The 144179-nt window shown below is 45.3% G+C and overlaps 2 protein-coding genes across 4 annotated transcripts in view; both read right to left on the minus strand.

The window, feature by feature from the left end:
- Positions 1–8731: 8731 nt before the first annotated feature.
- LOC126529669 (piggyBac transposable element-derived protein 4-like) lies at positions 8732–68070 on the minus strand. 3 transcript variants are annotated; one of them, XM_055069941.2, is made up of 5 exons: positions 45363–45980; positions 41958–42030; positions 33907–34104; positions 30975–31197; positions 8732–10555 (listed from the first exon to the last, which is right to left on the minus strand). In XM_055069941.2, exons 1-5 carry the CDS (start codon positions 45450–45452, stop codon positions 10519–10521), a joined length of 621 nt encoding a protein of 206 aa, XP_054925916.1. In that variant the 5' UTR covers positions 45453–45980; the 3' UTR covers positions 8732–10518. The 3 variants fall into 3 exon arrangements, with proteins under 3 accessions (XP_054925916.1, XP_050033139.1, XP_054925915.1); XM_050177182.2 differs by lacking the exons at positions 8732–10555; positions 45363–45980 and adding exons at positions 23805–30872; positions 67561–68070; XM_055069940.2 differs by lacking the exon at positions 8732–10555 and adding an exon at positions 23805–30872 and having other exon boundaries at positions 45363–45981.
- Positions 68071–85199: 17129 nt separating this feature from the next.
- Positions 85200–144179, minus strand: part of LOC126529667 (uncharacterized) — a 246707-nt gene continuing 187727 nt past the window's right edge. The window contains exons 15-21 of the mRNA XM_055069943.2: positions 139999–140095; positions 129310–129393; positions 117893–118085; positions 111907–112000; positions 104877–105041; positions 101896–102142; positions 85200–88298 (exon numbers count right to left, since the gene is read on the minus strand). Of these exons, the coding sequence (XP_054925918.1) occupies positions 88155–88298; positions 101896–102142; positions 104877–105041; positions 111907–112000; positions 117893–118085; positions 129310–129393; positions 139999–140095 (1024 nt within the window). The 3' untranslated portion in view covers positions 85200–88154. The remainder of the gene's footprint in view (positions 88299–101895; positions 102143–104876; positions 105042–111906; positions 112001–117892; positions 118086–129309; positions 129394–139998; positions 140096–144179) is intronic.

Genomic DNA, 144179 nt, shown 5'->3' on the forward strand with positions numbered 1-144179 from the left:
CGTAGCCTGTTGTCCAGCCTTCTGTTTTGGTTGGTATTTTCACGTAGCCCCGGTAGTGGAACCAGTCTAGTTTCTCATGAAGATTCAGTCAATCGCTTTTTGTCACCTTTTTGGAAGCTATTCAGCGTGCGAGAGAAAACAACTGTTGCTCCACGACTCTGTCCACCCTAAAATTGTCAAAAGGGGTATCGCGATGCTCTGACTAGGGTTCGCGCTTAGAAGGTCGTGTGTCCACCAACTCGAGTCTAATTTTGAACAGCTGCTTTTAAATGCCGAATAACCTCGTCCGGTTGTGACTTCGGTGGCAGAAACTTTGGTGCAGAAGCTCAATGTAGCAATAATCCGAAGGTTGGTGAGGGAGTTCAGTAGGATTGCCGAAGAAAGGCACAAGCAGTACCTTATTTCCACAAGGTGAGCCACAACCTCAAGATAATGGCGAACAGGTATGGAGTACCGGTTGTGTTTTCCGCCCCGAGCAGACTGGCTCACCTATGCCTCCGAATAAAGGGACGTGCTCTGCAAACATGCAAAGTGAAGCAGGCAAAACGCTACGTGCAGTGTTCCGCTGGAGCGGTCGACCAGGTAGGTACCTTAATTAAGTTTTGGAAAAACCTACATCGTGCAGACCGGCCGTTGAGTGAACGACCGAATGAGGGAACACGCCAACAATTCGAAAAAGGATGTTAGCGCGCATCTTTCTGCACACTGCAGGCCGTGCAGCTGTGAGTCGCGTTTTTCTGAGGCGACGATCCTGGGCATGAGCACAGATAAAACGGCGCGGTAACCGCTAGAGGCATACCAGATTCATATCAGTGATCAAACTCGCGTTAGTCAAACATCTGTTTCGTTATATGACGGGAAAATCAAATTGCTAAGTTTTTCGGAAAGAAGATCACTTGTCATATGTTCCTAGCCGTCCCCTGGTGTCTAGAGCGTGTGCGCTAGATACATCTAGCAGGCTTTGTGCCTAGTAAACAGTTCTGAGTGCCAGTGCAGTCTTTCTTTCTCTTCTGTCTGTCACTCAGAATCTTTCCTTTCCAGTATTTTTTCACTACAAAATCATGTCCCTCATGTTCTTTGTAAGCCAGAAGGAGATGAACTAACACATCCAAGATGGGTTTGGTTTGGTGCTTGGCGTTATGGCTCAACCCCGTACAGGGGATCGGCGATGAATCTGTCGGTAGTAGGGAAAAAATGAAGAAAACTAAATGGCAATTTTGTAAATTAAAGAGAGGATGAGATGATATGGGTGATACGTTGTTAGCATAAATTTTGGGGACGTAATAAAGAATAAATGCTATTAATATTGTCGGTATGGTTAGAAAAGGCCGATGATATTAACACTGCAGGCTTTAGTAGCTCCTATAAAGTTCCAAGGTTATAGTCTTGTGAAGCTTTCTTTTTTATCGCACACCTATGTAGTTCTAGACGCGTTATACTTATAACAGTGGGAGAATGAAGACAACTTATGGCAGGCAAGACAAGGTAAATATATCTGGTATTAAAGATTCCATAGAAGTCCATCCGTTCAAAACATGGCGGTTCGTCGGCGGTTCATGGGGCATAGCGCCATCTGTGCGACGAGGGAGCGCTTCTGGCGGAAGAAAAAACAATGGGGCGTCAGATCATTTAAAAACAGATGTGACGCCATTTTGTTCCCAAAGGCCCGAAATTTGTTTTGGTGGCCTGCCATTAGAGTTGTGTATTCATATGCCCCGCCATTCGACTTTGTGAGCGTTCCAAGCTTTCAGAGCGGAAAGCGATGCAGAAGAAAGTCAGCCGTACGGGTGTCGAAATCACGCCCCCTACGCAGGACATACGTACTTTCTTTGGAGGCCGACGAAAACTTTGGGTGTATAGTGCTGGTCCCATCGTCAGATGCCAAGCACGTCGGCCAACGCAGCCGCACGAAAACAGCTAAAGTATGTGGCGGTCGTAACTCACTATTTTTGACTGAACAGGTTAAGAAACGATGAAGCTACCCGCGCCACCAAATTCAGACAAACGTCGACAAGCAAAACAACACAACGTGTCAGGAGAGTGTATTGTAACATGTGAACTTTAAAAGCGCGACTTATTGCACACTTCAAGTATTATGATTCTTGGCTCTGTGGGACCAACTATCGAGCACTGTTGATGTATATAGCCGAAACTGGCCTACATTTGTATAGCTTAGGGAGAACACGGCTGCGCATGGCAGGAACTGTCTTCACCGTATCGTATGCTGTAGCGCCAAGCGCAGCGCGACTTTTTTACGAACGTGAATTCGCTCATTGTGGGCGAAAACTGTTCGGCTTTTTAGGTTAGCTTATAGTCGGAAACATCGCGCACGTCAGACGAGCAAGCAATAAATAGAAATTGGCAAGCACGTTGATCCTTGGCGCACGCGGAGCAAATTTCGCTGCGTAAGGTCACAGGGCACCCGGCGTAGTATCGGACGACGTGTCCAAGACAGCGCTCGCCGTGATCGTGGCACTTGCGCCGTGCCTCTCAAGTGGCTTCTGTACGAAACCAATGAACTGCAGGAGGACAGATTCGCAACCACTAATAACTTGTTTTCCTTACGTTCACCGATCAGGGCCTGCTCTTCCAAACCAACAGTCGGCACAGCTGACCACAACAATCTTGTTTAGGCCGGGTCGGCGAAGACCCTTTCCTCGAAGTGGTCAAAGCAAAGGCGGTAGCCGTGGTACATCTGCTCCCATGTGAGCCCCGCCAGGACTCCCCATCTAGCGTAATTTCGCCATATGTCACATCTGAAAAATGGGCAAAATACCGCATGTTTATGACTAAAGAAACACAAAAGTGAAGCCAAGGAGTACGAAGAAGTAAAAAAAAAAAAGAATTCTGTCCTTCTAGGCACAGGTTGAAAAGTGAAGCGAACCGATGTCGTCACACAGGTAGTTTGAAATTCTTGTAATTGAAAACGCAAGCGGTGACTGCTACGTAATCTATTATTTCTTTTCGACTTTTGCCGCGTTCATGAATATTCAAAGGTAGTAATGTCAGAAAAGAAAAAAGAATCTGGTCACCGGAATGCTCTACAGGGTAGCCAGTTTGTGCAGCAAGCATTCAAATACCTTCGGCGGATATAAACTGCAAGTTTTCTACCCGTGGAAGTAATGAAGAGCAACTGATTACATATAGCGTAGAGAAATTGCCGTTTGCGCGTCAGCTAGCATCAATCGGCCCATGTGCAACTGTTAACAAGTAGCTTCAGTTTCTTATAGCACCGCAGAAAAATGTGTCGTGCCAAGCAAAAAAAAAAAAAGAAAGATATTCCCTTGAAAATAACCGCAGATAATCTTTCGTTTCATCCTATAGCTCTTTTGATAGGCATAGCGCTTGTTTCTTCATAACGACTGCAAAAAAAGTGTGCTTATCTCTCGTCCGCTGGGAAACGGAAAAATTTTGCCCTGCTGTTCCTCCCCGAATTGCCACACCCCACAACCGCGCATCACGTCTTGTGCCCTTTCCTCAATTTTTTCGACATTGCCAGAACATTCAATTCGCAGGCACAGAAAGAAAGTTTTTAACTGCAGATCGTACGAAAAAACGTGCACGTGCATAGAAAGTGGCAGGAGCAGACGAAGGTAGCCGAAGCGATAAGAACGAAGGCGTCGGCCTTTGGCGCGACAAATGAAGCGACCAAATAAAGACGTAACATGCCGGAAAAGAAAAAAAAAGCTAAAAGCACATTTTATTTCCACTCATAATTGCATTACTTTATTGTTACGTAGGTTGATAAGATATGCCATACGCAAATGTTATTGAATTTTCTCTTGGCTACCAGTGTCATTGCGACGCTTTATTGCCAATACCGAAACTAGCCCCACTGTCCCCCAATGGCGACATCGCCCCCTTTTATGGTGGGTGCTGAAAAAAGGTATTTATTGATAATGATAAAGTAAAATAGATCGTCTTTCTCTCCACGTGAATATAAAATCAATTAGGCTTTTTATTTTTGTTGAAAGAATCATACTGGGTCTCGTTCTAATTAAGTGTCTTTTTCTTTCCCAATGTTTGCTCCCTCCTCACTTAGCAGCGCTTCAACCGCTTCTCCTATGACTACGTTTGCTAAGGTCGGTGGCAATTTGTTCTGAACCGGTTTTCGCCCGAAGCTTCGCCGCTACGCGACCTAATTAGGCCGACCTTGGGCAAGAACTGATGCACGTGATTCCACAATGTTGTGACGCACATCCCGTGGACAAGGGAGCCGGTGTATGTAGGGCATATCAAAAGATGCACGCTTATCTGCTGCCGCGTCAGGTGTGAATTATTGTGGGTGATCTGTTTTCCTTCCGGCACTGCGTTACTGATACCCGGTCAGATGCGCGATGACATGCACAAGTGTTGCAATATTTCGGCTGCACAGTCCGCATATAAATGTGCTTCGCTTTTTTAGGTGTAATTGGGGTTCCCCCCCAATGACACTTAATTGCCTTTCCAGAGCAACGGTGAGCCCAGGGCCCATCGTTGCTCTGGACATTTTGCTGTTGGGCAGTTTTTCCCGCTGTTGCCATTTTCATAAAAGTAAGCTTATCGAGGATCAGCAAGAACACGCTTGTACGACCACCTGCACGAGGTCAGTCGTCTGCTTTGTCGCTCATTTTCGGACGACGTGACATTGGAAGCGCGGACCAGCCCGTTTCCTGGGAGAGCTTAACGCCCGAAGCCATGGGTTTTGACAGCGAGTACACCGCAGTCATGGGCCGCCGCATAAAGAAAAATCTGCGCCAGATGTCGAATGGGCATTATTCGTCGAATGAGAGTGAGCAGAAATCCTTCATGGTTTTTTACGTGCCACTCTCGACGTCACACACCATGAACTCCCCACACGAGCTATTTTTAACAGAATATTTCAAAAAATTGACTCGCCATCGCGACCCTGCGGAAGTGGATGGTCAGCTAGAAAACCACTCAAATGCCGTCGATGGGGATTTGAAATGCTTTACTGTATTGCCTAGTCTTAGCACGACACCGTTGTTAAGCATTATTATTTTCCACTCTTACACGCTCATAGTATTCACGCTGCTCTTCGGCAGTCTTAGGGAGACTAAAGGCATATATTAAGCCAAGCTAAAGTGATAGATTAGTGCTCGAGAATTTCTAAGGCGTCAATAGTATCGCCAACAGAGCCTTAATAATCTGGAAATTGAGGTCAACGCAGGACATGATTAGAGACTCCTCCGGGACACTCAAGTACTTGCCCGATGACGAAAGCACTCCTCAGGTAACTTTTGTCACTAGTACTCAACCACACATTGCAAAAAAAAATAACATCCTTGTGTTGTATTATAACATGAAGTAAAATGGCACTTGTCCAGTTGCATTTAATTTTTAAAAAAGAACTCATTGAAATTACCCTTGACAACGAAGCCGGCGGTCGAAAGGTTTCGTTGTCGCTCGACTCCGCGCCGCCCACGCTTTCGCGTTTCAGTGGTTTGACTATCGCGTAGTGATGCGCTGGTCTTGCTGGCTCGCGAAACTCGCACAAACTGCAAGTAGCAGAGAATTCAACTTCCATGTGATGTTGCGGGATGCCCGTACGGTCTACGCCACTTGACCAAAAAGCAGCTGCAGCAGTGAATCCAACGCCGTCTTGACTCGGTACCGCCGTCTGTCGGGCGCCGTTTTACTCACCGACGGCACCCTACCGACGGCAGCAAAGTGGGGTGATGGCGTCTGCAACGTCACCACTCCCCCGGTTGGGCGGCGGGAGATTTGAATTGCGACAAAGGTATTCGGACCCTTCAAATGCAATTTTCTCGTAAACGAAGTATTTTCTTGGCACGAAATAAGCGTTGCCAGGTTTCTACAATGGTATTTAAACAGTCAACGTCGACTTATCATCAGCTTTTAGTGTCCCTTTAACTTTGCGTAGTCTACCCATAGCGGTCTTGCAATGAACTGAACGAGTAATTGCTAGGCAGGACTCCCTTTTATATATGAAGTTTGGTGACGTCACTCACTGATTCGTATGCTGCTGTTTCCCCTTTTCCACCGGAGCAGTTTGTGCAACCGTAAACCGGGAAACACACGCGGGGAGAAGGAACGTGCCTCGCATTGGTAACAGGCGCCTTTCACACATCATGCGGTTCTCACGCTTGTTTTGTGCTTTTGTTTATGGAAATGAATACTGAGCTGTGTGTTGATGCCTCATTCCAAAGGAGATATGTACTTTTTTTTTCAAACCTTTCTTTCTTTCTTTTTTTGCTGACGGACACGAAAAATGCCGACCAACTAGAGGCTAACAGCTTCGCTGTGAAAGCGTGGTCCCTGGGCAAAATCAACTAAATCAGGGTCAACTCTCGAAAGAACATGCTGATGGTAGATGCGAAAAATTTTGCAGTAGTGTAGACGTTAAAGACCATTTCGACATTAAGTGCGATCCCCGTCCGCTCCTTTAATACTTATGGGAATGAGCTAACGACTGGTGTAATTCCCAATGTAGACCTGCAACCGAGTGTGCGGACCTCAGGAATCTTTTGAGTTCATCGGTGCGCATTCTTGAGAACCACCGCTTGGGGAAATCCTAGTGGATCAAGTCAATATTTGCTTCTTCGACGTTGCCTGTGTCTGTCAAAGAGGGGCACGTGATATACCATGTTTGACCGTTCGTTTCGCGGGCTCTTCAGTGCCGAAAGTGTCCTGTGAGCGTTCCGGCGGAAAGCATGACACCGCTGACTGTGACGCGTCTTCATTCCAGTGTCTCAACTTATCTGGCTCTCACGAAGCGACGTCGAATGTTAACCGGAAGATACAATAAGAAGCTCGTATTCTTCGAAAAATGGCAAGAGACAAGTCTTCCCGAAGAGAGACTGCTAGATCTGTTCGCCGGTGTAAACAAAGCTCGCGAAAGAAGCCCCACCCTGCCACTTCAGAAGAACTGCACAGCAGGGCGCAAGCACCGCGACCACGACCACTTGTGCCTGTGCCGGCATCGAGCACAGTAAGCACACCTACAGTGAATTCAAGGTCGGTGAGTGCAGACGGCGAATATTCGTCCCCACTGGTGATACATACACGGGATGGCCTTTGCTGCCTTCTAGACTCACGGCCATGACACCGTGCCGTAGTGATTATCTGCGCCGAGAAAGCCAACAATGATATGGCCAATAAAACCGACGACACCACAGGCAAGCAAGGAGATAAATACATTACGAACGAAAGCGTTTGGAAAATGCTGGAGTGTCTGGTAGAGACAATGCGCCTTATTCTCTGCGGTCTCCAGAATCCGGCCCCTAAAAGCACCTAATGATGCTCACCATACTGGAGCCGCTTATCGCTGCTCCTTACCAACTGCAAAGCTTTTCCTTGGCCGCCTGTACTGCTCACACAGGAGATGTCACACCCTGCAGCTTTTTGTTCGTGCTTTTATCTGAAGGTTCATTTGAACTAGCGACGACAGCCAAGATCCGGAACCCGGCGGTGGCTTCATGGTTGACGTTTCTGAGAGCACACAAACTGAATGTTGAACTTGCATTCACACGTTGTGACATCCCTCCTCTATTATGCCACCATCATCCCCATCACACCGTTACGCCCCTGTTCCCCTCCCGCCGCGCAGGGTAGCAGGCTACAACGCGCTAGCTCAGGCTGACCTCTCTGCCTTCTCGATCGAAGACTGTAATCACGCAATACGCCAAGTGCTGCACACTTTATTTGCTAAGAGAGTTTAGGTGCATTACCAGGCATTTGGTTAACCTTTTGCCATCCCTTCGGATACAGCCACCGTATGTGAATTGAATGTCTGTCTAGAAGAATGGATAGTTTTGAGGATTAAAATTATTCAGTAAGCTGGAGTATGCCGAATAGCTAGAGAAGGCCGGGAGAGTTTTCAGGCCTCGGTAAGGCTGTCGAATTAGCGTAGAGAAAGAACAGGTATATTTATCTGTGGTGTGGGGCGCCCAAGCGTGGTATCAGGACGATGGCACGCCAGCGTCGGCATGGTGAGGCAACGGGCGACTGCTGGCTTGCCCGAACAAAGATATCATCCCGGTGATCATACTAGACATAAAAGACGAGGAGTTACACAGTGAAGAAAGCAACCTCAGTACCTACAAACATTGCGCAACGTCGCTCAGGTGGCCAGACTTTTCCGGCTAAATCACTGTCATTGGCACTCACTAATCAGTCATGAGTATAATCTAATGAACTGCTAATTTGCTGCTGAGGCTCCATTTGTGCTTTTATTAACTGTTTAAAAGGTGCATTTAATCCCCAAGATTTGCTAACGCTGTAAATATGCTGGCATCATACCGTTTTATATTATTGACGAAAACGGATGTTAATTATTCGAAAAAGATGTTTGAAATTCCGTTCGATTCGATTCGCTTCTGTCACAATTCGATTCGCATTCGATTCGGTCTTAAATTTACTGTTCGCACGCACCTGTTGGGCAGTTTCCTGCTCCTGAGATCATGTACTGCTTAACACCTGCGACTTAATGGGTGTTCCACATCCGCCACCATGAGAACAAGGGGCTCTGGTTTGGCGCTGCTACGAGTAAACCATCTAAGTGACGTGTTCCTCCTGAGGTGGCCTCTGCATTGGTGCTGGCTGGAACAGTGGATAACAACATACGTGAGCTACCTGCAAGTTTACGTGAAGGGGTTGGTCACTATAGGCGTAGATATAGCGATGCGGCCGCATTACGAATGCCGTGGCTCGATGCTAAAGCCTTGCTGGGTAAGTTGGTGCATAGCGCGAGTTGGCGCATAGTGAAGGTATGGTGGCTTCGAGGAGGTGCAAAGCGCGAGCAGAAGTCTAAAAATGATACAGGGCGAACGCTACACTTAAAACAACGTTTTAATTTTAAGAAAATCACACGGCGATCGCTGCCGCGATTGCGCAATGAAAGAAAGACAAGTAAAAAAATAAAGAAAATAAGGCAACAGAAAATGACAAATGAAACGGCGATGAACTCCTGCTGAGCCTTGTATCTTCGTTGTCTGGATAAAAAATTACAGCTCTTTATCAGGAACTTTGACAGAAGGTGCAATTACGCACAATTCCGTGGCCACATTTTAATGCGAATAGCATTCTTTGGCTACTCCAGCCGTTTTGAGCCCGTCCATCCATCTGCTGCTGCTGCTCGGGCCGTTAGGTGTGTGCTCCGGGTCGTGATGACTGGTGGTCGTGCTGTTGTCGTCATTCCAGCTTCGGAATATCTTACTGTCGTAATGACGTTGTAGTCACGCATTCTGCACCCGACCCAGTGGCACATGTTGTCTAATAGTTGTGGCCACTGTGCTGATAAGTGCTTGCGCTGCGTTATTGCGCATGAATTGCAGTGCGCTGGAGCGACCGTCGGTCTATGCGTTGTCCCCTCTTCTGAGGAATCCAATTTGCCTCGCCGTGGGGGGTCATTTCCCCCTGCTTTTTCTTGGATGCGAGGTGGTTGCCCGACTGGGCCGCCACCACAGCCACTGGTGTCGTTTCCACCGGTGTCGGGACTACGTAGAAAAATAGTGTAAGGCACATAGAACAATACGTGTATTTGAAGTTTCGTGTATGTACCTTATTCTGACCAATAAAAAATAGGGGCAAATACTTTCTCATTCGCCCTCGTAGATAGATAAATAACCCCAGGAAAAGTGCGTGAAGTACCCTAAGGATGTGAACGCATTAAAATGGAACTGTTGGGCTTAATTATGGCCTGTGCAGTAAATCATGTAATCAAACGCTTCAGACCATGCAAATTTAGTTTCACGAGCGGCGCAAATTTTCGCTCGCAGTTTGAATATAAAAGCAACTTATTAAAGTTCCGATATAATTACACGCAAGTGAAGTCACTGCTCGAACGAAACAGCTTCGCTGGAATTTGGGTTGTGGTTCTGCTAGGTCGCGCTAGTATGCTGTCATTTTTGCTCCTAATACGGCAGTCAGTATTATTTAATGACAAAGACCAACGCTTGCGGACAATTAACACAAGATAATCTGTTTTGGTTGAGAGACAAAAGGCGCTTTTTACGCCGCTTGCAGTCTCGCTGAGGCAAAGCGATGCGATGCCACGTGATGCTGCCGTCGACTCTAGAATGATGGCCCTCACGCCCAATAGCAGTTCGCAGCGAAAGGCTGGTCAGTCAGTTGTAAATAAATAAATATATGCCCCATTTCTCATGGTCTGAAGTGTGGACTGTAGGACACCGTCTTCAAGTGCTCACAGAGACTTCGCTTGTGATCTCGATCTCCTTGCTCCTTCGTGTTCTCAGGAGCCACTTGCTGCCATAATAAATGAACTAGCCAAATCAACCAATACGTTTTCATGCATAGGCACATTAATAAATGGCCCTTAAGTTTCACAAAATTATCACTACAGTTGATTTTTCGTCGAATTTTATTGAACTATCTAGATACAAACATAACATAAATAGGAAAACGTCGTTGTCAAATGCTGTAATAGTAGGTTATTGGTAGGGTCAAACATAGCATAATGACAGTCTTGTATGGGCATTTCAAAATGTCCTTTCTTGAACTGCGTTAGCCCATTCACCAGAGAACTGTGCGGCCAGGTCACTTGACTGTTTCTGCAATTGTCCCGCTCTGGCATCTGAAATAAAGACATGTACTTGTGTAAGTTTCAGAAATGGGACATTGTAATAAGGTTAGACAGGATACCGGTAAGCTATCGCAGGAGACGAGAGATCTGATTAAGAAACACCAATGCATGAAAGCCTCTAACCCTACAGCTAGAATAGAACGGGCAGAACTTTCCAAGTTAATCAACAAGCGTAAGATAGCTGACATGTGGAAGTATAATATGCATAGAATTGAGCATGTTCTCAGGAACGGAGGAAGCCGAAAAGCAGTGAAGAAGAAACTAGGAATAGGCCAGAATCAGATGTATGCGTTAAGAGACAACGTCGGCAATATCATTACTAATATGGAGAAGATAGTTCAAGTGGCTGAGGAGTTATATAGAAATTTATACAGTACCAGTGGCACCCAAGACGATAATGGAAGATAGAACAGTCTAGAGGAATTTGACATCCCACAAGTAACGCTGTAAGAAGTAAAGAAAGCCTTGGGAACTATGCAAAGGGGGAAGGCCGCTGGGGAGGATCAGGTAACAGCAGATTTGTTAAACGACGTTGGCAGATTGTTCTAGAAAAACTAGCCACCCTGTATACCCAGTGCCTCATGCCTACAAAGTATTTACTAAAGTAATCGCAAATAGAATCAGGAACACCTTAGACTTTTGTCAACCAAAGGACCAGGCAGGATTTCGTAAAGGCTACTCAACAATAGACCATATTCGCACTGCCAATAAGGTGATAGAAAAATAGGCGGAATATAACCAACCCTTGTGTATAGCTTTCACTGATTACGAGAAAGCGTTTGATTCAGTCGAAACCTCTGCAGTCATGCAGGCATTACGGAATCAGGGTGTAGACGAGCCGTGTGTAAAAATAATGAAATATGTATAGCGGCTCCACAGCCACCGTAGTCCTCCAAAAAGAAAGCAATAAACTCCCAATAAAGAAAGGCGTCAGGCAGGGAGATACGATCTCTCCAATGCTACTCACAGCGCGTTTACAGGAGGTATTCAGAGACCTGGATTGGGAAGAATTGGGGATAAGCGTTAATGGAGAATACCTTAGTAACGCAATTCGCTGATGATATTGCCTGGCTTAGTAACTCAGGGGACCCATTGCAAAGCATGCCCACTGACCTGGACAGGCAAAGCAGAAGGGTGGGTCTAAAAGTTAAATTCCAGAAAACTAAAGTAATGTTTAACAGTCTCGGAAGAGAACCGCAGTTTACGATAGGTAGCGAGGCACTGGAAGTGGCAAGGGAATACATCTACTTAGGGCAGGTAGTGACCACGGATCCGGATCGTGAGACTGAAATAATCGGAAGAATAGGAATGGGCTGGGGTGCGTTTGGCAGGCATTCTCAGATCATGAACAGCAGGTTGCCATTATACCACAAGAGAAAAGTGTATAACAGCTGTGTCTTACCAGTACTCACGTACGGGGCAGAAACCTGGAGGCTTATGAAGAGGGTTCTACTTAAATTGAGGACGACACAACGAGCTATGGAAAGAAGAATGATGGGTGTAACGTTAAGGGGATAAGAAGACAGCAGATTGGGTGAGGGAACAAATGCGGGTTTATGACATCTTAGTTGAAATCAAGAAAAAGAAATGGGCATGGGCAAGGCATGTAATGAGGAGGGAAGATAACCGATGGTCATTAAGGGTTACGGACTGGATTCCAAGGGAAGGGAAGCGTAGCAGGGGGCGGCAGAAAGTTAGGTGGGCGGATGAGATTAAGAAGATTGCAGGGACAACATGGCCACAATTAGCACATGACCGGGGTAGTTGGAGAAGTATCGGAGAGGCCTTGCCCTGCAGCGGGCGTAGCCAGGATGATGATGCTGATGATGATGATAAGGTAGATAATTAGGACCCAGGGTCTGAATTGACACAGCAGTCGGGTGCTTTGTACGGACAACACGGACTATATTCCACAGACGCAATAATTTACACACTCGCCAATCAACTGAGCAATGATAATCGTAATAATCTAGAATGTCTAGAATCCCTAACGTGCCTAATCATACATCCACCCTCCCACTCGCCGTTGTGTCGTCGTGTGCGCTCCACGAGGCAGTCGGAAGTCAAGCACTTCTCGAGGTGGCTTGTGCCGGACCATGACTCGGCAGCAGTAGAGGCGCACAGCAGGCCTGCAGAACACCAGGCCGCTGCAGTACAGGTCACTGACTAGCCAGCCACTGTCGCCGCGAGTTGCGGGCACATCGGATCACCTGGTCCGCAGTCGGGTGCTTCCTTGGTCCAAGGCAGCGAACGCCGCTGGGGCACCGGGCCCTCAGATCAAATACGGCACCAGGCCGCTACGACATCAGGCCGCCTGTCGCCGATTGAGCAGCAGGCGCAGAGCGGGACATCGGCCTCACCAGGTCCGCATGGCCGCAGGACACGCGGTCGAAGAAAGCCGCGACTCGAACCGCCGGTCAGCGAGCTGACGTCCGAATCGTTCCACGTTCGATGCTCTCTAGCAGCACGCAGCTCTTGCTCTCGTCGCAACGCGTTTTCTTCTCTGCGTCATAGCTGCACAATCCGTACCAGAACTGCCGTTTCTTATTCGCCTCTTCGCGGCCACACAACCCAGACATCATCACAGACATATATAACTATTGCCTTGATGCTGAATATTGCACCACATGCTCTGTGGTCTCTCAAAACTCTTTAAACATTGTACTTGGGAACAGGTTCTGACAAATGGCTGACTTCTCATTACAAACACTAAATGCGCATGGCACACGCACACGCGCAGTCGTCGTTATTTGGCCTCAAAATAAACGTAGCAACAATCTCACGCAAGTGGGGCGAAATTTGCCTACAAATTATGTCACGCGAGTCTCCATGACCACAAGGTACATACATCGTGCGCACGACATTATAACACGCTATGCGCATTGCATGCACACATCAGTGATCCGTGCATGTGACGATGCACCCACAGTCCCTTAAGTCGCTTGCTTGCCTGACAAGTTCTGGCATGTGAACTCCTGCACATTCACTGCAGATACAAAGACCACAAGGCATCGAATCTAGACCGCGCAATGAACATGTCGATTTCAACAGATCGAAAATCACAGAAAACCTCTCGAAACAAACAAGCGCACCCTCGACAGTACTTGCACGCACTTTCTCAAAATTAACTCTACGAAAGATGGGCTCGAACAGCCTAAATAATACGTTCGACTTACGTGTACATGTGGAGACCCGTAGGAGGTGAAATTCCCCTAGGCTGGAAATGTTCATTTCTCGCGAACAAAGAGCGCAACGCATACGAACCATGCGAAGCTGCGCCGATCAAGCAGCAGCCACTGAAAGCTTTTTTTCCTCCAAAAAAGGTCCCTCACTGCCCCTTATCTCCTTACCGCTCTTTCCCGGCAGGCCCGAAGTGGTGGACAAAAGAAGAGGTGGACAAAAGAGTTAAACAGAAAATAGACAGTCACCATCTACGCACTCGCTTCTTACGGGTTCCTTCCCGTGAATGCTGCCTGACCCGGCTGCCACGGGCGGCTGAGGCGACCTGCTTGCCTCTTTGCCTTCGCTCCCCAACCCCGCATGCGCCGCACATGCTCGCTTGCAGCAGAAATAACCACTTTTTCAACTACTACCACTTCCCAGAGAAGACGAGAAAAGAAGTGTATGCGCCGGCTGTCGAGGGTATCCTATATGATCGGCCAGCAGCGTCCGGCCAGCGTGAAGCCGACGTCTGTGGCCAGCCAAAACTTTCGCACTCGTCATTATGTAGCACTACGCATCCGCACCAGCATCCGTGCCCGAGCCAGCGCTAACGAGGTTGGCAACACAGGTCGGGCTTCCTACGGCCCACACTCTCCACGCCGACGTGATCGGCTCCCAGCGACTCGGCCAATTTTTGCTTGGGATCCTATCGTGCCACAGGTGACAGGATGTGACATGTACACCGTGTGGTCTGGGTACCCGTGTTTACTATCCGGAACACGTCATGGCGCCTCCTCGCAAGGTACGAACCGCTGCTGAAGAAGCGAATCGCAGAGCTACGCGCGCGGCTGCCGCCAGCCAACATCGGTCTCGGCAGACTGCTGTGCAGTCAGCACGACAAGCCACAGCTCGCCGTTGGCGCCGGGCGGGCAGTTCAGATCGCTCTCGAGAAAACTAGGCGAAGAGGCTTCGCCGCGAAGACCCTCCAGTGCGCGCTACCGCAATTGGAGCGCCGATGGCGCCTCTCCTCCAGCTTACGCTGTGACGGCGATTCGTGTGCCGGGCAGGCCTGTGACTTTGCTCTGTCAGAAGGTTTTCGGAATTAAAACTGTGCGTCTGTGTGTTTTGAATGCGGCTGTGGAAGGGTCTCCATTTCATAAGTTCACAATAAATGTCCAGCAATATGGAACGGACAATTGCTTTGAAAAGTGTAAAGTTCATCTAGGGTTCCACAGGGCCGGGTAGTGATACATGTACATTGAGTCGGATGAATATGAATAAATACTAAACAACTACCTATCAGCAAATAACAACTGATGTTTATTATAGCAAATGCGACTACACGTGTCCAAATGTGTTCAGACGATAGTTACACGCAAAAAGATACTGCTCCTCTGCACCTGTAATATCAACAATGTTCCATTAATTGCTGTAGAGAAGTTTAAATGTCTGGGATTATATGTCAACTGTACGCTGACCTGGAGCAGGCGTGTGAAATACAGTAAACTCTCAGTTGTACGAACGTCGGTTTATCGAATATTATCGAATAACGAACTTTTTAAAAATCACCGGCAGTTTTCTTATAGATTCTATGCAAAAATGTTTCACTTGAACGAATTTCGGAAGTCAATATTTCACTTTAACGAACTCGCTCAGAGGACCAAGGCTTATTTTTACGATCAGTTACTTACTCAGTTATCTGATCGTAACTTATCAGTTACGATCAGATACTTCGTTTGAAGACTATGCACAGTGTGACAGTGCACTGATTACCTGTGCTGGACAGACGGATCTGGAGATCGTTTCCAGTGTTCGTCCTGAAGAAGAAGAAGAGTACGACGAAGAAGAGGCAACTGCCGAGCCAGCTTCAAGCCCTATAAACCAGCTGAGGTTGTAGGGTACATTGGAAAGTTGAAAGACTTTGTGTTTCAACAGCAAGCTGTGCCAGAAGAAGTGCACAAGAACATTGACTCTTTGGACAGTTTGTTACTTCCAGTGCTTTTTTTAAAAGTACAAGTGCAGAAGAAGATTACAGATTTTTTTTCTGAGTGAGGAAGGCAACATTATAACTGTTATGAACCTTGTACTTGTTGATATGTACAAATTCCATTTCACACATTTTTAACACTATGGATGCCATTTCTTTTGCTCCATGAATTGCACTTCAAACTTTTGACTCTGTATGCCATGTCTTATGTTGGTCTAGTGAATATTAAGTTTAGTGAACTTTCAGTTAAATGAACTATTTCCTTCGGTCCCTTGAAGTTCACTCAAGTGAGAGTTCACTGTACATGGTTTCATTGGCTTTGAAGAAACTTTCCATGCTAAGAAATCCTCTAAAGCATTGAACTTCTACAACTAAGCTTGTGGCTTTCACGACATTAGTTAGACCGTAATTGGAATACGCACACACTGTTTGGGATACGCATACCAAATCTGATATAAATTGCATTGAACGTGTTCAGAAAAAAAGCGCTAAGATTAATCGTGAACGCCTGTGATAGGTATGTCTTCGTTAGTAACCTTAGGCAATTAAGCGGCCTTCCTACTTTAGAATCGAGTAGGAAACTACACCGCCTATCGATGCTCTTTAATATTGTAAACAGTAAGACAATGAGTATAACAGCGCAAGACCAACAAGATGGAAACACAGCAAGATGATTCTAATGCCACGAGTGAAAACAAACGCATACCATTTTCCTTTTTTTTTTTCTGGAACCATGGCAGAACGGAACGCGCTTCGACGTGACGTAGTTGGGTTATCAGCCGATGCCTTCACATCTGCCGTGCAACCTTACCTGTGACATTTATCGATTTTTCTTTATTGTGCATGTAGCTTGCATCGCACACGTGTTGCTATAGTTTATTCCCTAGGCACTTCTCTTAGTTTTGCCGTAGGCTTGTGTTCGCGGGAAGGTTCCGAGAATCTAACCATTGTTGCGGCTAGGGTAGCGGTCAGGGCACGGAATCCACCAAGCCCGTCAACTGCTATGTCAGGTTATAGAAAATGAAGGAAAAAGGGTTTATTTAGCTTGGTTACACGGCTCCAGTACGGAAGCCCACTCCATGCAGGAGCAAGTTAAAGGTCCAAGTTCACATCGGGACCCTCTGTCCTCACTCTCGAAAAGTCCCCGCTTTTAATACCATCGTCTTCCCTATAGGTGAGTCGACTATGGATTTTTAAGACTGTCCAGCAACAAACCAATCTCGTCGACTCCGTTGCGATACCACGCCCATTACTCTCAATAACCCGCAGTAACTCCGCCTCCGAAGAGACTGGTTTGGAACCTGTGGCAAGAAAGCAACCGGCACGGCCGCTCGATGCAAAGCAAGGTCCAGCTACGTCGCGCCGCGGACAATAGGCAGGCGCATCTCGGCCGAGTTTACAGTTGCGACCGCTTTTCTTGGTGAGGGCGCCACTGATCGGGGATGCTTTCGCGACTTCGCGCCGGGGCTAAGCGGGCGTTGGTTCTCGCGTCAAAACGTGTTTGCCTCGTGCTCTATGCACTAATCTCGCGTTTTTTCGCGTGCGTGTGTGTGAGAAAGTTCGTTCGCGTCAGAACGTGTTTGCCTCGTGCGATATGCATTAATCTCGTGCTTTTTCGCGTGCGTGTGTGTGAGCAAGTCGGTTCGCGTCAGAACGTGTTTGCCTCGAGCGATATGCATTAATCTCGTGCTTTTTCGCGTGCGTGTGTGTGAGCAAGTTTGCCTGTGCTTGCTGTGCTTTGTTAAGGCTCTTCGGTGTGCGTGTGTGCCGTAGCCAGCCTCGTTCATGTGGCGCGATGCCGTGCAACTGTTGTGTGCCACTCTGCGACACAAATGCCAAAAGGGAGCCGACTGTGAAATATCACGAGTTCCCCTGCCACTGGAGCGTCGAGAAGCGTGGCTAAAAAATATCTCTCGCCAAGGAGTGTCGGGAAAAGGAAGCAAGTGGGAACCGAGCGATAGGTCTCTGGTATGTTCCCTGCACTTTACAGAAAGTGGCTATAAAACGAACACGAAACTTAGGCTCCTGCTTCCGAATGCGGTACTGAGCGTGTTTTGCAAATATCCACAGTACCTGCAAAAGAGAATGTGCAGCCCAAAAAACGCCATCGAACAAACTTTACTGATCACACAGTAGTTGAGACAAGCGATAATTGCCGCAGCTCAGGAGAAAGCCCCAACGTCGAAAGTGCCTTGCAGTTTCTCAGCGACGAGGTGGAAGCTTTAGTTCCAGAGACTGCCTTAGAATCATGCTCTGAACGTAGTTTTTCTGTTGACCAGGCCTGCCAAACTACATTAGATATTGTGGACGTCCTAGAACAGTCAAAGCAAGCAGTCAGGAGATCGAAAAAACAAGTTGCCCGTCAAGGAGAATAGTTGAAAAAATTGCAGTCCGAACGGGACGAAATGAAAAACCGCCTCTTAGATTATGAAAACAACAACGAAATTCAGTCCTTTGTTCAGGTATTACAAAGAGCGGAAAAAGGAGACAAAGCTGCTGTTTTTATAAGCAACCAAGTGGCCACTTAAGGGGGGAAAAAACCTGCCTACAATGAAAGAATCCTGCGGGAATGTGTTTTATGGAAAGCGTGCTCAAATAAAGGGCATGAGCATGTTCGAAGCAGATGTCTTTTGAAGCTTCGTTAAAAGGGACGCACTCCTTAGATAACCTCTAGCATCACTCAATATGCTTCGTTTTCATGAGAAACAATCTACTGATGATTATTTGCAATGATAAGCGTGTTTATTTCACCTAAGTTAGTTTGAATTAGTTGGCAAACTCGTACAAGTTCTACCTATGTAAAGTTCTTACTTTGCGTACGTGCTCACGAGATGTGAATAGAAGTACTGATAGATTTCTTCAAGCAGAACCTCCCGATGGAAGTGCACCACCCGGTCGTGCATCGTACGGGCAACCGTCACGAATAGCGTTCAGGCGTATTCTAGAACAGATTTCCACCCCTGTGACAATCTGTTGGCGTTTGTGGCGTAATCAGCACTTCCAATGACGACTTAGATTTTGTCTGCAATTTCCAAATATAAAACGCATTATTTACGCCTTGAAGGGAGTGGAGATCGCGCGTGCCGACGCAGCTGTGAAGGCGCTCTCTGTCAGCAACCATCCCCGAGCGGTGGCGCCGCAGCGGGCGCATGGAGAACTAGGCCCGAGACGCCGGGCGCGACGCAGCGGGCCGCACCTTGTGCTTTTGGATCGAGCGGCCGTGCAACCGGAAACACTCCGTTCGTCGTCGTTGTTCGACACCCCCTTCTTTTCTTCGCTCAGCCTGCCAGGTAAAGGGAGGGGTGAGGGCCTTTCGTGGAACCACTCAACAGTCGGTGTCCACGCTGCGTTGACGTCTGGGTAAGCGCTGAGGGATGGGTGGGGATTGCACTCGCCGCAAACGTCTAATTAACTGCGCCTCTCAGTTACTTGTCGTGGTTCCCTCCTTTTCATCCGCTGCTCAGGCTTCTAGGTAATGGTGGGGTGAGCGCCCTTCGTAGGACTCTTCAACCGTCGGTGTCCACGCTGCGTTGACATCTGGATAGGAGGGGTGGTGGTTTGACACGTGGTAAACGTCCAATTACCGCCTTTGTGGTGTTGAGACGTAACACCATGTGCTCGTGTATCTGTTTCTGAATAGCGAGTGTTTGTTTACCTTTTCCTAGGTTTCCTTTGTTGGGGGTTTCAGTTAACGTCGGGAGTCTTGTTTACTATCTTCATTGCGAATAGCTCTTTCGCGTCTTGGCTTATGGCTACAAATAGATACATATTTTAACTTTTTCTTCGGTGTTCTTGTGCCTGCGGTATTGTCTCAGAAAAATTACTATTTCGTGAGAGTACGAGCTTAGTGCAGCAGTAATGATTTAGTAACTTTTCTTGTCCTCGCTCCCAGTTGTCGTTCAGTCACGTCAGCTTTCTCAGTATTTTTGAGCAATACTATTATTGTTATCAATTTTGTCGACTTGAATGATTGCAATGAATAAATTATTCTTCATAAAACCGATCTACCCACTCCTGCCATGGCTTCCTAAAGGTAGCCGGAAGAATCTGGCAAATAAATAAATAAAATAACATGTGTCCACAAAGCGATCGCATTCTAAAGAGCGCTTTAAGACACGGACGCGTGCATGATGTAAATAACAAATTATACAGGATGCCCTTTCTTATGTCAAACTATCTTTGATTCCTAGATTCATGTCAAACTATGTTGGATACGGGCATTCCACTTCTTAAACTAGGTTACCTTAACTGGTGGAAGGGAAATTTGCTGGCATCTGCGACAAGGTGCCTTATAAAAATGGACATGAGAAAAGCACCCGGTATACGTGACTCAAAAAAAAAAAATGTCTACAAATGAATACCGGCAAAAAAACTATCGCCGCGGGCAAGCCGCGCTGTTGCCGTCGTGAGGAAGTCGTCGGGCCGTATGTGGGCCGAACGCGGCAACTATTATTTAGCCCGCCATCTTGACGTCGGCCAGATGCCGACTGCCGACCACCGGTAGGTGGTCGGCAAATGGACTGGCTTCTTGCAAAGACCGAGCCCGGCCCAACCTAAATGGCCGAGATAGGGCTTTCGTCTCTAACTGGCCGTGGGCATCGGCCCGATCCCCCGCCGAGCTCACTTTTTTTTTTTTTTTTTGGGGGGGGGGGGGAATGATCTAGTAGAAGAAGCGGAATATGCTGGTATCCGCGACAAGGGGCTTCAAAAAATCAACATAAGATAAAAAAGTCCCAGTTCCGCCCGAAAGGCTAAGCACCGATTGCGATAGCAAATTAGTTGACACCTGTACGAAATAAGGATAGTCGTTTTATCGACAGTATAAGCTTGTAAACATTAGCTTACTAATTTAACAATGATAGAACGTGTAAGCGGGACTGAACGAGGACGTAAAAGAAACAGATACACAGAGACAGCGCTGTCTTTGTGTGTCTGCTTCTTTCCACGTCCTTGTTCAGACGCGCTAGGGTGGCTAGAATCCTAGTCGCGCTTACACATTCTATCATGGATTCAAACCAACAAGCCCGCCAACGTGTTTTAACTAAATTAACAAGCGTAGTGTCACGCGCGCACAGCTTAACATGAAGACATCTCGCTCGATGAGCGCGGAAACTCGCTGTCAGAATGCTGGAGTGAGGAATCGCGGCATCAGCAAGCGAATTGACTTACGTGCATCTCTCGCTTCAACGCGAACGAAACGTCGAACGCACAGCGCATACGAAGCTACTTGCACATATTGGGGGCGAGCTCCACCACTGGAAAAGCTGGCGCCACAGTCGGCGTGACGTGACATGAGGGATCACGTGGACACAGCCGCCACGTCGGCTGCTTCGGAAGCGCCCAAGCGAGCTGAAAACGAAAGTTTAAGGTCCCACCAGAGCCGCGGTTTTGATTAAATAAGTGGTGAGGCTTTACCACCGTGGATGTCAACTTCACAACATCTGAAACTACTATAATAGGTAGTGGCTGCCTTTGGAAGCGCGCAACATGGTAGGCTACTGCTCGGTGCCGCAGTGCCGGGCGTACGCAACAAAGCCCGGTGTCAGCCTTATTCACACGTTGCCGCAGGACAAGAAGCTGCCCGTGAAACTTAGAACCGACAGACAGCCATTGGCTATAACTTGAGTATGCAGCAAGCACAGAAGCGAGGAAGAAGTTCTGCTACGGCGTCGGGACTGCGCGATGTTCGGTGAGTAGCAGAAAACGCGCACTAAGACGCTCGCCTGCACCCGCTGCCAGGCTAATGTCAGGATGGTTTGGTCTATGAGCTTGTTGATGCTAGATACTGGCAAGTTCACTGGAACGGAAATGGAGCGGCAAGACCCACATTAAAGAAAGGCATGACATATGGTCGTTTGTGTTATAAATTAATGCACGCGCTAGATTACAAAAATGAAGCATAGGGAAATCGCACGCTGAGAAGACCGATAAACATACAGTGTGAGGCAACTTGGCAAATAATATTGAAATGTACACGAATTTATCACGGCGACTGTGATGTACACATCATAGTCGCCGTAGGCGTCGAAGTCTCTATAACGAAATTATTTTTGAACAGTTCTGATAGCGTCCACTCAACAAAGGTTGCTAGTGTACTGTCAAATGCTTATATGCTGCGGCCTAAAGCTCACAGCACGGTGCGAAAACTCGCTCACAGCGAAAGCAAAACATTGTGCGCGGACATGCATGCAGACGCGCAATCGGTCGCTGCGAACCCGTGCGATCGCTGCATTGAGGCTTCATTCTGTTATGCCCCATTTGCTTACACAGACAGCCCACTATAAGAACATATTTCACATAGTTTACTCTCAGCATTTGCCTACCTTTCACGCAAGAAGCTGGTTCGGGAGACTCCATCGCGGCGACCGCGCGTAGTGGCGTTCACTATAGGTATTCGTTGAAGAGATAGCGTCTGTAAACGATTCTGTGCTTTCAGCATGAACCACAATCCTGACCTCAGTGGAAACAACCCGAGCTCATGCCCATGAGGTAAATAACAAGTCCTCTAAAGGGCCGCAAGTGGTGAATGTGTACAGCCTAAGCAGTTCAGCTGTCTGCACTCTGCCAAATTTATTCTAAATTGGCGAAACAAGTTTATGAAAAAATTTTTCTGATAAAGAAGTCATTTTGTAGAACGCACTACCGATAACAGACATTTTCAAATCTTTCTCTGTATGAGCAAGACACCTATCTGCTTATACTTTGAAGATGTATGAAAGGTAACATGCTACACATGATCACATGTTTCCAAGTGAAGCTTCCCATGTGTGCTCTTCTCACTTTAAGTATCATACAATAAAACACTGCTTTGCCATCCAGTTCTTTAACTCTTGCATCTTGCTCTATTGTACATGTATTGGCAAGACAGCATTTGAAAATGTTTTCTTGAAGTTTGTATAACAGCAGCAGAAATGCGGTGCCTCCCATTAAAAATTTATGCACTATATATTTGTATTTGTACAATGCACTGGCTGCCAATCATCTACAAGTTATTTCTTGATGCTACAACTAAATGCTACATACCCGAGAATATTTTTAAAAATTTGTTTATGGTATTTTTGTAATCACATAAAGGACAACATACTGGTAGAGATATATGGTGCTTTGCTATATAATGTATTAAAATTTTGGTGAAAATTGATCATTTTTTTTTTCATTTTTTCATGGTGCCTGAAGAACACCAATTTAAAATTTTAACTAAAGAATATTTCAGTTAAAACATTGGCACCACTCAAAAATTTGAGGCATTTTAGGCGTTAATCTAGAAGTAACTGCAGAGCCAGTAATTACAAACTTTTTCGGTAATAAGCATAGCTATATTTGAAAAATCTATTACCACAATTTCAAGTTTCATATAGGAGTATAAAGGGTCCTCCTAGGCCACTCAACGTTGCTCGATTGAAACAAGCCTTCTCATGGAAGCCCACTCTGCCACACTGTTTCTATTTTATTGTACACCAGGAAGAGCTGAGCCTGCGTGTGCATTTAGAAAACGTGATATTCAATTGCTTGAAGAAATCTTAGGCAGTACAATGTTTTAGTTTCTGTGATGTAAGCCTCCAAATTAAAAAAAATTGCTAATCTCAATACTGCCACTTTACACTTCCAGTGAAGCGCAATTTTTTGTCCTTCTCCAGAAAAGCTTTGCAGTATTTCACAAAACCAAGGTGAACTGCTTTCATGTCAGACAATTTTGTTTCTCATATGAAAATTTTTTTGAAAACAAAAAATAGCCATCACACCACCTAGTTTCTTCTAATCTGAACGTACGCAGGAATCCATTCACATGTCCACAGGAGAACTGGGCCCACTCACCTCCACAATTGGATACTGACAGCCAATTATCTGGCATAAAGCACTTTGGTGATCACAACTGTGGCTACGGTTCCTGCAATGAAGGCAGCTGCCTTTGTGGAATTTTGCAATCCTGAATTATTTGCACCCATAATGCTGATAAACTTCTCGGCAGAAAAATCTGACGCTACGCCTTGCAGATAAGCTGTCATAACTTTGCAGGCATCATTTAAATAATTTGATGCCTTGGTCTTTATGGATGTCACGAATTCCGACTAGAGACAGGCAGTCACAAGCTGCACATGTAAAACAGACATTTATAATCGAAAAACAAAGATCAAACAAAATAACTCTAAACAAACAGGGCACACATGTTATGATTACCTAAATCTCTGTACAATGTATACAGTTCTACTCTGAAAATCCTGACTGCTTGGAATCGCCTTAGTTGATGTGTCATAGTCTTGGACCAAACACCCTGGTACTACTACAAGATGGGTCAAGTCGTCGGGAGGTCCGTTCCACAGGACGGGACCCAATGCACAGGACGCAGGAAGGAGCTAGGTGCTTGAGTGGCCGCCATTGCACAGGACGGAGCTCGATGAATAGCGACATGTTGACACCTGAGCTGGCAAAGGACCGAGCCAGAACTGCCAGCGGGAACCTGCTTGGGTAATGAGATGCACCATCGCAGCACTTTAGGGGGACGGTGGGCCAATGCAATGCCGTTGGATCCTCTCTCTGGGCCAGGTCTTCTGAGTTCCCCGCTGCCATCTCCAGTGCGTGGCTGGAGACATGTCCGCACTAGCCCAAAGTCACATCACTCACTGCCACCTGAGCACAGTCTCCTTTCCTTTTTCACTTCCGTCACATGCCACTTCTTTGTGTTCCTTCTTTTTGCTGACCAGTCTCATCATTGTCATCTCAACACACGCACATGGTTCATCTGTCACTCATGACCTAGACCCCACTCAGTTTTTTTTTAAATAAAACTGCTATATGCACTTCGGCATTCACACTGCATGTACAATACGTTCACACAGATATGATCTTGAAGTGCACAGATGTTCATTGTTCTACAACAGCACTTAACCACTGCACAATCAAATTCAATGCATCACTGCGGATCACAGAAGTCTCTCACTCAAGAAAAGAAAAAAGAAGCTGAAGTATTTAAACTTAGTATACGCCAAAGATGGTCTCAGCACTGCACCTGCAACACTGAGCAATATAAACAAACAGCTTTTACACTACTCTGCTTCAACCATCCATAACTACATAATCTACCCAAACACAATTTGCAATCGGCAACTACGGTGTCGGTTCTAGAAATGCTAGAGGAGAGATGCTGGTAGAATTCGCAGAAAGGAATAAGCTGAGAATAATGAACACCTTTTCAGGAAACGTAGCAACAGAAGGTGGACCTAGAAAAGCTGTAACGGTGAAACAAGAAATGACATTGATTCCATACTTTCTGCCAATCCCAGCACAGTGCAGGATGTAGAAGTCATAGGAAGGGTAAAGTTCATTGATCATAGGTTAGTGAGGGCTAGGATTCACCTCAATTTGAACAGAGAAAGAATAAAATTGGTCAAGAAAAAACAGGTCAACTTAGAGGCACTAAGGGTAAAAGCAGACAAATTCAGACTGGCACTTGCAACCAAATGTTCAGCCTTAAAACAGAGAGATGATGATGATGATGACATAGCGGTAATGAATGAAACTGTAACGAGGCTGACTTCAGAGGCAGCAATTGAAGTGGGAGGCAAGGCACCAAGGCAACCATTGGGCAAGCTCTCCCAAGGAACAAAGGACCTAATGAAGAAACAACAAAGAATGAAAGTGTCCAACTCAAGAGATAAGATAGAATTCGCAGAACTGTCAAAAGTGATCAACAAGGCGAAAACATGTGATATTCAAAACTATAACGTGAGAAAGACTGAAGAAGCCGTAAAAAGTGGACGCAGCCTGAAATCCGTGAGAAGGAAACTTGGCATCCGTGAGAAGGAAACTTGGCATAGGACAAACCAAGATGTATGCACTGAAAGATAAGTAGGGAAATATCATCAGCAATCTCAAAGGTATAATAAGAGCAGCAGAACAATTCTATACTGACCTGTACAGTACCCAGAGGACTCAGAAGTACTCTATTCGAAACAACAATGAAAAAGATACAGAAACTCCTCCCATAACTAGAGATGAGGTCAGAAGGGCCTTGCAAGGCATGAAATGGGGGAAAGCGGCAGGAGAGGATGGAATAACAGTCGATTTAATCAATGATGGAGGAGACATAATGCTAGGCAAACTGGCGGCTCTATACCAAGTGTCTATCGACTGCAAGGGTCCAAGAAAACTGGAAGAATGCAAACATTATACTAATCCACAAAAAAGGAGATGTTAAAGAACTGAAAAATTATGGGCCCGTGAGCTTACTCCCAGTATTATATAAAATATTTACCAAAATAACCTCCAATAGAATAAGGGCAACACTAGACTTTAGTCAACCAAGGGAACAGGCTGGCTTCAGGAAAGGATACTCTACAATGGATCACATCCATGTCATTATTCAGGTTATCGAGAAATCTGCAGTGCACAATAAGCCTCTCTATATGGCTTTCATAGATTACAAAAAGGCATTTGATTCAGTAGAGATACTAGCAGTCATAGAGGCATTGCGTAGTCAAGGAGTACAGACTGTTTACGTAAATACCCTGGAAAATATCTGCAGAGATTTCACAGCCACCTTAAATGTACACAAGAAAAGTAGGAAGATGCCCATAAAGAAAGTGGTCAGGCAAGGAGACACAATCTCTCCAGCTATTCACTGCGTGCTTGGAAGAAGTGTGCAAGCTATTAAACTGGGAAGGTTTAGGAGTAAGGATCGATGGCAAATACCTCAGCAACCTTCGGTTTGCCGATGACATTGTTCTATTCAGCAATACTGCGGACTTACAACAAATGATTGAGGACCTTAACAGGGAGAGTGTAAGAGTGGGGTTGAAGATTAATATGCACAAGACAAAGATAATGATAAATAACTGGGTAAGGGAACAAGAGTTCAAAATCGCAAGTCAGCCTCTAGAGTCTATGAAGGAGTATGTTTACCTAGGTCAACTAATCACAGGGCACCCTGACCATGAGAAGGAAACTCGGAGAACAATAAAAATGGGCTGGATTGCATACGGCAGACATTGTGAGCTCCTGACTGGGAGCTTACCGTTATCATCAAAAAGGAAAGTATACAATCAGTACATTTTACCAGTACTGACATATGGGGCAGAGACTTGGAGACTGACAAAGAAGCTTGAGGACCACGCAAAGAGTGATGGAACGAAGAGTACTAGGCATAACATTAAGAGACAGAAAGAGAGCGGTTTGGATCAGAGAGCAAACGGGTATAGATGATATTCTAATAGACATCAACAGAAAAAAATGGCACTGGGCAGGTGAAGTAACCTGCAGATTAGATAACCGTTGGACCATTAGGGTGACAGAATGGGTACCAAGAGAAGGGAAGCGCAGTAGAGGATGGCAGAAGACTAGGTGGTGCGACGAAATTAGGAAATTTGCTGGTGCTCGTTGGAGTCTGTTGGCGCAGGACAGGGGCAATTGGAGATTGCAGGGAGAGGCCTTCGTCTTGCAATGGACATAAATAGGCTGATGATGCTGATGATGATGATCCAAACAAACTACGCTTGTTGCAATTTCCACTTAGAGATACCATATATAAAACAAACTGTTTCCCAGTCAGCACATTACTGTTTCATGAGTTAGTCAAACTCATAGTCGTATTCTTTATCGGTAAAAGCAGTAAACTATAACGGAATGTCAACAACTACATCATAACGCATGTAATAAATAAGAGAACTCGATATAAATTTCTCTGTCAGTTATACCAAACGCAAATAGTGTTCCGCATCAGCTTCTCTTCTCTTATCAATGCACCAGAATTCTATCAAAATTGTGGGTTCTTTCTACATCAAGTTCACTTTAGCCACTCATTGTCACAGTAGCCAGCTTTTTCGCATCACTTTTAAAATTTTCGTGATTTTCTTTTTCCTGTCTTGTTCCCTTTCTTTCTACACCTATATATTTCATGTAATGTCCTGCAGGGATGTTGTTCATGTTCAAATTTGTCCTCTTTTCCAGTAATAAACAGAGCTTCCAAGTATCACACTTCATCCTTCGCCATCCAGCTTTCCTATGTGCCTTCGGGATGCATGTCCTTATGAGCAATCAGTGCCACTGCTGGCATTGTCACTGCTTTTAATATCAACAAGCCACTCCTTTTCTTGTTTGGTTTTGAGTACTGAACGCAGTGAAACACTGCCAATCTCTGCTTTCTTCCTGCTTTCCTCTTGACGAGTGATTTCCTGGTTTTCTTTTCCTTCAACCATTTAGATCTAAGGTGAACACTCGGCAGATATCTGCCTGGCTAGGGAAAACTGAAATAAAGAGAAAGAAAAGAAAAACTAACCAAAATTTCTTTAAAAACCCCATGTTTCAGAACCTGGCAGACTCTTTCTTCAGGGGCGAGATGGCATGAGGCATAGCAGTTACTATATGTGTTTGGGGTGCTTTGAGAAGCACACAGATGCTTTTCGTAGACCTTGAGATTGTTCCTGACTAACGACTGACGTTACCTGGCATCTTCTGGATGTGCCAGGATTCTAAAAGGGGCCACTGCCACTGATCATTTTCTCTCACTAAGACGATGGCACTGTCGGGGCTAATCTGGTGATCAAAAAGTTTGCAGTGTTCTGCCACAGCACTGTGTTCTCTGTTTAGGTGGTGAAGGTCATTCTTGTGTTGACGAATTCTTCCCAAGAAGATTTTAGTCTCACCAATATGTGACGCAGAGCCTTTGGGCACTTAATCTTGTACACAGTGCTCTGTGTTTTTTCGAAGGAAACGCAGTCTTTCGGACGAGCGGGTAGGCTACCAACTGCAGAGAGAGGCTTCGTCTCATGAGGCTGCAGAGAGAGGCTTCGTCTCATGAGGCTAACAAGCCTCTCTCTACAGTGCTCAATGAAGACAGGGATTGGTGAGTCACGACTTGTTGACACCTGCGCTGGTCTCTGTCGCACAGGATGGGGCCAGACTGCCAGTGGGAACCAGCCCGGGTACTGCAATGCCCCGTCGCAGTACTCGAGGGTGGGCAGGTGCATTGCGGGTGGGTCTCTTCTTTGGACCAGGCCTTCTGAGCCACCCGCTGCCATCTTCAGAGTGCGGCTGGAGACACGTGCACTTTAGCCCAAGGTCGTGTCACACACTGACCTGTCACCGCAGCACAATGTCTTTTTCACTTTCAATTTCTTCTTGCGGTCACTGGGCCACTTCTTTTTGCTCCTTCTTGTTCCCGCCCAGCGTCATCGTCTTCACAACAGACACACGTGCCTTACCCACAAATTTTTTGATACATCAAATAAGTTCTCCAAGGTGTTTCTGAATTGCAATTTCATAAAGTATGCCACTGAAACAGACAATTTGATGAAAAGTGTAATGTACCTTAGCCTAACCTAAGAACACGAGTCAACTGCCACTAGGACATCTCAACAAACAAAATGGCAAGTTATTTTTCTAAGTCCACTCTAGGCCCTCATTTCAAAGCAACAAGCTCACTCATCAGTACATTTACGACAGGTTTCTACATGGATGGATATAACTTTCTACATGCTCTGCTTTTTATTGCTCTGCAACTGACATTCAATTCAGAGCCATTATAAAATTATGGAATGATGAAAAAAAATATACAGCACAGTCACATGAGACTCTTCTCGAACACTACCGCTATAAAAATTTAACTGGAAGCCTTACAGCTGGGCGTGCCATGCGGCAAAGCAGTTCCTCGACGTGAAACATAGGGGAACATTGCAGGTCTTACAGTAAACTCTTGTTTTCTGCTCAATTTTACTGTCGCTGTAGCATTTCTTGCAGTTCCGGTATTTCTCCATTTTGGCTGGTTGGTGCTGAATGACTTCAGGTGGTGGAGGAGCACAAACTTGCGGTGAACCCTCAAGCTCAAGGAGCTGCTGCACTAGTTCTGTTCTGAATGCGAGCTGATCGTAGCCTGCAATTCTTGCACACTCAGCAATCTCGGGGTGTAGCTTCCTGTATTCCTGAAAAATAATGTAGCTGTTGACACAAGCAATGTCAATACAGTGTAAAAACAGGGTTTTCCATCGCCGGAAACACTTTTGGAGGATGTTGTAGGAACCCGTCAATTGGTCTGACTTGTCGGCACCACGCATGACTGTGTTGTACTCATCTACAAGCTGTGGCTTCTTGATGGAAATTTCGTGCCATTTTCCATCTCTTCTTTCTCTTCGTTTGGCAAGCACGTGCTGGTTTGCCGTATGTGCAGTGCTCACCATGTGCATGACATGTTGGTCTTTCCACTGGAGGTAAAGAACACCACTGTCCCGGAGCCAGCGCACATCCCCTTGCTTGGCCTTGTTTTCCCAGCCCGTGTCCTTTAGCTCCTTTGGAAATCCGTGGCGGTCTTTACGTGTCGTCCCGCAAGCCAATGTCATGCGTGCAAGCAACTGCCGAAGCAGCGACGTGGAAGTGTAAAAGTTGTCCATATATAAGCAGTATCCCTGGTCGAGATAGGGCTTGCACAGGCAGGTAACAACATCATAGGCTATGCCATTTGCGCTAGGTTTTTTGCGCTTACCAGTGTGTACGATGGATTGGATTGTGTAACCGGTTCTAGGGTCTGCAAGAACCCACAATTTGAACCCCAATTTGGTCACATCATCTCTAATATATTGCCGCATTCCAGAGCGCCCATTTAATTTTAGTATCTTTTCGTCAACAGAAAGTTCTCGGTGTGGTTGAAAGAACTCTGCTGAACGTTCATTTATGTGGTGCAGCAACCACGAGACTTTGTCGAATTCCGTTTCAGTTCCTTGCGTGTCGATATTTGGGTCTGACACTTGTAGCATGCCCAAAAGAGCCCAGAAACGTTTTCTTGACATTTTTTTTGCTGGGACAAGTCCGGAAAACAGGCTCGATGTACCCCAGTACAGATGCAGCCGTGGTAGCTCCACAATGTCCATGTATAGAAGAACACCTATGAACGTCATCATCTCCGTGAGTGTGACTTCCTTCCAAGATCCGTCGGCTTCACTGTATGTTGGCTTCTCAAGAATCATTGACCAGGCATATTTGTTTGTATTTCTACAGATTTTTGCTATCACTTTCACTGTGAAAAACAGTCGGAAAGCATCTATTGCTTTGAGCAGACGACGAGTGCCCCTGCAGAACTGCATGCCGAAATGGATGCCCGGTTGCCTGGCAGGGCTGAACACCACTCTCTGCTGCGCAGGCGGCAAGGAGTCCTGCCCAAAGGATGTATGCACCCTGTCAATGATAAATAAAATCGAGGATACAAATAAAACACTCGAAACGAATGCAGAAAAGGGCCGAAGCAAAACTCCTCAACAAAGGAAAAGTGAAACTAACCGGGTTGCAGCCACCGATGTTCCAGGCTGGTTTCTGTTGTCGTCACTCTCAGAATCGAAGTCAGATGAAAAGTTGGCATCCTCCGACTCACTGCTGTTCGAATCGTGAATCAAGTCAACTGCAGATGCAATAGAATCGCAACATCTGCGATGTTTCAGATCCCGTACATCGCTGTCGGAGGCAGTCATTCTCGTTTTCAACTCCGATTGTGTGTCTTCAGAGCCTGTACAAAAATAGCCGTCAAGTGGGGAAAGAAAAACAAACTCCATAAGAAACAAAAGTTAATTTCTCCTATTATATATCATATGGCACAGTGTGTCTGTGAGCGGCATGGAAGGTCTCAGAGACAGTGTTTGAGTCCATGACTAACAGGCTAACCATACCCAATGGGCATGGTGGAGAAAGAGTGCGAACTAATATGTGTACTTTCATTTTCATCATCTGCAAGCCTGTGTGACTTGGCATAATTTTGCGACTTATGCTTACACAAGTATCCTTACCAACTTTAGGAAACAGATGTATTGCAGCTAAACATTGCACTCTAGAGTAATCGCACGTAAGAGGCAGCCTACTTTAACCTTATCACATGACGTTAAATTCCATGAGTATAGTACCCCTATGCCCTAACATACGGTGTAAGTTGCAAGACAGCAGTCCCTCCAATTATCCCTTTATTGATGAATGTTGCCTACAGCCAACATACCAGAAAAAAAATTTTTCTTGCAGAGTTTTGGTATTGAGTACGAAGTTTCTGGCTAGATGTCTTCAGTCAAGATTGAACGACAGGCAGCAGGTGTCATTTGTTGGCTTAGAGCAGGAACACAGGATGAGGAAGAATAAGTTTGGCCTTGGGTCCCTTTCTATTGAAAGTGCGGTCATAGTAGACAAACCTTAGCAAGATCTCCGGCTGCAGTGGTGTCATACACGTGATGTAAAGAAAATGAAATGTACACCTATGGTTCATATATGAGGAGATCCGTCTGTCACCGAGTCACTGATCTCTGTCCAAACGAAGCCATTGCTGGCTTGGGGTGAAGCCCAGTTGGAATTTTCTGACTCGTGTTTACCTTCAATTACTGAAAAGTTCCCGAAAAAAAAAATGTTTTTTTTTTGCTGATTGTGGTTATTTTTGATGTGCATTTCACATTGCACACAGAAAATGAACTTTCTTTTGGCAATCTATATGTGCCATCATTAAAGGGTTAAAGAAATGCTCTCACTGCCTGCCATCCACACAAACATGCCCATGCAGAACCAATTTAAAAGGCCATTAAAGCACTTCAAAGGCCTACAATGGGCAAAAGAAAGGCTCCGATTCCATGATCAGGGTGTCTACCAAGTTGACATTTCCAAATTCCCTGAATTTTCCAGGTTTTCCCTGAGCACCTTTGCGAAATTCCCTGAATGAGCCAGAACTTTGTTTTATGTCAGGACAGGCTGACACCATGTTGCCCAATGCTGTCACTCTCAAGTAGGCATGTCGAAACAAAAAAATGACTTAATCCAGTTTGAATAGTAAGAAGTAATATCTATTTTATTTAAAAAGAAAACAGAAGGAAGGTGTTAGTGCAATGCACAGCGAGAAAATTGGTAAAACTCATTCCAAATTGAGTCGAACATTTTCAAATACGAATGAAAAGGAGATGCATACATAAGTAAATATTTTTGAATATGAGCTATTTCTATCAACTGATAGCAAGCTCATCTATATGAGGCCTCAACTTTGTCACAACTAAGATTCTCTATCAGCAGCTGGGAAGTCAACCTCAACTGTCCTGACATACTCTCAGCCTGTACACAACATCTCAGTGTTGGGTTTCACTGGTTTAAACAGTTTATTTTGGTTTGGATGAGGGACACCTGCATCTCGGCTTCAGCCAACACTGTTTTTTGAGCGCAAGCTACTTCCAAGAGGTGGTGGCACGCTTCCTTTCCCGTTAATTCCTCACTGCGTCGGCCCTTCTTGTTCTCACCCTCCTTATGCCACGCGTTCCCCCCACGGATCATTTGAAGCATCCTTTTGGTCAGTTGTACAGTCAATGTCCGATTTTTCGGACTCCCTAAGCACCGCAAGAACAACCGAAAAATCGGGCAGTGCGAAAAAAAATGAATGCATTTCTTTAAATGCACTTAAGGGCTAAAATTGCCACATACACGTCCGAAAAAGCTCTTAAGGCCTGCCAGTACACCTATTAGGCATATCGGTGCTCGTACTGTGTCAGGAGACGGGGATGCACGCGTGTAATTAATACATACTGTCCCGTGTCAATTGCCCCTTCCGACGCTTGTTATGCTTCACCGCGTAACACTACTGTAACGAGGCGAAGCTAACCTTCGGAGACTGGCATTACGCAGCGTGTTGTGCTCTGCATACTTCGAAGCCAATCGCGAGGATTACAAAGGCGGAGTCGGTGCCATTGCTGACAGCGGCGAATTCTTTCAATGAAAAACACGGCACCGCACGGCAAGAAGCTTAATAGCGAACATAGAAGCAGCTAGGCCTAACGTTGCCGCGGTGGTGGCTACGGCTGCGAGAGTGCCGGTTCGAGGCGGTTAGGTAATCAAAATGGTGACGGTGGTGGCTTTGAATAATGCCATTTCAGACCTGCAGTCAGGGCAATATACATTGACCATATGGAGTACGTGGTGGTGCCGCAAAGCCGTGCGAATTATCGGGCATGTCTGAAAAATCGGTCGTTAACTACTCTGGCAATACCTCGTGCCGATGACAAGGCGTCAATGACGATTCGTTGCGATTCATCTTACTGGAGCCAGCATTAACACGACTTTCGTTCCTTTTTAATAAAGTTACAGCTAATTTTCCCTGATAGAAGCACAAATTCCCTGAGTTTTCCCTGAGTATTTCCAGACTATTCAAATTCCCTGAAAATTCCCGGTTTTCCCAGTTGGTAGACACCCCGATGATACGTACAGATTTCAATTGAGAGAGGTAGAGGGGGCATCCGTTGTAAGCTGCACTGGATGGACACCTCCCGGTGCACTTTCCATTGTAAGCTGCACTGGATGGACACCTCCCTGCACACTTTCCAACCTGCTGCCTGGGCGCTTGCATCCATGTCGATCAACTGTCCACAGGGACATCTCTTTGGCAGCACATTCGGAGCAGCCACTGCATATCATATTTTTCGCATAAACTCAATTTATTTAGCCTGCTGTGGCAAGACATAAGAGTTCTATGCCAAGGTTACTACAGTGAAATATAGCACAGGTGTGAGTTCAAGTGTGGCTGTTAATCCAGTGTGGGAGTTATGGATCCAAGTTTCACTGTTCTAGTTTGCTTGCTTATTTTTACATAATAAAGCCCTCTCACAGGGCTATTGCATGAGTGGTTACATGGTATAAATAAACATACCAAACATGAACAGACAATGAATAGACAATGTAGCTTAAAAGACAAATAAACAAAACAATATCAATAAACAAGAACTATTAAACAAACAGTGCCGTGAAAGTGATCATGTAAGAAAGTAATGTAATTCAAGGTACACAAAAGGAAGAACAATTTAAAGGATTCAAGAATTCTTCCTTCGGCAATGACCGAATGTGGGCAAGTATACAATTGCACAGTTTTATGGTCTGGGGGAAAAATCTTTATTAAAGTCTATCTCAAGTGATTGTGTGGGTTTTAAAGCCTCTTTGAGCTAATTGCCATCACAAATTCTATCTCGATGATTAGTATAATCCAGCCTTCAATTGGTGCATCTTGAGAGCCTCTAAAACACTGCAGGGAAAAGGAATTTAGTGGACAGAAAGTAATTCACTTATGGTGCAGTATTGCTGCAAAGATGTCTACACAAAAATACCGCACTCTGTGCTACAACGTCAGTAACACGTCATGAACTTTTTGTAAGCACACTGCATCCACAGATGCAGTTAGGCTGTTCTCCGTAGCAGATTCTTGCATTATTAGTGACATTACAACATGTGTGTAGGCTATAGTGTTATATATAATGCGAGATTGCAAAAGAGTACTTCATTTGACAGCACATAATTTGCACACTTCAATACCGCATCAGATGCAGGACACATCATTGTGAAGCTATCCATGAACCAAATGGAAACCAGAATAAGTAATACCCGTGTCACACGGGCATTTGGAAGGCCTTCCAACCGATAGTCAGTTGACTCAAAGGTCAAGTTCGAGCTGCTACACGGGCGGTTTCGAAGGCCGCCGAGTCAATAGTCTATCGAGTCAACGGAGCACCTTACAACTCTATCGAAATCTCGATGGCCTTTGAGCAACGGAAGCGGAAACAGCGCGAACATGCCCTCTCGTTCACAGTGTGCTCGTACTCACGGTTAGAAAGAACAAATCAAACAAAATGCTCTAAAAATACTATATATGAGTGTTATTCATTATTCAATAAAGTGTTTTTGCCACTTGACATGTGCGAACACACACCAAAACGGCAGCCGCATCGAGCGGCGCAAACGTTGCCGCAGTTTCGCTACTCAACAACCTAAAAAAGTAAACATATATGTATGGCAATGTATAAACATTTTTTTTTAAATGTATAAACAAGCATAAAACAAATTATAGTGCTTTTAAATGGTTTTATATGCTGTTGAACTTTTTGTGACATGAAAACGAAAATAAAGATCCGCAGCGCCACACAATTTTGCGAGAAACGCCTGAACCACTCAATGGCCTTTCGAAAGTGCCGTGTAGCAGCGCGACAACTCCTTTGAATCGATAGAGTTGTGGCGTTTCAAAGGCCGTTGACTGGAAGGCCTTCCAAATGTGCCCGTGTGACACAGGTATAAGTCCAATGAATCAGTACTGCTCTCCAAACGATAAGAACAGAGCGAAAATTCAGATCGGGCAGTCCTCAACATGGTCTTCACACAGGCTGCTACTACGTACCAGTATGCTGAAACTGCCAAGCCTAAACCAAAACTGAAGCCCGTAATTGCAAAACGCAAGTTACCATTATGGGCTTCCTTTTTAATCTAAAGTACAAATCACTACCAAAACAGGGGGAAGGCAGGAGATGGAAATTCAAGACGATGAGCAAAACGAGAACAAGGTGAAAGCAGGAGCCAACGTTTCGACAAGTGGACTTGTCTTCTTCAAGGCGACATAAGCTTGGCGACGTATGCTCTCCTCGCTAGAGTATATATAGGTGGGGTTCTTCTAAAGGGGAGGGGGCGTAAGGCGGGTGGGTGTGGCAACGAGCGAAGGTGTGTTAGTGGCGAGGGTGTCGAATTGAGAATAAAGGAGTGCTGTGCACAAGGCCAGGGACACGACCGTCTGTCAATCGCGTTTCAACGGCCGTGTGTCAGCCGAGTGTCTGGAGGTTATGGGCTATCGTGTCTCTGAAAGAGATAATAGAAGGAGCAACAGAAACTGGTGCTCGAAAAAAAAGAACAAAATATTGAAATGGAATAAATACATAAATAAATAAAAGAAAAAAAGAAAAGAAAACGGAAAGAAAAAAAACACTAAGCGACCAAACTAAGTGTTGCCTATAGCTTGAAATTTAGCATAGCAAATAGATTTAAAGTACCCTTTGAAATGTTTATGCCTATTGGTTGCAATGTCTTCAATTTATGGATATGGTATGATTCTTTGTATTTTCCTTCTCGTTCAGAACGGAAATTTAACTGTAAGATGTAGAGTTTAAGTTCATCAATGTTATGACCTGGTTGGTTGAAATGCTTGGCAACGGCTTTGTCAAGCTTTTTAGCTGTGTCTGCGTGATGTCCATTTAATCTGATGTTCATTGATTGTCCCGTTTCACCGATATATTGTTTCTTACAGAAGGAACATTCAAGCATATAAATCACATCCGAATTTGTACAGGTAAAGCTATATTTGACTTCGTGTGCATAACAATTTGCAGCGCTCTTAATTTTAATGTCTCTTCGAAGGTGCCTGCAGGTTTTGCACCTGGGGCGACAACGTGCTTTTATTACGGAGGCATGATGTTGGCTGACTTTTGCATGCACTAACATGTCTTTAAAGTTTCTGTTGTGGCGATGGGTAACCCTTGGTACATCCAGGAACGCTTTTCTCAGGCGCTCGTTACTTAATAATATTGGGTGGTATTTTCGTAGGATGTTGTTTATGTTTGGGAGTGCATTAGAATATTTTGTTATAAAGGCTGTCGGTCTGTCAGATTCTGGTGTAGGCTGTTTCTTCGTTAATTCCAACTGTCTCTCCAATCTCGAAGGGACATCACAAGCTCTATCGAGAGCAACTTGTGGATAGTTTCTTTCTGCTAGCGTTGTTTTAAGGTCATTTAGGTGGTGGATATAATCGTGGTCTTTGCTGCAGATCCTTCTTATTCCTTTCACTTGTCCGACAAAAATTCCTTGCTTGCAGTGTCACGGGTGATGACTGTCGTAGTCTAAATATTGCTGGCTATCCGTAGGCTTCCAGTAAAGTGTCGTTCTTAGTTTTCCATTTTCTATGTAAACCACCGTGTCGAGGAAGTTGATCTGACCAGGAGTGTGGTAAGCAGTAAATTCAATACTCACGTGAAAGCTATTGAAATGGCTAATTAAGTCAGTTAACGCACTTGTGCCGTGTTCCCATATTAGAAATATGTCGTCAATGTAACGAAGATAAGTGTGGGGTTTTAAAGGGTGGATTTCAACAGGTCTGCTTCAAGCTGTCCAATGAAAATGTTCGCATACGTGAGATCGAACAGTGCTCCCATGCTAGTGCCAAAAGTTTGCAGGTAGTGAACAGAACAGAATTTGAAATAGTTGAGTGTGATAACTAACCTAAGGAGCAACAGGTAAACTTCAGGAGCATGTGCTTGGGGATTGATTGCGAGGGATTTCGAAACGGCTTCAATTCCTTCACTCATGGGTATGTTAAAGGGCAGAAACATCTAAAGTGACTACAATAGTGCGGTCGGAAAGGATTCGGTTGGCGTTGATGCCACCAATAATTCGAAGGAAGTGCGGCGTGTCTTGAACAAAAGATGGTAGGGTGGTGGGGATGTTTGACAGGTGGTGATTTAAGAATTTAGTAGATAGTGACTCAGTAGGTGTGTTGTTATTAGACACAATAGGCCGACCTGGGATTTCTGCTGTAAATATTTCTTCGACGGGAACTTGATGTACTTTAGGAAGAAGATAAAAGTGGCCCGATTTCTTGTTCTTAGGCATCATGAAGCGATATTCAGATTGTGTTATTAGATCCCTAGACAGGAGCACCCCTATTGTGTTTTTCACAGTATTGCTGTAGTCTGAAGTTGGGTTAGAGTCGAGTTTTCTATAATGGATGTGATTGCTCAGTTGTTTACAGGCCTTATTCTAGTACTTTTCTATAAGCCAGATTACGATACTGTCTCCTTTCCAATATCATTCCTTTCTGCGAGTTCATTAAAGATTTGATGCTGAGCAGGGGACAAATTTTTTTGTTTCTGGCAATGCCGCATTGACTCTAGAATTTCCTTTGAGATCAGCTTTATGTATAAATCCAGGTCTGGGCACTGCTCAGTTTCCGGTGCCCACATGCTAGGTGGTCTAAGAGAGTCTCTATCTTGTTTTCCTACATCTGGCCTATCAAAAAAGAACTTCTTGATGTGCATGCATCTTGAAAACTCTGTTATATTGTTGTGGAGTTCGTATTCGTTTACTGCATTGTTCTTGGGACAAAACGTTAGACCACGTTTCAGGAGATGAACTTCCTCGGGGCTTAGACTCTGAGATATGTCTACTACATTAAATATTAAATTAAATTTTGGGGTTTTACGTGCCAAAACCACTTTCTGATTATGAGGCACGCCGTAATGGAGGACTCCGGAAATTTCGACCACCTGGGGTTCTTTAACGTGCACCTAAATCTAAGTAGATGGGTGTTTTCGCAATTTGCCCCCATTGAAATGCGGCCACCGTGACCGGTATTCGATCCCACGACATCGTGCTCAGCAGCCCAACACCATAGCCACTGAGCAACCACGGCGGGTTGTCTACTACGTTGCTGTACTCTGGATGCTTGCCTGTAGGACTATTGGTGGAGCCATGTGCTGTAGGGGTTACATTAGTTTTCTTGGGTGGATCTGCAGCTCTAATACCCCTTTGTGCTGGTATTTATCGAGTAGTTTTTTCTCCCTAGTTTGTACGAATTGTTCAAGTTCTCTTTTTTCCGGTTCAGATAAATTTATGCTATCGAGTTGATTACTAATCATCGTAAGTTGTTCCTTGCAGTGTTCTTCGAGAACATCAATTAACGAGACTGATGCATTTTCTAGGACAGCATTCCATTTTCAATAATAACCCGGAGGGTAATGAGCCAAGGGCACATCTAACCTTAATTCTGGAACCTTTTGGGATTCTCCTATGTTTAACGCAGCTAGTGTAAGTTTTTAGGTGAAATCTGTCATTTGTTTGTTTGGCGGCAAGTTTGTGGGATTGGAGGAAAGGGCGAGATTAGCTGTTGGGCGTGCTATCCTTAGTGCGTGGTAGTAATTTCTGTTTGGTTCGGGCAGACCTCCGGGGCGAGACATCTCCAGGCGGTGTCTTTTTATGCTTTATTTTCTTGTTGAGGCCTGCACTTGTTTGTCTGTCTGTCTGTGTATCTGTCTGCTTATTAGTGTATGTAGCTGCTTGCGTGAAGGCTTCGCGGGTGGTTATGGGCTTCCGTTTGGGCGGGTGTTGTTCAAGTGGTGTTGGTTCCGCGTCCACCATCTATGTAGATACTTCTTGGGTTCTAGCTTTGGCAGAATGTGCGTGCAAGCTGGTGTTGTAGATTTCAGGCGTTTTTCTGTGTTGAAGCTAACTGGGATGCAGGCTTTACTGGTGTTGTTGGTTGGGTCAATTTAGGAAAGTTCCTGAGCCTGTACTTGATGTTGTTAGCAATTACCTTGATGCCATAAAAACTGGGGTGTAGTTTGTCCCGGGAAAGCAGAATGCCGGGGTCCTGGCGTCTTTCAGCGTCGTGGATGACATTGACGTTTTTGTGTTGGCTTCCATTATCCAGAAGAAAATCATTGAGCTTACGTGTCCCTAGTACATGAGCTAGGAGTGTCTCTGATTGTTGAGCAAATGGCTTGTGCTTGCAATCCTGGGAAGTACTGTTGCAAGGGTGATTTCTGCATTTGGTCTGTTGGTGTGCAAATCGTTTATGAACATTTTCATGGCCTTAACTGTGTAGTCACTGGTGTTGTGGTTGTCATGAGACCTGCAGTGAATGAGGAAATGTTTAATGTGCTGTGGAGTTGCGGCAATGAGGTCTCGGATGATGTGTGTTGTGGTGCCACTCTCAAAGCTAATATGTGGTGAGTGTTGGCCTGGTGGTTCACTCAGTTAAGCATATGTCGCCTTGAAGAAGACAAGTCCACTTGTCGAAACGTTGGCTCCTGCTTTCAATGTTGTTCTTGTTTTGCTCAATATCACTAGCAGTGACTTCTTTACTGAGTGTATAAGCACAACTGCGCAAGGACATAGAAAGAAACAGATACACAGACACAGCGCTTGTCTGATACACAAGCGCTGTGTCTGTGTGCCTGTTTCTTCCTACGCCCTCGTACAGTCGCGCTGATACACTCTACCATGGATTCTAATCAACTAGCCTGCCAACGTGTTTTAACCAAGTTCTTTAGTGAGATAGAAAAGGGGTATACGATGCAATGGCAGCTTGCAGATTGCAGGCGAATATCAGGAACACGAAGGCAGAACAGACTATCCAGGGGTAACCCAAACACAGTGGAGATGCCAGTAATGCAATATCAAATGCACCTGGCGTGTGCCGGGTATGATGACATATATTGCATGCCTGGGAAACTGCCCCAGAACAGCACACTCAACTGTGAGTTACTGACATGCTTGCAATAAATCAGGTAAAATAAAAGTTTATGCAGATCCAAAGTACAAGTGTAAATCTGTAAAGCAAAGCTTTTGTGAAGCACTGAATGAAATGCTATAAACTTGCTCATTTAATTCCTGCGTCGTAAAGGAAACTGGCATGCGCATGTAACAAATCTTGTACAGCCTTGTATTTCTCCATTATTCCTTATTTATTTGAAATATACTGGCCACTTCTTGGCCAGTATCCCATCGTGGGTATGTGCCATAGTGTGGAAATCATAATCATCATCAACACACTGAAATCATTTGAAAGAGCTAGCTGACATTGGCACGATATCAAGTTTTTTTTTATGACCTCCTTGCACAATATCTATCTCCTGCTCCTTGGCCAACACCCAACTGTGGGTATGTGCCACTGTTTGAAAATCATTGTCGTCACAATCAACAGGTGACACGTTCCTTGTCGATCACCCCTTTGTGGGTATGTACCATAGTATGGGAATCACAATCATCAACACATGACGATCAGTTTAAACATCTAGCGGGTATTGGCACTAGAGAATAGCACACGCAGTTGTGCATTGGGCTGCAGCACTGGGGGGCTGAGGGTCGAATCCAGCCACCAGGTGCACTAAATGCGTGTTTTTTTAAGTGAATGCAACTATAGTCAGCAAAAACCTGACCAGTGACCGACCAACCCAGGCAAAACCATGAAATGGTAGCCAAAGAAAGCAACACTTTAAAATAGGTGCAGACTGTACATGTGTTCTCATTAAAGATTCTCTCCGTCTAGCTTTTTACTAAAGAGGACAGACTATTCAACTGCTTTCATTTAAAACAAAGACCGACAAATAACTTGGGACTTCCTTCGTCTCACTCAGAACAAACTGGAGAAAAGAGAAAAGTGGAGATTTCATTTGCAATGATCATACACTGGTGTTATACAAAGGGTTAAGCCCTGAATGCTGTTGTCAGCAAGTAACTACAACTACCTTTCATTAATAGAAAGTAAACACCTGCAGGTCATATTGCTCATTAGAAATCACCATACTTCTCTATATTCTGAGAGAATTAGACCACATTATGAAGACATATGGCAAGCCGATAAAAATAGCAGGAATTGTGCAGCTTTTATTTCGAGATTCTTATGCATAAGTTACTGTTAACAAACATAATTGACGAAATAAAACAAGCACTAACCTGTGTCTGGAGGTACATCGGAAACATAAGTACGATGTCCACCATTGTCACCTGCCATGCAACCAGCACACACCTGTCAAACATGAGCATCAAGTAAAGGCTCAACTTGACCAGCACGACATCCTGTCCCTACAACCACTATACAATGTTTACAATTCCTATGTACCAGTGCAATACACAACACCCAGTCAATGCACAAAAATAGATTAAGCCATTCAGATTGTATGATCTGTTCTGCTTACTAATCATTGGAGACCAGATTTTTAGGCACTAAACAATGCTCTTTAGGTGCCTATAATAGGCACTAAAAGGTGTGGTTTAAGCAGATATAGCCATATTGATTGCTTTCCGAGTAGCTTTCCTGTTGCATTACACTTTTATAATAGAAAAGTAGGTTGGTGCACCATGTTTGTTAGCTACCTTTTAAATATTTTTTAGGAAACAAAGAACACACTGCACAAGCTCATGCCCATTCACAGCACTGCTCCCTGGTGTCTGCCCAGATACATGCAAGCAGTGGATTATGGAAGCAGTGGCAGGCGACCGCCATCATCTTGAGCTTTTCTGTCCTAAAGTTGTGCCTTCTGTCCATGAATATCAGCTTATATGCAGAAAATGAACACTCAATCTCCACAGATTTACTTATTTATTATTATTACCCTCAGGGCCAGAGGCATTACAAAGGGGAGTGGAACATACTCTGAAAAACACACGACAAAGGCTTTGTTATTTTAATACAATGTTAGCTGAAAACAGGAGAAAGTGTGCACTACAAGCAGGAACAACAAAAATTCAAGCAATTGACCGAAAACAACATAAATACATACTTGGTTAGTTACACAGTAATAAACTTGCGTTTAAAACATGCTGAAACTTGGAATAGCGAACAATGGATGTGACTGATTCCGGAAGCTCGTTCCAGTCCTGTGAGGTGCGGGTCATAAATGATTGATAACATGTTTGCGTTAAGCACAACATTATTCCTACCTTTTATGCATGATTGAAACGAGGGGAAATGTATGATGGAGGAAGAATAGCATCATTGTGCAGGGCAAGACTGAAGTATATCTTGTGGAAGAGACATGAGACATAGATGAGAAAACTTGTGGTAACAGGCGAGTGACGCAAGCTGTAAAGACTCTTTCATCAAAGTGATACTGGCAGTACGATTGCAGTTTCTGAGAATAAAGCGAACAGAGTTATTGTGGACTAGCACGAGGGCAGAGGTTAATATATCAGTGCCGGGGTCCCAGATGGTGGTATGGTATATAAGTGGTATATTCGAGTTTACTTCCGGCTAAAGTTCTGTAAAGGAGGAGTTATAAAGAAACAGGAATACATGAAAAGTTGTACCGGAGGTAGCCTAACGAGCGGTTAGCACTGCTAATTATTTTGCTGATATGAAGAGCCCAAGTATGTGTTGAAGAGACCAAACACATGAGAGCGGTACGTACTTGTACAACAAGCTGCTCAGCGTTTTCACATCCTTTCCTTCAGAATCACAGAATGTTAAGCAATGCGAGCTTCTGACACTTCCTCGAGAACAGAGTAACCGGTGTTTTTTTCAAGACTGACTGAAGCTTTCCGCAAACTCTTTCAGCAACCGTTTTTTTTTTTTTTTTGTATAGCAGGGAGCCACTCTTGCACTGCCAGAATGAGACCAACATTTAGAGTCAGGATTTCGAAAGAGGCTTCGAACTTCTCAATCGTTTCCGCTAGAAATGTGAAGTGAACCCAGTGCAGTTTGAGCCTTTCTCACCGCCAAGCTGTCATCTGCAGCAAGACCATTGATGACAGCCTTCACGCCCGCAAAATGCCTGTGCCAATATTTGACTGCTCTTAGCCATGTCCATGCAACTACTGGCTCAGGTGGGAGAGGCACTTCTGGCACATGTTCCTTGAACGCGAGGTGACCCCTTCCGAGAACATAGCTTTTCCTGTAGCAATCAGCTATGTTCACATCACTGAACGCCTTCTTGAGTTCCTCACAAACACGATGCCACCCATGAGCCAGACACGTGACGTGTGGCAATTGTGGGCAGAAAGCTTTCTGAAGTGAGGCTTCCTAGTGCACATAAGGTGCTGCATTGGTGTACAGTAGCAAAACCTCACTGTCGTCAATTCCAAATGGATAAAGCGGCTACAACAAAGAGTTGACAAAGTATGTCATCGGCTCACTATTTGTTTTCTAGAGAGGCTTCAAGCTCACCAAAAAAAAAAAAAAAAGGTTTTGTTTTCTCACCTTCAGCACACAAAGTGAAAGCGAAACGAAACATGAAAGACAGCATTTTTAAGCCCTTAAAAGTTGGAAAAATGCATTTTAGGCCCTTAAAAACAAATTAAATGTGAACACTGAAATACACTTATAGGCACAATTAAACCATGCTTAAAGCGTTTAGGGAGTTAGGGAGATATAGTTCGCGTTTATATATCAAATAGACACATAAATTTAAGGAAAGAAATATACCATTTGCTTGAAAGTCCAGTCTCTACTTATCATAAAAACATTTTCAATTCAAAACAGCCTTATTAGAGAAAACGAAGCATCCAACAAGTATTTCACTGAATTACTGGAAACAGCAGCCTGAAACTACTTGGACTGTGCAGGCTGTATGAGCACAATCTTCAGCACACACCCGAAGAGCCCTCAGCTCGCTAGGCTTCAAGGAACGCCAGCAATATTCAGCCCATTGACTACCAAAGCCAGCAAATTGCCAGGCGCAACAAGGGCCCCATTGCCTCCATTGCCTAAGCCGGCGATTTGCCTGTGGGAGGTACGGTTGGTTTAAAGGGTTATTCATAGGTGTGGCACAATTGGCAGTATACGCTATACTTCTTTTAAAATGTTTTCAATAGATGTAACCACATGCCTACTACTGCAGAGGTTAGATTTTTTATTTTTAGCATTTAGTATTCAGCGAAACCTTCTGTAGGACCCACACGTGGCAAACATATTTGGTACGGAGGGCCCAGGGCCACACATAGTGTTTAGTAGCCAATAGTTTAACGACAAACTGCAACAACATTTTTGACAACATAAAAAGCCTAGTTTAAGACATTGTAGACACAGATAAGCCTCCGCGCAAAATTTGACATTTGAAATGGGAGCAAAAGCGTCTCAAAATTTCGCAATGTAGCTGTTTCTGATACTGCAAATTAAAAAAAACAATGCCACAAACTATATAATTACCAGCCCTGTGGCACTGCTAAGACTGCTTTAGTGCTGTATACTACTCATTTATAACAAATTTAGCCAAACTGAAATTTTGTAGCACCTGGCCATTTAAGAAGCGCTGAAATAACATTTTGTACTTGTTTTATGTGCTAAAGGGACAGTAAAAAGGAAAATGACTTCACCTGTATTAGTAAATTATCCATCTACAATATGAAAAACACTGCTCTTACCACAAGAAATGGCTTGGTAAGCCAAAAAGAGGTGCAATAAGGAAGGATGGGTGGCGATGCTGCCTTGAAGTACCCGCACCAGCATGCCATGACGTCACGGATTTTGACAGCATCTGCTGGAGTTTAGTTAATTGTGTATAGATAAAAATCAAATATAATGCATTCAATAGAATCCAAAGTTTGAGCTTGGCAAGTATTGGCAAGAATTTACACTGATCTAATGCAGCCAAAATATGGAAGTACACTTGGAAATCCGTGAGGTCACAATGACGTATGGAAACTAGAGTTTCAGTGCGAAATTAAAAAAAAAAAAAAATAGAACTTTGACCTTCATAATCAACTTATTATCACAAAATTGAAAACGAGAGAGTTTTCAAAGAATATTTTATCAGTCCAAACCGGTTCAGTGTTTCTCCTTGGTATTCCTTTAAATGAAGGTTCAAGCCCTCTAATCCCTAGAGACAACAGGCAAGCATCAAAGAACCTTAAATAATTTACAACAGTAGCTGCTTGCATAGATTAGTATCTGTTTTGGTAGCCTGGAGGTGGGTGCAAAAAGATGTCATGATAGATCTTCTTGCTCCATTCCTGCAATCACCAGGGCTGCCATGCTAAAGCACAATCAGAGGAAACGTGCATAGCTCTCTTGTTTATGCTATGAGCAACATCATACTAGGCCACATTGCTACACAATGGCAGCAGTTTTTGCTCCGGATCACGGTGTTCTGATAATGTCGATAAGAGTAGGTCCGGTGGAGAACTTTACTAGTCTGTGTGTGTTTACTAGTACCATTACTTTTGGGTTGATAACCGTAGATGGCACCACTTGTCCTCTGTCTATATATAATTGTACAGGGTGTGTCAGCGAACACTTTCAAAAATCTTTAAAGGTTGCCTGTGGCAGATATCACAATTCAAGTTCATGAGCGGGTCTACTCGAAGCGGTGGACAATACTTGAAAAAAAATTGAGATCCCAAATAGACTAATTAATAAAAATCACTAATTATGTTTTAACTAATCACATTATGACCCATATTGCAATTTACAAATTCTAGAATGCCAATGCATTTCTCCGCAACGTTCGGGAATTTATATCTTGAAACTGGTGTCGTCCTGAGAATTTGTTCCAAGTGGATCCACCTTGCAAAGTCCACTGCTAGAATTTGTAAACTGCAATATGGGCCAATGTGTAATTAGTTAAAAACTTAATTCGTGTATTCATGTTAATTAGTCAATTTTGCATTTCAATGTTTTGTACAAGTAATGTCCGCCGCTTTGAGTAGACCGGCTCATAAACTAAAATTAAGCTATCTGCCACAGGCAACCTCTAAAAAATTTTGAAAGTGTTTGCTGAAACACCCTGTATATGCTACGTCATTTGAAATAAAGATCATTCAAGGTACAACAGTGACGACAAGGATTTAGAGTGTTTATGGGCAACAACGTTCAATTGATTTCTGCGGTTTTAGGCGCCAAAACCACGATTTGCTTACGGGGCATGCCACAGTGGGGGACTCCGGATTAATTTTGACCACCAGAGGATCTTTAACGTGCCCCCAATGCAAGAGACATGGGCACTTTAACATTTAGTCCCCATTAAAATGTGGCCGTTCTGACTGGGATTTTATCCCATGACCTCATGCTTAGCAGCGCAACACCAGAGCCACTAAGCCACTGTGGCAGGCGGCAATAACATTGTAGAGGGGCACATCAACCACTCGGAACCTCTGGGCAGTGTTCACCATGAGCTCCAATGGCTCCTTATACAGTGCCACCATCCTGATTCCTACCTACGCCGAGATACCCAGCAGATTTATACATAACAAAATACATGAAATTGATTACTCATAATCAATTACATTTATGGGATTAATTACTTTCTCCAATAACCAAGCTTTACTTTGATGACAGCACAAACTGGAATTTGGCGGCAAATACGTAGAACACCTGCAGTCATGCCACGTAGCAGCCTCATGGATGCAAACATTCGGACAGGCAAGCAGTATTTAGCTCAGCATTTATTTCCTCCTTTTTAACGTGCCACTTGTATTGTCAGCACCAAATTCATCTTGCGATGGTTCCGTGTTTCTATGTGGCACACACACTACCAAGGCAGAACACTCATGTTCAACGCATTTAGATTTCACTTTTCAAATTGTTTTTGGACCACTTGAGACTTGATTGCTATCTTCCTCATTTGGTGTTTGTACATTACAACACAGACTTTTCCTCCAGCATGCACAATGAGCGAGTTTTCAATGTTGCTGCTGATGCCCTCAAAAGAAATTAAGTGGAGATAACCAATGACTATGTTTAAAAGCAGTTGTTTGTGAAAATAAACAGTGCGTGAAGGGCTGCAGAGTATGCACTGAAAGGGCCGGGCAGCCTCGTTTGATTTACTGTATTTAAGCAGTGTCAACAGCCGTTGGAAGGAAAGTAGTGCAAAATTAATAGATTACTTTTTAATAAGCGCTCAATTACATTACTGTGGTAGTAATTGGTAATGTAATCAATAACATTTTTAATTAAGTAATTATAATTGTAATCAGTTACTTTCTTTTTGCAATACGTACAAGCCTGCTGTCCAGCCATTCCTTAGGTCATGTGGCATCAGATGGTCAAAAACTTTCTACTGGCCTCCGGTGCACCCTAGCTTTCCAATGGGCGTTCCGAGCCACCCTTGCTGGACAACCTCAGCAATGAGGGGCAGTGCATGCTCATGTTGCCAACCTCTTTAAAGGACACACAGCCTGGTAAGCCAGCCAATGACACTAAGGCTTGAGTCACATATTAGAAATATGCAAATGCCACGTAGCTGGACAGAAACAAGGTAATGTTGTTTGCCATTGCTTGGAGATACTGAGATTGTTCTTTTCATTCTGCCTAATGAGATAATTAGCCATAATTAATTACACAACTCCTCAAATATTATAGTTAGATGAAAAGTGTCACAGAGAAAATAGTAGCGCAACATGAAAAACTCCTGATACAGCTTTCTGTCGCTCAATATGTGCTACATTAAAGCATTTTTCTGGACATGAAAGAAGCCTGCAAATACACGCAAAATTGCCACGCAACTGGCTGCTCAAAGCACTGGCACTCGAGGCACCGCCCATTTGCAAACGCCTTCTTGTCAAAGGCTCATCGCTCTTCTTCCATGCTGTACTCATGGCTACTCAGATACAGCAGGCAAACCAAGATATGCGATAGTTGTCATAAAAAAACATCGAGGGTGTAGACACATGCCACCATTCAGCACAACGTGATGACAGGGCCGTATTAAGAAAAATGGGGCCCATGGGCCTATGCGCATGCAAGCCCCCTTTCCCTATACTGACCCCCCGCCCCCTGTCACCTGCTATGCTACTGGAAATATGCCATGTTTCATTTTAATTCCATCAAATAAAAAAGAATGAAGTGCAATCAATGGGATTATTATTATTGTTAATATTATTATAAGAAAAACAATAAAACTTTCTTCAAACGCGTGCTGTTGTAAACACCAACACATATGTTCACTTTGCGATTAATCTGCATTCTGTTTTCAGCAAAAGTTAGGCTTTAAGAAAAAGTTTAGTGCACTCAAGATGAACAAGAACGTAGAAAAGTCAACACAGCTCAGATGTCGATCCTTCTGAAGCTAGGCTCTGTGTGCATCACTAAGTTTAATCCCGTGAGGAGACGCATAGTTGTACCCAAAACATTCTTTATTAAAATTCAAGCATCAGACTGCAGTAATCGTTATACACCTTACTCTATAAGTATGCAATAAATATATACAATACTTAAGGCAATACCAACACCATAAAAATGCACTAGAATACAGATGAAAATTACCAACTGTAATTACAAAACATTATTTGAAAATATTTTCGTTAAAGGTAAGACAAACAAGGACGACACCAAATAAATGTGACACTATCAAAAACAACAAAAATACAGTTCTTTATAAGCACGCTAAATATCACAAGAACAAACAAGAGACGAACAATGAAGATTTGCATATCTTGAATTACACTGCCCAGCGTTTCATTGACAGTGTGGAGGCTGGGAGGCGACACAACGAACTTATTGTAGCTATTCATGTATAGCACAAACAGCCCTCTTTTAAAATGGCATCTTTCGCGCCTTCGCTTTGGCGAAATCAGATGTAGTCTGAAGGATAGATCGCAGAGGATGTCGCTTTCAATGGATATGATAGAAAGCGAGTTCACCTTGTCGTCAAGGGGGCTCGAACGAAGGCGATTTTTTATCAGCGACAACTTGGAAAAGGATCGTTCGGTCTCATAGTTTGCCACGGGTATGCTTAAGTACATTCGCAAAGCAATAGAAAGGTTCGGAAGCACATCAATAAGCTTTTTTTAGTGCAGCAATTTCATTATTCCCAGGGGACTCATGTCCTGGCACACAGAGTTGTGCAGAAAGTTCGCAAACTGAACGATTTCAGCGGAAAACGCTGGCTCCAAATAATTTTTGTATGTTTTCACCAACTTCTCAGCCTGCTGTGCCAGAAAGGCCACTCGCTCCCAACTTCTGTCAGCAATTTTAAGAATCCGAACCTTTTGCAGAGTTCAGTGTAGGCAGCCTTTCGCACTCGCAAAGCAGAGCCTAGACTGTCAAGTGCAACATTCTAGGTCTCTACAATAAACTTTTTTCTACCTTGTAGCGCACTATCGCTTTTTCTGTCCGGGTGCTTACTCAAAACGATTCGTTTGCCCTCATCCTGATAACATTGATTGGTACTTAGCGTGCGTGCTCTCTCTTCGAAGGTATCAAAGAAAGGTCGCAAAGAATTAACAAAGCCTTCTAGAGAGCTCAGCAGGTCTACAGCAGTTGAAATGTTTAGGCCTGGTTTCTGAAGTGCTACGCTCGTTTGGTCAAAGCGCTCCAAGATTTCACTCCAGAAAATCGCCATGAATGCAGTCTCTAGTTTTGTCATTTTCTTGAAGAGAGAGTGCGCTTCGTCCCTAGTGTCGCCGTTTTCTTTCTCATTCTTTGATATAGCTTCAAGGCAACACAAGACTGCATTGAAATTTTTCAGAATGGCCTTACATGATTCAGCGTGCCTTGACCACCTGGTCTCAGAGAGACTTTTCAAAACAAGCTGCTGGCCAGTTCCACCCATGCTGTCCAAAATATACCTCCATCGTTTAGGTAAGGCAGCAAAGAACACATACAGTCTCTGAATTACAGTGAAAATTTTGACTGCCTCAAGGCAACTGTCAACGCTACATGCACCAACGAAGTTCAGTGAATGACCAGCATACGGGATGTAGACTGCCAATTCGTTCAGGTGTTTGATTTGAGCTGGCAGTCCTTTGTATTTTCCTGACATATTACTCGTATTATCATAAGCTTGGCCCCTAAAATCATCAACTGAGATGCCATTGGTCGTCAAGAGGGACATCACAGTATCGAAAAGATACAAGCCGGCATTCGATTCAATCGGAACAAATCCAAGAAAGCATTCGTACACTTTCCCATTTAAATAGTATCGTAAAACAACTGACAGCTGATCAACGTGAGTAAGGTCTGGAGTCGAATAAACAATTAAAGAGAAGTATTTTGCGCGTTTCACTTCGTCAATGAGACGTTCCTTGACAGCCTTTGCCATATGCTCGATAAATTCATCACAAATGGTTTTTGACAGATACGAAGGGTGACCTTTTCCTTTGTTCCCATAGCGTTTGATGTGCTCGTTTAGAAAGGGATCAAGCTTGGCAATGGCCTCAAGCACTCCCATATAATTGCCATTTCTCGGTGAACCAAAAACCTCCGCACTGCCCCTAAACGCTAGGTTGCGCTCAGCTAGAAGCTCAACTACAATGACTAAGCGCTTCAACACCTCTGTCCAGTAAGCGGTCTCAGTGACAAGATGCTTAACCAGCTCCTTGTCAATTGTGCTGCTCGAGTTAGAGCGGGTGAGCCATGCTGCCCCGTAGTTCCGGTGCTTGACGCTATTTTCGTGTGCGCAAAACCTTTTCTTCTGCTCTTTTCTAATCAGAAAAGCCATGCATGGTGAAAGCACTGGGGTTGCTTGAAATCGAGAATAGTTTGCACATGACACAGTAAACAAAACCTTTGGACTTCAAGTACATTAACCAGTGTTGCTCGTATGCCTCCCCATTTACAGCCTTTCGCACAAAAAGATGAGGTGACATACAGCGTTTCTGAGTTTTGTATTGTCTTTCAGAAGATGGAAAATTTTCTGCACGATTTTGAAAATACAATGGACCTTTCTCAAGGCATACGCTCCGAAAGCTGTCAGTAATAACGTCCGACCACTTAGCAGGGTCACTTCGGAGAATCTCGCAACGTACCTCTTGCTGTACTCTGTACTTCTATGTCTGTACTTCTCTGTTGCCGCAATGAGAAGCAGTCTCATTCATCCTCTCGAGGCACACTTTGTGGGTGGGAACATGATTATTTGAAGCCAAACTAACAGGAAACAAGTGAGTCGGTTCTTGCAGTGCTTTTTCCTGGCGCTCGTCAGTAGGAGGAGGCTCGTCGGGGAGGTTTGGCACCTGTTTATCAGCAGTATTAGAAATCGGGCATGGCGGACTGGACACCTGGAGCTCTGTGGCAGGGACCCAGCTGAGTAGCATAGACGTTGCTAACTCAGGAACAGGACAGGGCTCGGTTAGCGTCGGTTGCTCAGAAATATGGATAACTGAGGTTGGCACCATTTTCACAGGATCCAGACTACCAAGATGAGTCAAACCTTACTTCTTTCCAGGAAACCGTGGTGATGGAGTTGGCAAGTCCTCCACAGAAGCACAGTCGGTACTATTGGGAGTTTGACACGGACTCTGGGTAGAGCGATCATACTGCTCCGCGGAAGCTGCATTCAGTAGGTACTTTGTCATCTTTGGTAGCTTCTTTTCATGCTCTTCTCTTTCTAACTTCGCCTTTCGTTTAGACGCACCACTTTTATGCTTCCGATCGAGCATTTTCGCATGAATGGATGCTAATTGTTCACCGAGCACTTCGTCAGTCCAACGCGACCACAGGTGTCCAACGGTGGCCGTCCCGATGACTGGCGCACACTGCCTGGATGGACTATGGCTGGCCGAGAGTGGTGCATCCCCCGGGAGCTCCTCAGCGGGTGGGCTTATGCAAGCCTAACCGGCAGCTTGGGGCTGAATCCCAGCCCACGATCAACTTCCTTTTATAGACGCGTACCGCGTCTGTCTTTTACTAGTGCCAAAGCAGGCGTTCACATGTGCAGAGTTCCTTGTACAAATTTCCTCCTTCTCCGTACAAACTCACTCCTTCTCCCGTTCCCATCTTTGTCTTCCTATCGGCTAGGAGCAATCGTCTCTGTTCTGGGAGGTTCTCGATTTTTCTTTCGCCCCGTCGACACCGAGCGCGAGAATGAAGGGGAGAGGGCGACTCCTAGCGCAGGCGAAGTTACGGGCCCTCCGTTGCCTCTGAGTCATCTTTTTCTACTTCTTTCTGGAAAGTTCGGCAGCCAGTCTGACCAACTTTTTCTGTCGAGCACGCATGAGGGTGTGCAGCCACTAGGCAGGAATGGGCCCTGGAGACAGGCCTTTGTGTCCAGCTCTCCAACTTCCCCCTGCACTCTTCCACAACCCTAGCCCGAACAGAGAAGATTCCATGCCCCACGGCACGCAGACAAAAGCATGGGTGACGTCGTCTTTGCTTTCCTGCCTAGACTCTGCCATCAGATTCATCATCATCTGCAATCATACTCATCCTCCCCCGCCCAAATTACCATCACGGTAAAGAAAAGTCGAATGGGAGGCACTGTTGGGTACTGCAGCACATCCTTTCTATGAGAAGGACAGCGGCGGAACTATTTGAGAGGTGGAGGGTGGCATGGTGGTGACGAGGGGCAAGGGAGATTTAGGTCCTCATCCCACATTACATGTTTTAGGTGTTTCCCCCTTGCCCCTCCTCTCCAGACAGCACTGGACAGATGGACTGACAGGAAACCATGAAAACTCTTCCAAACAAACGCACCTCGCTTTGTAAGAAAGAGGGCCCCGCCGGGGTAGCGGGGGATTCAAAATGTCAGGCTAAATGCATGCTGTTACATTAGGTGGGGGGCCCCGTCTGCTTGTTCTGGTTTTCTCGCTTCATACATGTCACTCGAAGTTCCGTTGCCCATGGTTCCATATTGTTACGGTGAAGGGAACGAAGAAGTTGGATTGGACTAGACGAAGACGAAGTCTGGCAGTTGCCTGAACGCCATATACGCCAGTTGTAAATATATGTTATTTGACGAGTACTCGTGGGCCTGCTTTCTTCCTGCAACATTTTGGTGGAAGGTGCGGGGTACAATCACGGAAATTCGCAGCGCACGTCATATACCTTCCGCCACAATGGCAAATCAACCAACACAAGCAACAACGCCTCAGCAGCCCGTGTCAACGGTCATCCTCACTCATCCCCGGGACCCAGGGACATTTGGTGGCACGGACAACGCCGACGTCGAGGACTGGCTTACGGTGTACGAACGAGCGTGCGACAACAACAGGTGGAATCCAACAACGATGCTAGCAAACGTGATATTTTACCTAAGAGGAACTGCGAGGCAATGGTACGACACACACGAAGCTGACCTAATGAGCTGGGATGTGTGCAAAGAAAAAATGCAAGACCTGTTTGGCAGACCTGTCGGTCGTCAGCTGGCGGCAAAAAATGAACTTGCGTGTCGCGCTCAAACGTCCGCAGAATCCTATGTTGTCTACATACAGGATGTGCTGGCCCTCTGTCGCAAGGCTGATAACAACATGACCGAGGCAGACAAGATTGGTCACATATTGAAAGGTATTGCAGACGATGCCTTCAATCTCCTGATGTGCAAGGATTGTGCCACTGTGGATGCAATTATAAAGGAGTGCCGGCGCTTCGAACAAGCGAAGGGCCGCCGCGTCACTCAAACTTTCGACCGATTGCCCAATACCGCCGCGACATCTTTTTGCGAAGACCCGCCGCGCTTCGTTCAGCCCACAGGACCGGAAGAAATCACGCGCATCGTTCGCCGTGAGCTTGAGGCCATGGCTCCGGCTCCAGTTCGTTCTGACTGTCGGGAAAGCGTACCCGCCATCTCCCTTATACAAGCGGTCGTTCGGGAGGAAACAGCAAGTTTGGGCATTCCATCTCTCTGCTCGGTCCGCCATACAAACACCTACCAGATTTCTCCGACCGCTCGCTCCCAAACGCAAAGCTTTCCGCCCCCTCGTCGCAACCCAGCTGACTGGCACACAGTGGATGATAAACCTATCTGTTTTAATTGTTCCGGTATTGGACACATCGCCCGTCATTGCCGCAACCATTGCTCGTCGCCTCCTCGGTGGTCGTCTCCGAGTCACTTCCGCCAAGTGCCAGACAATCGTACTTTCTCGCCCTATACGCCGACTGGGAACATCAACGCTGACAGTGCTCCACCAAGATCCAGCCGCTCCCTGTCTCCGCAAGGTCGTAGGTCCCGTTCACCTCTTGTTCACCGCTCTTCGTCCCTTTCTGCAACCGGTCGCTTCGCTTCAGGAAACTAGGCGGTGCAGCTCCCGGAGGTGAAGCAGCAACTCCGACCCGGCCCACAAATCCTCTGTTGACCCTGCCTACATGTGGAAACCTACTGGACATTGAAGTTGATGGCATTCCTGTTAGATCTCTCGTTGACACAGGAGCGCAGCTTTCAGTTATGAGTGCTGCTCTCCGCCGAAGGCTCAAAAAGGTTCTGACACCCGCCGTACCGTGCACTGTGCGAGTCGCCAATGGGAGTACTTCACCTGTCCTTGGAATGTGCACAGCATGTGTTACCATTGGGGGCCATAATGCCGTTGTTCTATTTATCGTCCTTGAACACTGTCCACACGACCTAATTCTCGGCCTCGACTTCCTTTCGAAACACTCTGCCCAAATTGACTGCTCCGCAGGTGTTGTACAGTTGGATCTGCCGCTTCCTGCCGAAGCAACAACTTGTGTTTCACACCGCTTAAGTTCTGAGTTTGCAAGGCTGTCTCCACAGGCGGCTACAAATGTCCTCCTGACGCCCTGTCCTCCCGTACCTGATGGCGAGTACGTCGTGTCGCTGCTTACTGACGTGGTTTTGTCACACAATATTGCCTTACCGAGCACCTTAATCCGGATCCGCGAAAACTACGCTCGCGTGCCCATCCTCAATTTTGGATTTTCGTCGCATGTGCTGCCACACGGTATCGCCATAGCGCATATCACTCCTTTGGAACAATTTGAGATTTCTTCTTTGACCTCTGAATCCTTCGTCAGTACCAACGGACCTTTGTCACCTACTCCTTCGTACTCGACGCCTGCAGACGATGTTTCTAAGATGACCGCCCCTGACCTTCCTTCCGAGCAAACAACAGCTCTTCGTCACCTCCTGTCATCTTTTCGGGACATCTTTGATTTGGACGACCGTCCACTTGGCTAGACATCTGTTGTCACGAATCGCATCAACACCGGTGACGCCAGCCCCATTCATAGGCGGCCATATCGTGTCTCCGCAACAGAAAGGGCCATCATACAGAAAGAAGTAGACAGGATGATAGACAAGAACATCATTGAACCTTCCAGTAGCCCGTGGGCATCACTGGTTGTCTTAGCAAAGAAAAAAGACAACTCGTGGCGCTTCTGCATTGACTACCGTCACCTCAACAGGATAACAAAGAAGGATGTTTATCCCCTGCCGCGCATTGATGATGCTCTTGACTGCCTTCACGGATCCCAATACTTTGCATCAATTGACCTCCGCTCCGGCTATTGGCACATTAGCGTCGATGAGATGGACCGCGAGAAAACCGCCTTCGTCACACCGGACGGTCTGTACCAATTTAAAGTCATGCCGTTTGGATTATGCAATGCGCCAGCTACATTCGAGCGCATGATGGACTCTCTCTTGCGCGGCTTGAAGTGGTCTACATGCCTCTGTTACCTCGACGATGTGATTGTGTTTTCGCTGAACTTTGAGAGCCACCTGCGGCGCCTCACAACCATACTCTCCGTGTTTTGCAGGGCTGGCCTTCAGCTAAACTCCTCCAAGTGCCATTTCGGTCGCCGTGAAATTAACATGCTTGGCCATCTCGTAAACGCCGCTGGAATCTAACCTGATCCACAGAAAGTTCGCGCCGTGCGAAATTTTCCTGTACCTTATTGAACAAATGATGTCCGTAGTTTTCTGGGCTTATGCTCTTATTTCTGGCGATTTGTGAAAAATTTTGCAGACATCGCTCACCCTCTCACTGACCTTCTTAAGAAAGACGTCTCTTTCTCTTGGGGACCTCTGCAGGAGAAAGCCTTTTCTACCCTGATTGAGCGGCTTACAACTTCCCCAATTCTGTCACACTTTGACCCTTCTGCGCCCACCGAAGTACGAACTGACGCGAGTGGTCATGGCATCAGCGCTGTCCTCGCTCAGCGTCAACAGGGCCAAGACCGTGTCATCGCTTACGAGTGATGCCCAGATGTCCAGCAGTAGGAGCGTCGTGAAGTTGCTTAAGAAAGACGTCTCTTTCTCTTGGGGACCTCTGCAGGAGAAAGCCTTTTCTACCCTGATTGAGCAGCTTACAACTTCTCCAATTCTGTCACACTTTGACCCTTCTGCGCCCACCGAAGCACGAACTGACGCGAGTGGTCATGGCATCGGCGCTGTCCTCACTCAGCGTCAACAGGGCCAAGACCATGTCATCGCTTACGCTAGCCGCCTTCTTTCCACGCCTGAGCGAAATTACTCCATTACTGAGAGAGAATTTCTCACGCTCGTATGGGCGGTCGCGAAATTCCGGCCGTACCTTTTCGGTCGGAGCTTCTGCGTCGTAACCGATCATCACGCCCTCTGCTGGCTCTCCTCTTTGAAGGACCCAACTGGATGACTAGCACGTTGGGCATTGCGTCTACAGGAATATACATTTTCTATTATGTATAAGTCAGGGCGCCTGCATAAAGATGCTGACTGCCTGTCCCGCAATCCCGTGGATCAACCGGACGACACCGATGCAGACTCGGACATCAGTGTTCTGTCCATCTCCGGCTTCCTCCATATTGGCGACGAGCAGCGAAAAGATCCTGTTATTCGAACACTTATGAAACGCCTAAGCTCCTCGCCGAATGACCCATCCCTCCGCATGTTCACCTTGCGCGATGGAACTTTATACCGTCGTAGCGTTCGTCCTGATGGCCTGGAGCTCCTCCTAGTCGTTCCCAAGCACCTTCGACTAGCCGTGCTCCAGCAACTTCACGACGCTCCTACTGCTGGACATCTGGGCATCACTCGTACATACGACCGCCTGTGGCGCCGCTTCTTCTGGCCCGGCATTTATCACTCTGTGCGCCGTTATGTCGCATTCTTGCGACCTGTGTCAGCGCCGGAAGACGCCTGCTACGCCTCTCGCTGGTTTGCTTCAACCAATTGATATCCCCACAGAGCCTTTCTTTCGTGTGAGCCTAGACCTCCGTGGCCCCTTTCCAATTTCTATCAAAGGCAACAAATGGATTGCTGTAGCAACCAATTATGCCACGAGATATGCCATCACACGAGCGCTACCAACCAGCTGCGCTACAGATGTCGCAGACTTCTTACTATACAACATCATCCTGCACCACGGCGCCCCTCGCCAGTTGCTGACGGATCGCAGCCGCTACTTTTTATCGAAGGTCGTCGATGACCTGCTCCGCTCCTGCTCTACAGAACACCAGATTGCTACCACGTACCACCCTCAAACGAACGCCCTCCCCGAGCGACTCAACTGCACGCTAACTGAAATGCTGGCAATATATGTTTCTGATGATCACCGTGACTGGGACGTCGCTTTACCATACATCACTTTCGCATACAACTCGTCCCGTCACGACACTGCCGGATTTTCACCATTTTACCTTTTGTATGGCCGCGACCTCACCTTGCCCTTTGACACGTTGCTACCTTCCGCAGTACAATCACCCAGCACTGGTTACACTTGCGATGCTATTGACTTAGCTGCCCAGGCCCGAGATGTCGCCCGTCATCGCCTCACAGTCTCGCAAGCTTCTCAAAAGTGACGCTACGACCTTCGGCACCGAGACTACCATCTTTCACCTGGTTCCCTTGTCCTTCTCTAGACGCCTTCACATCGCGTCGGCTTGTCAGAAAAACTACTTTCCCAGTATTCTGGTTCGTACCAGATCTTACGCCAACTATCCGACGTGACATACGAGATCGCCCTAGTCAGTCAGCCTTCAGTGCATCGCAACGTCACCAGCGATGTTGTTCACGTCGCCAGGCTTAAGCCCTATGTCCCCCCATTAACTGAGGCTCTATAACTTGCACCGGGACGGAGCTACTCCACCGGAAGGGTGATGTTACGGTGAAGGGAACGAAGAAGTTGGATTGGAGTAGACGAAGACGAAGTCTGGCAGTTGCCTGAACGCCATATACACGAGTTGTAAATATACGTTATTTGACACTCGTGGGCCTGCTTTCTTCCTGCAACAATATACTAAGCAGGTTAGAATAAATGGTCCCCCTTCTCCTACTGTCCGAGGTGAGGCCCTGGGCTGCAGCCCCCTCTTAATCCAGGGCTGCGTGATGACAGTCAAAAGAAAAGTCGCCAGCATTCACCTTCATGCTACAACACGTCAGCATGCAAAACCCCCACCGCCAAGCACCCATTTCACGATCCTTCCAAGAAGTAAGCGACACTTCACCACATTGCCTTCATTGTGATTCCCAACCCTATCGTGCCACATTATCCCGTTGCTCAGAACATGGGAAGACGCACATCTTCTGTGGCCGCAAAGGTCACTTCCAGTGCATCTGCAATCAGAAGCAACGCTCATGCGGAAGAGTCAACTAACTTCTTGTAGATTCTGATATATATGAAGACACTGAGGAAGTTCTTGTCATGTCATCTTCCGCATGCTCCGCAATCCACACTGACTTGAAGTGGCACATGTCATGCCAACACTTTTGTCACTGTCACCTATTGTATATTCTGGTTCTTCAGTTTCCATTCTAACAGCAGAAGTTGTTAACATACTTTTCCAGGATAACAATTCTTTCTGCATAGCAAGTCACTCTGGTCGATTTTTGAAAGAACCCGATTTCAGTGCACGGCTGTTTCATTGTGAAAGTAGGCTTCAAAGGTTGCAAAGCACATCTTTCTTTCAACATGGTTGACAAAGGTACATCACTTGTAGATCTGCATGGTATCAAGGCATTGGCATAAGGAAGAATAGGCTGACACAAGACAGGGGTAATTGAAGATCACTGGAAGAGGCCCTCATCCTGCAGTGGACACAAATAGGCTGGTGATAAGAACTGCCTTCATAAAAAAAATATATTTTCTTTTGCAAGAATTTAGATGGGTTTAGGTGTGGTTTGTCTACTGTTGCACAGCTTCTAGCTTTTACACACTGTTTACATGTTAGGTGAAATAGTGGACAAATTGAGACAGACAGAAATAATTTCCCTGAATTTTGCAAAAAGCATTTGATTGTGTGTCAAATCCCAAACTTTCGCACAAACTGAAATTCCTCCTCAATAATGAGAAAGTTGTAGTGTGGTTCAGCTAATACCTAATTGCATGCAGTATGTGTACAACTGCAAGTCGCTTCTAAACCACATTTTTTCTGGTGTGTGACAAGGGTTCATTATCGGATCTCTCCTTTTCGCAGTATTTATCAGTGACTTGACTGTTTCACACTCATTGGTACACTGTCGTTTACTTGCAGACAACTGTATTGTGTTTGCAGAAATGACCCGTTCGGAAGACCAAAGGGAACCTAGTGACTGTTTTGCTGAAGTTTCTTTATGGTCTGTTAACTAGCGATTGTCTTAAACCCCGAAGAACGTGTACACACGACAGTAGCTTACACTTCAACATTCATATTGCATCAACAATGTGCCTCTTGAAATTTACAAGTACCAATATTTAGAAATAATAAATTCTAACCTATCCTGAAATACACATGTAAACGACATACTCAGCAAGGCATAAAAGGAAGCTGTGGTTTCTGTAAAGAAATTTAAGACATCGCATGTCATCAGTGAAACTTGCTGCCTATAAGGCTCTAATTAAACACTAACTGCAGTACACTGAGATAATCTGATTATGAGGCATGCTGCAGCTGTTTCAGTGATTTGGGATTAATTTTGACAATCCGAACTTATTTAACATGCACCTAAATCCAATTGTACGAGCATTATTGCATTTCACTCCCATCGCAATGAGGCTGCTGTGGCTGGGATCGATCCCTTGACCTTGAGGTCAGAAGTGCAATGCCATAGCCGCTAGTAAACACGGTGGGTCAACGTGGTATGGGGTGTGTGGACACAAACGCTAAAGCATTAGAAAGTGTTCAGAAAGGGCACTTTATCTTCAATCACTATGACCCTTGTTCATTCATAACAGAGTTGTATCATTTAACCAGTTTACCAACCTTAACCACTAAGAAACATCAACATACTGAAAATGTTTTTAAGGTTGTAAATGGTTACACTGGCCTAGGCATTAACAAATATATCAGCCCTATTGATAGCAAATACACATGAATAAAATGCAAGATGCTGCACAAATTCTTTTAAAGCAAAGCTTTCTTTGCCTCTTCCTTCGACTTTTGCACTGCTGCTGCTGCTGTTTCCTTGCACGCTGCATTGGGGGGGTTAGTTTAGAGCATGTACAACTCTTCCATCACGTGGCATGTCCTCTGGAGCTCCATAGGAGTTGACACATTGGCTTCTTGACAGCTTTAATTCCCTGTGACTTCCCTTAAAAGCACTGCAGAAACTGCAGCCCTACCTTTCAACTAACGTGCAAGTCCAGAAGGGGCATAGATAGAAGCTGGAGATGAGATAAGCAATGTCAACATTTCGGTGATGCCCTCTGACATGCCCTGGGGGGCACCAAAATGCCTTCTGCAGCTCCCTGGGGGAAGCAATAATGCCCTCTGGATGCTGTAATTAGGCATGACCCCCCCCCCCCCCCCCCCCCCAAATGCATTGCAGGAGCTGCCGTGCTTGCCTCTGTGCTCAAACAGCAACAACAGTTCAGGGAGCAGGTATGAATAATGTTAGAGGGGGAGTAGACAGAGGGAGATTGTGGGAATGGATACAACCAGATCCCATACCGAAGCAGTCAGGAAATGGGTGATTAACCTTACCCCTATTCGCGCGTGGCAGTTCATCTAACATGACACAGGAGAAAGAAAATGTATCGTCAGAAAGCATTGCTCATTTGGGCTCTCTTCAGTAAAGAATGAGTGAATGAATGACACATCTCTCTGTGTACTACGTAGACAAACACAAGTGCTGCAGGCAAGGTAATATTTAACATGACATCACGACTGTTGTATGCCATCAACATCACCGCCAAATACCGTCAACAAACGTAAACAGCACAGAAAGCTTCAGTTACATTGATTTCCATAATGCATGGAACCTGCATATTTTTGCAAAAGGTTTTGTTTAAATACAGTTTTTTCTGCGAACAGTTGCTGAACGGAATCAGCTGCCTGGTGAGGTAGTAAATGTGGGCACTGTGAATGCATTAATGTCTAGAATTAAATGCATGAATTGACGTGAGGGGATGCAGGTAAGGTTGTTGCCTTTTAATTGTTCTCGTTCTCCTGTCTTCTTTTTTTCAGTGTCTCATTTCGACTTTACTACTATGTCCACGTCACTTATTAACACTGATTCATCAGTGTGCTCCTGTATGGTTGTTTTTCAATGGTGATTCTGTATCAATCCTTGTTTCTTTGAGCAATTTCTGGTTTTGTTTCTTTTCTGTAATAGTGAAACAGCTATCTTGGCCACTAGCGGTTTCGACGTTAAACAAATACAAAAATTACGCCAGGACTCATCTCACAATGACTGTCGATGGCAATGAGAATAGCAATCGAGAAATGTAGCAACAGATCATATTCCTGAAGTTACATTAATTTAACACCATCATCATCACCATCAGCCTATTTTTAGGACAAAGGCCTCTCCCTCTGATCTACAATTACCTTGTCTTGCACTAGCTGATTCCAACTTGCGCCTGCGAATTTTTTCATCATCCCACCTAGTTTTATGCCATCCTCGACTGTGCTTCCCTTCCCTTGGCACCCACTCTATAACTATTATGGTCCACCAGTTATATACCCTACGGATTACATGGCCTGCCCAGCTCCATTTTTTTCTCCTAATGTCAACTAGAAACAGCTATCCCTGTTTGCTCTCTCATCCACACTACTACTCTCTTCCTCTCTCTTAACATTACGCTCAACATCTTTTGCTCCATCACTCTTTGCAAGGTCCTTCGGTCCTTAACTTGTTCTCAAGCTTCCTTGTTGACCAAGTTTCTGCCCCATATGTTAGCACCAATAGAATGCAATGATTGTACCCTCTTCTTTTCAACGACAGCAGTAAGCTTCCAGTCAGGATTTGGTAATGCCTGCCATATGTACCCCAACCCGTTTTTATTCTTCTGTAGATTTCCTTCTCATGATCAGGGTCACCTGTGAGTAATTGACCTAGATAAGCGTACTCCTGCACACACTCTAGAGGCTGACTGGTGATCCTGAATTCTTATCCCCTTGCTAGGCTACTGAACATTGTCTTGTGCATATTAACCTTCAGCCAAACTCTTACATTTTTTCCATTAAGGTCCTCAATCATTCGTTGTAATCTGGTCCCAGTGCCACTGAACAGGACAATGTCATCTGCAAACCAAAGGTTGCCAACATATTTACTGCTGATGAACACTCCTAAGCCTCCCCAGTCAAATAGCTTGAATACTTTTTCTAAGCATGCAGTGAATAGCATTGTAGAGATTGCGTCTGCTTCCCTGACCCCTTTCTTAATAGGTAACTTTCTACTTTTCGTGTGGAGAACCAAGGTAGTTGTGGAATCTTTGTAGATACTTCCCACGATATTTCATGTCAGCTTTCTGTAGTCCTTGATTACGAAAGGCCTTTATGACTGCTGGTACCTCAACTGAATAAAATGCCTTTTCATAATCTATGAAAGACACAGAGAGAGGTCAATTGTACACTGCAGATTTCTCAATTACCCACTTGATGACATGGATGTGATCCATTGTAGAATATCCCTTCCTAAAGCCAGCCTGTTCTCTTGGTTGATTGAAGTAAAGTGTTGCCCTGATTTCATTGGAAATTATCCTGATGTATATTTATACAATACTGAGAGTAAGCTAATGGGCCAATTCTCCAGCTTTTCATGTCTCCCTTCTTACTGATCAGCATAAGGTTGGCATTCTTCCAGCTCTGGCAGCCATGTCTGCATTACAGCCAGTAAACTTATCCCCCCTTCAAGGTTGCAGTTAGAAACTGGGTGCCTCGTAGGGCATTATGCAGTCAGGTGCACTCCCCAGGCAATACACTCCAAACACTAGTACCTAGGTATTAACACGATAGCATTCAGGGCCCAGTAACACAGAAAATTGGGCATTGGTCTCCCACATCGACCATCGTTTCAGCAAAAATTTTGAACTATGCATACCCAACCATGCAGGCCCTCCATGTAGCGCAAGGGAGTTACTGAACTAATTGAATTTCCCAAGGTAAAATACGTCATATAAATCATAAAGTACGATTTACATACAACCTACAGACATGATAGCATTCGATGGTAATTTGAATATATGAAAAAACATAACTATGTTACGCAGAAACTTAAAACACAAACCCCATTTCCAGCGTTTCTACCATTCATAGAGTGGCCATGGCCTCCAAGATTTGCACCCGCAAATCTCAAAGGCCATGAAGCAGCATGCCCAGTTTCTTGTAACACCTCCATATGGCACTTGCGTCCGCCGCATCATGGCCCATGCAAGAGGCCACATTTCTACCACAAAGCTCGCCTTTGTGCATAGCATTTGCCAACAGCATTTCCCGGTAAACATTACGGTTACATAAGCTGCAGTTGCCGGGAATCATGTGTAGCAGTCAGGGATCTTCGAGTGCTATAGTGTTCCACTCTTAAAGGGCCCCTCGCCAAGCTACATAGCAATGTTCGGTTATATGCTAGAAGTTGTTAAATGTCCTCTAGGGAGTGTTCTCCCGCAAGAATTTTTCATATTGCTTCATTAATAGCCGAGATAGAAATATTTCAGTACCATGAACCCATGATTTCAGGAAGCGAGTGCCACTGCCAAGAGTGACTTCTCTCCACTTGCCCCATCTAGCATCCGCAAACGAAATTCCTGCCCAGCGTTCTCCCACACCTGAGCTCGAGAAACGCTTGTCGCATACATCATGGGCCCTGCCTTCATTTTTTTCTACTCACTTCCTTCAGCGACGCACTTCCACTGACAGAAGTGCGCCGCTTTTGTGATTGTCTCATTTCAGGCAGCGCATGATTTTGCACGCTATGCATGAGGACACCTGACTAGCTGTATAAGTCAGTGCTACACGAACACTGAAGGAGACACAAGCAGATCACAGAGCATGATCCAGCGCTGGAACACGGTAGAAAATGACATAGTTTCGGACTCTGCGTACGCGAATGCACAACTTGGGAACAAGCAGCCGAAACAGAAGTACATCTCTCTTGCTGCGGTGCAAAGTAAAACAAAAACATGCAGACGTTTGGTTTGGGTGTTTTATTATTTCTCTAAATTTCAATTTGTCTATTCAAGCAACAGGTTACGCAAATAACAGATGTTGCTTTGAATAATTCTCGAGATGATGTGTCACTACGAGCGACTTCACAGCACAAACACGTGTACGTAAGCGCACTAGCATGTGTACGTCACCCCGCGACTTGGAGAATGGCGACCGTGAGAAGAAGGGCAAAGGGCATTTGGTATGAAATTTCAGATCTTCCCGCGGCACGTGGAGAAGTAATATTTAGCAGACATGATTGTATGCGCTGCGCTTGTCAGCTCTAAATGGCCAGACCTGGTGACGGGCCCCTTAAAGGCGAAGCTTAAGCGTCCTCCAAGTTTTTTATTACCGGTAGGTGCCAGCAGTGGGTTTCGAACTATCTACCTACCATAGCCATGGCAGAGACCCTGTACGCTACACCCCAACTGCAGTATTCTTACAGCTCTCTGGTACACTTGAAGTTGTGAGGCATTGCATATAATGGGCTGCAAGCTTTTCAAGCATGATATCTCCTCCATCACTGATTAAATCAACTGTTAGCCCATCTTCTGCTGCCGCTTTTTCTCGGGTCATGTCTTGCTTCATCGCTACTTACAGAAGGAGCCTCTGTATCCTGTTCATCACTACTTCGAATGTAGGTAGCACGGCTGCTCTGGGTACTGTGCAGGTCAGTATAGAATTCTTCTTCTGCTTTTACTTTACATCATTTAACACATGCAGTGGTAATGATAAGTATTTCATTGCTTTGGTTATATACCCCATACTCTGACATCATCCCACTTTGCTGAGGCACTCACTTGCCCAGGTGGCACAGAGCATCGAGGAGTGACGACGACACAGTGACGATTGAATGATGAAGAAAGAATTATGTCAATCTAATGATAAATGCCTATACCTATGATGGCATGACAACAACGAGATGTCATCATTGAAATTTTCACAATGGTATAACAACGACAACATGACGACAATGACATGAGGTCAATGAGATGACAGATGTCAAGACTAAGATGGCATGACAATGACGGTATGACAATGAATACATGATAGCGTCTGAGTGACGATGACGTAATGATGATGATAGCATGACAATGGCAGCATAAACATGACTAAATGATTGCAGCGTGACTGCGATAGAATGAGGAACAAAGAATGATGTTGATGGAGCGACGAAGGTGGTATGACAACGACGGCATGACAATGGGATGGCAATACTGAAGTGATGAGAATGGTGCAACAACAATGTGGCAACAATGGCATGATGACAATGGTATGAGGACGACAGCATGACGAGACTAAGATGTCGAAGTTGCAGTGATGATGAAAAGATGATGACTGCAGCCTCAGGACGGTATGACAAAGAATGCATGACGACTTTACGGCAATGATGGCAATGACAACAGCTTGAGGACAATGGAATGACAATGATGGTGTGATGATGGCGGCATAACGAGAGTCAGATGACAAAGCTGGAGTGATGATGATGATGCCACCATCCTGACGGTATTACGATGACATTCTGACAATGGAGGCATGATAGCACCAGCCTGACAATGACAGCATGACAAGGGCGGCATAATTACGATTGCATGACGACAGCATGATTACAAAACAATGACAGAAGGATTGACATTGCTGGAATGAGGAAGGTGGTATGATGACAATGGCATGACGACAATGGGATGACATTACCAAAGTGATGACAAAAACAAAATGACGGTGGGACGATGACTGTGCGACGATGATGGCGTGATGACAATGGCTTGACGAGAGTCAGATGACAAAACTAGAATGATGATGACGCAACGACCACGACAGCATCACGACCACAAACACAAGCCTAGCGGCCCAAGCTATTAGACAATTTGGGCCACTGGGTTGGAGTAGGAGTGACGACGGCAGCATGATGTGAGTCAGATCACAAAGCTGGAATGACAACAATAACGGCCATGACGGCATCACTGTGGCAGTGCGACAGCGAATGCATGACTGTATGATGACAATGGAATGAGGACGACGGTATGACGAGTGTCAGATGACAAGGCTGGAATGACAGTGATTCAAAGGCCGAAAATGCAACACGACTACGAGCCCACACCTAGCAGCCCAAGGTATTAGACAACTTGGGCCACTGGGTCAGGATAGAAGGCGCGAAGACGGCATGACGAGAGTAATATATCATTAAGATGGAATGGCAATGATGGATTGACCACTATGGGTCACGACCAGGAGCACATACCAAGTGGTTCAATAGACAACTTGGGCCACTGGGTCGGCGTAAGAGGCTGGCTAGCTAGATAGCTATCTACATACCTAGTTAGCCATCTATATATAAATACACAAGCTCAATACGGCTCAAGAAGGCACAGAATGGTATTCGCAATAATAAATAAAGAAGAATATACGACGTCGTTGCAAAGGCTGAAAAGCGGAATTTCTTCTGCTTCTTGATCAAGGTTGCAGAGAGACACAACTGTGGCTGCACGGCGAATAAAGTCTGCACAGCCATTGCGACCTCCAGCTGACAAACGCTTTACCGGGCACAAACGTTAGTACGCTCCGAGACCTCGCAGGTAGTGTGGAAAGTTTAGCGGCGGACGCTTCCGAGTTTTGTGACGGGCCACTCACCTGAAGCGTCTCCGCGGGCGCTGTGACAGACGCACCGTCACGAGTGCTCATATCACTGCGAGGAGACTATATGACAGCTATTTCCGCTGTCACCGTAGAACCGGGCACGCCGCCCAGTTTGAGCGCCCATTGACCGGTCACATGCACCTCAGAGCCGTCCTCCTGCGTGCACTGGAACCGCAAGCTTCAAAGTGCAGCATGCTCGATGGAGGTGTCCATCCACTTCGCTCGCCGCCAGGACAACCGCGCACGCTCGGGCCCTCTCTTCTAGAGTAAAAAGGTGCAGCTCAGACCCGTGAACAAAGCCGAGGAGGCTGCACACTTCTACGGTGCAACGCCGAGTATCCGCCACAACTTTTGGTAACAACTTCTAGATCGCAATGACAGGCACGAAAAGAGCCTCCCCTTGCATTTTCGCTGCAATTTCACGCTCGCGCTTCAAGGTACACGCACTAAAGATCGCGAACTTCGTGAAGAAACAGCGCTTTGGCATGCTGTTGCAGCGGTTGCAGCTATGTAGCAGACGCGGCCGCGCGCAACCGGATCCGGAAACGGCATTCGATGCGTTCCCTCCCATTAGCGCGCGTTTTGACTGCGTAATCGTAGTCTGAAGCCGCCTTATTGACTTTAGTGTTCAATTAGCAATAATCAGCAACGCTGTCGATTACTTCGAGACCGAGACATACATACCGGCCAATACGGGCACTCCGCTCTGGCCCCGCAAGCGTTCCTGTTGATGAGCGCTGCCTCACCCACTTCTACGTTTCTCGACGGTTCCTGCATATCTCGGGCCAAACTCCGACGCGGCCTATTCAAATACATGTAAAGCGCAAAAACGTTTTTCTGAGATAATCCCTGGACTGATTTTAATGAAATTTGTTGCATTTGAAAGAGACAGTTAAATTCTAGTGACTGTTGGAAGCGGAATTTCTATTTATGGCCTGAATCTTGTTAAAAAGATTTTCAAATACTCGACAGTTCGAAAAAAAAAAAAATAGAAGCACGAAGTTTACAAATTCATAGCTCTGCATGAAGAACAGATATTGCAGTTCTATAAAGGGTATCCATTAGATCATTCAAAGCGGATAAATTCGATATGTCATTTTACATCTCATGTGCATTTGTTTCGTGGTTTACAATATTAAGGGTTCTGCAAAAGCTGTATTTCCATATTACTAATTTTTTTAAGATTCATGTGTAACGTATCAATTTTGTCAGCTTTAGATATACTATTAGATGTAATTAACTCACACAATTGTGATATCACTTTTCATTTCTGAGTTACGGGGTTTTAAACTTGATAGTTTCGTTTTATGAAAATTTCGGTTTTTGCCAATTTTTAATAAAGAATTGACGGCCTAAATCGAAAATTCGACACCAATAGTCGCTAGATATTAAGTTCTTCTTTTTAGTGGTTGCTCTTCTTCTTATTCTTAGTGGTTGCTAGGAAAAACGAATTCTCCTTTTACATGTATTCAGATACGAGCACCCGAGCTAAAGCTTCCTCTTTAAGGCGAAGCTTTATATGGCTAGACGAAACGAAAATGCGTCTGTTCGCGCCTGTGTGCAGAAAACTAAGATCATGAGCAATGGCTTGAGCGTCGTCGTCACGGAGGAAGGAAACTCCATGTCGTCGTCGTCGTATTCGTCCTCAGCTGGCTCCGTTCGCTCATTATTCTAGCGTCGAATTTCACTTCTGTCGTCGTAATGGGGAGGCCGCGTTTACGGGGGTATGAGCTGACGGCCACATTTAATTTTCATCATCATCATCATCACCACCATTAATCTATTTTATGCCCACTGCAAGACGAAAGCCTCTCCCTGCGATCGAGCCCTGTCTTGCGCGCGTGAAATTTAAAGCGCAAACGCCCCCAGATTTTCTCTCTCGCAGCACTGAAACGACTGGCGATTCCTCAAATGAACGTCTCGTGTTCTTCCTTTCTTTATATCGCTATCATCATCCAATAATTTTGAAGCAATTTAATTTTGAAGAATCGCAAGCGTCAATGGCAGGCGGGTGTAATGCTCACCACGCCGCTGAGCAAATTCGAAGCATCTAACGCAAGCGACAACGGCAGGCTGCAAGCACACAGTCACTGTCATGCGGCCCCAGTGATAAACACCGGGCTTGCACGTTTCAGCTTTGCTGGTCAGCCATCTGTACGGTTGGGCGGTAATGTTTAAAGAGCCCCTCAACAGGCCGCGTGCGGCCACCAGGCCCCATAGCATATTTTGGTTACACGCTGGAAGTTACGTGTACTCGATCTAGGGAACGTTCTGGCGCAAACATTTTCAAATCGGCTCATTAATAGCTGAGATAGAAATATTTCAGTGCCGCGACCAATAATTTCAGCAGGCGAGCTCCACTGCCAAGCGAGATACTATGAGATACTTTCACACTTGCTCTGTCTATCCTCCGCAAGCGAAATTCCTTCCCTGCGTTCTCCCATACCGAACCTCGAAGATCGCGTGACGCCCACGTCATGGGCCCCGCCTTCAATTTTTTTTTCTTTGCTTATTTTTCAAAATTTTACTGTTATTATTATTATTTTCTCATTTTTGTGGCGCTGCGCACTTCCGCTGACGGTGTCGCGCGCTAGGTGTTGTGATTGTCTCGTTTCGCGCAGCGCACAATTTTGCGCGCTGGGCACGAGGACACAACTAGCGGTATAATTTAGTGCTACAAACAAGCGGATCGCAGAGCATGATCAGACGCTCGAACACGGCAGAAAATGGCATCGTTTCGGTACCTGCGCACGTGACTGCACTACCGTGGGAACGAGCAGACGAAGCAGAAGTACTTTCTTGCTTCGGTGCGAAGTAAAACAAAAAGCACGCAGACATTTCGCCTGTGTGTTTTATTATTTCTCTAAACTTCAATTCGTCAATTCAAGCAATAGATCACACAAATACCAGATGTTGCCTCGAATAATTATCGAAGACACGTGCCTCCAAGATCGACGTCACACTGCGAACACGAGTACGTAGGCGCAGGGACACGTCTACGTCACCGTCTGGCTTGGAACGCGCTCGCCGCGAGGGGAAGTGAGAACAGCGTTCGGATTAAATTAGGATTAAAATTTCAGACCTTTCCCCAGCGTGTAGTGATGTAATACTTTACAAACACGATCGTTAGCGCGCAGTGTGTGCTCTGAGCTTGTCAGCTCAAAATGGCCAGACTTGGTGAGGGGCCCTTTAATGCAATAGTGTTAAGGGCTCAGTGTACTCGCAGGAAACCAGAAAATCAGGGCGAAATAATTATGTAACCAAATATGAACCACGCATACCCAACCATTTCTCGGAGTGAGTGAATGAGTGAGTGAGTGAGTGAAACAACTTTATTTGGTCCACTATAGACGTAAGCAAACTCCACGTCACCTGGCTAGGCCCACTCGGGGACCATCAGGTGAAACCTGACGGCCCTCTCGCGAGCCCTCTGGACTGCCAGGATTTGAGAGGTCTGATCCTGGGCCCTAATTAGCTTCATCATTTCCTCTTGGGTGAAAGGGGGACTGGCAGAGGCGCAGCCCCACAGGACGTGTTCGAAGTCCGTATAATCACCACACAGTGGGCAGTCCGGGCTTGGGAACCGTTCGGGGTACATAGTGTGCAGCGCCGCGGGGCTCGGGTAAGTGCTTGTTTGCAGAAGTCTGAGAGTGACTGCCTGGGCCCTGCACAGCGAGGAGTGCGGCAAAGGTAGGAGTCTTCTTGACAGATAATTGTATTTGCAGATTTCGTTGTACGAGCAAAGAGGCTCGGGTTGCCCAGGAGAGGACGCGTTGCCCAGCGCACGGTCAGTCAAACCTCGTTCAGCTGAGTGCGCCTCCTCGTTGGGGTTGATCGAGGCACCCTCAATGGTTCCAAGGTCCGCAGGGAACCGCCAAAGAGTGATGTTTGATGTCTTTGGCACTTTGGATGATACGTAGGGCCTGGGGAGCCACCATTCCCATCTGAAAGGCCCTGACAGCGGCCTTGGAATCCGAGTGTTAAGTGTGAAACAATAACAGGAGATCGACCTACGCAAGAGGCCGCGTTTCTACTAGAAAGCTTGCCTTCGCGCATGTATATATATATATATATATATATATAGTGTTCACCGCCAGCGTTTCCTGGTAAACGTTACGGTTACATATGCTGCAGTAGCTGGGAAGCATGAAAAGCAGTGAAGGGTCTTTGAATGCTATCGCGTTCCACTTTTAAAGGCGAAGCTTAAGCGTCCTCCTCATTTTTTTTGGGGGGGGGGAAGCTATGAGGGAGGGCTAGGACCTGACCAGCTTTCGATTGGAACCCCAAGTACGTTACGTAGGTGATGGCGATCTGGCTAGCATGCAGGCAGCCGAAAAACGACACTACGTCTGCAACAAACTTGGAGAGAGAGAGTTTGTTGGGCCAACTTGTTACTGACAGCAAGCGAACGAACAACTCGGTCGCAGCGAAAACAGCTAGCGCACGTACGGCGTTCGTTGGACTGAGCCAGCGCAAGCAGTAGTCCCGTAGTGAAGTGAAGTGAAGTTTATTCTTCTTTTCAAGGAAAAGAGGGGACCGGGACAAAAGGCGGTAAGGCCTGACGAGGCCCCGGCACCCATACAGTTGGCAGTAACAATATAAATGCAAAATATATATATATATATATATATATATATATATATATATATATATATATATATATATATAAATAGAAGGCGCGACAAATATGTCAAAACAACGCTACAATGCGAACAGTGAAACTTAATTCGACAAAAATACAAACATGTGCAAGGTAATATGCAAGCACACAAAGTTATACACGTACAAATACAATGCGTACATGGCTGGTGAATTAAGACATGAAAACATGGAATTGCAGCAAACTATTGTTGCTTGTCCGCAACAAAAATAGAAAGAAACATATGTATAAAGAGACGGTAGATGCATTTTCTTACATTTGAATTTCACCTTCAATCAAACGTCGTTTCGTGTTTTTCTTGAACACATTTTTAGATAAAAAGAAATAATCTCTAAAGGGAAATTTGTTGAGGGCGTTGGGTACTTGAAAATTTAGCTTTTGTTTACCATAATTTGTGCGTGTTCGCTGTACACGTAGTTTTACCTCACGAAGGTTGTAATTTATAGTACTGTCAGCAATAGAGTACAAACTGTTTCTATGAATGTATTGTAACAGCCGTAGATAATACACTTGTTCAGCTTGTAGTATGCTATGTTCAGCAAACAAGGGTTGTGTACATAATTTATGTGGTGCGCTGCAATAGCCCTCAATAGCACGCAAGGCTCTTTTTTGTAGCAGTAGTAGTTTATGGTAATTTGAAGAAGTAGTCGTACCCCATACAAGATTACAATATGACAGTTTTGAGAAAAACAGTGCGTTATACATGGACACCTTTAACCAAACAGGTAAGAGTTTAGAAATCCTAAAGAGCAGACCAACAATTTTGCTTAGTTCAAAGCAAGTTTTGAGACATGAACAGACCAAGAGAGATTTTCATTAAACCATACACCGAGGAATTTTTGAGAAGAAACCTGACTGATTTGTATATTATCATAATAAATCTGTATAGAATAACGTTCCACGGTGTTGATCAGCTTGAAAAGAATATATTTTGTTTTATTTATATTTAAACTAAGCTTATTTACATGTAACCAATCACGAAGGTTCAGTAAATAAGTGTTAACCATACATTGAAGGGTGAGTAATGAGCGGGAGGAAAAGAAAAGATTTGTGTCGTCAGCGCACATTACCAGATCTGGAGAATTATATATATCGGCTAGGTCATTGATATATGTAATGAATAATAAAGGCCCTAGTATTGATCCCTGCGGGACACCATGCATTATTGTCTGTGTATCAGAGGAGATGTTATTTGTTCGTACGTATTGGGACCTATTACTCAGGTAACTTTTCAACAGGTTCAGCGCAATACCGCGAACCCTGTAGCCACAAAGCTTCTTAAGGAGAGTATCAAAGGCCTTGCGAAAATCTAAAAATAGACCAAGTGTATATTTTTTACCTTCAATGTTATCTATTATTTTGTCTTTAACTAATAGCGCTTGTTCCGTGGACCTATTTTTTATAAACCCATACTGTGAATCAGCAATGACATTGTATTTATGGAGAACATTGGCCATCCTTGAATTAATAACGCATTCAAAAGTTTTTGATAGAACAGGTAATACTGAAATAGGTATATATACCTTTATGCCTTGTGTCGCGAAATATTCGATACGCGTTAATGATCGAGACGCGTCCAGCGACGCCGCGCGCGTTGCTGCGCGTAGACAAAAAATTGATAACACGCGTGAACAGTAAAGCAGAAATAAACGCACGTGGCAATATATTACCTTTAATAACAGTTGCACTTGAAGAAACCATGTGACCTCGAAGAATTGTTCACTCAAGTGGCGGCCTTATGAGCATTTGCAAGCCCTCATGGTAGGAGAGAGAGAGAGAGAAGAAACTTCATTATAAAGTGAAAGGAATTATGTGGTTGGGGCCCTCAGTCCAGGGCCCCAGTGGCTGTCGCTTCCGCTTGTGCTCATCGTATCAGGGCCAGCCAGACCTGAGGCTCGGAGCGACGGAGGATCGCCTCCCACTGCGCATATGTTGGTTGGAGGGATTGTAGAAGAGGGATATCCTTAGGTAGTTTTTGGCACTCAATCGTGACGTGGAACTTCGTCGGTGGTGCACCGCAGCCTGGGCAGGTGGTGGGATATAAGGTTGGGGAGAGCTTGTTGAGGAGGAGGAGGTTCGGATACGAGTTGGTTTGAAGCCGTCTCAGGGATGCGGCTTCATTCCTGGAGAAGGATTTGGGAGGAGGGTGATATTGCAAGCGCCCTAGTCTGTAAAGGTCTAGAGTGTCCCGGTATGTGTTGGGCAAATTCTGGGAGGCTTGATATAGGTTGCTCGCCTCACTGCCAGGTGCCCGGTAGGAGACAGTTCATTTTCATAGCCCGTGCCCTCTCACACCACCAAGAATCTGGCGTCTCTCAATGTAGGAATCTTCCTTCGTGTAATTAATTGCCTTATATGCTTCGCCATCACTAACACTGCTTCACCTTCCCGGCAAAACTTCAGCCTCTCTTTTTCAAGCTAAGCTTGTATTGGCTCACAAGTGGCGCTGTCGTGGTCACGAAAAAAAAAAATACACTAGTTGCTCCCAGAGCAGAGCAGCTGCGGGAAAGGGCGGTTTGACGAGTTGAGAGCTGCGCCGGCGCCGGAGCGCGAGCCATTAGCAAGGATTCCAGCTGCATAGGCGCGCGCTCACGCCACGCGCGCGAACAATCAGAGCCGTTTCGCTTCCGCTGGGGAGGCGAAAGGCAGGAAAGGGTATCGCGCGCACGCGCCGGCTTCGTTCCCGTTCAGTTCATTCTCGGAAAACGGATGGGACGGCCACGCGTTGTGCGTTCCCCGAGGAATGGGCAGCGTTCGACGAGAAGCGGCGAGGGCTCGCCCGTGAAGCAACCCAGCACCGTTACCTTTGGGTTACTTAACCGTGACGAAGGTTAATTGGGTGCACGCAGGACAAGCTTCGCTTACCCCCATTCTCCAGTAGGGGAAGGGTTGGTATTTTTTTTGCTGTGGGTCCTGCTGCGCATGACTGCTATTGATTTTGATTACGAGTGAATCCGGCTTGCCTTCATTTCGGTTACTGAGTGAATTACATAAATTTGTGACCTCTGCACGCAAATGGCGATGTTTCCATTCTTCATAAATATTGTAAATTATTAGAACAGTTTTTTTTCATGAGTCGTTAGCATTGCTTACTAGAAAGAGAAGCAGTACTGAGACACGTATAATTCGCGTGCACCTCACACGCCGTTGATACAAGACTCTGCCGAAGAGGTCGCTGAAGTCTGCAGGCTTTTTTCCAGGGTTAAAAAAGCGCGCAACGCAATTCGAAGCGAGGAGAACGTACATAAAGCAACATATCAGTAGAACCGATCGATTGATGTCCAGCAAAAGAATGGGATGTCCGGGACAGCCATTAGTACATGTGAACTGATGATACAGCACGATATAGTTGCACCAACTGCGTAGCATCGTCCATGCCAAATCATAGAAGGGCGTATACAATGCGAAAGTTTTGGAGGGCCTACAATGCACACTTAAACTATAAACTTTATGGAGGTGCAATGTACGTACGTCTGAAGTACTGTTTTTGGAGACGTTCTATGGACATCCAACATTTTGTCTGCTGTACGTCTGATGAATGAACTAAATGGATGTTCAACAGAGCTCCAAAACTTTAATGCCATTGTATGTTCCTTAGATTTGTGTGCATTTAAAGGATGTCCATAGGACACCCCATATTTTGCTGGATGTTTGGATCAATCCGGCACATCTATCGGATGTTTGTGGCTGTCAGGGCATAGGCTATCCATACCATTAGAAATAGTGGTTAGTTGGCTACCTCTTTCTCTTTAAAAATTATAATAAACTTTATCCTATATATATATTTTAATATCTTGTCTGTGCATGGTGTTTAGAGTGGAAATTAAAAAAATAAATTGAAGTGACAAAATATGGATGATGTAGCCGCGCCGCTGGTGCTTCTAATGCACTTATCCTACTATTGTCAGGATTTGCAGAAATAAAGTGAAAGTATGAATTAATAGCCGTGCACGTCTGCGTCAACAATGATACTGTAAGCTTTTAGCTACAATAAAATTTTAAGTGAAAAAGCAAAGGCAACTCAAAGGAAACCTCAACTGACGTCGGTAACAGAACTCTGGCAATGACACTTTAGGGGAGGGGGTGGGCTCTGCGCCCCCCACCCCCAGAAAACGTGGGAGGGGGCTCGGGCACCAGAGAACCCCCCCCCCCCCCCGCCCCCTCCCATAGTCGGTGCCTATCGATCCCTGCATCTTCTGCTGATGTGCCAGTTTTGCCCAATTTCATTGATAGTGCATGCAGGAATAATTCACCTTGCGGAATTTTTTTCAAGGTCTAGCGGACTGCTTCTGTGTGCGGGCATTGTGCGGGCGTTGTAGAGGGCATTCGAAAATGACCGATCCAATTTTTTGTTGCAACGTACATAAGCTGCGTGGAGATTTTTTCCGCCGTTTGAAAAAAGTCCGCGAAATATGAGATAAAACCACGTGACTGCACTTATATGCGCTACCGTATTGCAGCGCTCTCAACGGCGCTTCGTGCGAAAGAACCGAGCGCGCGGACCGTGGCGAAGTGAGCGGCTCAGGCATCGGCATCACCGTGCGTCAGCGTCTTTGACGCAGCCACACGGAAAGGAAGCGCCGCCGGCCCTGATGAGCGATAGGCTCGATGCACGGTTGAGCGCGCTGCAATGCGATAGCGCGCGAGCGCACTCACGTGTTTTTATTTCACATTTCGCAGCAGAAGCTTGGTGTGGGTGAGTTGGTTTTGCATACTTGAAGAAAAGAGCGCTAAGAAGACGTGGACTAAAAGAAGGACATGTACGACGGACAAGGCGCTACCTCCAACTAAATGTTTTTTTTTGAAGAAACAGGACTTTAAATAGATACAACCTTGAATGGCCCATCGTGACATCACGACCTCCCTATCTCATTAGAAAAGCTATCTCTTTTTCGGTAAGCGTCACTTAGTCCGCGTCTTCTTAGCGCTCTTTTCTTCAAGTTCACATTTCGCGGGCTTTCTTAAACGCTGAAAAAAATCACCACGCAGCATGTACGTTGCCACAAAAATTGGGTCGGTCATTTTGAAATGCCCTCTACAATGTAACTAAGTACACATGGCCCTAAAATGAATATTTAAGAAATTGCATAATTAGTAAACTAATGAAGTGCACATAAAAAAATATCTTAAGGAGCACCACATGACGGTAAACCATATGTCGTTAGTTAACCACTTTTTTAAAATACTTTGTTCAAGTTACGTGAAACACGTGTACAGTGCTCACGGAATGAAACGCATCAATTTAGGGCTAAGTAGTGCGCATACTTTCGTTTCCACCGGCTGTAGTTCGTCTCACATCGACGTAATTTTGGCGCGTATACTTATATTGGAGTCCTCGTCACCTTTGGTGACAAATTCCTTGCGACATGACATGGTGCTCTCGCGTACTTTGCACGTATGCAGGGTTCTACTAAATGCTCCGTGTCGCGTTTCATTCCGTGAGCACTGTACATGCCATCACTGCACACAGCACAATTGCCATGGCGTGAGAAAACTTCAATGAACAAACAGAAATCTACACAAAAACACGCTCACACTGGCTCGCCTGGAATAAAGGAAAGTTACATATAAGAAACACAGTTACTTTCATCGTGTGGAAAGTGTAAACAATATTTTCGAAAATCTCTGTTCAAAGTATTGTATCTGTTCTATCGCTTCTCAGCCTATCAGCTAAAATTTAAGTTCGCAACGTACACATATAAACACACACACACACGCATACATACATACATACATACATACATACATACATAGCGAAGTCGGCAGCTCCTGCCGAAAAAGTAATGAAAAAGACATTGCAGCAGAATAACCCATCTCACGACGACTGTCGAGGGTAATGCGTTTCGCATCGAATCAACATAGCTACACAGCACACTGCCACTGTCGAAACGAGTTATGCATATAGAAAGCATGTACTGCAGCGGGATTCTTCATTCTCGCGCACTCTATGCGCTTGGCATCCGAAACGCATGGCACGCCGGGGGCGTGTGAACGCTGAGAAATGCGGCATGCGGTAACTGCTACTCTCTTGCGCTTATTTTTGGACATGTTGTGCCAGCTAGAGGCATTGCCGCAGAGTTCGCAAGTGGCCTCCGAGATGAGAATTCAGTGCGGGGTGCCAGTGCCTGCGAACGCCGACATTTTGTTCCCTCACTTGCCGCACACTTGGTGGCACATATTCCTATAGTGACCCAAGTTGGTGAGGGGTTCGTTGAAGAGCAGCAGTGCATTCAAGGCGCAGCTCGCTAAAGTGCTGTCATGGAAGGCGTTCATTGAAAGCGGTACATACCCAGCACATTTGTGGCGCTGCCTTTTATTGCTTTAGGTTGCCGTCTTTGTGGGACCCTCGCGACGTGGGTTCAATTCCATTTGACATCGGATAAACTTAAAGGGACACTAAAGGCTAATACTAAGTAGACGTGGACTGTTTAAATACCATTCCAGAAACCTCGCAACACTCGTATTATGCCAAGAAAAGACTTAGTTTACAAGAAAATTGCATCTGAAGGGTCCAAATACCTTTCTTGAAATTCAAATCTCCTGCCATCCCACCGTAGGAGTGGTGACATTGCATACGCCATCACCGCCCGTTGCTGCCGTCGGTGAGTGAAACGGTGTCTGACAGACGGCGGTACCAAGCCAAGACAGATAAAGTCGGAGCGGCAGATTCTCCGCTGCAGCTGCTTTTTGGCCAAGTGGTGTAGACTGTTTGGGCATCTTGTGACATCACATGGAAGTTAAATACTCTGCTACTTGCAGTTTGTGCGAGTTTCGCGAGCCATTAAAACAAGTGCAGCACTACGCGATAACTACTGAAACGTGAAAGCGTGGGCGGCGCGCAGTTGAGAGAAAACGAAACCGTTCGACCGCCCGCGTTGTTGGCAAGGGTAATTTGAATGAGTTCTTTTGTCTAGACATGAAATGGAACTGGACAAGTAGCATTTTATTTCGTCTTATAATGCAATACGAGGATGTTTTTTGCGATGAATGGTTGACTACTAGTGACAGAATTTAACTGAGGAGGGCTTTTGCCACTGGGCAAGTGCTTGAATGTCCCGGGGGAGTCTCTAATCATGTCGCGCATTTACCTAATTTCGCGATTATTAAGGCTCTGTTGCGATAATATTGACACCTTAGAGATTTTCGAGCACTAAGCTATCACTTCAGCTTGACTGAATATTTGGCTTTAGTGTCCCTTTAAGGGACCTTTTTTTTTGTCATTGTAAACCGGCACATTCCCAGTGGCACATAGCTGATAGTTACTCAAGTTGACGTCACAGACGTTCATAGAAAAGCAGCACACATGTCCTACTTGCACTTACCCGTGACCCAACTTAGCATCAAGGAGGTTCATGCACTGAAGGTCAGCACGAAGTGATGGGCACATATATTCGGTGCTCCAAGTCAGCACCAATGAGTGTCATTGAAGGGTGGTACATACCCAGTCCCATATCTACAGCGACACATGCCAACATGAAAGAGGTTCGTTGAAGAGCGGCACGGGTCCACAGTGCCACATACTCTGGCTCAAGTTGATCCGACGGTTCATATTGGACCCTGCTCTCTTAGCTCAGCCACCTGATGCTCTAACCTATATATGTACTACATAATTACCCAGGCTGGCGGTAAAACGGTTAGATACTCAGATATACATATGGCCCCCATACTTCCCTCGGAAATCTGTTCGCCCGTCTGTCTGTAACACGCGACACGGTGCACTCCGTAGGTATACATGAGTCCCTATGTGTACCTATGGAGTAGGTATACACAGGGCAATCTTCAAGTATTAGAGAGTTTTAGAAGAGGGACACCAAACAAGTAGCGTCGAAACCACTGCACATGTGACGAGACGCAAACTGCATTTGAGTTTTGCGTCAGGCACGCTATTTCACCCTTTAGCGAGAGCCCCAAAAGCTGCCCCAAAAGCCTTGCATCAACAAACGTGGCAGTGCCCGTCGAAGCGACGGCTCCAACCTAGCACCAAACTGGGCGCAATTCGTGGTAACGTGTAAAGTTCGCAAGCTAGGAGAAATGACTGCGGTTATTGTTTTTTTCTCAACTAGCGTGTGTTATGAACATTGATTCACTAGACGCCGCTGATTCCCAATTTGATTGTCGATTTCATGGCTCGCAGTCCTAACATGGCTTAACTTGGCTAGTGAAGGCACGTAAAGTTGGTTACTCAAAACGAAGTGCAACTAATTGCTTTGCTGCTAAGAGAATAACCTCCACATTGTAATTAAATACAGAAACACGAATTTCAAAATTACCCTTATCACAAAATGGTATATTTTATTCAATTATTTATAATACCTTTTCTTTGACGTCGTAGCGGCGCTGCAAGCGCAAGACACTATCTGCAAACGCAAAGCCCTAGCCCTATTCTAAAACACAACTTCTGCACACCCGCAAAGCTCTTTGCGGCCCCAAACTTTTGGCGCCCTATTCTAAAATTCTCTATCATTTAAAGTCTTCCAAGAAACACCCTGTATACGGTATATATGGACCAAGAATACGGTCAATAAATATTGGCGAGTTCAGGGGCCGTATTCTCGGTCAATATATATACATATATACAGGATGTTCAAACGATGACTAATATTTAAAAATCATGATCATGACATGATGGGTCACAACATGATGGGTGATACATGGTAATTAGTTGCTATTTGAAAAAATAACTTTTAAACTTTGTTTCAGCGAGCTTATCATCATAGGGGAATTGAAGCAAATTCTCTGTACAAGCCATATCAATCAAATTTTGGATCTGGAAAAATGCGATTATCCCACATTTCAGTTATCAGAGTGCATGAAACCAAAACTGGGAGGCTGCAGCGAGCGCAATGCCATGGCCCTCGAAATGATGTTCTGCTTACGTCACCCAGTGGTGGTCAACCATCTCTCAACCAACGCGCTGCGACGAGGACCATGGAGTGTTTGAACATATAATGCGCCTTACTTTTCACAGGAATCTCAACGTTCACGCTAGTGCTGCAAGAGCATTTCAACGTTCACGCTAGTGCTGCATTTGTGTGCTGCAAGAGTGCTGTGTGCACAGCATGGCTTGAGTGTACGTGACGCAAAAGCACCACCATTGCGCGCGTGCCGTACCAGAAGGCTCCTTCGAGGAGAACCCATAAGATTTCCTTGGGGCTTCGGTCGAGTGTTCAGTATTTGCTGCACACATCGGTGAGTGTTATACATTGCAAACACATACAGTTTGTCACCGTGTGGTGTATCATGTTGCGAGTGTGATTTTATTGCTCTTTCAGCAACAAAACGTGGGCCGTCTTCAGTACTGTATCAAATTTGTTGAAGGAAGTCGTACTCGTCTAGGGCTAACCAAGGTTTTCTTTTCTTTGCAACTAACGTATCACAATAATGAATCGATTTGGTGCTGTTAACATTGTTTCTCATACTTATGCATTTTGCGTTAGAAGGGTTACATTTCACTTACTATTGCATGTTTAGAAATAATCATACTGCACATGAATTGAGGTGGAGCCTCACTAAACAAAATACCTGCAGTTATGGAACAAATATGTACTAAAATTTCGTTGCAAGACAGTGGGGCAATTTTCTACATTTTTTTTGTTGAAGTGAAGGTGACGTGGGAAAAATGTTAGACTATAATCCCTGGTCCCTCCATTTCTTAATGCAGCGTTGATGACGCTACCTGTACCAGTGCTAGACGATGAGCAAAACGAGAACAAGGTAAAAGCGAGAGCCATCGCTTCGCCAAGCGGACTTGTCTTTTTCAAGGCCATGAAAAAAACAAGTCCACTTGTTGAAACGTTGGCTCCCGCTTTTACCTTGTTCTCATTTTGCTCGTCTTGAATTTCCATCTCCCACCTTCCCCGTGTTTTCTCAGTATCAGTGCTGTCATCTTACCCCATAAGACAATGATAAGTTGATTTTTTGTGAACATTCTTTTATTCAAGTATTATTTAACATTCAAAATGTTTGTGTTTTGACACAATCTGTATGACAAGGCAATATTAGCAATGCACTTATTAACACGATTATTCAAAAAGCTTCATGACTGAAAAAATAGGTTCATGAAAATGCTGCCCTTGATGAACAGCTGCCTTTGCGACATGAAAAACGAGGGCAAAAAAAAAAAAAAGAAAGAAACAGGGCTCACATAGAGAACAACTGCCACATAAAAAAAATCACTGGAATCATTAAATAAGGCATCATCAACAGCAGCAGCGCAAGACAGGGTAATGTAGTGAGTCACCGCTTAGGTTACGTTGTGAAGCAAGATCGTAAAAAACTCCCGTCTATGCAAGAGCGAAAAAAAAATGCACATATTTTGCACTTCTAAGAACAAGTCACTAGTGATTACAACATCAAGGGTGTTAGGGCCAATACCTGCCCGTCTAAAGAGTCCAACCTCCCTGCTGTTCCTTGAAGCAAGAAGTTCACACGAAACACTCCACAACTACAGCCGATTCACAAACAAAGCAGAAGATAATATTAAACTGAGATGGAACAAAGTGCATCTTCAATCCTTCACAAATTAAGGAATGTAAAGAAACTGCTTCCAATTAATTGGCATCTTGACTGAAGTCCTGATGTGGCTTCAATGCTGACAATACACGAAACAATTCCGACTGCCTAGTTAGACCCCAGACTTTCAGTGTAAAGTTGCTTCAGTTGTGCGAGGCCTCACCTTCACAACTTTAAATGTTTAACCTCATCGATACTACAATGACCCATTATGACAATTGGCCCGTGTGTTACTTGTGCATTCAGTTATAGTAGCAGCTTTCTTGTCTGAACAAGTAGTTTATTCTAACTTGCATTTAAGAGAGGTCATCTGTGACAGTCACCATGCCACATTGTACATGGCAGGCTCTTATGAACAGCGGTCAAGATGAGCCGCTCATCTGAAGTATCAAACTAACTACAATGACTGACTGAAATGCTGCCTAACAGCTCTCCCCAAACACACCCACAATGCCTCAGGGACAAAAAAAAAAAAAAATGTCATCAATGTCTCATACCTCAGCTAAAGGTATGGGTTGCTTGGAGTTTACACCTGACAGCAACAGGAATCATTTTCTTGCTCATTGCTGCCTTAAGACCATATTCTGGATTGATCACTCTCAGTGATCTCGCTTAATTTCAGTGCATGCTGATTACCTAATCCAGCAGGCAGAACGCCTGCTGTTTCGATGAGGTATTGCGCTGCACACTTTATCACAAAATGGTGGAAGCATCTCAGAGAAGGATCAATGAAGGATATGCCCAGTGACTGAGTAAGCTTCCCTCATACGTTTTCTCACAGGCAATCTTTCAATTTCAATTGGTTTTCAATTTGGAGATGCAAATTATTTGGTTGAAGGCTGATGAGTCTTCTAGCAAGTGCTTTTGTATGATGCCACTGTAACTGGTGCCTTTTCAATGTCATCAAACGATGAAATGCCAGTCATGCCAAATAAGTATCAGAAACGGTTTAACGTGGCAGTAGGATCAGGTCAACAATGTGTGTGTATGTTGTGGAACATGACTTTGCATGGTCTCAACTAGAGTCCACATCTGGTCTGGCGCGATCACTACATCACAGGATGCAGTCAGTTTCTGGGCAGTATGCACTGCTGGTTTTGAAAGGCAATTCTAACACTATGTTCCTATTGAAAGACTTCATTGGCAGGCACTGCTTTATACACTAATAACATGCAAGTTCTCTCTCTCTCTCTCTCAGATAACAGCTTAGATGAGGCAGTGATGTTCCATACAGGGAAGTTCCCCTTCTTAGAGAGCTCTGTGGCAAATCTTGAGAGAAAATGGAATCTTCACAAGGCTTTTTTCATGCACGCTGGCTGTGCAAACGAAAGACGAGACAAAGAACACGCACAAAGAGGACAGGCGCTGACAGCGATTTCATTTCCTTTTTGATCAATCTAGAATAAGCAGAATCGTATTTCAAAATTTATTTTTTCAACCATGGCCCATATCTGCAGCACGGCTCCATTAAATTGTAAGACACATTAAGAAGCTACTGTAGGGCGTCAACCTCTGGCGATTCATGGGTGAAGTGATGGCCTTTTGAACAAGCATGCAAAATGTCCAGCACAACGCCAACAATGCTGTCCCTTTGCTAAGGCTCGATCGGTTTCGCTACCACATGATATTTATCTATGAACAAAACCCTGGATACTTTTGTTCCTTGAGGGCACGTTATTGTACCCTCATCACACTGGGCTAAAAAAATCTTGTTTAGAACTGGTGCAACACATGACTCAATATACATGCTTTCCCTTAGGATAAATAAGTTACCACTAAAGCCAATAACGGTTCTCGCTAAATAACATGACAATCTAATCGGTGTTCTTTTATTGACTAAGTAAAAGGAAATCTTTCCAGCCTTCGGAATCAATAATAAAATGAATAAATGTGTGAGCACTTCCTCAGTGGCATAGAGAAAAAAAAAAGGTTATATTAATTGAGACTTGGCAGCTGTATAAAAAAATGCACGACTCATTTGTTTAGACATAATTTTCTCCTCTCACTTGCCTCATCCCTTTCCCTCTTGTTTTTGGCATAAACTGTGCTGTCATAATAAATTATCAGTTGAAGTCGGCGCTCGTCCTGTTTATGCGTTTTCCTTGTACACTCTTTCTTTCACAGTTCCAGCATGTACAAAACGTCGAATGACTAAGCTCATATTTCCACGTCAAGCTTTTTTTTCCTTCTTTGAAGAATTACCCGACAACATCTGAGGACCATTAAAGGACCATGGGGAGACGTGAAAACTGTGGAGGGAATCAACCACTCTAATCGAAAGCATTAAAATTTCATAATAAATTTCCTCCATTCTGATAGAAAGTAGAGTGAAGAAAACAATATGGTTCACAGGAGCCAGGCGTGCCTATGGCAGGTTATGACAACTGTCCACTCCTCTTGACAAACTGAAGGTATGCTGGCGGTCCCAGTGTTGTGCTTTTGATGCAACACCTAGGTAAGCTTTCATGCGAAGTGCTTTATTTTTTCAAGAACAGTTCTACCAATCTTAGGGACACCATAGGCACACAGCTAATTAGTTGAACATTCTATCGGAGACTTATGTGCATTGTACATTTCCAAATTTGAGTGCAGTAACTTCAAAATTAAAATGCAATCTGTCTTATATATACTCGAATGCTACTGATGCCAAATGCAGAATATTTTTTACACATTGCCATAATTAACAGTGCAATGTAACGGCAGCGAAATGTTGATAGGCACAACAAGGGCTATGTTTAAATACAGTATCCTTCAAACATTCAAATGCTGCTACGAACACTTCTTCAAAGCCCTGGAGATCGAAAGGTATAGTGGTCCTGACTTTCATGGGTTACTGAGCACAAGATTTGCTAAAGGAGCACTGCTAAGTGTCCCTCTTGTGGCAGTTCCTGTCTCTCATTAGTTGGCTTAGAAACCTTTGGCAAAGACTGCACATATCAAGAAAAAACGTGATGCAGACAGTAAGTAAGCCATACAAATTATGCCTACAATTTAGAAGAACATATCTCACAACCCTGAAGGGGAAAAGCGAGCAAAATAAATCTTTCTGTATACACGAAAAAAATTCGTCATAGCATGGAACACCACTGCTCTAAAGGCACAAGATTCAACTGCACTCCAGGTGGCAGCACCTGCAGATAGGTTGCAGGCACAATACCAGACGTGTCCAGGGGGGCATATGCCCTCGAATAAAAACTTGTCCTCTTGAAAAGCCCAAACTCAAACCTTTTTCAGCAATTGTAACACTTTCCCAGTCAAAGCAAGTCGCACTGCAAGACCAGTAAGAAAATAATTTACACTGGTACTATCTGGTGAAACTGGTGCCACAAATTTGAGAGCTCTGGTTGTTTTGCTCTCTTTCACACAAATGGCATGAATTAAGGCTCTTGTGCACTTCACTGCAACACAGAACAGGCATTAAGAAACAGTTGAATAGGCGATTACAATGTGCACAATGGAATCCAAGCACTTGTACTGTACAAGGACATCACACACAAAAAAATTGCACATAACACGAGCCAATGTTAACGATTCTCTATTTCTAAGGGACTCCTGGAGTCAACACAGAACAATGAAAAGGAATTATAAATTAGGTGAAACCACAAACTCCGAGAAAGTGGACATTGGGAAAATGCCTCTTCAGTGGCATCTGTACAAAGTGGCATAAAATTGACAGCTTGCTTAAGAATAGTAAAAAAAAAAAAAAAAAAAAAAAAAGAAAAAGAAAACAACCCTATAAAAGTAAATGCACAGTGAACACAGGAGAAATGTGGCAGACAAATCACCGACATTGCTTTTTGAAAAATTTACACCTTCCCCTGACTTCGGGACTGCTTCGGCACGATGGCAGAAAAATACAAGCATCACCTTGGAATCACCCAACAAGAAAGATTCCAGACTGGACGGAAATTTCCATCAAGCACAATAAATAGCAGACAAACAGTTCTTATTCGATAATTTTCGATCTTATATGCTGCAATCATTTCATACATATTTTTCATGAAAACCCAAGCTAGCAGCCCTGCAGTGACTACATGCACAGTTTCTAAAATAATTCTGGGCGTCACGTGTAAAAGCAACTTTCCCACTTGCTTTAGGACGAGAAAGAGTTGGCATCAGTATTTACATACTAGGAGAAACACAAACACGCAGAGAGACATGTTGTGAGGACTTTACCTTGTCATATATGTAAAATGTTGGCAAGACGTCCACAAAAAGGCACAGGGTCCTTCTCTTCTGCACAACTACAGTTTCAAGATTGGCTGCCTACTTCTTCACAAGAGTGGAACAAGATGTTTAAGCCAACTGTGCACCACACAGTCAAACGATGATGAACGGCATCTGCAGCTTAGGTGCACATAACGTGGAAACAGAAAATAGAACTTTTCTAGGTAAACTAAGCAGGTATGGTCTGTGAATGCATGCCAGCAGCTGTTGCTTCATTTCTAACTGCTTGAAAAATTTATCAATGTCCCTTACTCGCACGAGTTGTGGCTAAAATGCCCTGTGCCAATTGGCGGGCCTTTTGCTCATCGATCACCAGCGATAAAAACACACAGAACACTTTTCTCACAACATCACCGGCAGGTAGAACCAGCATTGGGCAAAGCCATGTGCACCTGCAGCAGGACGCTTGGGTGGCTTTCTGTCAAATGCACACACTGCTCTGGAATGCGTGTCGTTTCATCAGGGCCACCTACAAACTCCAAAAGGACAGGGTGCACCTAGGAGCAACTCACAATGCAAAAGCTGTTGGACCCTCGAGCTACTGTGCCTTGGGGCTGCTCACGTGAGCGTTTGCCACTGTGAGAACATTCTAAAAAAAATTAGCAGAATGCATTGACAGAGCAGATGCCCACATCGGTCTTGGTGCTGGTATGGCTCATAGTTTTTCTTTTTTTTCTTGAAGCAACTGAATGGTGCCACAGTACCAGGTCTACCATGTGCCGAGGCTGCTTGCTTCCACGGCACATTGCAGAACTGGTTGGCGGAGAGCGTGTAGCTTCCGATGTATAATATCTGCCCGACTCTGTGGAGTGTCTGCCTGGGGGCTGTCTTGATGAGGCGACGATTCACGACGTTGTATGAAATGAACAAAAGGTGTGGATCATCTGCTTGAGATTTATCTCCGTGGATGTACTTGCTCTACGATTCTCGCCACATCGGGACTGTAGGTCGTCTGCTCTCTGCAAGCCGTCTGCCATGGGACTGTCCGCTTCATCAGATGACAATGCGCGCAACATACTTCTTGGGTGGCTTGACTCCACAGCTGTACTTGTTGCGCAACTTTCATTCTGGGATGAGTCAGCATGGGGCAGGGTAGAGGCCAGTTGCATGTTCTTTTCCCCCCGAATGTTGCATGGCAAAGTTCTTATAAACACAAAAAGCACTCCACTTTTGCTCAAGTGAGGGACTGTCACAGATGCCACCTACTGAGGCATGATGGACCTTTCTGCTTCCACTCACGCGGCGTTACGCACACTTCCTCGAAGGCTGAAGTCGATGCCATGGTGCTTGCGCCAAGGAAGGCCATGTGGACACGGTAGGGAGAAGCATGGACCTGCAAGTCAATTACCATGGTTAGTGAGAAATTAAGAAAACCATTTGTCAAAGTTTTCCAACAGTTCTGCCTTCTGCATACTATTCCCCTTTGCATTAGTGCTGTTGTATTCGTAATGAATACTGATTGATAGACTGATTGATTGATTACTCTTTATTTCGTGAGTGTATGTATGACCACATCACAGCAACATAAGCAATAAAGTACATATGCTTAGTGAGAAATATTTTTTTTTAAGACAGTGCAGTAGAGGTTGTTTTTATTTGGCAACACAACGTTAAGTGCAACAAGTATCGACAAATGTGCGATAGTCAATTACTCAAACAATGTTTAATATCTTCATAAACACGCAGCAACTGCAGAAATAAATCAGTCTGTGCTCAAGGCATCAAGACAATAGGAGCTTTGAGAGCGGCACCAGTTTCAAAAAGATATTTCTCCAAACTTGTGGAAAGATGCAGCAGCATACCATGCATCATTTTGCCCTAAAGCCTTCCTTGTGAACTGCTGGGTGAAATAGCAGGGAGCAGACACCAGGATGTTTTGTAAGAGATTTATTTTAGGAAAATATATTGAAACTGGTGCTAGTGGCAATATTTTGACGAGCCTTGAATGTCAACTATTTTTAAAGTTCACAATGGCAATGTGCGCTCTGAAGCAATTAATGAAATAAGGACATTTTTAATTTTGGAAATATAGTGCAACATGAACAATGATAAGAAACAACATGGGATAGTCCTTTGACAAGCAATGTCTTTTCAACTTTTACCCACCAGCATGACTTCTAATCTAGAATTATATACCAGAAAACAGATAATTAGGTTACCATTGATCATCACACAGTGATGTAAACAGCCACCAACAATTCAGTGCCTGAAAAACGACTGTCTCTATGGCACGGTCTTCAATACAACTGAATGTTCACTGAAACAGTTTACCATATTATGCATTCAGTGGCTGCATTCATGTAGTAGCTGCACCCTTAAATTTGTAAAGAAAATAATATATATATATATATATATATATATATATGTTTAAAAATTACCCATGTATTAGCCACATGAATGATTTCAAGAAGGTTGGCAGCGCCATCTACTGCAAGGTGCGAGAACTGCAGAACTCTTATTTTCGAGGTGCCAAAATTATGTGCAGCGCAATTTTCGACATCAAGAATAGCCAAATATAGCCAGTGAAACTGCCGCCTGTTTGTGCTTCTTGTTTTATCTCGTTCACCAATCACACGCAATCCTGAAATTCGAATGTATCGATCCTCTTTGTTTGCTCCTGCGCTTGTGTTTACAAGTTTGCCGTTATTATCGCTTCTGGTCGGGGAAATGTCTGACCAGTACTCAACTCACTTTAAAGGGGCCCTGAAACGCATTTCTAACAAATCATAGAATGGCCTCACTGTTAAAGTACACCGTCCCATGAATCTCGTGCCACAATATGCAAAAAAGAGGTGAGGCGTGCAGACAGGACGCAAGAGGGCAAGTGTTGAGTCTGTGAGTGTTGCGTCCTGTCTGCACGCCTCACCTCTTTCTTGCATAATGAATCCTTACCAACTAGCCCAGCTTTCTGTCGTTCATGCCACAAAAAATTTTTTTTAATCCTTCACCTATAAGTGGAGTTATAGCACCGATACCCGGCTGTCTCTCTCTTTTCTTCTCCACTAGCATGCTGGAAGTTACACAGTGAAGAAGCCAAGAGGGCAAAGCCCTGGCCAAAAGCCGAGTGTCGTGGCAGTGAAAGGGCTTATCGTGGCACCCTGTGGCAGCTGCAGTAGACTATGCTATGCCGCTGACACCTGAGAGGCCACGTGCAGTAGACGCACAGGGCAAAGATGCCATCATTTCCTGTCTTTTTGAGACTGCAGACATATTCAAATGTTCTAACCGAAGGAAGAAGAAGAAGAGGAAGTGGGACTGTAATGCGTGCGGTTCCACAGATGCCTTACCTTAAGCAATCATCTCCTATCCGCTAAATAAACGCAATTCACCGTCACAGACATGGTGGAGGTACTGGGTAAGCCAATACCAAGTGATTCCAGAGGAATGCAGTCCACTAACGACAGCAGCACAACAGCACGAGCTTGGCCACAGCTTCCAACTTGCCAGCCTAGCACCACTACCCCAAAAGATGAGCTTGGATGGAGACTACTAGCAGCCTTCTCCAAGGGCATCTGTGCACCACTACTGGGAGCTGCGGACCTTCACAGGAGAGCCTGGCGATGACGTGGACAAGTGGCTCAACCACTATCAGCAGGTGAGCCAATATAATGGCTGGAATGCTGCTACCCAGTAATCATACGCAGGGTTGTTCCTTGATTTCAACGCATTGGTTTGGTTTGAGAACCACGAAGACATGCTGGCAACTTGGGAATGATCTGTGGAAGTAATTAGGAAGTGCTCTGGAGACCCAGCCACGAGAAGAAATGCACGGAACAGATGTTATCACAGAGGGCTCAGGTTACTGGTGGGACATGCAGAATGTACACTGAAGAGGTACTAAAGTTGTGCAAATCAGCGGACAACCATATATTGGAAGAGGACAAAGTGGACCATATTCTGAAAGGTATCGTTGAGGGCATTTATCGCTTCTTCATGGGGAAGGAGAGTTTGGAGCGTGTAGCTGATGAGATTAAACACTGTAGAACCTTCGACACTCTTCGAGAAATACTTTTAATTTGTTTAGCTGAAATTATGTATAACTGAGAATGTTCTCGAAAACATGAAATCAGCCAATAGTGTTAGTAAACCAACATTTCATGACATTGCATGATGGTATTGCGGATGAGAGAGCAACTGACTGTTCACTACTTTTTACGTGACATTGTAATTCCCTGCTGTGTGCAGTGCAATAATATTTGGCTCACGTGTTCACAGGAGCAGGAATAAGGCTGTCTATGTTCTGTCAGGATTGGGGGCTCAATCCCATCGCTCGTGATCCGTTGTCAAGATTGGAGTCCGGCATGAATTCGAAGGTAGCTGGCCCATGCCGTCGTCCAACTTATCCATGCTGAGGAGGTTGATGAAGGGAAGGACTGCTTCTCATCGAGAACGAGGAATAAGGGTTTATTTACAGTATTTACATGCAGTTCATCAGTCTAGCATGACTGTGAGAGAAAGTACGTCAGTCTAACATGACTGCTTGAGAGAGTGTCTCAGTCTAACATGACTGCTTAAGAAAAGTGTGTCGAGCATCCGCACAACAGCAGTTTTTAAACACTCGGTCCTCCCGCGATACAAGGTGATGCGAACGTTCGTTTAGTCATTGCAAACTAGCCGCCTCTCCGCAGGACGGTTTACACACACACATGCACACACACATGTGTTCACGGTCCGAAACCGACACCACACGAATTTCGTAGAACTCGGAGCCGTTCCGGGTAGCGCGTTATCTTGTGTCTTGGTCGGTGCGTGGGAAGGAGCCTCTGTCGGCGTTCCCGCGGCAACTCCCCTGCCCGTAGGAGATCAGGTCCGCGTTGTCGTGTTGCGCACAAAGCCTGCTTCGTTGAACTTATTCAGTCACAACGCATCCTAGCTGAAGCGACGGAGAGCGGAGGATGCGCATATTGTAGTCTGTTGTCTGTTGTTGCCTAACTGTTGTCTGTTGTCACCGCACCTTGTGTAATCTGATTGCATGCGCAGCGCGAATTCTGTAGTACTTTCCGGAAGGCACGTGGGCACCAGCGATTACTCTAGAACCTCCAATGGCTCATGTATAAAAGCTGACATGCTTGACCCGCAGATCAAATTTTTGCCGATCGCCAACAGTGTTCGCCGCTATTGCTGTACTTTGAGTGTAATTTGTTTTTGTGGGCACAGGTTCACCCAATAAAAAGTTAAGTTATTCACAGTTTTCCTGCTGTGTTTTTCACCGTCGCTACACGACATCTGGTGGAGGTGCTAGTGTGTTCATGTACCAAATGCCCCTGTAAAGCGACGACCCAAGCCCAAACCCCAAGGACAACACTAACGTTGCCAAAGACCAGCGAGCTAGCCGCAGACTGCAAGGACTGCCCCAGGAGCACGGACTTCAGCTTGATACGACCAAGAAGATTGCGGCCAACTCAATCACAATGACAGCCCTAGTGTCACCCGTCGTGCTTCAACATCCCAAGGAGCCATCTACCTTTCGCGGAGCTTCGTCAGACGATCCAAAAGGCTGGCTCAAAACTTTCAAAAGGATGTCAACCTTTAACAATTGGACCTCTGAGGATAAGCTATGCCATGTGTACTTTTCCATGGAAGATGCAGTGAGAACTTGGTTCGAGAATCGGGAATTCACCCTTACAATGTGGGATGCAGTTACTTCCTGAGAACCTTCAAGAGTGTTGTCCAAAAAGAAAGGGCCGTAGTTCTGCTGAAAACCCAAGGGCAACTGCCCAATGAGACCATCACCATCTTCACGGAAGAGATGACCTGTCTCTGTCTTTTCTGGCATGCCAATCCAGAAATGTCTGAAGAGATCTAGATCCGCTTCGTGATGCGAGGCGTAAAGCAAAAACTGATGTGAGGCACAAAACAGCCCACGTCTTACCACTGATGACCATATCACGAAATGGAATTACGAGGCTTCGCCGCCGACAATGCGATTCGAAGATTAAACGATACCACCGGAGCATCCCGCCTCGCTCCAGCATTGTCATTTCTGTTGTTTTTTCTGCTTTTCGATGTCATCGAGAATTCGACAAACACCAATAGCAAAGCATCGCATAATAACTGAAGAGTGCGCTCGACCACTCCGCCAGAGTCCTTACTGAGTTTCGAAGCGAGAATGTGAAGCTATAAGGCAACAAATCGATGAAATGCTGCGTGACGACATCTTCCAGCCATCGAAAAGGCCCATAGGCATCTCCTGTGGTCTTAGTAAAGAAAAAGGATGGAACCCTACATTTCTGCATCGATTATGATCAATTGAACAAGATTACGAAGAAAGACGTATACAGTAAAACCTCGTTATAACAAAGTTAAAGGAGGGGTCATAATAACTTCGTTATAACCATTAGTTAGTTACAGCCACTATCCATTTCTATCCACAATTAGCAAGCAAGAGAGGATGTACTCACCACCAAATCTCACAGTGGCCGGCCACGCGGAAAAAAAAACAGCCGTCGCACGAAAAAAAAAAACAAGCGAAAAAAAGACAGCAAGAAATTCCTACTTTATTCACACCAAATGGCTCATTACTGATCGATCAACAGCACACCAGCTGGCGGCTCACTTCGGAGAAAAAATGCCCTTGATAGATTTTTGCCGTGTCTTCAGGTGAATGATGGCTTTTCAGCTGCAGCCGCTATTCCGAGTCCGTCCTCACCGTCATCGTGAGCGCCAAAGAGGTGGCGCAGCAGGTCTGCCGCATCCAGCGCTTGTTTGGGCGTCGGTACGTCAGGTTCGCCAATATTAGGCTTTGGGCTGTCGTCGACACATTCGTCACTGTTGTCATTAGCCACCCCCCGTCACAATGTGCACATTTTCTGCCTCCATTAGCTCTTCCGTAATCACCGCGTCAGCATCCACATTGACGTACGCGCAGAAGGTGTCGCAGTCGGGCACAACGCTGGCATCAAGGAGAGCGTCCCATGACGCTAGGGCTTGGTCACCCGCGGCACCCTCATTGGCGGCAGCACTGAGATTTTCGCTGTAAGTGCTGCTGCTGACGTCAAATGAGGCATGCCAGAAGCAATTGGCGATTGTGCTTACCGGTGCAGCCATCCAAGCAGCCTGTAGCATCTTGATCGTCATATACAAATCGCTTTGTGAACTCTCGCTTCATGCGCATATTGAGCAGAATCTGGTCGATCACACACTTGTGGTAGCCCGACTTAAAGTTCATGATAACTCATGGGTCGAGGGGTTGCACAATTGCAGTGCAGTTTGGCGGCAAGAAGCATAGCTCTATGTTATTGAGCACATCGGCAGTGTGGTGGGCTGCGCAGTTGGCCAGTACGAGGCATATCTTTTGGTTTAGCTTGCCCAGCTGCTCGTCCCAATTGCGCAGCCATTGTGCAAAAATTTCTCTTGTCATCCAAGCCTTATGGCTGGACACATAACTCACTTGGAGCTTTAGTTTGCCTTTGAAGCATCGTGGTGACACACTTTTGCCGACCACAAGGGGCTGCATCGTTTCCGACCCATCCATGTTGGCACAAAGCAACACGGTTACGCGGACCTTGCTCTGGTTACCGCCCTGGCAGTGTTCACCTTTGAGGGCCAACGTTTTTTGTGGCAGCATCTGGTAGAACAGGGCTGCCTCATCCACGTTGAACAAATCCTTGGCACTGTATTTTTCTAGCAGCTGTCCAACGTTTGTCTCCATTCATGCCACTGCAGCTTTGTGGACGACAGACTGCGCTTCCCCGCTGACAGCCCTGCCGACCATGTTGTGGTGCTCCTTGAAACGCTGCAGCCAGCCGACACTTGCCACAAAATCGTTGTGTCCCATGATGCATGCAAAGTCCCTCACTTTGCGCTGCAACAGTGCCCCACTCGCAGGAGTGCCGCTTACTCTTGGGTCCAAAAACCACTTGAAGACTGCTTTCTCTACAGCTTCAAAAGCAGGGGCTCGCAGCTTCTTTCTGTCGCCTTTTACACCACGTGCGATAGCACTGGTGACAGCTTCTTTGCTTCTCAAAATTGTCTACAGCATGTTCAACGTTATGCCGAAATCTCCAGCCACTTTTTTCTTCTTCACGCCGGACTCGACGGCTTTCAGCATAGCCACCTTCTGCTCGATTGAAATCATTTCGCACTTCCGTTTGCCGTTGCCATCGTCCATCTCCTTTCTGGCGGCGGGAACTCGCACGAACGAACTGATCGAAACACTAATATTGATGTGCACGGAGGCAACGACAAGCAACAACAAAATTGCAGTTGCCACCGCCCCACACACACAGGGGAAGAGCGGGCGGGTCCACCAGTTCCACGGGGAAGGGGAGGCCGGAAGACACGCATGGGAGACGCGAACGTCGCACGCTATAAGACATTGACTTGACGGGTACCAAAATGGTCAGTAAATGCCCGTTGTGGAAAAAAAAAATCCTGACGATTACGTTACTTCCTAATGCGAAATTTGAGCGCAGCTCTTCAGCTGTTTTGGCTTTTCTATATACTGAGGCAAATAATTTGAGCAAGACATGTATGTACAGTTACAACTATAACCTTCACTTCTTCAAGAAACACTCCACTCCCAGTTCTTGACTGTCATGAAGGTAGTTTTGTGGGCAGAGAAATAGATGGATATATGGTAGACTTGCTGCACCAATGCCTGGTTTGGCGTAGTGCACCTCTGGATTCTGGCGACAGCGGTGCTGGGCCTCTGCTCAGGTAGCTCATTTGCTCATTTAGCAGCAGTGGCAGGCAAAGGACTTCCACCGGTTGCGTCGCTCATGCCTCTGAAAGAACCGGCTGAGAATAAACTACTTTATAGGCAGATGGATTATATTATAATATAATCCGTCTGGTGTGGAACATTTCATACCAGCCGCCGCAAACGCGGTGTAGCTTGGCGCAGCTGCCTCCCTTATCGGGAGGTTGCGGGAGACAGCGCGTAGGCGCATAGGAACGTTGCGCGGCAAAGAGATGGCAGCGACTGACTGACGCCGCTGACGGTGCTAGCGAGTCAACTGAGGGTGGCTTTGCGTTTCTGCTTGGGAAGCGCGCACCGTGATCCGTTAATACTGAGCCGGCGCTTCGGCAACCGGAAAACACCACGTGCTCTCACACGGTCGTCGCCACGGAGGAGAGGAGGGGGAAGGGGTACATGCAGTGGCGAACGGCAGCGGCTATGCGTTTCGGCTTGGGCTGCATCACATCATCGAGATCAGCCGACATCGAGGCGGCGCTCTGATTGCCGCCGCACATGGGTGGCATTGGAGGAGGCTCGCCGCGCTGTGCACGACAGATGGCGCCAGGAACGCGCGCAGCTAGAGCAGCGTCCTGGTCCTCACTACGGAGCTGGTTATGGCGAGGCACGACGATGCAGCAAAACACAGGAACGAGCGCCAAAGAGCTGCGCTCTAAAGAAAAGGTTCGTTATACCCACTGTGAGGAAATTTCAGCTTCGTTAAAACGAGGTTCTCAATACCTGGGCGTCTATAGAAATTTCAAGGGGAATCATGATTGCTTCGTTATATCTATTAGTTAGTTATATTCTGTTTCATTATAACGAGGTTTTACTGTACCCCATTCCACGGATAGATGACGCATTGGATCGGCTCTGCAACGCTAAATACCGTATTTACTCGAATCTAACGCGCACCTTCTTTTCGTTAAAACGGGTACAAGAATTTCATGCACGTTAGAATCGAGTACGACCCTAAATTCACATTACCCTATCGCCATTGGCATTTGAAAAATGGCTGCCTCGTACACGCTTCTAGCCTAGCTGGCATAGCTTCCTCCAAGTACGTACCTCCATGTTGTATATGTAACCAGGCGCTGGTGTAACCTAGTCTACCGCCTGTTTTCCCGTTTTCTGTGTTTATTCGATCAGCATGGAAGCGCCGACTGCGAAGACACGCCGAGTCTACCATGATGCCACATTTAAAAGGAAAGTTATCACGTGTGCAGAGACAGATGGAAAACGGGCCGCATCATGGGTGTTTGGAGTTCCCGAAACTTGCGTGCGGGACTTGCGCAAGCAGAGGGAGAATATTTTCACCAGCAAAGCAACAAGGAAGGGTTTCAGTGGACCGAAGCAGGGTCGCCTCGCCGAAATAGAAGAGCTGCTCGCAGAATACGTGCAAGAGCAGCGAGCGGCCTGTGACGACCGATCTGCTCAAAGTACGAGCAACACAGTTAGCCCTACAGAAAGGGTTAATGCGGAGTGACTTCCAAGCGAGCAGGTGCTGGCTATCAAATTTTGTAAAAAGGCTTTTCTCTTCAAAGGCAGACAGAGATATGCCAAAAATTGCCTGAAGAATATGAAGAGAAATTGCAGTTTTCAGTGATACGCTTCGAAGTTGCACCACAGAAATGGCTACCACTTCGGACAGATTGGAAATGCCGATCAGACGCCGCTCTACTTTGACATGCCTGCCACCACGACCGTTGAAAAGAAGGGGTCGAATCAAGTGCGTGTTTTTTCTTCTGGCCACGAAAAAAACTAGAGTAACCGCAATGCTTTGTTGCACTGCGGATGGGCACAAGCTGCCCCCGTATCTTATCTTCAGACGGAAGATGCTCCCGAAAGGAATCGTGTTTCCAAATGGCGTGATTATGCGCGCAAATGAGAAAGGTTGGATGACCACGGACTTGGTCGCTGACTGGAGTGATAATGTGTGGCGGAAGACACCCGGCGGCAGTTTGGGTTTGCGTGGGGTGCTTGTGCTCGACGCATTCAGGTGCCACCTCGACGAGTGCATCAAGGACAAGCTGGCTGCATGCAACACCGACTTTGTCGTGATACCCGGCAACATGACATCGCAGCTCCAGCCGCTCGATGTTTGTCTGAACAAGCCAGTGAAAGATAGAATTCGAGCGCTCTACACTGAATGGCTTGTCAGTGGCTGCCACGAATTCACGCCAGCCAATAAAATGAAGCGTGCCTCTTTGCAGGACTTTGCTGGATGGGTGAAAGATGCATGGTGCATGATCCCGTCTGCCATGGTCAACAAGGCCTTTAAGAAGTGCGGGATTTCGTATGCCATGGACGGCACCGAAGATGAAATGATTTCGTCTGCTGGTAGCGATAAGGAGCTGTCTGATAGTGACGACAAGTGATATCTATTGCCCCACGCGACTCGTACCGGTGCAGTGAAAGTCTTGGCGGCAAGGTATGCCGCTTCCATTTGTATTTTTACTCATCGCAACTTTAGTGTATTAGGAATAAATCTGTTTTTTCCAAATGAGAGAAAATAGTATATCTATACGAAAGCACGAGGTGCACGGTATTGTACTCTATTTTTTGTTTTTCAGTCATGAAAAACTGGTGCACATTACAATCGAGGTTTTCATTTTCTGAAATTTTTTTGTCACAGAAAACGGGTGCGCGTTACAATCGAGGGCGTGTTAGAATTTAGTAAATAAAGTACTTCTATTCGATGGATCTCAAGACCGGTTACTAGCAAATAGAAGTCGACAGGCGGGATCGCGAAAAGACTACCTTCATCACGCCAGACAGCCTCTATGAGTTCAAGGTCATGCCATTCGGACTCTGCTCAGCGCCTGCAACGTTCCAGTGCCTGATGGACACTGTGTTAGCAGGGTTGAAGTGGCAGACCTGCCTCATCTACTTAGGTGACACCTTCGTCAGGAATTTAAACGATCCCCTTAGGCAGCTTGGGACTGTACCAGAGGCCATCAAGTCTTCAGGGCTCACTGAAGCTGGAAAAGGGCCGCTTCGCTTACAATGAACTTCTATTCTCGTGCCACGTCATTAGCAAATCCGGAGTCCATCCTGATCCGCAGAATACATCTGGCATCACTAAATTTACTCAGCCCACCGACAAGAAGGGAGTGTGCAGATTCCTTGGCTTGTGTGCCTATTACAAGCACTTCGTCAAGAACATTTTGTGCATCGCTGAGCCATTAACCTATCTCACGAAATCAGACGTCGATTTAAAGTGGCAAGTGCTGCTAGCCGAAGCCTTCCAAGAACTTGAACAGCGCCTGCAGTCACCACCAGTGCTCGCCCACTTTGACGAAGACGCCAACACCGAAATACATATTGACGCAAGTAGCCAAGCCCTCGGTGCCATCCTAATCCAAAAGAAAGATGGATTTGGCAGGGTTATTGATTACGCTAGCCGGTCGCTGTTGAAAGCGGAAGCCAATTTTTCTACAACGGAAAAAGAATGTTATGCCATCATTTGGGCTACCATGAAATTCTGCCTTTACCTAAACAGCAGGTCTCTGACATTTGTGGGTGACCAACATGCCTTGTGTTGGTTGGCAAATTTAAAGGACCCTTCAGGATGCCTCACACGATGGAGTCTGAGACTCCAGGAATTTGAAATCACTGTCATCTGCAAGTTGGGATGGAAGCACTGTGATGTCGACTGCATATCAGGCACCCCCATTGACCCGCCACCGCAAGACGACGAGGATGATGAAGCCTTCCTAGGAACAATAGGTGCGGAAGACTTCGCTGAACAGCAATGAGCAGACCTGCAGCTAAAGAACCTTGTCGATTATTTGGAAGGCAACACCGACATTGTCCCTAGGGCATTTAGGCGAGGGCTGTCTTTGTTTTCGCCGCAAAACAATCTACTCGTAAAGACCATCTCACCAGTTCGTGCCAACTACCTTCTTGTCCAGAAGTACTGCATGCCCTACATGACGATGAGACCACTGGGCACGTCGGATTCTCCCGGACGCTATCGAGAATAGAGGAGAGGTATTACTGGCCACGCCTGACTGCCGAAATTGCCGATTATGTCAAAACACGCCGAGACTGTCAGCAACGCAAGACAGCGCCGATAAGGCCAGCACGATTACTACAGCCAATCAAGCTTCCTTGCCGACCGTTCCAACAAATTGAGGTGAACTTATTAGGGCTATTTCCGACATCAATATCTGGAAATAAGTGGATCGTCATGGCTATTGACTACCTTACGTGCTATGCCGAAACAAAGCCCTGCCTAAAGGCAATGTGGTCGAAGTGGCGAAATTCTTCGTTGAAAACATCCTGCTGCGATATAGTGCCAGAAGTCCTCATGACCAACAGAGGAACAGCCTTTACAGCATAGCTCTCCCAAGCCATTCTGCAATGCAGTCAAACAAGCCACAGGAGGAATCTGCCTGCCACCCGCAGACGAATGGCCTTACGGAGCGCATCTGAACAAAGACGCTCACCAACATGTTGGCAATATGTGTCGGCATCAAAGTCAAGACATGGCATACCGTCCTTCCATATACAACATTTGCTTATAACATGGCCATGCAAGAAACAACGCAGATCATGCCATTCAAGCTGGTTTACGGTCGCACCAACCCATATATCGTTTGAAAGAGAAGTCTCTAGTCTCAATTTTCCCACTACCACCAGCTCCGTCCGCACATTGGCAGTGAAGAAATTCCACCGCAAAAGGAAGACCCAATGCGTGCTGCAATTGGTTGACAAAGGCACGTGACCCTAAGCTAGTCACGCCATTGGCTAGACTGGTGTCGTCTGCATCACTTTGTGGCCACTGAGCACATGCCGTGCGTGCCAACGAGGTGCTGACAGCGATGCTGACCTTGACTTTGAAGTTCACTATGAAGTAAAAATTTAGAAAAAAAAAAAGGAAGAGGAAGTCGGCGTACAACTTGGAGAAACGACGCCCTGCCGCGCTGCTTCCCGGTGACATCGATAACAGCCCACACTCGCAGTCGAGCGACGCCAATGGTGTGTTAGGCCTAGGCCCCTGAAGGGCTCCTCACAACGGCCGCATTGCATCGACGTTTCGGCACGACACTACTATTTTGCAGCCGGAATTTTTGTGGCGTATTGACAGTGAAGCTCAAAGAAAACTTTAAGCATTAGTGTCAACTCCCGCTCCTGGCCGAAAGTCGGAACTACTAGATCGCGTTGATGAGACTGCCCACACTGCTGCCGGGACAAATGAGCTGGCTAAATCTGCTGAGCATGGGTCTGCTGAAAACTTGCAGCGAGTGCTTAGAAGGCATCACTGCAGTGACACTAGCCAGACAGACTTCAAATATTTTTGGGTGTTCTGTTATAAAAATAAGCTCATTCTTTTTTTTCAAGGTTTCTCAATATCTCACTTTTGGTGTTTTTTAAGCTTGCCAAAGCGCTAGCTCTGTCTTCAGGGCACATAGAACCACAATTTTAACAGCGGCATGTAGCTACATGTGTGTACTGCACAATGCTAGAAGCAGATTTCTGAATTTCGCTTTTGTAAATATTAAAATCTGGCTTCTAATTGGATCACATGATTACCATGTCTGGAGATAGAACTTCGAATTGCTGTAAAATTGGTAATACTGGCAATATAAGAAAAGTAGTCCTACAGCTGTGTTGCTTATACTTTGTAGTATCCAGCCATATGTCTCTATAAACATTCTGGCTGACACTATTCTTACAACTGTTTTGATAAACAATAGGTGATTAATTTTAATTATATCTGGAACCACTCAGTCAATTTAAAAAGTTATTATATTTTTTAAATCAGCGTGAAAAACTGTGTCTGGGTGACAATTTTCATCAAACTTAGTCAAAAAAAAAAAGTTTCTAGACACCTCTTCCCCCCTTAAATGAACAGGAATGATGAACACTGGCTTCAGTAACAGTGTTATAATGTCCTCTAGTAGATAAGTATGACATCCTCATTTGACTTGTCTTTATCAGGAAACCAACATTTCGAAAAGCGAACTTGCATGTCTTTGCCAGGCGTCTGGCAAACACAAGTCACCTTGCTGGACTTGTGAGGGGACTCGCCTTTGTCAGAAGCTTGACAAAGACAATTTGCTCTGTCGAAATGCTGGCTCCCTGACAAAGACAAATTCCCATGTTAGAGGGTTGGCTAACGCTTCCCTTGTTGTACCACTATTGGTCATTCCTTGTTTGTGTTTCATTTGCGCAGTTAAACAATCGGTCATGAATAGCAAACAAGCCCACTTCAACATGCCAGAAGCACTGCAATGAGTGCACCGACCTTAGGCTGCAGCGACTCGGGAGTGAGGGCATCCAGCTCGGTCTGCAGTCGCTGAGGTAATCCCGGCAACAGGGATAGGCCTCCCGACAGGAACACGGAGCGTGCCATTTGTCGGCGCACGTCCAACGAACACTCCTGCAGGGCACGCTGCAGCAGCTTGCCAAGACCTGGGCAGTCAAGACCCCACAGCTCGGGCCGGAACAGTCCCTCTGGACACTGGAATCGCCCCAGGTCCAGCCGTGCCTCCCTGTGAGCGCGCAAACAAAACATACTGCAGGGAACGCAACAACAATGACCACACTCACAAACCATTGTGCTTTAAAGCGGCCCTGAAACACTTTTTATTGAAGACGAGAAACACATTTGAAGTTATATCTATTTCAGAAGTTTGTTGAAGCAAAAAAAAAAGGGGGGGGGGGAAGAAGAAAAGCGGCAGAAGCGGAGTTACATTGGCAATCAGATTGCCTTTGATCCTCTTCGGAGTGCTCTTGCTCAATCTTCAATGCCTTGCACTGCGAAGGCCATGGCGGCGTGGGACGTGCTCACAATGCTCTGCCTACTGAACATCACCGTGGTGTGCAATTCAAATTAGATTCAAATGTGTGTCATACAGTCAAGCCCACATATAACTGACAGATAAAAGATAGAAAGACAAACTTTCATTTAAAACAAACGCGAGCCGTACAGCTGTCAAAATACACATAATTTAAATGGCATAAAATTGCACGTATAACGCATGTCTTAGAGCCCTGCCGATTGGTTACAGCGAACGCATGGCGTAAACCCACCACCGCGAGGCGAAATAACGATGACCTCCGGCCCCTTTGCACGCGTGCTCTGTTTTCCCAAGCCTCCTTGGAGGTGAACTCTCCATTTCGTGCCCCTCTACCCTCTCCCCACCTTCACGCGCTGCCCACGAGTGTCGGCGTGTGGCTTCCAAGAAGTGCTTCCTGGGTGCTCCGATCACGTGAAACAAGCTGCGGTTGTCGGCGTTAAACAATGGCACTGCTATAACAACTGCAAAGGATTGTCACGGGTGGCAAGCGATATGTGAGCTCCATTCAGGCATCGCATTGGTGGCCCCAACAGGGGCCTTTTAAAATTGCGAGAAGGCTGCCGCAGCAGTCTGTCAGCTTGACAAATCCAGAAGAAACGCTGAGGAGAGATCACCACAAGCATCTTGCCATGTACTTCTCACTGGCTTGCACGAGAAAAGACTACGTCCGTCAGCCATGCATGCTTTACGCGAAGCTTGCTGACATCCTTCTCCAAGGCACCCAAGTGCTCCACCTAGTGCAGCGGAAGTTTCCTTGTTAAAACGAAGCCCTGGAGGCACTGAATCATTTGCCGGGCCTCCTGTGAAAACAACATTGAGGCAGCCTATCCTACAGTGTAATCGCTGCCGTCGTCGCTGTCACTATCTGACGCAAGCACTTCGTGATGGTCGTCTCCTCATTGGTTAGAAGCACTTAGTTTCCAAATCTACAGCCATGTGCTTTCTTTTCACCGGCAACGTCGTGTATTGCTGATGATCAGCGGGTGGATGAGCCATGTTCCGTTTCGGCGGCGAGTCAAGCGAGAATGAGAAATTGCATGGCCAGGAACGATTTCGACGCAACCAACAAAGGCGAACGCGAGTGATTAAGCTGTTTGCAGAACTGCGCTGAATGAGGAACCAGTGAGCAACATACGAGCAATCTGCGAGTGGCGCAGTTGACACGGTCTATTGGTGTTTCGGAGGGTGGAGCGGCGTAGAGGTATGGGCGTAGCCCATTCACGTTCGGAGGGGTGGAAAGGCGACGGGAGAGAGCCGCACGGAGATGGCTGAAAAATGAGCATGCGGTGGCTGTTGGAGCAGAGGCCCATCATGCAACGGCTCAAATTTCTTGTTTTCCTTTCAAGGATTTCACATTTCACTACTTTCGGCTCGGACACCCAGCAGCCAGACTTCATCGTTATAACCGATAATGCGGCATCAGGGCACTGTAGTAAGTGGGCTGTTTCACCATGGAAAACATACAAAAGTTGATAGTGCAGTAGCGTCTCATTGTTATAACCGATATATTGTTAAAACCAGTATCATTATAAGTGGGTTCCACTGTATCAGTAGAACATTGCGTGTAAAATTTCCCGACCTCACCCCCACCCACCAAACCCTCTTCCAGCCTTTACTGCACTTACTTTTCCTTAGATTTTCCTTAACAGATCATCAATTGCCTGTTCTATGCACCTTCCCCGTTCCCACAAATGCCCTCAGCTGCATGCAACATTGAAAATGTGACAGAGGCAGAGGCGATGACAAGCCATTGATGATGATGACTACATGGCGAAAATAGTGGCAATGGCAGCATCATGACGACTGCGGAGTGACACAGTCACAGCATAATGAAGGTGATGGCATAACAAAATGGATGGAAGGATAGGCAGAGCAAACCCACTATCATTTCTTAATTACTGCTGCTGTAAAACAAAAATCCGAGGGCACCTAAGCACTTCTTATTAGTTGTGAATGTGAAAGCATTGATGTCCAATTGAATGCTACTGAGCGGTCCTTCAAGTTTTGAACTCTTCGTGGGCAAACGAGTGCGTTGAGATGCTTGGCACGTTTTGATTTGGCCTTACCAAGGCGCAGTTAGAACGGAAACAAGAGCTTGCGCAGTCAAGCGCACATAACACAGGCTTCCGAAAGGAAGAGCGAGGGTGATGTTGCATTGCGGCTATGCCCTTTCTCCTCACAAAATACCGCGGCAGCAGGTGTGCCCTTTTGTCAGCTCTGCTCCGTCGACGCCCGAGCAATCAAGGGAGAGCCAGCATCGCGACCACATCTCCCACGCTCATGACGTGACATTGCAGCCAGTGGGAAGTTGTGTGCCGTTTCACTGCTGCTACTGACACCGCCGTATTTTTCGCTCAGTAGGCCATTTGACGTTTTCGCATAAAAAAAAGATAGGGCCAGGACGTGTGAAGGGAGCGATACTCACATGTGAGGTGCGGGTGGCTGGAAGAAGTGTCCCAGGGGCAGGCAGCACTCGTAGGCAGCAGGATCACAGTGGCAGGCATTGAACTCTGCTCGGTAGTTGGGTGCCACATAGCACACCTGTTGCTGCACCCAGCGCACCAGGTACAACTCCAACTCTCCAAACAGGCTGCGCGAAGAACACCCAGTGTGACCGTGCAATTATAAATTGCTATCGATACAAAGTGGCAGGACCATTTCCTCCAATGATGTGAAGCAGTGACGCAACAGCTGGCCCAATATTATGCACAGTAAGCCTTTGTAAGTACTTGAAGGCATACACGCCAACCTACGAACTTTAATAATCATAAAAGCACTCACGAACATGACAAGGGGAAGAGGCTGAGGGCAAGGAAGCAGCATGCATTTTTGTTTGTTTTCCCGGACATGCCTTCTGTGGGACACATATGTACTTTATTTACTATTGCTCGGTATAACGACCTTGGCAAAATCTGCAATTTGCTTTGTTATATCGCAGTTTCATTACATAGAAATTTGATCTTTCATGTAAATAAGTACAGTCACCGATGGATTTCTCTTACATGGAAGAGACCGCAAAATTTTCTGAGCTATCGAGCAACTGGAAAAGGCAAACTTGAATGAGAAAAAACTCATTTTGTTGAATTTGAGAGTCGGCGACGAAACGCATGGTTTTGTGATATGTCGACAATATCTTCGCATCGGTGGCACATAGCGAAACCAGCCACACTTTCACGTCCACTCCGCCCCCACGGCTGACAGCATCGCACGCAGTGAGACGACGCTATCGTGAAAAGCGCTGGCAGCGGGGAGCAAATGCTTTGTTTGCCTCTCGCTTCAAAGTGTCTCTGAAACTCGAAATTATGCAACCTCTAGCACTGAGCACGTGGGAATGCAGCGGACGATGCCACGTCACATGTGGCACATGTGGCAGATCATCTCAAAAACCGGGCATGCAGGCTGCATATGCGCTCAGCCACACTGAAAGCCATGCGCACTGCCCAGCTAGAAAAGGAGACGAGCGCCAACTTGCACCTGCTCCCACAAACGTGTATGCTTGAGTGCGTCAGCGCGAACTTGCTCCCCTGACACCTTTCCCCTCGCTCGCAAGGGAACGTGGCACTCACCAGGCTACCATCCTTCTCGACTAGCCCTCGCACGCTTTCACTTGCACTTAAAACATACAGCGTGCATGCAGGCGTGATAACATCTTATCGCCTTTGGACTTGACGCTGCTCCGCTTTGGCCGCTGCTCTAGATTACGTGGTGAGCGATTTGAGAGGTGCATTCGCAAGCAGTTGCATGTGATTCAACCATTTGACCATCTGCATCCCAAGAAGTTTCCATTTATTGTCTCGGTATTCCTTTGCGGTAGCAGTGCTATTTCATTATATTGAAATAATGCATAAACATAGTTCTCTATATTGAGGTGCAAAATACAAGTTGCCCTATGGACAAGAACTTATAAAAATTAAATAGTTTGTTACATAGAGAATTTCATTATACTGAAGTTTGTTATATTGAGGTTTAACTATTTACTAGGAGTGTCGAATACCGAATAGTAGATCTTGAATTCAATATTGAATCGAATCAAGAAAATAATGCCAACTATCAAATTGAATATCAGAAAATTTAACACGAACGTTTATGCTTCCAAATTTTGTGCATAAAACAGTGCTGCTCATGCTAAGGAGGCTAATCACATTACAATAACCTTGCTAGCAATCAGACATTTAGGTACTTATGAATCGAGATGAACAATGTGCTCTGCTCTTACTAATGGGAACACCAAGTTAGTATGCCAGCACTGATAACAACTCAGTTCATATAAAAAGGTCTGCAAAAAATTTTTTATTGATAGAGCGCCTGTAGCGCAATATTTTTTTTTTCTAAGTGACGTTTACTGCTACTGCCAAATAGAATCAAATGCTTTTTCCCTCTGAAGCTGAATAAATGACGAAGTTGTCCTAAATACTAGCGGGGTTTTCAGTTTAACAGTGGGTCATACTGTGCTTAATGGCAATCTTGCATTACTTCGAAAGTTCTGCTATCAAGTTTTCTTACAGAAAACATGAGAGCCCTTTCCATCTTTACGGCAGGTGGTTTTTGTGGTTATCGTCAGCTCATTAAGGTCAACCTACACGACTGAGAAAAAGCAAGGAATGTGCATCACACCCCTCGTGTGGTCATTCGTGCTGCACGTGTCGGGTGCGGTTGGTGCCGACGGCAGAGATTTTTCAAGTCCAGAGGCCCCCAGCGCATTTGCACGACATCCCCTCCCCCATATTTTTCTGGCCCTGTCTATCTGCCGTTCATGTAAATGCACCTGCAGCCGGGGGTCAGCTCACTGTCGCATGATATTTTCGGGCCCACCATGTAAATCCAAAGCTGCTATTCTTGTGACAGGTCGCTCTAAGCTACGAAAAGAGACCGTTGTGTGCCTACGAACAGCGTTTGGAACGAGGGGTCACCGTACGGTATTTCACAAGGATAGCAGCCGCGAGCATGCAACAGTCATCATGTGCACTTGCTTTCGTTGGGGAAACGGTTTGTCAACTTTCTGAGGGTCACGCTACCGCTGTGAATAGATCTGTGTTAATTTGGTAACCGTAACTTTAGTCCTAACAGGCTAGACAGTGTGGCCAATGGTTTGGCTGTGAAGAAAATTTGCCGCTGACCATTGTGATAACAGGCCGCCAATTCTTGCGGAAAGCTTTTTGCAAATATGTTCCTACGGGTGGCTCGTTGGTGATCGGTCGTGATATCATGCGTACGGGTTAGATTGACGGCTGTTGAAGCATCTGCACTCACATCTGCACGTTCACTATTCGATTCAAAATCAAATATTTCCCTATTTGCACACCCCTAGTATTTGCATAACGTAAGGAGCAGCAAACTAGACACAGCTGAGACTTAGAAGCAATACAGTCGCCGACCGTTTATTCGGACCTCATGGGGACTGCGGAAATGTCCGAATAAACAGGTGTCTGAAAAAGCAGAGTAAGAAAAAAAAAAAGAGAAAGGAATCCTTTATTTCCATGCACTTATTTGGGCTCAGCAGTAGGCTTGAAGAAATCGTGAATGCGCTGTTGCATGTTCTGTTTATGTGCAATCAGATAAGCCTGAAACTCGGAGAGGGTAGTACGGTCACTATGGGTGGCTGAAAGCACAGTCACTGCTTGTACACACTCCGCATGCGACGGCAGTGTAGCAATGGTGCGTCATCTTCCGACTCGGAGTCATCATCCAGCGGTGCAGCAGGAACCTGATGAATGATTTCGCCGTCGTCGAGTTCTGTGCATGTCAGTACAGCAGTGTCAGCACTTGTGAAACTGTCAAATGAGATGGTCTCCGGAATTGCAATGCAACCACTGCACAGGTCTCCATAGAACATTTTCGGCGTCAGTAGGGAGCACATCGGAAGGCGACAAATCCTAGGACTCCCGGCACCTGCTTGCCGGCATGCCCCAGCGCAGTCTGCGCGGGCGCTGTCGGCGCCATTAGACACTTGACGCGATGTTTCCGTATGCCGCGTTGGATCACCGCAACCTCGACACAGCACACAAAGCAAACACCACCACGCCGTCACACTGACACCAGTCGCACAAACGAAAAACGTGGCCTACTCGGAGTGTCGTGCACGAATAAACAAACAAATCAGCTGCTGGATTGTCTTGACATGGCTTACTAAGCTGAGACCAGAACAGCTGTAGCAACTCTATCGAACCAGGCAGAAACGATGATGATGAGCGAAATTTTTAGTAGCACCACTTCGTGGCGCAGCAAGGAGGCTCCATTCAAAACAAAAATGGCGTTCAGCAAGTCAAACCATGCGCCGGTCAGAGTCGGTACATGGTGCTCTCGATTGAGTTGGCTCAAGGAGAGTGCGAAAAATCAGACGAGAGGTTGCAAGGTGTCCGAACTTTCGGCAATTGTTATACATTATGGTCTATGGGGAAAATGGCAGTGCCGCGAAGCAGACTGAATAATCGAGCATGTCCGAATTTTTGGAGTCCGAAAAATCAGTCGGCGACTGTACAGTGCTTTTAGATCAGACTTTTTCAGCGACTTTGCTTTTGCTAATTTAGCCTGCTTCAGGAAGTTGTCTGAACAAGCGTGGTTGAAGCAAATAGCCTTCTGTTTAGTGCCCTGCATTGCCAAAAAATGGCAGAGCAGGCACCATGCCGATCTCTACCTTGCGTGCATTTTTTTCCTTCAATCTTGCTCGCTCCATCCTTCAGTACCTTTAAAGCAGTTTTGCAAAGAGAATCTATTTTTCGTAAAACTTGACATAACATTCTTAAATTCACAAAATGAATTTAAATTTGTAATCTCTGTGACAAGTTTGAGAGAGTTGGCAGCTACACTTGTAGGTAATTGGCACAACAGCTCTGCAGTCAGTTGCTTCGTGATGAGTGCCAGCATGCTCTACCCAAGAAAGTGTTCGAGGTACAGTACAATTGGTAATGATTGGCTACAGATATTAATTGTTAGTGATCAAGCTATAATTATAGTTATTGTCTTTATGTGTCTTCCTTTTGTGTGTGTTAAATTGCGGCAAAAAACATGTCTATAGAATATAGAACATGTCTATATAATTATGGAAGTGCACCCAGGGAAATATAAGAGTGCCAGAGCCATAAAGCAGTCTATGGTGAAGCTGCAGTTGAAGAATTCAATTGCACCATTGCTGCGGCAACCAAGTTAGTATGAAAGCAATGAAGTTGATAGAAGCAACCATTGCCTCGTTAGCTAAAGGGAAGGCTCCCAGGATTGATGGCCTGAGTGAGAAATTCTATGGGTGCTCTGTGTTCTCTCCTTTTCTGCTTAGGGTGTATGAATAACCTTGCAGATTAGGATGCCTGCCTGCCATGCTCTATCAAAAGCCCTGTGCACTGTGCTTATACGAAAAAGCAAAGATGGCATTAAATTGCAGAAAGTTGAGAGATACTGCCCCATATCACTTTGCAGAAAGGATTATTTAAGATATTCACGAATATGTTAGCCAGCTGCCTTAAAGTCATAATTTTGTCAGTAGTGGGAGACCATTAAATGTGCGGCATTAAAGGACGATCAATAGACAAATAATAATCGGTGTCATGGTATAGCCGGCGAGAGGAATGTGGGCACGAACAAAAACACACAAACACGAACACAAAGAGCAGCGCCAAGTCATTTGTCCATGACCATGTTTTTGCTCGTGTCCATATTTTCTTTCTTGCGCCGACTAGGCCATAGCACCTAAGCACTAACTCGCTCAACAACAAGCTTTGTCAGACTTCATTAAGGGGTGCATTAAGATAAGGACACTCACAGGGGGTCCTGACAATTTTTTTTCTGCAAAATTTTTAATGAGATAGCAAAATCCCTCCATTCACATCTCTACAAAGTCAACCCAAACAAAGCTTCCTGTTCATGGAATGACAATTCTCAGAAAGGGATCACACGGGCATGACTTTGTGTGACCACAGGGCAAGGGCATGGCCAGGATCATCTTGTGAGAGGATCGTCTTGCGAATCGTTGGCTCGTACGTGACTACATGGTTGGCTTCATTCCACAGCCTAGGAGATTGACAGCCAAGCTGGGTGCACTGCATTCCTGACACAGTTCTGAACAGTTGAACCTCGTTATGACCAAGTTGCATTCATCACAAAAATAAGTTTGTGACATCCAATATTTGTTATAAGCATATATTCGTTACATACCGAAATCGATGAGAAATGATTTATATTTCTTTTGTTATATCTGATAATTCATTATTTCCGTATTTATTCAATCAAGATTCGACAATACAGCATGATCACTGTAATCAGCATGAGAATGGATAAGGGCAACTGAGAACAGGACAACTGCTCTTTTTCTTTTGTTGTCCTTATCCATTTGCATGCTCCTTAATATAAATAATAATAATAATAATAATAATAATAATAATAATAATAATAATAATAATAATAATAATAATGTTTACTTAGATCCATTGGGTACAAGCTGAGAAAGGGAAGCAAGAGGCAACAAACCGACTAACGCCCACCCTTCCTGTAAGAAAAAGAGAAGTTAGAAAAAATAATAAAGAAATGGTAAAATAGACGTTTCACAGCAATGACCCCTGCTGAAACTTCAAAATTACAGCCGACGACAATGTAGCATACAAAACCAATTCAAAGCAAAATAAATCAGCTGTACATTAACATACAAAGAATACTTCGAAGTAAAACAAAAATGCCAAAGGAAGTTGATGGGAAAATAGCACCGTGGTAGCTCAATCGGTAAGAGCATTGCATGAATAATGCGAAAACGTGTGTTCGTATGTCACTTGTGGCCAGTTGTTCTGTCCAATTTCATTTTCATTTATTTTATTTTTACATTTCAATTAAATAAATAATTCTCCCTATGCTTTCCTTGCTGTCATTGTCTGTTGGCTTTCTGTGGTTGTCATGAACATAGTAAGAAAGTAAAAAACAATGTACATACAGTATTAGAAAATAAGGCTCTTAAATTCAATGTTGGCTATGGCATTTGGCTGCTAAGCACAAGGTCACAGGATTGAATCCCGGCCACTGCAGCCGCACTTTCATCGGGGCGAAAACACCCGTGTATTTAAATTTAAGTGCACCTTAGACACCAGGTGGTTCAAATTATTCTGGAATTCCCTGCTACGGCGTGTCTCTTAATCAGATTGTGTTTTGGGCACATATAACGGCATCATTTTTTTTTAATACAATGTTGCGGACAAACTTCTTAGAACAATGGAGAGTGTAGTTCAGAGTTTCTGAATGAGTACGAGTTCTAATTTGCCCAGTTCGCCATCCCTCTACAGCCTGAGCAGTACCCTTAAGAAACCTGTGTCAAGTCTGCGGCAGTTCACTTCACTCGAAGCCATCATAGGCCTCATCCTGCAGTGGACATAAATAGGGCGATGATGATGATGATGATGTAATACATTACCAAGATTCAATAGTACTGAAAGACTTGCACAAGAGAGTAGTACAGATAAATTATGAATATCAGTAATAACCTGAGCTGCTTCTGGGCGAGCGCTTGCCGCAACTGCTGCGTCAGCTGCTGGGCTCCGTGAGGCAACCGGGACACACCGCCTTCCACAATATATCCTGCAAAGTATTGCAGATGAAACTACTGCACAGACGATGTACATCACAGACACTTAACCCTTTTAACTCCCAAAAGGTTTCATGAAAAATTGCAAAGAATCTCTGATTTTTATTTTTACTTTTCAGAAGTTTGCACATGATGTGCTCAACAACAACAACAAAAAAATTGTTTTATTTCTTTCACTTAATAAAAACATCGAATAACAAACCACAGTTTGGGAAAGACATTTTTTTGGCCAATGCATAAAACTTTTTATAACATTCTGTCAGCACATGACAGCAAAACAAATGTAGGAAAAGTATGCATGAGTGCCCAGTAGTAGGCAGTGGGATGAGCAGACACATGACCTGTACGACGGACAGGCACTATCTCGTGAAGACGGGAAGGAGGCCAGGGTAGAAGAAATCTGAAGCAGCAGAAGCTTGATGTGGCCGAGTTGGTTTAACATACTTGAAGAAAAACAGCGCTATAAAGATGCGGACTAAAAGAAGAACATGTACGATGGACAGGCGCTCATGGTGATTAAGGCATTGGAAACTGCAGCGCGAACGAGTCAGACTTGCCCTTGGCGATATTGGCACATATTGGTAGGATGAGTACAGGTCAGGCTTGGGGGTTAAAGAGCATCGAACTAGCTTCGGTCAGATATTTTCCAAAATGACGAACATACAAGACTCTATGATGCTGGGATAAAAGTTGCAAAAAACGGTGACTTCACTAGTCTTAATCGGTAGGAAAAATAATAGGCATCAGGCAGTACAGAGTGAAAAAGGACAGATATGAGAAATATGCAGCAACAAAAATCTATAAGACACTAAAGTCTAAAAGCAATTAAAAACAAGAATCTTTCCCAGATGTATGCCAATCTGATAATTGATACATCAAAGACAGCGAAGCTGTATAAGGAAGTTCTCATGCCCTTTGGGAGTACTATATATTGCAGTGTATAAGTTGCAGCTTTGTTTAAGGTGCACCCTATACTTCTTCAGAGTTTCAAAAAAAAAAAAAGTGTATAACATGCACCTGTGCATAAGACACAATAATGCGCGCTAGTACACTTATACTGAAATGCTGTACTCAACCATTTCAAAGCATTTAACTTCTGTAAACAAAATTTCAGAGGAGCTGCAAATTCTATCAGAATAAAACAACCAATGCTTCTCTTAGGTGCGCGAAATCAACATTTATTTCACTTCACTCGAATCCATCGAAGGCCTCGCCCTCCAACACACTGTCAGTTACTTCAGATGGCAGCATTGTTGGGCCGCTGCCGTTGGCCTCTCAAAAACGTTTATGTGATATTGTAAGCATCTTGAAACATGCCACCACCATTGCCTCTGCGGTGTGGCGTACTGTAGATGTACACGTGAACAACAATCCCATCTCACCCGAACAAACGCATACGAAGGCGAAATGGCGACTGGAAACCGGAAGCACTATGACTACTGCTTGACTGCTACGAATTGTTGCATGGGCAACTAATGCAACAATGGCCGACCTCCAATGTGGAGCCAGTGTAATGTGAGGTGAGAAAAAAAATTGTGGATTACCGGTATTAAAAAAACAAAACACACACATGCATAAAGTTGTTTTCTATTCAAATCACATATACATAAGGTAACAATTATTTTATAACGATTCATCATTAGAGAAGATACTAGGGCCAGTTGATGTTTCATTTGAGCTTAAAGACATTGTTAACTAATGCTAAAAGGACGTGGGACAAGAACAAGAAGCATTATGTCCTGTGTGCTTCTTGTTCAGTTAACAATGTCTCAAGTCATTGAAAAAACTGCGTCTCAAAGCGAATTCGGGACTCAGACACATGTTGATATTGATATTAGTCTCGCCGATGCACAAAAGCAGTCGGTGAACTTAGCCCCTTTGCTGTAAAATTGAAGAATATTGCCATGACAGTGTGGGCAGGGATTAAGTACAAAATATAGTTTAAGCACAATGAATAAATATGAATAAATGCTTGCAATATTTATTCATTGTGCTTAAACTATAATAAGATGAGCTTCAGTCGAGGAAAGAAGAAACATTAGGAAGCTGCGTAATTAATAACTTCAGCATGTAAACATTACGGACAGCAGAGTACATTTCACTAGGAGAAATTTTTTTTATCGAGCATTCAACAAATTAGGAAGCATTTCTTTACTTCCGGTCAGTGATCACTCACCTGGAAATTTGTATGTTACTTGCAAAAAAAAAAAAACAGATTTCCTCACTGGGTGAACATGCTCATGCCCTTTTCTGGTGTTGTATTGACCCTCGTTTTTATATATCTTATGTTTTCAAGTGCTGCATTGTTTAAATATTATCGCAGTTTACTGGGATGCTTACAGACTGGGGCCTTCTAGACAGGCATTCTTTATTCTTTATTTGTGTTTTATGTATTTATTCATATTTATTTATTTACAAAATACTGCAGGTCCTAGCAGGGCCAAGCAGGAGTGCTAAAATTACAAAAAAATATATACATGCATCCAGAAGAAAACAAACAAAACGCTGACATCTCTGTTGTGAAATTAACAGATAAAAAATTAATCAGATCAATTGAGTCAGTGCTGTTTAAGGGGGGACACGCGGGTCTTAAAAACTGAAAAGCGCGAAAAAAAGAATTATTTTTCAGTACTTGTTTTGGCATCTCTAATGCCTAATCTACACCTTCTCAAAATGACTTGCTTCGAAACGCACTGCAAGTGTCTTAAAAAAATTATTTTGGCAGCGCGGACGGCGAGAAACGATCACAAAGTCAGGCCGGAACACCGGAGTTCACGGAGCTATTTCTCATGTTTCCCGGCACTGAGCGTCCCCATCTTGGTATCATTCGAAAGCTCAAAGTTCCGCCTGGCAGTGGGTCGCTTTGAAAACCGGTGATACGCCGTTTCTTTGTTCATTGTATTACGAACGTAAGCGACAAATTGACCCTCAGAAAAAAAAAAAAAAGGACATTTGAAACTGAACATGCGTCCGCAAAAAGCGAAGTGCAAGCCGTTTCTGCTTCCTACGGCAAGAAAGAGGAGGCGGTTATTCCAAGGTTCAAACGAGCTGACAAGATCACACCGGGCATAAGTCACTGTGTCGCGCAATCTCATACCGCATCAGCAATAACGTAGCTGGCGAAGCTGATCCTTGCACTCTATCCCCGCGTGTAAGTTTGCTTTGGAGACCGCAGACGATGTGCCGATGCCTATATTCAAGTGCCTCTCGCGCGTACACGGGTTCGTGCTGGTGCATTTTGAGATTCTGTTAGGGGCCTATACGTGCGCCCAATGTCAACATCAGCGGAATAATTTTGCGTTTTTAATTATATTGTAATTATTATTTCCCGGTTTTGAAGCTTGAAATTAACATTTCCCTAGTTCTTTTTTTCTCAACTACAGCTTTTTTAAAGTCTCTAATATTGGAATCAGAACTGTGTCCCTTCTACTCATCCAACTGTTGTCATTCTTTTTTTCCCTGAATGCAGGCGAGTCAGAGAGTGCACAAAGCTATGATGTAGTGTCTTAGGACCCTGAAATATTTTGAAACCTCGTAGAAATCACCGACAAGAATTCACATTTGTAAAGCTGCATGCAACTTTAGAATTTCACAACTTTGGCTAAAGTACAGATACAAACATCCAAGAAGCTAACTTGCAGTATTTGAACATCCAGGAACATACTTACTTACTTTTAGCTATCCTGTTGTAGTACGTTTTTTGCAAGTCACATGCCAAATATTTAACGCAATGAAAATAGTAACTAGTTTTTTTTTATTTACTTTAGAAAAAACTTAATTGCATATTTGTAAGCAACACACAAGATTACATGTGTCCTGAAAGTTTCATGTTTCAAGAGCATTGCATGCATGCAAAACCAACCAATCATGAGGCTGGTGTTTCGTCTAGGGCGAATGTTCCATCCAGGACAAATTTTTCTTCAACTGTGAAGCTTTCCTTTTGAGGAACCCGTTTGGGTTTCCTTTGTAGCACTTAGCTACACGTTTAGGTGGATGTCTAATTTTCCCTTTATTAATTACTTCTCTCCACCTTGTGGGTTTCCGCTGAACTATTATGTCAGAAAAGCCCTTCCTAAAGCCATGTTGAAAAGAGGAGAGAAAGTTACTATTTGTTGAAAGCTTGATTATGTAATTAGCGACAATTTGTTCAAGCATCTTGGAGCTCAAAGAAGTCAGAGATATAGGACGATAATTTGAAATCAGCGATGTGTCACTTTTCTTGCGTATGGGCACCACATGTGCCATTTGCCAGTCAGCCGGTAGATCCACAGATGATATGAATGCAAAAGAAAATGCATGCAGGAAATGGGGTGAGCATTTCCGCGTAGCAGAAATGGAAGACCATCAGACCATTTGGATGACCATTAGGGCCAGGTGATGCCTTAGTCTTCATGTTAAGAAGCATAGCCCAACACCTTGTAGTGATACAATATCCTTGAGATCAGAGACCGATACAGGGGTGTGACTAACTGTTTCAGAAGGGACGGAAAACATGCTGTGAAAATGTTAAAATGTTCCGAGATGGCCTCCTTGCCAACAATACGAACATTATTGAGTTGTACCTTGTCAACAGACTTCTTTTGATTCAAGAAGTCCCAGAACTTCTGAGGTTCTCATTTTAAAAAATTTGGTAGGGTAAGTTGAAAATAATGCCATTTGGAACGTTTCAACGCCTCATTAAACGCTGTTCGAGCGGCTATAAGAATGTTTGTAGCTCATCCTTTTTCTTAAGGCACTTAAGTTTTCTTCTTAGATGCAGTGGAAAGTGGCTTTTCTTTCCTCATGTAGAACATTCACTGTAAATGATACGACTCAAAAGTTGCTTTTCAGTACATCATTTTTTGTTTGCGTTTATCACGTTTCCTTCTAAAGTTTAACTGCACTGGTATTTATGTCACATGTAGCCCCAAGAAATCTTTTAGTTGCAACCTAGCACTGTCTGCATCAGCCATTCCTTGTGTGCGGCGTATGTCAAAGATGATGAATCCCCAATTATTAGTTAGGACTTTATTCCACAAGCGGCCAGAAAGCCCGATATAGGCGGTTTGTTGGCTTACCGAGTGTTGTGTGGCTACTGTGAATAAATCTGCATCGATTCGACACCAAACTGTGACGCCGACTAGGCCTAATGGTCTAGGCAATGTGGCAACGGGCTGCAAGCCAATGCAGAATGCCTGTTAATATGTTAGTAAAGGTGACTCATCGCCGATCGTTGCTGAGATAATGTGTAGTTTAGATCGATGGTTGTTGAAGCGATGTGAAGTTCATCACTGCGTATCCAATACGATCTGCTTGCCTATCTGGGCTAATCGGTCCAATCTTTGTACATGCTTTAGCACTTTATGAAATAAGTGTTGCTTTTGTTGCCTCTCCCTTCGTTGATGTCGCATTAGTATTTCATTCGACCCCCGGCTAAACCTTCTACCGACACAGGCGGGCCCAGCATCACGCTGCGTGTGTGCAGTCTGCTACTGCGCCACCTGGGGCAGCCCGTCTGTGCCATGCTCGGTGATCCTTTTGTACCGAGAATGAAGTGAAACACACTCTTGGGCGGTGGCGAGCGCGAGGCGCTCTGCTGTGCACGGGACACTGCATGGGTCTCTACACCTAATATATTAAATATTCGAGAAATCGAACAGTAGATATTCGATTCGAGAATCGAATCATTTGAACGTTCACCATTTGATTCGGTGATATACAAGTATTTTCACACCCCTACCTTATCATGGATACTACTGACAAGGTAACATAACGCATACGTTTGCACTCATTAGGGCACTCAAGATAAAGATGAGTAGGAAACAAGCAACGCAAAGCAATACAACTTGACCATTCATGAACGAGGAGGAAGAGAGAGAGAGAGATGAGGAGGAAAAAACACCAACCATCAGCTATTGGCAGGATGTCGATGCGCGCTCCCAGGTCAACGACTACGCCCGACGTGGTGTTGTAGGCATACAGAGCACAAATGGCCTGGTGAGTGACGCTCAGGGCACCGACACCCACGCGAGAGAGAAGGGCCTCGGCAAGGGCTGCCTGCGTCTGCAGGCTGAGGCTACGCGGTACACAGAGCTGCACCTGCAACGAATGTGTTCCAGGTCAGAGCATTGGTGGTAGACTGTGCAAAAGCATTTTCTTTCACACGACACAGCCAAGTCCCCCTCCCCTGCTTTCTATTACAGTTTAAACACATCATGACACACTCACATTTTACATAGCACTACCGTTGTTGTAGCAAAATTCTATCTGATATGAAACTACTTTGTTATATTGAACATTAATTATAAACATAAATTCCTTATATGATGAGGAGCAAATTAGATTTACTTTGTTATATTCATGTTTTTGATATTGTGTTTCCCGAAGCGCTGCAAGCTGTCGTGCACCCCGCAGCATCCGCAAGTTGTTACGTGACAGCTGGTGCAGTGCTGTTGCCTGCATACTGCATCCCAACGCACACTTAGCGTTCTTGCCGCTCGAACTTCTCATGTGGAACAACGCTTTCAAATAGCTTCTTACTTGGCGGACATTTTTATAGTTTTTTTATAGACCTACCAGACACACAGGCTTCAAGTCCATGCCTGAGATGGCCAAAAGCTTTGTTAATTTGAACCCGTGCGATGAAATTACTCCGTTAAATTGCAGAAAAAAAAAAAAGGAAAGAAGAATTACAGTAAAAACTCATTAAACCGTACCCGTTAAAACAGTCGTTTAGTTTTAAAAGTAGTGAAGTCAAATCCCCGACTCAGCGGCCATTGAACATAATGTGTTTTGTATCTGCATAAACTGTACCAGCTTATTGCATACATATTGGTTAGCCCGTAGTGTTTCCACTTTTTGTTACGCAAACACGGCGGTGTGTTGTCTTTATCGGGTGGCCCGGCAGAACAACAAGCCTCACAGTTCAGAACCGCCTCCATGCGCCCTGTGCGTTTGTGCGTGAAGCCACATCAACATCATTTTGGCACCGTGCCAGAGAGCCTAGTGGCATCGTGCCGAAGCTCAGATAAAAAAGACACTGGGTGCTCAGCATAGAAGAAAAATTAGACATCGTTCGTGCTATCGAACGTGACATGAAGAAGTCAGTGCTGGCACGCGACAGGGATCTACTGTTGACAACGGTATGTGGCATTTGGAATGCGAAGAAGTTGCTCAGCAGTGCTTCTGCGATCGCGAAGAGATGTCGGCTACGAGGTTTGACTTTTTGCCATCGTTGCCGAAGTGTCGACTAGCGACAGTGATGAGGATGACAAGGAAAGCAACAGCACGGGCAATTCAGGCCTGACAGTAGCAGAAGCTGCGCACTACATCAGCCTCATGAATGAAATCGTCGTGACGAGAACAGCACCGCGTAATGAAGAAGGCGCCTCGTGACTTCTGCAGTGCGACCGCCCACGTGCATGGAGAACATCGAGGAATCTTCGGTGTGAGTGTTTGCCAAGAAGAGGGGTCTGGCTGAAAAGCTGGCTCGCAGCTTCAGTAAGCTTGAGGCCTCTATCGTTGCTGCTAGGCCACCATGGCATCAAACGAAAATAATACTTTTGTCATGCGAAGTGAATAAATACTGCATGTTCTTTTCCCCCTTTCATTGCACTTCCGTTTTTGACAGGTAAGTGGGCGATCTCATGTTATTTCGGTTAAGGAGTACTACTGTTTAGTACATACTTTTTTCGAGCTCCGGCCAACTACAATTTAACGAGGTTTCACTGTACATGATTTTCAATTAAACTAAGATCAGGACATGGAAACAGTTTGTTACATCATGCATTTCATTAAATTGAGGTTCGTTATATTAAGGTTATATCAAGCATCGAGCGAATAAAAAGGATTGCGATCCACTTATAACACCTGCCACAGTGAGGAGCAAGTCCCAAATTAACATGTCAAATGACAATTTATGACAGTCGTGTGAGTACTGCTGTTACTACAGCAGTTGCACCAAAACAGATTCTATTTTTGCAGCTCCAGACAAAAGCCTGGGATGCACAAATGTGAATGTGAAGCAAGGTTCGGGAAACAGTGTCTATTAATGTACTTCATACCAATTAAATTGATACACATTAAATGCATCTGAAGTTTTACATATGAACCTTGTTACAATGAATTTCATTTGACATGAAAATGCCTTCATTATATCCAATATTCGTTATAGCTATACACTCCGATATCAGCAGGAAAGAAGTTCTTGATTGAGTCTATGAGAAAAGAAATACCAGCATGATGCTCCAAATAGGGCAATAAAGCGTCTCTGTCAGTTTTGACGCCTGTTGAAGGCTGGTTGTGCTGATGTGTGGCACCTAAACTATGATAAAACATTGAGTTACAAACACGCACTTCGCACCACTGTTAATACACAACTGTGTGATTGGTGCGATGACCATGGGGGACTGGCATGTTGGCTTGTGGGACACGAGCCAGCCAGGCCAAGCCACTAGCCATAACGATCACAGACACCTAAATATGCAGTTTCAAGTTGCTCTTGCAGAATGTTTGACCACATATTTGAATATTTGGTCACAATGAAGTATTTACTTCATTGTAACCAATATTGTCTTGAACATATTACATTTGAAGTTTTATTATGATTTGCGAAATACTTTCTTAAATAAAGTATAGCCAAATAAATTTTAGATTTACTTCCTTATATCCAATAATTCATTACATCTAAGTTTGTTACAGCAGGGTTTGACTGCATTAAAACTTGGGACACATGGGAAACCACAGGACGAAATTTGTTCAAATAGGAACAGGGCAAGACAGAAAGCCTTCTGCATATCACCTTCTTCATTAAAATCGTTGACGAGGAGTACACTACATAAAGCAGACATACTGAATGCTGTGTAAATAAGCGTACCAGGTCATCAAAACTGTTCTGGTTAAGCCAACCGCTTGTTTGAGCTCAAATTTTATAGAAAGCTGATGCTTTGCAGTTTATGCAGTTTAATCCTGCCTGTTCTGTCCACAATAAATCAATGTGCATAATGCACGGTGACACCAGGCACAAAAACAAATTTCACTGCAATGAAACGGTGGTGCCGTCCATTAGGACAATATCAAAAATGTGCATTGTGTGCCACTGCTAATACAAAGGGTGGTGCCACCATTCCATTCCTGCAAAAGTTGTCTTTTTTTTTTGTCTAGTCATGGGAGACATGTGCTCCCAATTCTGGAAGAGAACAGGCAAACATGTTAATCACAGATATATGATTCAGCTACCTCACTGCAGAACTGTAATAAATTGCTTTAATTTCACTACAAAACTTTTCCCTTTGTGTTTGCGAGCTCATTCTCGTTGCCATTGAGTTTAACCGCGTGAGTTCTTGGTTGCTCTACCCGTGTTGCAGAATTTGTTTTGTTTCATGTGCTTCGATGGCCCGCGATGCCCGTTTGAAAGTAATCACACAGAAAGCGTGCAGCAAAAAGAGACGCGCTTGGAACAAGAACATCGCGTCAGTGAAAATCGCAACTTTGGTGGCGCCGCCGGCTGTTTCTTCTGTGGTCAGTACTGCTGGGCCATGCTCAACAATGTTGACTTCGATGCCATCACAAGCCCATTTGTAGCCGCTTGATGCTGCTGGAGCAAACTCGTGCGCTGAGCGCATTTACAATGACATGCCCAGGCCAAGTTCGCGCGCGGAGTGCATGGACACTGTTTTACAGTGTGCAGAATGCAAAGAATGTGCAAAAAAATGTGAAATCTTCCTTGGCAGAGATTTCGGCGACTTCATGGAAGTTCAACCTGCTAGACATCATGGCAAGTGACGAAGACAACGATTGTGACACGGAGTTCCTCATCGTCGACACGAGAGAGATGTAAAAATTTTTTGCTACTGCTACGTGTAACAAGTGCGGGACAGACAGTCTACAGTTCTCTAAGTGCAACAAGAGTCAGTATGGCCTGGCAGCAAAGCTGGATATCATGTGCTCTGGTTGTGATTTTGCCGAGCACCACTTTTTGTCACCACGAGTCGACGACCCATCTGCGATCATGCCCTTTGGAATAAACGTAAGTGCCGTGAAAGGTATCCAGAGCATTGGCAAGGGAGTGACTGCGCTTGCGGACTTCTGTGCCACCCTGAACCTTTCCCACCATGGCCTTCATCATAAAACCTTCAGGGGACATATGGACACCATAATGGTAGCTTGCCAAGCAGCTGCTACAGCCACAGAAATGGCAAGTGTAGAGGTGGTCAATACCCTCTACATGGACTTCCTCAGTCCGGTTGGGAATGTTGACATCATTTTTGACGGCACGTGGAAGACTTGTGGACACAAATCCAACATTGCCGTTGGCTGCATCACTGAACTGTACACGAGCCTGGTGTTAGACCACGTTGTGTTGTCTAGGTACTACCGTGGCTGTCAGAGGGCACCTGACCCAAGTTATGATAGCTATGGTGACATGGCAGTCAACCACAAGTGCCTAAAAAGTATAGACTGCAGTGCCAGACGGGTGGAGGTTGAGGCAGCCCTGATTCTGCTCAGGCACTCCGTAGAAAAGAATGGGCTGAGCTATACAACCATCCTTTCAGATGGTGACAGCTACACATTCTATGCTTTGAAAAAAGAGGGCGTCTATGGATATACTGACATAGAGAAAAAAATACTGCCTCAACCATGTTCACAAGTGGATGGGGACTGCTCTCCACACCTTGCAGGAGAAAAAGGAAGCGCAAGGTCAAGAAGATCGCAGCATGTTATGGATATGCTCTGGGGAGCCAAAAGCATGAGGTCCCAGCCACGCAGAAGGCAGTGAATGCCACACTGTTCCATATGACATCCACAGATGATGCCCCAGACCACAGTCGCTGTCCAGAAGGTTCCAGTTCATGGTGCGTTTGTAACCATGAACTGGCCAGTCATGAAAAACCACCACCCCACGAAAGTCCACTGCCAGCCTTTGCCCGTACTGCTATGGAGCCAGTCTTGGCAAGGCTGGGTGACTGTGCCCTCTTGCACAGCTGTGCTGATGGGATGACCCAAAATGCGATTGAGTGCCTGCACACTGTTATCTGGAGTCAAAGCTCCAAAAATACACACGAGCCTCTGCTTGCTGTGGAAAGGGCTGTTGCAGAAGCAGTTTTATGTTTCAACCAGCGAACGATTGCAGGACAGCTTGGCTACAGCCTTTTTTTTTTTTTCTTTATTGCCTGTTTGCAGCACAAACCAAGAACACATTCAAATGCCAAAACATGTCAACCACACTTTGGCTAACATTATATATTAAAATCGCTTCAGCTTGATCAGTTCATCAAGAATAGCCACCCACTCGGGGGGCTCACTCTGGGCACGATATATTGCCCGAATATACGCGACACTTTCGATGAAGTTTATTCTCGTCGGACGGGTATCGACATCCGAGTGTCGCACTGCCATTCTCGTTTTCCACAGACTGTGGAGGCCAAGGAGCATAAACATATCGTACGGAACTCCTCCTTCGTTATCGGTTGGCAAATATCGAATACCAAGAGGTGTGATCGGTAGTTCTTTTTTAAGTGTACGTTGTAAGATATCCCAATGAAATGTTGGGTCCCAGCAATCGATGAAAACGTGTTCAATGGTCTCTGGCTTTTTACAAAGTAAGCAGTTTACTGTCCATGGCACATATATTCCTTTTTCGTCTAACCATGTTTTTACGGGTAGCGTGTTTGTGTGTAGCTTAAAGAAAAACGTTTTTTGAGAGGGTCTAACTGGCATTTTTTTCACCCGTTTCAGTACATCATCTCCTTGGCCTCCCCAGTTTACAGACCTGTACAATGGTATTGGCAACATTGTATCAACTAAGTCTTTATACAGTGTTTTTCTTGTCACAGAGCACAGATATTCCATGGAAAACCGCACACTCAACATACGAAGTGAATCAACCACTTCGCGCAGATATCCCCTAATACTTCCTCCCTTCACATCACTGGTCGTTACAACATATTGCGGCAGTGCTTTTCCCAAACGAACTTGAATTACTGTGCGTAGAAAATCATTTCTCTGATCCCGAAAAAAAAAGAAAACGCGACACAATTTGTCTGATAAACAAATGCGACAGACCTAGCCCACCACTTCGAGCTGAACGAAACAAATTGGTTCTGCTTATCCTCTCCCAACTGGAAGCCCATATGAATACGGCAAAAACACGATGCATTTTTTGCACACTTGAACGACACATTGATAACACTTGCATAATATACCACACTTTCGCTACTAAAAAGAGATTGCACACAGATGCACAGCCCCGGGAGCTGCCTCATCCGAAGGAGCCTTGAGAAGGACAAGAGGAGGCTCTGCAAGGCCAACAACGGGCACACAGAGAGCGAAAAGCTCAAGAGGAGGATGACCAAGAGACAAGCCCAATGTGAGCCAGGACTACTGCCCAGGACTGCTGAAAAGTGGCTGAACACCATGAAGTGACTCACCATTCTTTTTTGCACGTGCCTTTGCAGTATGCATGTTTTGGTCATGTCTGACTGAACCAATTTTAATAAATCTGGTTTTATTTTGTTCAGCAAGAATAGAGGTTCATTCTAAAGCCTTTCTTTTTCTTACAGGCTCAGTAGATAAAATTGCAAATGCTCTCCAAATTTTGAACGCGATTATCTCAGCTTTGTTATTTTTGTGAAGTGCCTCTGCCTTGCAGATGTCTTGAGGAAGTTTTCATGAATGGATGTAAACAAACTTGGTATCATTCTTTTCAGTAACAACTGAACTATAGGCTAAAGCTTTTCTTTCTTTCATAAACTTGATGCAATTGTAATTATTTGATAAGCAAGCTAATTACTCGAAGCTAATTCTTACCTTCCAAGTTTGAAAATTATTTCTGATCAATGAAACAGATGTATTGACATTTAATTAGCTTTAGCCTGTGGGGTGGACCTTTAAGAAGAACCACATAGTTCTGAAAAGTATCTATTTGAATTTTAAGTTACCATAATGAACCATAAGAAATTACCTAACTACAATGTGGGACTTTGTCATAACTTTCTTTCTAAATGAGATATCTTAAATTGTTTGTAGATTTGAGATATCCCTTCAATGATGCACATCCATGCCAATTTTTATCAAGATAGGATAACAAATAAAAGAAACTTTTTTTTAAAACCCTCATCCCCACTTAAATGTCCTGATAACTTCAAATAATATAAAATAATGTTGTTGCAGAAAAAATTCTGAAACAGGTCCTTCGGTAAAAGGTACTTCCTGCAGCTTGAGAGGTCTCGAGAAGAACTTACTTTCCTAGTTAACAAGGCCACAGAAAAATGTCTGTGGCAGTTTTCTTGAACGGTATGCACTATTCATAGTATATGTGCTACGTATTTATGTTTGCCATTGTTCACTGCCATCATCATCATCATCAGCCCATTTATGTTCACAGCTGGAGGAAGGCCTCTCCCATCAGTTTCCAATTACCCCTGTCTTACACCAGGTGACCCCATCTTAATTATGCTTGCGAATTTCATCACAGCACCTAATTCTGTGCCGTTGTCAACTGTGCTTATCCCTTATTTTGGCACCTATTCCATAACTCATAATAGACCACCGGTTATACACCTTATGTGTTCATGACCTGCCCAGCTCCATTTTTCCTCTTAATATCAACTATAATATTGACTACCTCCATTTTCTCTCTAAACCAAACTGATGTCTTCCTGTTTCTAAGACGTTAAACCTAACATTTTTTGTTCCGTGGTTTGCTGTGCAGCGCTTCGTTTCAAGCTTTCTAGTTTTCATCCAAGTTTCTGCCGTTACTTAGAATGCCAACGAATGTACAGTTGAACCTCATTATATAGAACAGCACAGTGACTGCGAAATAGTTCTATATAGCCAGAATTCTATATATAAAATCACATAAAAATTTGTCAAAAGATTCAAATCAATCAATGGGGTGCGATTGGGGATCATTGTTGGGAGCACGCAGTGCAACCAAACGCGTGCTCTGAACAACGATCCCCAATCGTTTCGCAGTAAATACTCACTTGAAGCTTCACGCAAAGTACTTATTTATTTGGCTGAAAGTACTGCAGCACTGTAGCCTGCTTCTTATTGGCAACCGCGTGCTTAAACATGCACCTTAACGTAGTCTAGACGATCCACAAGCGATAAGCTGGTGCCCTCTATTGCGCCGCAGTAGCGGCGTAGAAGGGCCAAAGCAGCCACAGCCCCAGTTGAAGTCGGGAGCGGGGCAACATCGGCACTTGCGAGATCGACCTCGGCAGCGTCTTCGTTTGGCCGCTACTTCTGCTGCGATCTCCACGTCTGTCAATCGAAGCATTTTGAAACACTGTCAATGACAAAAGTATGAAGTGGTGTCTGCCAAGGTGTCTATGAGTGAGCCCAGTGAGCGCGTGCTGTCGCGCGTCTTTGTGGATGCAAACTGCCAGTCCTCACGACGCGCAGAGCGTGGCACCGAGGAGGAGTCAGTGCAGCAAGTGCAATGCGTCGTTGACGTTGTCGAACAAGCCAAGCCGCCGCGTGTGTACGCCGCTACGGATGTGCGCAGCTATAGTGCGCAGCACTCGGGAATGGCCATCGTGCCATCGCTATCTTGGAGGGCGTTGCGGGAAAGCTCACCACCTGTCAACAGAGCGCACGTGGTCTGGGGTGGCGGAGCTCGATATATCCATTTTACGCCCAACCCCATTCGAAATAAAAAATTAAAAACACATGTGATTTTCTACATGATATAGCAAGCGTTTGATCTACACAATAATTCAATATATCCACATTTGACATATCGAGGTTTGACTGTACACTTTTTTTTAAGATGGCGGTAAGCTGTTGGTGACAACTCAGGTCTGTTTTGTAAATGCAAATATACATAATGTGTGTAATGTAAGTTACCTGTTCAGCCTTACTGATGCACATCAGCTCTGTATAAATAGTGTTAGGCTGCATTGGTACACTGCACATCTCAAATACCAGAAATGTTAAAGGATTCACTAGGCAGGGAGCATGGAAAACCAAGGAATTGGTGGCAATGCCACTTTAACATTGTGACACGAGCTCCCTCTCACATCTCTGATTTCAATGCCATTTACGTTAGAGCCAGTTGACTGTTGATCAATGAATACACTGTACCATGTTCCATGTTTATGAAAGGTTCGGTCCTGCAATGTCCAGGAGCTTTTCGTGCATGAAAAACAGCTTGAATGTGGGAAAGTACCATGAACCTGCAATTTTTGTGAACGCAATGTAAGAAAAATCTCCAAATAGATAGAGGTCATGTAATTCACAATGTTGCTTGAACCCTAACCCTATGACTGTTAGGTATTTTTCGCATGCTAGTTCAGTAGACATTTTGTGATTCATAGAAGCTGCTTCTTTGTCACCACTTTTTTTTGACATAGAATTCATCAGCAGTTTACAAATCCCTTCGCCTGTGAAAGTACAGACAGACCTGCCCCATTGGTTTGCAATGGCTGTTCTGCTGAGACAGAGAAACAAGGCATTGGCTCCACATGCTATTAGAAATTTACTTTGCAAGTTTTAGATGTTTCTACGACCTCTCTACAGATAGTACAACAGGTGTGCAATGTTAATTTTTGCATGAGTTGCTTCTTGAAAGGCAGGGAATGCGCTAAATAGACAAAACAAATATCAGGAGTGGAAGTCCAAGGGTTAATAGGAGGAACTTTCGTATGTCTATCAGTGGGGTGTTTTCTTTAGTGGTCAATTAAAAGACCGGTAAGATTTGAGAATAAGTGAGTCAACGCCTCCATCTTTAGTGACAGTAACGATGTGCTTCATACGAAGCCTGGCATAAAAAAGAAAAAGAAATCTGATGGTGCAACCAGTGATACACTGGACGCGTCACCTGGTGGCAGGTGACAGTACTTGTACCACTATGCTGATGCCAAAGCTTGTCACATCAACAAGTGGTACATCGCAGGCCATGTCCCCACAGCATCAAAGTTTTCAGTTGCAGTAGGGACAACAAATTCATATGATCACTAATACCTCTGCTCATACGAGGGACATAAAGAAAGTGCTTTCTGTGAGAAAATACTAGCGACATAGTTGCTTTAATATTTGACATATCCCGCACCATTCCCCAAGGTTGTTGGAGGGCTCCTTTGAATGCTTTTGACAGCTTCCTCAATGTTGCGCTTTTTCTTAAGTGAACACTGTAAAATTCCAAGCAAGTGCCCCTACCCATGCAAGCGCCCCCCCTCTACACCTTCGAGTGATTTGAAATTGGCACCAGCTACCAAGCAAGTGCCCTCTCCCTTTCTTCACCCTGTTCACTGCTACGTGCATTTTGACCGAACTATTTTCTTGAGGGTGACTGGCCTATGTGAACGCCTTTGACTTGCTCAGGCCCTTTGCGTGCATGTGCAAACTCACCGCGGCTTTCCTTCCCCTCCCCTCCCTCTCTTATCTTTCTATTCCCTCTTTCCTGTCCCCCAGAGTAGGGTAGAAAACCAGACGCATTTCTGGTCACCATCCATGCCTTTTCTCTTTATTTTCTCCTCCTCCTCCTTCACCAAACCGCTTGGCTATAGTTTCTTTTGTCAACTTCTTACGAAATTGCGTATTAAATTACATAAAATGACACAATTTAGTGAGAAAGAAATTTAGTGTTTAGCTGCACATCTGTCGAGGCCCAATAGTTCACTGTAGCCAGGTATCTACATAGCTACAGTCACACCATAGCCTTCGTCAGTCGCCATTTCGATAAAATGTGCGAAGTCGTACCCTGCATGGTACGGCGGAGTGAGCGGTGCGTAGCTCGCGCCCCTGCATGGACGCTCAGAATGACGTCACAAATAAAGTGAAAACAAAGGTGTCTGGACAGATCTCTTGTTTTAAACAAAAGATGCCAATATAAAAATGACTATGGGAGCAGCGTAGATGTGTTTCCTCAAAGTCACATTTGCAGTGTCAGCTCTGTTGACAGCCGCCGATGACTCGGAGCCGGCAGGCTTAGCTCGCTGGGCCATCGAATCGGAGACAGGTGACACTCGTGACATGCGTAATAAAGTGGCCATGTTGGTCAGCACAACATGTAAACAATTATGTTGCACTTAAATTGCAATACATTTGATTTTATCGATGCCGATGGAAGCAAACGAGCAATCCAGGTGAGCCTGCAATTGCTGGGCCACGGTATAAGCCTAGCTCACTGGCCACCAGATCCAGGGCTGACAGTACTTGAATTTCAGTCCGCAAACGGTCCCCCCGCAAACTTTCACGGATTATCTTCCACCATAAGGGGGGCGCATGCTCGAAATTTTATGGTAGTCTTTGTGCCAGCAAGGTACTCTTCATGTCGCTTTGCAGTAAGCAAACAAAAAGCATATCTTCAAGTACTCACTTTGTACTCGGAAGGATTTGTGATGCCCAGGTCCCGGAAGATCTTGTTCATAAGCTCGGGAAGCCCATCCACATCTATCGTGTACTGAAACAGACAGTGACAAGGGGCTAAGTTATCTTATGCTTCACAAGGTACACGTCTGCTCAACAATCACAAGTCAACAAACAATGCAGTCTGTTGCCCATCATGTGCTTCTGGAGAGCACCAACAGTAAATCAGTAGGGGTGTTCCAATATTCTATATTTCGAATTCAGATCGAATAGTCTTTGTCATTCGATTTGATAATTTACTATTCGAAATTGTTGAATATTCATTTCCTTTGAATGTGTAAGGGGGATAAGAACATTTACTGCAATCTTAGAGGAAAGAGAATGATGGCAGTGAGGACTGTTCCAAATGATTCTGCTGTAGAAGGGCACCAGTTGCTGAGCGAACAGATAGGGCCAATGACCTCTGCTCAACAATTTTCATTCATTTGTTATGAATTCCTCGCATTTAGGCAGCCTATATAAGTAAATTCGTTGCCTCGATTTAGGCAAAGCAATTTGTTATTTGGCCATTCAGAACACATTTGCATCACTTTAAAACAACACTTGGTGCTATACCAACACACTTCTCACCTTGAATGAATGCTTTTTTTACCAAGAGGATTTCCTGCAAACTTTATATTTCAGTGTGCTAGAAATAAAATACTCTATACTTGATTCAATATTTGAAGGCCGTATTCAGAAATTTCTCTATTCGAACACCCCTACAAACTGAGCTCTTGAAAGATGCACATAGTCAAATCTTGATACAGTTAAACCTCGACATAACAAACTTCGATATAATGAAATTCGTGATATACAAAGTATTTAACTTTTCATAACCTCTTGTCCATAGAACGCCATGTATTTAGAACCTCAATACAACGAAGTGTGTTTGTATGCGATTTCAATATAACGAAATTTCACTGCTGCCGCAAAGGCATGCCGAGACAATAAATAGAAACTTCCGTGGATGCAGATGGCCAAATGATTGAATTACAAGCGGCTGCTAGCAAACGCATCTCTTAAATCGTGTGACAAGAGCGATCGCCAAAAAGGAGCTGCATCATGCTGCCATATAAAGTCCAAGTGTGATAAGATCCTATTGCGCCCCAAGCACTGTGTGCTTTAGGTGCGAGTGAAAGTGTGCGAGGGTGAGACAAGAAAGATGGTGGATTTACAAGTGACGCCTTTCTGTGGGAGCAAAAGGAAAGAAAGAGGGGAGTGAGCTCGCGGTAATGCAACCAAGGGGACGGGAGAGAGGGGGGGGGGGCCGAGTTGGGGGCAAGTTAGCGCGCGTCTCGGTCGTGGCTGCACACGGCTGTAAGCGTGGATGGGCACACAGGCAGCCACGCACCCTGTTTTAGAGGTAATCTGCTGCGTGCTCAAAGAGTGGGCATGCCGGGATGGCATGGCATCATGTAAGCTGTCTTCCCACACATTTAGCATTGGAGGTTGCGTAATCTCGAGTTTTGGCGACTCGTTGAAGCGAGAGGCAGACGAAGCATTCCCTCCCAGCTGCTAGGGCTTTTCCTGATAGCATTGTCCCAGTGTGGGCGACCAATATCAGATATTATTATAAATGTATTTTTGTGTCAGATGCAACATCATTATAATGAGGCCGAAGTGTTCTTTTTCTTTATGTCACGCTGTCTTCCTGTTACCTTCAGGTAGCAAAGTTCAGGCCAGAATTCATTCTTTTATTGATGTTTAACGCTCTGAATTTTTAAACACTCATCCATTAAAGAGACTGAGAATCATATCTCAGACTACACTGGCAAAAGTCGTGTCTCGTGTTGACACCCTCTTCCAATCTGTACCACTACACTTCCTCCTCGGTGATCTGCGTTATCATGCACAAGAAACTGATTTTTACTTGTTTTAATCCGTACAGGCTATGCAGCATGAGTGAATCGCTTGCTGTTGCCTGCAAAGTATATGAGAAGATGACACTGCTTTCCAAATCTACAATGCAACCCATACAAATATCCAAGCTCAGCAGTTAGCTCAGTGGTTAGTGTGTCTGGCCCCTAACTTAACCCTTTAAAGGGGCCCTGAAACACTTTTCCAACTAGTCATAGAATGACATCACTATTAAACTGCATTGGCTCGTGTATCTACTGCCACTAAATTTTTCGAATACTTCAAGCACAAACGAAGTTGGACGCAGTTATGGGACTGATCAGTGCCTTTTGCTCTGCTTTCGTTTCCACTAGCGCTCTGGAAGCTACACAGGGGAGCCGGCAAAGGGGTGCAAGGGCACAATGCCCCACTGGCCAGGCCCAAAGGTTGAACGCGAGACAGCTCGTGGCGGCACCCAGTGGCAGCCACGGTATCTACGCTGTGCTTTTAATATCAGGAAGCCATGCGCAGGAGAAGCGGCAACAAGCAATGTCGTGTTTCGACCGTCAGTGCAAAGACGAAATGGCTTTTCTGTCTCTTTTAGATGACACACACATATACAGCAAAACCTCGTTAACACATTTCTGGAAAAAAATAAAAGAAAGAAAAATGCGAGAAAGAACGTACTAACTGGGAAAATGTATGATCCGAAGTAACTAAAAAAATTTGACAGACTTAACTCTTGTTGACATCTACGTAATGCGAAGCGTCAAGCGGATCACTGTGAAATGAAACGTTAAGGCGAGTCGAGCTGCTGGCGCTCCAGCAGCCTGAGACGCATATTGTTTTCCTATTGCGTGGTCTTTCAAGAGGGCGATGGGAAACCAAAACGAAATCGAGATGATGGGCGATGCCGGATGTGCCTGCAGCAGGCAACGGCGGCGCATTTGGATTATCGCCTACTAAAAGCATGCAGTACGCTACCAATGGCACTACGCACCACGCGCTGTAAAACAGGTGAAGATGCTTATCACAATAGGTTCTGCGGCAATAGCTGTGAATGCGGCCTGCGACGACCCAGGCAGAGATTTGCTGGTGCCGGAATAAGAAATTGCGCGTGATGACGTTTTCACGTGAGACAGGTGGCTATTTACTGTTCTCGATGGCGCGTGCATCATGCCTTTTCTTGTTCACATGGGATCTAGCGGCCACAAAATGTCTGCAGTCTGCAGCAAAGACAGTGGCACGTTTCGGTTATTGCCCATTAAAAGAGTGCGCCATGATTCTGAAGGCACGTGCGCTATGAAACAGATAGGCAAAGATGCTTATTGCAATAGGATTGGCGGTGATAGCTGTGAATCCCGCCTGTGATGATCCTGTAGAAGATTTACTGGTACCGAAATGAGAAACTGAGTGCGTGCCGGAATTTTCACATGAGACGGGTGGGCGAGTATTGTGGTGAAGCTGCTGCAGCGGGCAGCTACATTACTGTTCACGATCGCGCGTGCCTTGCATATTTTCTTGTTTACATGGGATATAGCGGCCGGAAAATCTATGGTACATGTAATAGCGTAGTGCTTGGCATAGCGACCCATTTGTTCCCCGATGCTGATGTAGGGAAAGGTCCGATCAGATCGAGGCCAATGCAGAAGAACGGCTCTACTGGGACATCGACAGGCTGAAGAAGGCTGGCAGGAAGCATCAGTGGCCTCTTGCATTGTTGACACAGCTCGCAGCTGCCAACATACTTCTGCACGGAGCGATAAAGACCACGCCAAAAGAAACGACGCCGCGCACGATCATAAGTGCACGTTACATCAAGGTGGCCTGCTGCGGGTTCGTCGTGAAGCTGCTGCAGGACAGTAGAACGGATGTGGGAGGGTACCACCAGCAAGTGCTCAGGGCCTGCAGGATATACATTGTGGCGGTATAAGGTTCCACTATGTAAGGTAAGCATCTGGAGCGACTCGTTGGTAGCCCCGGAGCTGAGACGGTCGATGATGGAACGTAACGCCGGATCACGCCGTTGTTCGTCGCCGACATGAAGAAAGTCCGAGATAGAAAGAACACAAGCATTGGTGTCAGGGTTGGTGTTGTCGGGCAGATCAACGGGATATCGGGACAGGCAGTCCACGTCCTGACATAATTGCTCAGGCTTGTGCACGACAAAAAAGAGTACTCTTGTAACCGCAAACCCCCGCGTCCAAGACGGCCTGTAGAATCTTTCAGCGAGGAAAGCCAGCAGAGCGCATGGTGATCAGTCACTACCTTGAATGGACAGCCAAAGAGGTACAGCCAAAATTTGGAGATAGCCCTAATAAGGGCAAGGCATCATTGCGCAGTAATTGAATAATTGCACTCTGGGGCAGATAGCAGGCGGCCAGCATATGCTATGACGCAGTCACGACCATGCTGGTGCTGGGCAAGGACGGCTCCGATGCTGTAGCCACTGCCGTCCGTCCGAACTTCCGTAGGAACAGAAGGGTCGAAGTGCGCCAACGAAGTGCGCCAAAGTCGTGAGAAGGTGTATAAGCGAAGAAAATGCATGGGCTTGGCTATGGCCCCATGAGAAAGGTGTATCCTGCTTGAGAAGTTCAGTGAGTGGGCGAGCAATATCAGCGAAATTTTTGAAAAAGCGACGGAAGTAAGAACATAAGCCAATGAAGGAGCGAACGTCTTTGGTAGAGGAACGTACGGGGAAATGCTTCGTGGCGAGAATTTTTTCAGGGTCAGGTCGGATTCCTACACCATTAACGAGATTTCCGAGCACTGTTATTTCGCGGCGACCGAAGTGGCACTTGGATGAGTTGAGCTGAAGACTGGCACTGCAGAACACTTGGAGAATGGCCGACAGGTGCTGAATATGGCTGGAAAATGTTGTTGCAAAAACAATAACGCTATCCAGGTAGCATAAGCAGGTCAACCATATGAGGCTTTGTAGGAGTGAATCCATTATGCGCTCAAATGTGGCTGGCACATTGAATAGACCGAAGGGCATAACCTTAAATTGGTGTAGCCCGTCAGGTGTTACAAATGCGGTCTTCTCGCGGTCCATAACATCTACGGAAACTTGCCTATAGCCACACCGCAGATTGATGGACGAAAAATAACTCGCTTCGTGGAGGCAGTCGAGGGCGTCATCTATGCGAGGCAACGGATATACGTCCTTCTTACTGATCTTGTTTAGGTGTCTGTAATCGACACAGAAATGCCAGGTGCCATCTTATTTCTTGGCGAGCACAACTGGAGATGCCCATGGGCTACTTGAGGGTTCTATAATGTCTTTTTCTGTAATCTTGTTGATTTCTTCTTGTATAATCACCGGTTCAGCAGCAGAAATGCAATACAGACAACGATGAATAGGGTTTGCATCGCCGGTGTCAATTCGATGCATGACAACTGTTGCCGGGCTTAGCGGGTAGTTGTCAAAGTCAAAAACATCCCGATATGACACTAACACATGGCAAAGTTCAGCAGCGTGTGCAGGTGAAAGGTCCGCAGCGATCATTTTGTTGAATTCACTGGTGGGCAAGCTGATCGATCCTTCTGCACTCGTAGGTCGTGAAGGGGCTTCAGATGTTAGCATGGAAATCTGACAGCCGTTTAGGGATGATAACGTTGCAAACGCAATTCCGGAAGGTAGAACTTCGGATAAGCCGAAGTTGAGCACAGGGAGATAAGCTTCATTGTTGACAATTTCGACAACTGTGTGTGGTAGGGTCACATTGCGTGCCAAGACGTCAATAATAGGAAATTCAACGTAATCCCCATCAGCAACAGGAAGGAGAGGGCGCCAAAATAACATAAGTAGTGGATTGCGGCGGCAGTCGCACAAACTCGACAGTACACAGTTGCGTAGGCCGAGCAGCAATAGTCTCGGGGACAGAAAGGAGTTCAAGTTGAAGGACACCGGTGCCACAGTCGACAAGGGCTGAATGTGTTGATAAAAAGTAATTGCCCAAGATCACATTGTATGGCCACTGCTCAAGCACAAGGAACAGAGCACTTGTCCGATGGCCAGATATAGTGATGCAGGCAGTACATGTTCCAACAACGGCAGGTGTGCTTCCATCGACGACTCTTACTGCACGTTGCACGGCAGGTGCCAGGACTTTTTTCAGCTTCTCACGAAGACTAGCACTCATAACCGAGATTTGTGCACCGGTGTCAATAAGGGCTGTAACAGCAACACCGTTGACTTGGACTTCAAGGAAATTAGAGCGCATACGGACAGTAAGACGAGGATATCGAAGCCGGGCCAAGAATGCAGCGTCACCTCCGGGCGCTGCACTCTTTAGTTTTCTGGTGCGTAGCGTCCAGGGTTGGCAGGTGACGGGAAACAGCGGGCTTGCGGCGAGCAAGGTTGGCGGTCGCGCGGTGATGGTGAGCTGCTATACACATTGGTGCGAGTGTCGACATCGGGCGTGTCAGGCAGTAGAGAGCGCGATGATGTTGTACGGAAGTAGCCTTCAGGACGAGGGTTCTGAGTGCTCCAGCCAGTCGGCGATGTCCGATGGTTCCAGCAGTGCCGCGCAATATGCGCAACTCGAGAGCACGCGAAACATATCGGGCGATCATCTGGTGTCCTCCACTTGGAGGGATTGCGGTATCGTGAATAAAAGGGCTGGCCCCTCGGTGCGACTGGTGGAACTGATGGTGTGACTGGTGGAACTGGTGGTGTGACTGGTGGAACTGGTGGAACGCGCACGGTGCAGACAGAAGAGAGTCCCAAATTAGAGACCTCCTGTCGAACCACGGCTTGAATCAAAGAAACCATAGGCTGGTTAGCAGTCGAGACATCGGGCAAAAGACATTGCTTCTATTTCACGACGAACGATACATGGCAAAGTGTTCAAAGCAGGCGATTGTAAAGTCTGTGACGGTTCTTCGCATGAAGGTGATGTGGCAGTATTGGGGCGCCTGGTGAATTGCTGGGCAATACGGCAGGATTTTTTCTTGTTCGAATCGCCGACACTCTTTCATGGTGGCATCCATGGTAGCACAGTTCCTGAATACCAAGAGGCTGAATGCGTCGTCAGCGATACCTTTGAGTATGTGCCCGATCTTGTCCACTTTGGACATTTTACGTCAACTTTGCGGCAAAGCGCTAGAATATCCTGAATGTATGATTCAGTAGATGACTGCGCACGAGAGCCAAGTTCTTTTTTAGCGGCTATCTGACGACCCAAGGGCTTGGCGAACAAATCATTCTGCTTTTCTTTGCACAGGTCTCAGCTGGTGAGATCGTGCTCGTACCAGATGTGTGCAGTTCCCTTAAGATAAAATACCACATTTGCCAGCGTAAGGGTATCATCCCACCTGTTCTGTTTGCTGACACACTCGTACCATAAAATCCAATCTTCTAAGTCCACGTCATCTATGCTACAGAAGGTGCCTGGATCTGTTGGAAGCAATAAGATGACAGTCGGTGGGGACTGCTGCGGCGCGATAAGTTCCGGCGTGGTGGGTGCTTCAGTGGCCATCGCCGGGGGAACAACGCGGCGGCCACTTCGGAGTTCTGTGCGGGGATGATGTGATGAACAGGCAGCGTACCTTGCACCTCCACAAGAAATGTTGCACAAAAAATGTGTATTTACAAATATTTACAAGTAAGGTGAGCAGCACAGGAGTCATAGCAGCCAATATGGCGACACGCCTCCTCTACGTCTTCTTCATTGATGCTGGCCTAATATGACAGACTTCTGCCTCCTAGCAAAATGATCGCAGTTTGGCGATGTACGGAATGTTGGTGCTGAAAAATCATGTTTTCCGGGAATGTATGAACCGGCAAAAATTAGCGTTACTCTATTGGGTCATTTTCTGTGTTCGTGACTGCGAATGTTGGGGCCGAGAAAACACCAACCAGGTTCTACTGTATTTTTCATTTATTGAACTCAAATGAGCAATAATTGCATTACTGAGAAGGTTCTTGCGATCACAAAATCAGCTAACAGCTGTTGCGTGTCCAGGTGCTTGTGATGACATTGCAGGACGACTGTGAAAACAAGAGCAAGCGATTTCTTGCCGATTTTGACATGAGACTGTAAATTCCCTGTTGCATGCACTGCGATTACAGTCAAACCCACTTATAACAATATTCAGGTGCCACGAAAATTCCATTGTTATAACCGGTAATTGTTATAACCGGGTTGCATGAAAACATCAAAATAGGGGGATGGCAGAGCTGTTGTGAGAAAACTATAACGGTGGGGAAGCCAGTGCCCCTCCCCACCACCTTCCTCCATCCGGCTACTGATTGCGTTCACTCGTTTAACTGCTTCCTGGGTGTTCCGATTGTGTGTAACAAGCCGCGGCTGTGGACGTTAAAGAATGGCACTGCTATAACAACTGCAAGGAGGGGTGACGGGTGGCAAGCACCGTTGAGCCATCGCATTGGTGGCCCCAACAGGGGCCTTTTAAAAATTGCGAGAAGGCTGCCCCGGCAGCCTGTCAGCTTGGGAAATCCAGAAGAAATGCTGAGGCGAGATTGCCACAAGCATCTCGCCATGTACTTCTCACTGGCTTGCATGAGACAACCCTATGTCCATCAGCCTTGCACGCTTTACGCAAAGCTTTCTGGCATCCTTCTCCAAGGCATCCAGGTGCTCCCCGCAGTGCAGCGGATGGTTCCTCGTGAAAATGAAGCCCTGGAGGGACAGAATTATCTGCTGGGCCTCCTGTGAGAATAATGTTGAGGCGACCTGCCCTACCGCATCATCGCTGCCGTCGCTATCTGATGCAAGCACATTTGCGACGATCACCCCATCTGGCAGCCTGCCCTACCGCGTCATTGCTGCCGTTGCTATCTGATGCAAGCACTTCGTGATGGTCGTCTCATCGGTTAGAAGCACTTAGTTTCCAAATCTACAGCCGTGCGCTTTCTTTTCACCGGCAATGTCGTGCATTGCCGATGATCAGCGGGCAGATCAGCCATCTTCCGTTTTGGTGGCGAGAAGCCGTGTGGCCAGGAACGATTTCGACGCAGACAACGAAGACCAACACGAGCTATTAAGCTGTTTGCAGAACTGTGCTGAATGAGGAGCCAGCGAGCAACCTGCGAGCAGCGCAGTTGGCGCGCTTCATTCGTGTTTCGGAGGGTGGGGCAGCGCAGAGTTGTGGGCGCAGCCAAGCTCCGCGGGTAGCCCATTCGTGTTCGGAGGAGTGGAAGGTGCGACGGAAGAGAGGCGCGCGGAGATGGCTCGAAAATGAACGTGCAGCTGCTGTTGGAGCAGCGGCTCATCGTGCAGCGACTCGAATTTCTCATTTTCTTTGTATCTTTACAAAGATTTCGCATTTCACTACCTTTCGGCTTGGACACCCAGCAGCCAAACTTCATTGTTCTAACCGATAATGCTGCATCGGGGGATTGCAGTAGGCGGATTATTTCACCATGGAAAACATATAAAAGTTGACGGTGCAGCAGCTTCTCATTGTTATAACCGATATATTGTTAAAAATGGTATTGTTATAAGTGGGTTTGACTGTATATTTGGCTCACATACCACGGGAGCCTTGTTAACAGATCGGCAACATTTTCTTACTATGTTCAAAAAGTGTTTCAGGGCCCTTTTAAGTGCTGTGAACGAGTCTTACCTGATCAAATTTTTTTTTTTTTGCTAGTAGTGCCATCAATGAGTCAGTCTCGTCCATGTATTTGGCCGCTTTCACAAAGTGCCAGTAACGGGCTGGGCTGGTTTAATTCATTTTGATGTTCTGGCAACTTCCCTCTTTGGCTGCAAGGGGGTCTCAGACTCTGTTCGTCTATACTTTCATTTAGCAGATATTTAAAAAATGGTGGCTGCCAGTCACCTGTCGCCACGCCCGTCTCGAAAGTGTGGCTTTCATTTGCATCAGTCATCAAGCTATAAAGATGATTTGTTTCTGCACGAAAGCACTGACAGTGATTGCAGTGTTTTCCATGCTTTAGACACATTGAGTGGCCCTGATGTCACCGACTACGATGACAGTTTTGACATGGCGCAGCAGTGAACGAAGTTAGTTGGACATAAACTTCTGCCAATGCCTCCTCATCTGAAATTTGTGAATTTTCAGACACTAGTTATGAATTTACAACCCCCATGCCATATATATTTTGAATCCGTAAAGAAGTGCTATCCAAGTATTCAATAAAAAGAAATATAACCTTCCTTCCAATACATTGTTGGATTTTTTGCCCTCACTTAAGTGGCAATATCATCACAGTGAACGAAGTTTTGCTTTACAGTGAAACAGTATGTGGGAGTTCTGCAATGGCTTTCCTGTGGTGTTGTATTCAGTACCAAATGTTAGCTAGAGGACAGTCCGCAACGCAGTTTGCATCGCAGCCGCAATGTGGAAGCATAGCCAAGCTGTTTGAATGCATAGCCAGGTGCAGGCATTGGTAAAGTAAGCGCAGCATGCAGGGACAGGCATCAGTTATATAGCGCAGAGTATAGAAGCACTAAACTAATATATAGTGAAAAGCTTGAAAAACACAAGTATTGCGACAAAATTGCACTTACTATGAAGCGCTTCCAAATCTCGGGTAGATTACAAGCAGTGGCAAGCCAGACCCATAGAACTTCCGAACAGTTGTTAGAACTTGTTTAAAAGCTTCACTGTCTGTGATGTATAGGTTGCTTGGACTGGCATACACATGCGATGGTGTTTTTTAATACTTTCCACTATTATGGCAGATTATAAATAACTAATACTGAGGTGCCTTGTGCCAACTAATCTTCTGGTGCCTATTCTGCCAATGCTGTTACTGAAAGTACTCTTTGTATATTCCTTGACAAAAACTGCTCTTTTTCACTGGAAAAGCCATGGTGCAGCGACCCACCTTGGAAATTTTGGCCGATGGCAGGATAGGGAAGCTGAGCTGTGAATTCCTGCGCACCTCTGGCTGGACAGCATCAAGGCCAAAGTAGCGCTTGCCTCTGTAGCAAAAAAAAAAAAAAAAAAAATTGTTCGCACAAACAGCTTACCCCACACATCGCAAGTCCACAGAATGTCAGAGAAATGTACAGACTGCAGGAAAATTTTAATTTACCGAACCTCGGGGGAACATAATCAAGAGTTGTCGAACTGGAGGTGCTACTGAAGCCAACATTTTGACAGGCGGATCTATCTTCATCAGGGCAACAACCTGACTGAAAGCAGTTCCTTGCCTGATGAAGACAAGTCCCCTCATCAAAAAGATGGCCAAAGAGACAGCTCTTATTCAACAACTCTGGATCACTTCAAGTATCTGTCTCCATGAGCTTTTGTGTTCTACAAGAACCTAAAAAAATTTTGAGTTAAACTTTATTGACTGATTGACTGATTGATTGATTGTAAGCCCCGTATTCAGAAATGCCTCAACTTGAAGCCCATGCTTGCCTTGATTTAAGTGACGCCTGCCATGAACGCACTAAAATAAACACAATGAGCATCTTGGGCGTGTACGCACCAGGTGTCATTTATATGAAATCAAGTATGGGCTTTCAATTTAAGATGCATTTCTGAATACGGGGGTATGCGTAGGTTTTAGTGGTACGAGGACCAGGTCTGGCCAAAGAGTGTCAAGCAAATTATCATGAGTTTTCAATGGCACAATGAAATGCAAAAGGTAGATGCATTACAGCTGTAAAGAGGTTTAAAAAGCATTAGTTGTAAAATGTGTAAAATATAAGTGTATTAATATTATGTCAATGACTTGTGAAGTGTGCTATTAACATAATATATGTGTTACAAATTTAATTATATGGTATTCAAATGTGTTGGTCCCCGTAGCACCACTGCCTCACCTTTGAACAATGCGTCAACATCATGTAAAAAGCTTAAAAATTAGGGGTGTGTGAATACTCTAACATCCCTGAATTGAACGGAATAGTGGATGTTGAAATAATTTTATTCGAGAGTAGAATATCTACTATTCCATATACAGTAGAAACCCGCTCTTACGTTCCTCGGTGCTGTGTTTTCCCCGGTTGCTACATCGTTTTTGCCCAGTCCCGATGCAGCTCGCATACAATCCCATGTATTAATGTCCCCACTGTTATGTTGTAGCTCTGGAAACATTCCCGTGTGATAATCACAACCTGGTACCCCGAACCTGCCTGGGCAACGTGCGCCAATGTGGCCGCATTGCCTGGACGGGTTTGGGCATGCCCTCCTAGACAACTTCTGTGCCTGCCAGATGACCGCAAAACGGCCGTCGTCTATGGAGGCGCCACTTACGTAGGGCGAGAGTCAGCATATTGAGAGTATCGAAAACTCTGACCAGGCGCTAGGTGATCATGGTACGGCATTGCCGCAGAGTAGTGGCAGCAGATGACCAAAGTTGTTTGCACTCTACACATAATAGTGGTTTTGACTGGCGGTTGCGGGCAGTTGTTCGGGGTGCCTGCGTCGTGCGCCAACCACGTTCGATATGAGGTAATGCTGCGTTCTTTGGTCCGAAAGGTAAGCAGGCTCATGGCAACAAGTACGGGAACCTCGACGAGGCTTTTTTTACCTTTTAAGCTAGCTCACGCTGCCGGTGTTAACTTCAATGGCAACATTTTACACGAGAAGGCAATGGAGAGAGCCCACAGATGGGGCATCACTGACATTGTGGCGTCAAATGGCTGGATCGACCGCTTGTGGAAGAGGCACGGCATCGCTTATAAGAAGCTTAGTGGAGAAGCAGCAAGTATGAGCTTTGAAACAGTCGATGATGGGAAGGCCACACTATCGCACACGATGACTGCATCGCCGTAGATGCTGCCGTCGTGACGTCAAGAGTGCCGAAGCATTGCCGAGATTGTTGTTGTTGTGAACTCGGTCACGAGTGAAGCCACTGAATGCGATAATAATGACGAGCCACAAGATTTCGGGCCAGTTGGACGATCCAAATTTTGGAGGAGCCGTCACAGCTCTGTATCTCCCTTCGCAGGTACATCACACCTCAAAGAAACGCTGACAGCAATGCGGCCTTTCAGACCATTGAGAAACGGGTGGTGCTTTCCAGAGAGCGAAAGAAATGAAAATCCTCCATTCTCGATTTTTTCAAGTCCTAAGCTCAATTTGCAGAAACACATTGTTTCAAGTCAAAGCTGCACTATTTTCATTCGTTTTCGGAGCTTTCCTCACTGTTGCTTTTTCCCGGCTGTTACATTTTTTCTTTCCAGTGTGATGAAAAACGTATGAATGGGGTTCCACTGTATTCGGTGTAGAGACACCGCGCAGTGTCAGCTGTTGCATGTGCCGCGGAGCCCCTCGTGCTCGATTCCACCCAACCGAGCATTTCACTTTGTTTTCGGTGTAAAAGGGGCACAGAGCATGCCGCAGACAGGCCATTCTGGCCGATGAAGTAGCGATCTGCAAGTGGTACCCGACGTTGATGTGATATGGGGATCGCACACAACGCCCGAATTCCGCAATCGGCACAACAGCACCACACAGAACGGGTCCACCTATGTCGGTACAAGGTTCGTCCCGGTTGACAAGACTAACCGAAATCATAACGCACCATGGACAGACGGCACGGCAACAAAAGCACCACATATTTCATTAAGTGAGAAAGCGTGCACGAAGATCAGACCAGTCAGTCACCCAAAGGCCAGCAGGTTGTGTAGGATATGCGGCGACCAACTGCACGCCATTTCATCAGTCGTCAAGCTAACCTGTACATGTGGTTTTGAGACCGATCACTGATGAACTACCTGTACGAACATATTAGCGACAAGCATTACGCGAATACAACCCCTTACCGCATCAACCAGTGGCGAATTATTGTCATGGCGACATTGCCTAGGCCATTAGGACTAATTGGTGCTGCTTCATCAGGCGTCGTCAACTAAAGTGATGGTTTGGTGCGGAATAGGAAAGCTGACAAACTGCCTCGCACATGAAAGTGATTGCACAGGATGGCAACAAAGTTGTTCACGGCTGCCCTCTTTGCGATGCGCGGTACAGCTGCCTCTCGTTCCGCCCCGCCATTTATGCCTAGACGGACACCAGTGTCTTGCAGCTTCGAGCAACGTGCCACAAGCCTAGGTTTGGATTTGGATGCCAGGTGCAAAAGTGTCATGACCCAGTTGAATGCATTTGTGTGGAGTGCGGAGGAACGAGAGAGGGAGGGAGCGAGTGTCACGCAAACTTCTCGTGAGCCTCCAGACATCTCCTCCAGGTCTGAAAATATTGGACAGTCAGCAAATCACGCCGAATCTAGGAATGAAACGGTGCGGATGGTGCTTGCACTTAATCTTTGGTGCCGGCTATGCATGGAGTGCCGGCGATAGAGTTAGGTGATGCGCGACCTTTTGCCTGATGCACATCAAAGTGGCAGCATGAGTGACAAAAAAATTATCGCCCTGTGTACCTTTTGTCTCCATTTGCAAAAATGTTTGAAATAGCTATGTTTATACACCTGTCATATTTCTTTAAGCATAAGATTAGTATATACCAACATGGCTTTGTTCATGTTAGGTCTGCGAAAACAAACCTTGTTTCTTTTCTTTAAGCTGTGGGACACGCTGTTGCTAACCGAAGACAGTTAGACACCATATACTTCAACTTGTCAAAAGCATTTGATGTTGTTTCTCGTGACCTTTTTATCCATGAGCTCGTGAGCTACAGTGTTAGTACCAGCCTGTGCATGCTGATTAAAGACTACCTGTCCACTTGGTTAAATTATGTTCGCGTTGGTGCTAAGTACTCTTTGCCTTATGAATCAACTTCCGGTGCTCTGCAAGGGTCTATCTTACACCCATTAGTTTTCGATATCTTTGTTAATAATCTTAAAAAATGTTTGCGTCATACGAGTCTCCTTTTATATGCTGACAATATTAAAGTTTACCATGAAACAGAATCAGAGCATGAGGGTCAATTATTACAGGCAGATGTGAATTCTGTTGCAGACTGCTGTGTTACCAACCTTTTGCGTATTAATCCAACTAAGACACTTGTCGTTTCCCTCGATCATAAAATGTACACTTTACTATACGAATACATACTTAGTAACATTCCTTCGAAAACAATGAGCTGTACACATGACTT

Source organism: Dermacentor andersoni, chromosome 9 (assembly GCF_023375885.2).
Source record: "Dermacentor andersoni chromosome 9, qqDerAnde1_hic_scaffold, whole genome shotgun sequence".
NCBI classification, from domain to species: Eukaryota; Metazoa; Arthropoda; class Arachnida; order Ixodida; family Ixodidae; genus Dermacentor; species Dermacentor andersoni.

Coding starts and splice junctions, on each gene's coding strand:
- LOC126529669 (XM_055069940.2), bottom strand. CDS start 45,452: ATGGCATGCTGGTGCGGGTACTTCAAGGCAGCATCGCCACCCATCCTT. Junction 34,105..41,957: donor CGATGTACCTCCAGACACAG/GTTAGTGCTTGT, acceptor TATGATATGCAG/TGGCTGCTCCGAATGTGCTG. Junction 30,873..30,974: donor ACATCGGTGGCTGCAACCCG/GTTAGTTTCACT, acceptor TATCATTGACAG/GGTGCATACATCCTTTGGGC.